At 36.2% G+C, this 144179-nt stretch overlaps 2 protein-coding genes and 1 pseudogene across 4 annotated transcripts; 1 reads left to right on the top strand and 2 right to left on the bottom strand.

The window, feature by feature from the left end:
• Positions 1–28121: 28121 nt before the first annotated feature.
• LOC118915739 (40S ribosomal protein S20-like) lies at positions 28122–34706 on the bottom strand (annotated as a pseudogene).
• Positions 34707–58794: 24088 nt separating this feature from the next.
• Positions 58795–82042, top strand: EIF3M (eukaryotic translation initiation factor 3 subunit M). Of its 3 annotated transcripts, none has more exons than XM_036891921.2 (11): positions 58795–58996; positions 61286–61418; positions 62350–62488; positions 69172–69295; positions 69445–69539; positions 74515–74598; positions 75560–75659; positions 76254–76335; positions 80338–80481; positions 81358–81418; positions 81853–82042. In XM_036891921.2, exons 1-11 carry the CDS (start codon positions 58955–58957, stop codon positions 81971–81973), a joined length of 1125 nt encoding a protein of 374 aa, XP_036747816.1. In that variant the 5' UTR covers positions 58795–58954; the 3' UTR covers positions 81974–82042. The 3 variants fall into 3 exon arrangements, with proteins under 3 accessions (XP_036747816.1, XP_036747817.1, XP_036747818.1); XM_036891922.2 differs by having other exon boundaries at positions 81361–81418; XM_036891923.2 differs by having other exon boundaries at positions 58871–58996; positions 61249–61418.
• Positions 82043–82380: 338 nt separating this feature from the next.
• CCDC73 (coiled-coil domain containing 73) lies at positions 82381–109305 on the bottom strand (the record flags this gene model as incomplete). Its single annotated transcript, XM_036891928.2, has 9 exons — positions 82381–82635; positions 87464–87591; positions 89986–91431; positions 92613–92796; positions 96262–96393; positions 100857–100967; positions 107389–107493; positions 108604–108663; positions 109156–109305. Coding segments are annotated over 9 exons (2571 nt in total), but the record flags the coding sequence as incomplete, so codon positions are not given.
• Positions 109306–144179: the final 34874 nt, after the last annotated feature.

Raw genomic sequence — 144179 nt, forward strand, 5'->3', positions numbered from 1 at the left:
TCTTCCCATGACTTGTAACTACTCTCAAAATACTTTTAAATGGTTTATACCAGCACATGCCATCATATAGACATAGGACAGATATGACTCTTCAACTTGCTTTCTTTCCCCCACAGTCCAAAAATATCATGGACTTCTTTCCCAGCTATTATATAGAAACTTGACAAAACTGTGAGGTCTTAACCCAAGTTCTGTCAGACACTCAACAAAGTAAAAAGAAATACCAGCTTTGGCTTCCTGGTTCCTATCTTTTAGATTTCATCCAAGGATATGCAAAGCATGAGGTTCCAAAACCCAGTTAGGGATGAAGTATGTCAAAGAACTCCTAACTCCTTTATTTCTCCATAAAACTGTAATATCTATGAGTTTTTATGGTCTGTTTGCCTTCTCTGGGAAATTCTCTTTGCCTTTAGCTTTTTCCCACATTTGGAGACCTATGCAGAGGAAAGCTGCCAGCAAACAACCCTGTCTCCCTCTCAGATGTCTCCCTGCAGCTACCAACACCACATGGTCCCATGTGAGGGTGAGGGAATGGTGTGTGTATTTAGAATAACAGACAAAATGTGTCCACTCTGTGGTTACCCTGTATGGAGTGACTGGGCCCTCAACCACATCAACCAGCAGCATAGAGCCTTTCAGAAAACGTAGCACAATGAACAGGGCACACCTAAGACACTTAGCTGTTGGAACAGCTGGTATTTTAATGAAACTGGCTGTGATGAGTCCAAGAGTAGAGTTAGAAGTCACCTTTTTCATCAAGTCCCAGGCAATTACTGAGAGAATGAAAATAAGGTGGAATCCTGTCTCATACCCAAGACTCCAGAGAGACAAGAGGGAGAAGTGGTGGGAGTTCACAGTGGCCATGGCCAGCCTGACTGTCCCCTTGCCTTGTTCTGTATTCATCACGAGCACCAGAAGGGGAAAAACCATGTAGAGAGATGGGGATGTTCTTGGGGTGAGGGGTTCAGGTATCTCAACTCCTCCAGGAAGACAAGGGACCAACACACCCTCTCATCCACCCTGTGTTGGGGCCAGAGCATAAAGAGACACAGCTGAATGAATCAGAGTAAGAGCTAGGAAAAAGTAATGCATCTTGGGAGAGAAAAAGTTGCTCTGACAGCAAGCTTAAGCCCCTAAATCCTGCCTAGCACTAACAAGGCTAAGGAGGTTTCTTCCAGCTGGAAACAGAGCAGCTCTCTCAGAGTTATTTATCACTTATCCACTGTGTTTATTATTGTTTGAGAGCCAGAGAAAGTGGTTGTGTTTACAGCAGGTTAAAGGGAAATCAGAACACTCCACATGGGATTCAGGAACCTGATGGAGAATAGAAAGTAAAATCACATGGTATGGAGACCCACACCAATAAACACACGCATGTATTCGCTCACCACACTCCGTGCATGTGTTTATCACCGGACTGTGAGCTTCTTGAAGATAAGAGTGTGTTGCTTTATTCCCTGTACATCTCCTCCCAATCATCCTTTCACAGGAAATGAGATGTATGAAGCAGGAGCTCAATTAACATCTGTGAAATGACTTCGATCACAGAACAGAATGTGTTCTGATTGTCAGTAAAAGCAACTTAATCTTCAGCTAATACCATTCAGAGTCTAGTACATGAGGGATTAGATTAGCCAGGGCACAAGGAAGACAGGCAGAAGTTAAAGGAGATGCTGCCCCCAACCTTCCCTGTGGGTCAAGTAGAATAGCTATCCACTTGCAAAAATGGGTGACTCTATCTGTTAAAATAATTAAAATTTTTTTTCTCACTGAAGTTTTTTTTAACATGGTAGTCAAAGCCTCTCCATTCCTCACTTTGGACATGAGGCTTAAAACACAAAAAAAGGAATATATGTAGATACCCTAGCACAGTGTCTCATACATCCCCCAAAAGCTGTTTTCCTTCTCCATTCCTCTATCCTGGGGCTTTGATTCACAGAAGCTGGAGTAAAATGATGCAATTTCTTTCCTGAGCATGATTTGGCAGGAAAAGGGAGGTTGAGGGCCAAGGAAGAATGTCAGTGAGAAACTAGGGGAAAGGTGTTATTTTGATTAACATATAGCTTGCTAGCAAGAAAGTACATGTGGCGATATCTACAATATCAAGGCCACTTGATGCCTAAAAGTTAGGCAGAACACATTTAAAAGAAGACCAGTTGACAGGAATCTAACTCAGACTCTCCTTACAAAACTCTTTTTATATTCTAGGTTGTTACTGTTATAATGTATCTAGTTCCTCATCTCCCCAATTTGAAAAAGAAAGCATGTTTACAGACCTTATGAAGAATGCTATGTTTACTTTCTTTGAACATGACCTAGAAAAAAAATGAAATGGAAGGTACCCCAGATTAGCTGATAACAGAAAGAGGTGAAACCTTCTACCAAATCTTCAACCCCACCCCCATTTTGAACAATGAAATTTAAATTATTTGGAAATTTAAATTGTCTGTGGCCTATCTACGGCATTTACTTAGGAGGAAGCAAGCAAATTTGTAATGTGAAATAAATATGTTCTTTTGTTTAGAAGTTCTTTAAATTCTACAATAAGACACCGGAAATGGAAAGAAAACTTCTCAGATTCTATAGAAATATAGATGGATAGATAGATGATAGATAGATAGATAGATAGATAGATAGATAGATAGATAGATAGATAGATAGATAGATATAGATAGATAGATAGACAGACAGATAGATAGATAGATAGAGATGATAGATAGATTAGATAGAAAGATAGATATGAAGATGGCATATGGATAACTCTGCTTTCCAGTTGACTTAAATTCTGATATGGCCATTACTCAGTTTTTGAGGTCTTTGACAAATTTGACATTTCTCAATTTGTGCCAAACTCCTTAGACGTGCTGACTGAAAAAATGTAGAATTCAGTCAAAAAAGTCAAAGTGAGAATCTGAGGCTATTTTTTCCTCTGATTTAGTTCAATTCTGTTAGCATTATTTCTTCTAAGTCTTCTTTCTTTCACATCTGTGTTTCTCCCAATGCCACCATTTTAGTTTCAAATACTGTTGTAACTGTAGTCTAGAATATTAAAATTTTCTATTTACATATACATTAATTATTTTATTCAATAAATATAGATTGAATTGCCAACACTGTACCAAGAACTGACTTTTAAAATGTAAATAACATCTCTAAGTCTGCCTTTTCATATAGCCCTTCTTATTAAAACCATAGTAATATTTCACATACCAATTACAGGTCCTAAAAAATTAACTATCAAAACCAACCAGGATATGGAGGGAACTTACAAATACTACCATTAAAAAACACTAACAAATGAATAACATACTATGCTAAAGAAGGGGAAGTGAAAATAACTAACTTAAGTAATTGTGGAAAATAATATCTTACCTGGATATTGTCAGACTAAAGACAAAAAGAACCATCCATAAGTGCTGTCTTTTGTTTAGAATGTGTTTCTCATTATATGCTTGCTGGAACTAATAAGTAACTAGATTGTAAATTATCACAGCCTGGTTTCTCACTGTTGGGGAAAGAAGTTATAAATAAGGAAAAAGGAAAGGTTAAAATGAACCCTGTGGTGTTGGATTGAAAATCCAGGTATCAATATAAACTCATAATATTATGTATATGTATATGAATATATATATGTATGTGTGTGTATATACACACACACACACACACAGATATATACATATAAAAAGATATGTACAGAAATATAGATGGGGGTAGGTTCTACTGACGGGTATATACGGTTTATAAATAGAAAGCTCCATATATATATACACACACACACACACACACACATAACACCTGTTGAGAGGGCCTAGAAGCAATAGTACCCAGTCTCAATGAGCACACCTAGGGCCAGATCTTGGCTTCTAAACACCATTCTTCAATAAAAGGAACCAGGGCTCCTTGGAGAAGTGGCAAAAGGCTGGGGCATGAGCAGGGAAAACATAAGATGAGTCTGGAAAATTTTGTAGAGCCAGAAAGTAGGAAAGTGCTCAAAATAAGATGGGGCATGTCAAAAAAAACCCATAAAAGTATAACCTAAGGGAGATCCTGATGGACAAGTTAGAAGAACTTGAACAACAAAATAAATACTGATGCTCTTGGATTTTGCCCATAGAATAAAATAAATATACATGTGTGCAGACTGATATAAATATATAATTGAAAATAAATTAATTTTAATAATTTAATAAATTAATTCATGGCTAAGAGAGTTCTTACAGTAGATTTCAAAGAATAGATGTAGAAGGAAAGAAGGGGGTACACAATCACTCTCAGGCAAATATCACAATAAATACTCATTGCAGACAAGATCCACAGGTGGATGCTAAAAAAATCAGTGGACAAAAGAGCTAAGATTTGCAAAGTCTCTCCCTCAAGATATTTATTAACTACAAAGGGAAAAGTTAGTAACTCTAGACTGGAGACACCTTGCAGACACCATCTTAACCAAGTGATCAAAGTTACGATCATCAATAATAAAACATTGACAGCTGAACCCTTTCATTTGAAAAGGACACTGCATCGTTTCTGTGATGTTCTTGACAAAAATTTACAGCCTCACTTTAGTCATGAGAAAATGTCAAAAAAAGTAAATCAATAATGTGAAAATGGGTAAGTATATAATGATATATTCAAATTATGGATTATTTTGCAGGCACTAAAACACATGTCTATCAATCACTTCTAGGAGCATGAGAAAGTGCTTGTGTTAGAATGTTAAATGAAAAAGAGGAGGATACAAAATTGTATAGGCAATATCATTACAATCATGAAAAATATGATTTCAAAAAGTGAAAATATGCACATATATAAGCTCTTTGGAATTTTTCCCTGCCTTCTTTGTACTTTACTTTTCATTCTGTCTGCAATTAACATAGAGAAAAGATGCAAGTGATAAGACATGAAAACATTTATTAGTCTTAAAAATATACAAGATAAAGAACAAGTCAAATGCCAAGGTATGTTTTACCAGAATAAATGCTAAATGGATCCAATATCTAAATGTAAAAATTAAGACCAGAGAATTTCTAAGAGGAAATATGGATGAATTTCTTTATAATCTTAAGTGAGGAAAGCCATCTAACTATGACTCAAATCCTAGAAGCAATTAAAAAAATAATGTACACTTGAATGCATTAAAAAATTTTTATGGAGAAACAAAAAAAATACCATTAGAAAACAGTAACAGCAATAACAATAAAGGACAAATGGTGGGCTGATATTTGCAACTCTTATTATGAAGGGCTAATTTTCCTAATATATAAAGTGTTCTTATCATTGAGAAGAAAAACATCAAAACCTGAGAGAAAGTTGGGCATAAAACATGACCATGCAGTTTCTAGGGAAAAAAAAGATGTACAAATGACTCTTAAATATATAGATAAGCTGCTCAACTTACTTCATAAGAGGACTGTAAATTAAAACTACACTGAGAGACCTTCTTACCTATTAGCTGGCAGACACCTGAAAGCTGACAACACTGTGAGGCTGTGGGAGAAGAGGCCTCTCATACCTTGCTAGTAGGATGCAAAAGGATGCATTCATATGGAGGAGAATTCGGCAGTAACTATCATAATTGCACATGCATTTGATCCAGCATTCTTACTCTATGATTGCACCCTTGTGTCTATTTTTTTTATATTCTCCTTGCTCCATAACAGTGTGTGCATTGGTGGCTAGTGTGCTGTAAAGGCTTCCTAAGGATACTGAGTCTTAGACTTGCCACTTCCTACAAACAGATCTTCTGGGAAAGATCAGAGGGGACTGTTTGGAAGTCAGCATTGTTTTTCCATCACCATGGGGATTGCTGCGGAACGCCGCCCCCAAAGTTCATTATCTCAGCATTTAATGTCATGTTTTTGTTTTTTCAAAATACAGAAAAGTAATTAGAAGACAGGATGGGCAATAACCTCTATGCCAAATTACCTTGTTTTAATTTGATGATGCTTTTGAATTGTTCAAGCTCAAATAATTAATTTAGAAATTGCCAGTCTCTTGACAGGATGTTTTTTTTTTGGAATGTGCATATGCCAAGTATTATAAGGAATGTTTTTCATGGTAAAATCTTAACCCCCTAAGACACACAATGACCCCCAGACCACTGTTCTGCTTCAAATATTCAAAAGATAATAAGCCACAAGTTCACAGGACAAAATTATTGCCTGGCCAGCCTCTAGCAGTCTAGGTGTGACTGTTTCTTTAGTGACATTTATAACACCCCACTGCTTTAATCAGATCATAAGAAGACTGAATCAGGTTTCAGATTCACTCAGGGTTGATAATTGAGCTCATTCCTGAAAGGCCTGAGGAGCACTAAAGCGCTGAAGTGAAACCATGGAAATTAGTGATTTGAATAGGAGAAGAATGAACTTTGGTAAAGCAAACAATCCCCACTTGGGTGCTCACGAAACAAGCTTTGCCAAAATCTAATCAGATTGATGAGGTAAAATTAAGGAAAACACCATGAATCTTGTCTACTGTGGAAGTAAAGAAGAGAAAGGGCGAGAAAAGAGGTCACCTTCATCTATATCCTTAGCTATGTAATTTCGGGGTAATGAGGAAAGGCCGGCACCACCTCTTGCTGAGGGGCTGCAATGTCTAGTTCTTCCTTCCGACGCTGATAGGGTTTGCCTTTGGAACAGTTAGCTTCTTTAAATGAAACCAGAGCAAAACTCTGGGCCATCTTTTGTAAATGTTTGTTCTTCACCAGGGCAGGGTGACTTCCTAAGTGGGTAAGCTGGCCGGAGATCTGAGCGAGCTTAGAAAAGAGAGGCAGGCCTGCCCTTGAACTCCAGGAGCTGTGCACAGCAGCACACACATACTCCGCCGGGGCCGGGGGCCCTGAAATGGCGCCAAATGAGCCAACTCTCCCCTCATTCACATTCCCTCAGCCACATGGCCTTCAGGGAGTCTGTAAACCTCTTAGGGACACCCCGCCCTAGGAACAGTCTCCCCCCAGATATCTGTGTGGCTTCCTCCTCTCTTTCAAGTCCTCACTTAAATACACCTTCCCAATGAGGCCTTCCCCCATGACCTCCAGTTCTCCCAACCCCCTACCCAGCTCCATTTTTTCTCTTTCCCATAGTTACATTTTCTAACATAGCATATAATTCACTTATTTATTATGTTTATTGTGTGACTCATTTGCTACAACACAAGCTCCATGAGGGCAGGCTTTTGTCTGTTTTCTACTGTGAGATCACTGATTTGTGAAAGAGCATCAGGCACAGTAGGCATTTAATAATTTTTGGATAAATAAATGAATTATCTTGCACTTGCCTTATGACACTATCCCCTTCAAAGCAATTGTTTATTTCATCATCTGTCTTCTTTAATGGATCCTAAGCTCTATACAAGCAGGGTTGGCTTCTGTTTCACTCAGTAAATATTCCGAACACCTGACATAATGCCAAGCACACAAATAGGCCTTCCATAATCATTTATTCAATGAAGGAATTAAATCATCTTAACTCTCTTCCTGCATATACTGTAAGGGGAATTAGGAGTCCTAGATTCTCAGTAACTTTGGGAAAATCTCTTGATTTTAGTGGACTCAGCTTCTCCATATAAACAATAATGGATTGGACCAGAAAGAAAGATCCTATCTAGCCTTAGGATTCCATGGATTCCTTCATGCCAGGTCTTCCTTTCTTCTTACCCATGTAAAAAGCCTAGATCAAATATGATTACTAAGATGTCTGTTTTGGGAAATTTTTTGCTGTGATATCTGGGGTTCCCAATAGACATTATATATAGACAGCCCCAGGGCTTTGAGACAGCATGAGAACAGTACGGGAGATCTGTTGATATGGGTGCCATTACCCAGACTCTGAGTCTTTCTAACAATGGGTTGATGTCAGATAAGGAAGTCAGAAGGATTTTGAAAACAACCCTACTTATGATAGTCTGTTCCATTGTTAGATCATTTTGTTCTAGTTTGAGATTCAGAAATCTTAGACACATTACTTCAGAAAATTCTAAGATCCTAAGTGATGAAAATCACAGAATTGAATGTCTGTTATGGAGTCAGTGAGAATTGACTGACAGGTTTCCGGTCTTTTCTCCTGAGCCTTTTCAAGAGACTTTGTTCTAAATATTTTGGTCCAGCAATACGTCTTAAACTGGACTTTCGGCAGTTTTCATGGCAGGTGTTAAGAATGGCTTAATTAATAAAGCATCTAGCAAGATGCTTTAATATGCCATCCTTAGTTTATATTTTTCATGTTCTCACTGCTTGAAGAACTCATTGCAAATATTTAGATTTAAATACTCTACATTCCCCCTTTTTTTTTTTTGGTTAGCTAAGAATACCCATGCTCTTACTGATTCTATGTTCTCAAAAGAGGCATTAAAATATTCTGAGCTTAATGCATTCTGTTTTCTTTTTTAAATTCATTTTAATTCATAAAAAGCCAAATTTGAATGGATTCTGATTGATAGTGACCAGTCCTCCTTGGCTTCTCCAAATCATCAAATTTGTACCATTCTAGTTCACCAAGCACCACTGAGTACTTCTTCAGGATGTGAATAAGTCTCCTTAAACAGGGTGGCCTGTCACAGATTGGTTCCATGTCAAGGAGGGCTTCAACAGTGACTTAGCCAGGCTGTGGACTGAGGGGGACCAAGGTTAGATGGGGTGGTTGAGAAAATGACATTCAAAGCCTCAAGGCAAAGGAATTTTTGGGAGAGGGAATAGCATGTCCAAAGGTCCTGAGGTGCAACTATGCTTTACATGTACAAGAAATACAAAAATACCAGTGAGACTGATAGATGATAAGTGAGCAGTCACATGGAACAAACCAATCTAAATAAGTTTTATTCTTAATATCTAAGTCTCTTCTTCATCGTTTGGTATAAATGACAGCATTGGCAATGATAAGACTGAAAATTTTGCTCTCAGGTTGGGGCTTCCCATGACAAGAGACTGGCTCAAACTTCTATTTCTGGATTTCTTAGACTAACTAATCTTTAACTGGTAGTTGGACTTCTGTGTAGTCCTTCTGCATTCTAACCCCTGCCTTCCCTTTTCCCCCTTGACCACCTTTGGCTTCAAACAACATTACAGTTTTCACAGTCCAGGACCCCTTGGGCCAGTTCACACCCTCTCCATGACCTATCAAAGCTTCTTGAATCATGCCCTAGCACACCAGCTGCTGATCATTGCTCCTCTTTATCCCTGATACCTGTTAGTTTTCCCTCTTTTTCCGGCTTCCACTTCTGCTTTCTCTCTAGCTGCACACCTCTGGGGGCCTTACATAAATGCTCTGCCTGGTCCAGCCTGCTTCTAGGTACTCTACATTTTGATGGAGGCTTTGTGCCTGGACCTCACCTCCCCACCAGCCAGATGGAAACACTTGAGAACCAATGTTGGCTTGTACTCACAGCTAGAATCAGGATAAGGAATTTGGGCTGCAACATCTGAATATGTTCTCAGAAACAACCTGCACAGTATTTGCTGACAAATACCACCTCTATGGCAAAAGTTTCTTTCCTCAATTTCTTCTTTGAACTCAACACCCCCTTATTTCCTAAACCACACAATTTGATATTGTGTTATAGTTTTGCATATTTTCTTTTATTTTGTGAATATTTTAATCCTGCATCCCAAAGAAGTACTAAGTTCTTGAGAAGCAAGAGCAGTGTTCCACGTTTAATTCGTGAATTTTGTAAGCCTTATGTCAGTGTCACACATACATACAGTTAGTGCTCACTAAATACTGGTTGATTGATATGTCATTGTTTTAATTCAGCTTTGAGTTCTTGGTACTAGAGCAGAGGTTATGGGAAGTGTAGTCCTTCTCAATAGCTCTGTGTCATTGGTGCTAAATGCTACCTCTAAAGTGGTGGCTGAAGTTAGAAATCTGGGAGGTTGAGCAACTCAGCACTCCCACATCCCTGGAAGGCCTGCAGTTTCACAATTCAGGACAAAAGGGCAGCCCTTCCTGCTTTATTTGATGATGAGAGTGTTCACTCGTTTATTAATTCAGTGAATATTATTATTTTTTTGAGTCATGAGCATGTATTATGTGTGAGACAATGTGCTAAGCATTGTGGAGGACATACAAAAAGTTCTGAACCATGATGTCTGGAGTGCCCTAGCTCAGCTTGAATTGTGATCAGACAAAATCCTGGCTCTTCCTACAGGAAGAAACTTGGGGGCAGAATCTGCAAACAATAGACATCACAAGTCAACATCTGGGCTGCTGGCTAGACTCTGGTCATGTCTGCTGGAATGCTGTCCTGGTGGGCGGCACAGCCATGGGATTGGGACCTTTGGAATTAGGATATCTGCACTTCAGAACTTTCCTCCTTTTTTTCTATCAGGATGTCAAAAGCATTGCAAAAAACCACAGTAAATAAGAAGAGTGGAAAATATTTGTAACTACTTCATGTGCATAGGCCTACTCCAGAAAGATTTGTGAAATTTACCAATGATCATAAATTTAATGAAAAAAGCCTTTAAAAATCTGTTTCACTACACCGCATGTTCTGATACTAGTTGTTCATCACTTGTGCTAAAGAAAGGTTTCATTCATTCATTGGCTTGTTCTTTCCTTCATATATTCAGTTATTTAACAAATGTTTACTAAGCTCATTCTATGTGCCAAGCACTATTCTAGGAACTACGGGCCTTACAAAGATGTACAAGGTATACCTCTCTGTCCTTAAAGCACTTAAAGGAAAGAAGAGAGAAAACATGCACTTAAAGAAGCTACAGATAAAAAATGTGTTAAATCATCCAAGAGAATTAAAGTGCTAGGGGAACAGAGGTCTGACTTGAGAAAAGGACTTCATAGAAGTAGCTGGAGCCTACGAGAAAGGGTAGGAAAAAGGTATGTGGCAATGGAAATGGGGTTGAGGACTGGGAATTAACAGGAATCAAGGCAAAGAAGCAAAGAAATGCCAGATCTAAATGTGGACAGTGAATAGTTCGATTTGATGGGAACAGAATGTGTATCAAAAAAGGGAGTGGAGACCCATGAATGCCCAACCAGAGAAGCTGGGGCCACATCCGTAGATGAGGAGACCATATAGTTTGTCATCCAGGCAAGACACATTTGGGAGTGAAAGGGGCATAAAAATAATTAAAGTTCTATATTTTTTGAAGTATTTATTGACCAACACATTTTTATTATATTGGTAAATCTTTAAAATAGTTATAATCAACTCCATTTTCAAAAATGAAATATTTATAAATACTAAAAATTATCTAACTATACCTAGATATATGGATGGTAAATTAGAGAGATAGAGAGGATAGATATCTGGGGGCATTCAAGCAAAATTTGTAAACCTTTATGGTAATCATCTGAATATTTGTGAATAACATAATCAGAAAAATAATCTTTGGGGCATATTCACATACTTGAATCTATTTCTTGGGTGGTTTTGTCTTTAATATTATGGCACTGGGATTTTTCTAAGGAAGGTATTATTTTTAAATTTTTCATGAAATTGTGTTCTTTAAAGTTTTTTTTAAAAGTTTGAAACTTTCAGTACCTTTAATTAATTATTTTTTTATAGACTATAATTTTTTAAAAACTCATTTGCTTTATAGGTCCTGAAGTGCCTGTTAAGTTCAAAGCAAATTATACTAACTGGAGGACATTATCTATTTTTGAAAATAAAACTTGTACAAATTTAACCTAAATGACTTACATAAAATGTCTCAACTTCACTGAGGTATAATTTACCTGTAATAAAAGCACCCATTTTAAGTATATACAGTTTGATGGCATATGTGCGTATCTGTGTCAACACAATTAAGCTATAAACTATTTATATCAACCAAAAAGTTCCTTCATAGCCTCTGCAGTCAGTCTCACCCACCCAGACCTCTCAATCTCACAGAAGCAGTGATTTGCTTTCTTTTACCACAGACAAGTTTTGTCTGTTTTAGACTTCATTAAATGGAATTACGCAGTACATAGTCTTCTGGATTTGGCTTTTTGCACTCAAAATTTTTAGATTCTTTCATGTTGATGTTCATTTCAGTTGTTTGTTCTTTTTTATTGCTGAATTGTATTCCATTGTATGGATAGGCCACAATTTCTTTACATTTACTTGTTTTCCAGTTTTAAGTGATTATGAATAAAGCTACTAGAAATATTCACATTCAAGTCTTTGTGTGGATGTATGTTTTAATTTCTCTTCTACAGTACCTAGGTGTAGAATTGCTGGGTCATATGGAAAGCAACTGCCAAACTGTCTTCCAAGTAGCTGTACCATTTTACATTCCCACCAGCAGTATATGAGAGTTCCAGTGATTCCACATCCACTCACATATGGTATTGTGGTTCTTTCTAACTTTAATCATTTTACTTATTATTTATTTTTTTTTAGATAATTATTTTTTATTGAAGGGTAGTTGACACACAGTTTTACATTAGTTTCAGGTGTACAACACAGTGATTCAACATTTATATACATGATAATTCTAGGTACCAGCTATCACCATACCAAGTTGTTACAGTATTTTGACTATATTCCTTATGCTATACATTACATGCCAGTTACTTATTTATTTTACAATTGGAAGTGTGTATATATATATATATATATATATTTGTGTGTGTGTGTGTGTGTGTGTGTGTGTGTGAGGACATCTCTCATATTTATTGATCAAATGGTTGTTAACAACAATAAAATTCTGTATAGGGGAGTCAATGCTCAATGCACAATCATTAATCCACCCCAAGCCTAATTTACATCAGTCTCCAGTCTTCTGAAGCATAACAAACAAGTTCTTACATGGAGAACGAATTCTTACATTGTGAATAAGTTACATGGTGAACATTACAAGGGCAGTCATCACAGAAGCTTTCGGTTTTGCTCATGCATTATGAACTATAAACAGTCAGTTCAAATATGAATATTCATTTGATTTTTATACTTGATTTATATGTGGATACCACATTTCTCTCTTTATTATTATTATTTTTAATAAATGCTGAAGTGGTAGGTAGATACAAGATAAAGGTAGAAAACATAGTTTAGTGCTGTAAGAGAGCAAATGTAGATGATCAGGTGTGTGCCTGTAGACTATGTGTTAATACAAGCTAGACACGGGCAATAAAACATCCACGTATGCAGAAGATTTCTCTCAGAACAGGGGTGGGGAGGTTCTAAGCCTCACCTCTGTTGATCCCCATTTTCTCACCTGATGGCCCCCCTGCGACTGTGCCTGTCTTAGGTTGTTCCTCCCTTGAGAAATCTTACCCGTCTCTGGCTAACCAGTCATCTTCCGGGACCATACAGGAAAATGTAAAGTTGGTAAGTGAGAGAGAAGCCTTATTGTTTGAAATGGTTAGCTTTTTACTTCTTTGCATATTTATGCCCTGTGGCTTCTATGCCCAGCATTTGTCTTGAGGTGTCTTTACCACTTGGAAGAATTATGATATTCGGTAAATTCGATATGAGGCACGAATTCTATTTAAGGGTTGTAATTAGGAAGGAAGAAGAAAAGCTATAGAAGTAGCAGGCGGAAGAAAACCTGGGAAGATTGATTATTTCTTTGACATATCTTCTTGTAGAGTAATTTCAGCATGTATAGGTTTTAAACTACTAATTAAATTGCACACACACATTAACATACTAGGAGTACAGTTATGTAACCAAAGCATACCTGTAATTACCAGCCATCTCCAGTGAAACCAAGAAAACCAGTTAGGCACCTTAGGCATTTGTGAAAACTTATCTATGATATGGTGGATATTGTCCAACTGAACTTGAACAGTCTGAGAGAAATCAGACAAATTAAAACAACCCATTCCTGGGGACTGTTCACATCCCATATGCTCTTTTAACAGTAAATAGTCTGTAGTTGTAAGATTTTGGAGCGCTACAATTTGCACTTCTCCTAATTCTTCATTTTACTTATTTATTTTAAAAAATCTTAATTGAAGTATAATTGACATACAATAGTATATTGGTTTTAGGTATACAACATTGTGATTCAACAATTACACATATTCTGAAATGCTCACCATGATAAGTGTAATTACTATCTGTCATCATACAATATTATTACAATATTGCTGACTATATTCCCTATAGCCATTTAAATAGGTGGGTAGTAGTCTCTCTTTGTGGGTTTTTTTTTTTTGGTATCATTAATATACAATTACATGAGCAAAATTGTGGTTACTAGACACTCCCCATTATCAAGTCCCCACCACATACCCCATTACTGTCACTGTCCATCAGCATAGTAAGATGCTATAGAATCACTATTTGTCTTCTCTGTGCTATAATGCCTTCCTTGTCCCCTCTCCCCATTATGTGTGCTAATCATAATGCGCCTTTTCCCCCTTATCCCTCCCTTCCCACCCATCCTCCCCAGTCCCTTTCCTTTTGGTAACTGTTAGTCCATTCTTGGGTTCTGTGAGTCTGCTGCTGTTTTGTTCCTTCATGTCTTTCTCCACCTGGCATATCTCACTGAGCATAATACCCTCTTGCTCCATCCATGTTGTTACAAATAGTAGGATTTGTTTTCTTCTTATGGCTGAATAATATTCCATTGTGTATATGTACCACATCTTCTTTATCCATTCATCTACTGATGGACACTTAGGTTGCTTCCATTTCTTGGCTATTGTAAATAGTGCTGTGATAAACATAGGGGTGCATATGTCTTTTTCAAACTGGGCTCCTGCATTCTTAGGGTAAATTCCTAGAAGTGGAATTTCTGAGTCAAATGGTATTTCTATTTTGAGTTTTTTGAGGAACCTCCATACTGCTTTCCACAATGTTTGAACTAATTTACATTCCCACCAGCAGTGTAGGAGTGTCCCCCTCTCTTTGTGGTTTTAATTTGTTTTTTTCCCAATGACTGAAGATGTTTGGTATTTTTTCACATGCTTCTTGGTCATTTATATGCCTTTCTTTAGTTAAGTTTCTGTTCAAATCTTTTTCCCATTTTTTATTGTGTTTTCATCTTATTGTTGAGTTGTAAGCACTCATTATATAGTTTAGATACAAGTACCTTGTCAGATTTATGCCTTGTGAGATATTGTCTTCTGTCAGACATTACCCTCTCTTAAGTTTAATGGTTCTTTTCAAAGAGCAAAGTTTTAAATCTTAATAAAATCTAATTTGTCAATTTTTTTCACTTATGATTTGTATTTTTTGTGTCCTAATAAATATTTGCTTCCCCAAAGTCAAAAAATATTCTATATTTTCTTCTAAAAATTTTATTGTTTAGCTTTGACATTTCAGCATATGATACATTTTCATTATGACTATGATTAATTTTTGTGTACGCTTTGAGGGGTGAGGTTCACTTTTTCCATATGAACATCCAGTTGGAACACTTCCATTTACTGGGGGAAAATTATCTTTCCCTTTTGGATTACCTTGACATCTTTGTCAAAAAATCTCCTGACAATATATGTGTGGTTTATTTCTGGGTTACATATTCTATTCCATTGGTCTATGTATCTGTCCTTACACCAAATATAACCTCAATTAATATAGCTTCATAACAAGTCTTTAAATCAGGTAAAGTAATTTCTCTAACTTTTTCATCTTTTACCAATCAAGAAAGCTAATCTGATATGTTTCCATAACAATCTTTTGGTCTTCAATAATATCACAGATGTAATTATGAATGATATGTACACCACAACCAATTCCAAGTGCTTTTTTATTCCAAATAAGTTTCTTAATTTAAAACAGTCATTATTTTTACCTCAGCACTGTGCTCCACCAAAATTCATATTTATTTAACCACCAGAAACATAAGTCACTTAATCTTCAATGATAGACTTTTCAACTAAATTTAAAATAGCATTCACAATAATGGCAGATTTTTCACATTGACAAAATGAACTTTCAAATAGTTGACTCTTATTTCATGAATTGGATTAAAAAGTGGAACCACTATCGAAATTAATTTGAGTTTCTTTTTGAAATAGCTGATATAATCCATATAAATCAGGCATCATTTGACTACTATATTTGCAAAGTTCTTTTCCTAATGAAGAAAATACATTAGCAGATTTTGCTTTACTTCTCTTAAGTGCACAAGAAAAGATACATATATATATGTACATATGGTATCTGTTGTGCACCACTTCAGTTTTTCTCAGCCTCACCAGTCAGTCCTGCTTGGCTGTCATACCCAAGCATCCTAAAACTCTTTCATCTGAGCTCTGCACCTTCACTTTGGATTTCTTGTGCTCCAGACCTTATCTGTGGAACTTTTAGCAGAATATTTGGCATATATGTACAACCCAGAAGTGAGATAATGGCCCCTAGAATGAATCTTTAACCAGTGGAGCCAAATGTTAAATGCTACCCCTTTCTTCATCTGAAGGACTGTCCTGAAGTTTATGTACTGTACCTGTTCAGGCAGTCCCATGGGTGGGACAGTAAGTCACATGTGGTGGTGGCCGACCTTGATAGCACTTCCCTATGTTGACTCAGCCTCCTTCCCCTGCTTTATTCTTCCTGTCTCTCATTCCTGCTACCCAGATCTCAGTCACCAATGGCATATTTGAATGTTCAGTTATATCTTGAGTGCTACTTTCAAGGGATAAGGTTAAAAGAACTCAGGTATGATAACTCAAGTTTAAGATAACTCAAAGTGAGAAAAATTAATTTATGAACATGAGAAATGATGATTTAGTGATACTTAATATAACTTCTAAAGCTGCCTGTGTTGCCTTCTTAAAATAACTACTTGAGAATTCTTCAGAGTATTTGAATAGCCTGGCTTTCACTAGTCAATGATATCACTGTGGACCCTATAACAGATAATAAATGTACACAGATATTTGGTTCATCAACTTTCTTGAAATATGGAAACTCAATATTTAGTTTTTATAAACCAAGCTTTTTCCTTCCTTCCTCCCCTCCTTTTCTCTTCCTCCTTCTCTCTCTTCTCTCCTCTCCTCTCCTCTCTTCTCCTCTCCTCTCCTCTTCTCTCTCTCTTTTCTTCTTCTTTCTTCTCATTGCTGCTGTAGTGGATACTGTGGCGTGCTGTCCAGATTCCCCACCACAGGACTGGTGCAAGGTCCCCCAGCTGCTGGGAGTGTTGGCTGTTGACAACTCACAGTTGATTCCATCTTCAGGAATTGCCTTTGGCTGAAACATGCTGCCTTAACCAGGGGCAGCTTCCATCCAATAATTGGTCAATGGCAGGAAGGTGGAAGGTGTTGATGAAATATAAAGACCTGGCCCACTTGCCTCATTGTGGGACACCTCTCACAGACCATCCCAGCTCCAGGATTCCCCAGGGATCAGCGGAAGCCTCTGCGGCATGAACAGAATAATTCAATTTTCCTTCTGCCCAATCCTGCTTCCCTCACTCCTTCCTGGGTGTTGTTCCCAAGAAGGTTCCCCAGTAAGCCTCCTGGAGGCAAATCTCCATTTCAGAGTTGATTCTCAAAAATCCAATCTAAGACAGTTACTGGAAGTGTTTATTGCAATATTTTAAAATAGCATTACCAAGCAATGAAATAAGTGCTATTTTCATCATGCAATAAATAATGAAACTTCTGCACTAAGAGTGTTCAGACCACTGTCTATTCATTTTTTGATAGGAATGCTCAGCCTGTATTTCCTGCACATGTTTCACATACACCTAACCTGTACCTTCCCCATTTCCCTCTGACCCAGCCCACTGACAGTCTGGCAGGTGTACCAAGAGACCAGCAAGTACCTCTCCCACCATCACTGGAGATGGAAGGAATGAGCTGTCACTGCAGCTTCTGTCTGAGGGCAGTTTGGTTTTTATCAGCAAGTCTGCACACTGCCCTTGAAAAGACAGTGTTAATTGCTTTACCACTTGAAAAAAGTCCAGTAAAGACAAGGAAGGCTAGTTTCCAGATTGAAATATGTGTTAAATGAGAATTCCATTCATTGTACATACATCTAACATACAATAGAGACCATGACCGAAGCTGGATACTCAAAAGGGAGGTCTGTCAAAACGATCTCAGCTTTTCATCTCATTATTAATTAAACAAATCCATTAAAAAATGAGACACCTGGTAGAAATGCTGGATGCAAGGCTAGGAAAACAAACTCACAGTGTCCAGGGCAAACCAGCACACATGGTCACCCTAATTTATAGGTAATGGAATGCCACTGAAGCTGTGTGCTCAAGAATATTATTTCTGTAACCTTGAATGGACCTCCCCTTGGCAATATCAATAGAACCCAAAAATCTCAGAAGAGAAACTAAAATCCCCTACTCTGTAACATGCCCTTGGGAGATGTCACAGAAGTTAGTGATAGCCCAATAACATGGTCTTGATCTAGAGATCTCTATCAAAACAGGATGTAAGAAAACCAAGGTCTTCATGATGAATATTACAATGATGAATATCAAACTGCCAAGAGTCAACAGTCAATTTCCAGAGTTGCCACAATTTGCACATGTGAACATTGTTTCTAATGCAGGTTGAGGGTGAGGGCATCCACCACCAGTGTAGACTCAGAGGTGTGGAAACCATTTTAGGAAATGGAGAGTTAATTGAACAGTTTAAATGCACCTGGTTGAATCCTATTTATGTTAGAAAAAAAGTAAATATTTCAAAGGGCAAAAAATTAAGTCGAGTTTGGCTTAACACAGGTTCTGGGCCTCTGCACTGAGGATTTGAATTGATTATTTCAAATCAGAGGCCTCTGCAGCAGCTGTAAAAATATCTAAAGTGCACTCTTAGAGGATTGAGAAGTAAAGTCATTTCTCAGTTCGATTAAATTTAGAAAGATGTCAACTAGATCTTTTAACTTAATATTAGGTACAGATTTCTATGTTTGTATGAGAAACTTTACACACTTTAAATTTTTATAACAACCCCATAGCACTGTGATAATTAAATTAATTAATACATGCAAACACTTAGCACAGTGCCTGACACCTACAAAAGACTTAATAAATCTAAGTTGCTGATATTAATTTTCTTTTTGGGAAAATTAGAAACAGGAGACATTTCAGAAGTAGACAAAGTTTACTGGAAAATCTTCAAGGAACTATTCAAATATGTGTTTGGGATTGTCCCATTCATTATTCATTTTACTCAGCAAAACATTTGTTGAGCACCTAGTTATTGTAATTAGCCTGATTATTAGAGGCTGCTCGTCTCGTAATCAATATAATTTAATCACAGTAACATTTGATTAGTACAATTCTATTAATTCTTTAACCACTATTAACTGAATCAGATAAACCATGTAATAAAAATTCATGAAGAAAGTAGCTTCAAAATAGTTCATAGATTAAATGAATTCATTCTGATGTTCAGTTTCCAAACTGCCCTTCAGAAATGCCAGCAGGACACAAGAAGCTGTAAAGTCAGAGAAATGTGTACATTAACCAAACAGCCAGGTCAGTTATGATGTCATTAAAAAAACACACACACTCACATAACCAACCAGAAGCCAAATAGACCATAAAATAGTTGATTCATTTTCACAAAGAAATACCAAATGCATCCACCTTAAGAGTGAGGACTGTCTATGCCAATTAGGTTGTATATGTAATAAGAAGCTCCCAGGATTTGATTTTATATATATATATATATATATATATATATATATAGCATGTGGCAACATAAAGTAATTTTAGGAAAAAAGAGCATCTACAAAGGAGTATTGAAATTTAAAAAATTTTTGATAGTCCCAAATCTTTCAGAATATAGTGGGTTAAATAAGGTACAGCTAAGTGAAAGAGTAACAGATATAATTGGTAGTTATATAATAAATTTTGGTAAAAACTTTGAGTTTATTTCCTAGCAATTGAGAAAGCAAATTACTCCAATAAGTGAAGTACAAATCCTTTTTCAACATTAAAGGAGTATATGATATAGTTATCAGGCAATTTAAATTTAAAAATAATTTTTTATGCTACGTAATTATGTTATTTTTAACACACATTTTGGAAAGAGATCAAAGAATCAAATGAGATTGCCCTAATGAAACTTTTATTTATGAGTGAAGTTTCTCAATGCTTACATGTAAAAGAAAAATTGGAATAGAAATGATGCAGAAATGCTATCTCATTCTAGTAATAACCAATATCCATCCATGGATACATAAAGCAATTTTTTAAAAGGCCCATCTGTCTAAATAATCATTTACTTTTTGTGGCTAATAATTATTTATCCAAGTTTGTAACACATTTTATAATCCTTTGCTTAACTGGGTACCGCCATATACTATGAAATTGTAATGAAAACTTAATCCAGAGGAGAACAATTTAATTTAGAAGTTTATGATCACAGGACTTTTTTAATTTTTTCAACTTATATACATATTTCTGTGGTAGAGAAATGTGAGAGAGTGAAAGACCCAAGATTAAAATAATTTACTTGAGGGTGAATTTCTGTGGGGGAGGTAGAATGAAATATAAATTCAAGGGGAAAGAGAAAGGATATAAAACTTCTGACTGTTATAAGAGTAGGCTCATGTGTTCCTTAAAAGGGTGATAAAGGGCATCAAACCACTGAAGTATTTAAATTCCAGCTTTATTTTAAAATGTCAGTGTTTATACTGAACCAGTAATTACTTCACTTGCAACTGCCTAAGCTTTTGATAACACTTTCGGTGATTAGCAAATTGCACAAAAGAGAGCACAGTTTTTCAAAACGAATTTGGTTATGTATGAGAGCAAGAACGTGGTCCCCCTGCTGTGGGACACAATGTCCACCCTGAATCCAAAAGATGAAGAAGAGCTGTCAGGGAGAAAAGGCCTGGGGCCCTGCAGGGCAGGAGTAAAGGCTGGGAGCCTAGGGAGGGGCAGTGATGTATCTAAGGGAAACGCGTTTGAGTATAGCTGGAGTGAGGCCCCAGCAGGTAGCTGAAGCCATGCAAGCAGACAATCAACCAGGTGAGAAGTCAGGGTGTGCAGAGCCCCGGAGGCTAAGGCTAGAGGCCAGGGCACAGCGACAGTGGAGAGGAACCACGGAGGACACTAAGGAGGTGCCGCCTGTGAGGCGGGAAGAGAATGGGGCATCATGAGAGCCGACGGGGAGAGATTTCAGAAAGGGAATCGACAACAGTGTCCCCTGGATTTGAAGGGAAAAAGGATTGCTGATGAATGTGCTAGGTAAGAGTCTCTGGAGAGCAAACCTGAGGAAGTAGTTTGAGCAGGACAAGAGGAGGAGGTGGACACCGCGCAGCAATCAAGGCAGCTGCAGGGACTTGTGCCGAAGCCCCTGCTGGGCTCACTCCTCTGCTCCAGTCACTCCCTGTGTCTGGATTTCTAGTCAAGTTTCTGACTTCTGGGAGACTGGCCCAGCGGTGGGCAGGTGTCCACTTCTAAATAATCAGCCATTGTCTTGGGGTATGATTCATAGCATGAAAGGATCAGTGTGGGCCTGTGTATGTATGTACGGGGGCAGAGTTGGAGAAGAAGAACTGCTGTAAGAGGAAGCCCCCCAGAAAGGGACTATCACAGATCGCCTCAGCACACACGAGAAGGGGTGCTGTGCTCAAAGCGTGGCTGGGAAGTGGGCAGTATCACCAGTGGAGCATTCTGTGTGGGTAGCGAGCTCCTTCTGTCCCCCAAGCATGTAGGCCTCTGGTCTTAAACTTCACCTACAGCATTTTCTCACTGTGCCTGAACCACAACTTCGGGGCAAATAGTGATGTGGGGAAAAGAGCATATGGGCTTTGGAAATAGAAGACATGAGTCTGAGCCCTCTCTCTGAGCAGATGTATGACTTTGGGCAAGTTGCTTAGTTTCTCCAAGCCTCAAATCCCTAATAGGTAAATGAGGAAAATAAGCTTGTGAAATCATCAGATGATAAAATACATGTAATTTTTATAGACTGTAAAAAGCCAAACAAATAATATTATGTAACATCCACAATAAACGTACAAATTAGAATTGGCTCTCATACACCACCAGCAGCATCTTTCACACTCTTCAGAAAGTAACTATGTACTTGTTAGTCTGGTAATATTTTTGTTTCAGAGAGCATAGCACTTTGGAACTGGAAATATCTATAGTGTTCATCTAATCAAACTCTGATTTTGCTTAAAAGAAACTGATGCTCAGAGATGTTTAGTGACTCAGCCAGGGTCACACAGCTAGCAAAAGACAGGGTGAAACTGGACTCAAGCTTTCTTTAGTATCCTGTTTCTTGTGCTTGATTTATATGTTGAAGTGTAGCATACTCCTTCTGCTTATCATATGTATTTTTTTTCAGTCTTTCAAGCATAGTGCAATCTACGTCTGTGGAAGTTAGCAATCTACACTGTGTAGTCTCAAAAGGGAAGAGAAATTTCTATAAGATCACAGAGTCCTGGCCTCCCAGTTCTGAGGATAAAGAAATCACACTGGTACACCTGAAGGGAATGGCTACTCAGGGAAGGGAACAGCAGCCTCAAAATATGTAACCTTCCTGGGAGCACAGGTCTGAATCTTGGCAGGGTCAACACAAAAGCTTAACCTTTTAAGACGGATAAATTGAGTTCTTGGAACACCCCTGTATAGTGGACTCATAGGGTCTTTTGGATGAGCCCCTTGTTAAGTGAAGCTCCATCTGCTTTGTATCAATTTAACACAATCTCAAAAGATAATCTCAGACTGGATCTCCATGCAGCCTAAGCCAGCAATAGAAAATTCAGTCTATCATCTCTTTATTTGGCATGGGAGAAATTGCTATATTGTCCATTGCAACATTATTTATCATAGTGGAGATTGGAAACTGCCTACATGCTCAAAAATTAGGAAAGGCTTAAAGGAATTATGATCCATTTAAGGGATATTGTGCAGCCAGTAAAAATTATGCTTTTTTAGAATCTAAATATCTTGTACATCTACTTTTTAAATGATTTAACATATTTTTGGCCAATGTCAGCAAAATATTGATTCAGTCTGGCTGAGATCTTTATAATATTTCCTTTTGCCAATCATTATATTATGTATCCCACCCTGTAGTCTCTAAAGTATGACTACTACAGAAAACTTCTGGGTTCCAATGGGATTCATAAGGATGGGGAGGTAGCTAAATAAATCTAGAAATGAGATTTCAATCTCTATATTATACTGAACGATTTGAAAGCTCTTGAAAAGTGAAAAGTGCTACATAAACTTAAGTGCTGTATCTGTGAAATACTTTTCTAGTCTAATTAAATACTGTTTCTACTAGGTAAATACTTTTTCTACCTAATACTTTTTCAGTGTCTAATTCTGGCATTACAGTAACAGTACAAATAAACTCAAACAGGTTTAATAAAAAAGACTGCAATAACACATTTTAGAAAGTATGTGGATAAATTGGAACCCTCGTGCATTGCTGATGGGCATGGGAAATGGTGCCGCCTTTTTGAAAAACAGTCTGGCAGTTCCCCAGAACTTCCACTCCTAGGTATATACCTAAGAAAAACTAAAACATAAGCCTACACAAAAACTTGTGCACAAATGTTATTCATCACAGCCAAAAGTGGGAACAACCCAAATTTCCACCAACTGATGAATGGATAGATAAAATGTAGTATATCCATATGGTGGAATATTATTCACCCATAAAAAGGAATGAAGCACCAATACATGCTACAGCAGGGATGAAAACCTTGAAAACCTTATGCTAAGTGAAAGAAGCCAGCCACAAAAGACCATATATTGAATGATTCCATTTATAGGAAACATCCAGAATAGGCAAATTTATAGAAACATAAAGAGTAGGGTAGTGATTGGCTAAGACTGGTGTGTTTGGAAGAAAATGGGGATTAACTGCTAATGGATAGTGTTTCCTTTTGGAGTGGTAAAATGTTCTAAAATTAATTGACTGTGGTGATGGTTATACAACTGTGTGAATACACAAAAATCCACTGAACTGCACACTGTAAATGGGTAAATTATATGGTATATAAATTATATATCTCAATGAAGCTGTTAAGAAATAAACCAGATACTAAAGGGCTCTGATTTAATGCAAGGTCACACACACTGGGGAGTAGAGTATTTGTTTCTTCTTTAAATTTGAAAGGTTTCAGTTACCTGAAAGTTAAGATTTCAAATGAATGGGAAAAGGCACATCTGAAGCTACAGAAAAATGGGGAAACCTTATCTAAAACTTGGATCAGTATTGCAGTACATGTAGACTAATTTTTAAGACACCATCAAATAGCAGGAGATAAAGTTGATGCAATTAAACAAGCTAAATATAAGCCAATGCATTCTGTTTGATACCTCTCTCATAAAGAATAATTTAAATCAGCACAAAAGTCAGTGGAAAACCGTAATTTCCATGGTATTTAGTGATAACAGCTCTGTGATTTCCTTAACCAATTGATCCTAACCTGCTTATCAAAAGTGGAGGCAATTTTGATGTATCTTTTGCTTTAGCCAGAGGCAGGAAGACATTTCCACACAGTAATCGCATCCTCATAGAAACTGAAAACGTATGCTCAAGCCATGGTGGTCCTGCAAAAATATACACCCATAAAGGGGCTCTTGATTCATTGTCATCATTCATTTTGTTTACTGGAATAACCCGAGTTTCACCAGGTTGTACGATGACTGATAGTTTTTTCATAAAAGGATATTTTATGAAATATTGAAATGTAGCCTATTTCTGCCTGATAAATGCCTGGACCTGTAAACTTTGAACCCTCATTGGCCTTTGTTGCTTGTGACCTTGTTTAAATGATTAATGTTCTTTTAACAACTGCAGGCTGCAAGAGGCAGCATGCACTTACTGTGTGCAGAGTCTTTATTCAAGGCACAATGAAGTTGTTCAAACATAAAACTGTTACAATATGAACTCTCTTACCCAGGGAGTTGTATCACTTTTTATTTTAGTTACCATACTAAAGGGGAGTGTGTATGTTAGAGGTACATATTTTTTATTTTTAAAAGTTGCAAAAGACCCCTCAGGTTTGTAATTTCTGAAAAACATATGAACACTATGTTGACACAATTTAGTCATCATCTCCAAACTAAAAATGATCGGGCAATTAGGATCATTTTAGCACACATTTTTCATTATTATTGTTTCATCAATATTCAGTAGTATTTTGTACCACTTTGCTGTTATCATCAAAGCTGGAGAGTTATATCATTATTGAGCTATGTGACGTCTCAAAGCCCCCAACTCTATCCACTGTTAATACCCATCACTTACATATCAAAGATCTGCAATTACCCGAAGTCAGTAGAACTGCTTTCAGGGAGCAGGTGGAAAATGGACTGGATCTTCCTTAATTAAACATCACTCTGGAAGTGGTGAAGACATAACACATATTTCAGTGGTTTCCACCAGAGTTGAAAACAAAAGAAAAAAAATTCTACTGGCTTACAAAATGTTTTACAAACCCAAAGTTCCCTGAAAAGATTCATAGGAAATAAATAAAATGAGACGTCTTTAGCAACTTGCTCAGTATACATTATTACTTCCAGTGGGTAAAAGGATAATTGCAACTCTGAAAATGAATGTGTTGGTAAAATACATTTTCTTATAACTACAGAAAGAAATGTCCTCCTTGTTTAGGAGTAAGGGGAAGCCAGGCAAGTACACTATTAGGGTTAGGGAGAACAACTTTGTTTAAACAGTTCATTTGCCATTAAATCAATGGATTATTACATCAGCACTACAAACAAGACCTTTTCTTCCTCATCCAGGATACACATTACTATATGTAGGATTTCTGTGTAGCAATTTACATAAAATTTTTCTAGAGGTAAGGTTGTTTTTTTTCTTAATAGTACTAAGGTTAAAGTTGAAAATACCAACTTGAGCTTGGGCAGAAATGTGATCATAGTGAATGTCATTTCCACATTTTCCAGTAAATCATTTCATTATCCATAATAATAATCTTCACTGGCTTTACAAATAATTGCTTTGCTAAACTTAAAGTCTGATTTTAATTTGCTATCTACATCTACATTCTTATATTCTTTTTATAGATTTTTAACAAGGTATCAGTAAAATCTTCCTTCACTCAAACATAAGTGAAAGTTTTATCTATCTTGAGATATCACTAAAATAATTTACTGCTGGGGAAACAAAACCTTTTGTCTCAAAATATATTTCTTCCCGACAGCTGTGGTATTTCAGGGAAAGCACCAAAGCTATGATGGTCTGGACTGCAATCAACTGTTCTTAATAGGAAATTTTACAGACTTCTAATAAGATAGCCTCAAATAATTTATGGGGAGAGGTTTTGAAGTGAAGAGGCATTGTTTGGCAATATGTTCTTCCTCTAATCTCAGGAAATTTAAATAAAAGAGTGCTCATTTCCTCTGCACTCAGCTTTCCTTTAAAAAAAAAGATTAAGAAAAACACCTGCTACAAAAGTAACAAAACATGACTTACTTGCTTCAAGCAAAATTGTGCTAAGACAAACAAACAAATACTTCATACAGTCAAAAAGACTTCTCTTACAGACTTTCTGGTCTGTGACAGGTTAGGAATTTCCACAGACAAATCCATAAGTCCAGGGTTGTTGGAAAAACATCAGAGAGGTGTCCTCTGTTTGCTAAATGTTTAGAATAACCCCCACGTCACCCTGCTTCCTTAGCCAGTGGTTTCTAATCTGTCCTATATCATGACGTCCCCGCCCCCCAGCTTTTTTTTTTTTATGTTATTAAATGCAACTATTCTAATTCTTCCCACTGGAGTTTCTTTGGTTTCCACCATTTTGTGGTGGGTTTTATTTGCTGGTTTTGTTTTGGTTTATAATGTTGTTGTTTTCCTAGTTAAACATGGAACTTGAAGCACTTTACCTGTCATTATGATCATTTCATCATTTATGATGTACCAACATTTGTTTCATTAGTTTCCCAGGTAGGAGATGGACTAGATCCATGCCCTCCCATGCCTTAGTATACAAACAAATCACTTGGGAGTCCTGTTAAAAGTCGTTCTGACTTCTTAAGTGTGATGTGGAGCTAGAAATTCTGCAACTCCGTCAAGTTCCCCAGGTGATGCCAATGCTACTGACCCTTGGGCCACACTTTGAGTTGCAAGGACTAGATGATATCAAAGGTTTCTTCCAACTTTAAATGCCATATTCAGGGGGTGCCAATGGGGTTCCTGCAGTGTCACTGGAGAGTCTGTGAAATGACCCAAAATCCTGATCAGAAAATTCCAAAATATTTGACAGCCCACATGTAGTGTCCTTCAATAAATGCAACTAGAAGACTAGAAGTAAATCCAACATTAGCTGATTAGCAGCAAATATGATCTTGAATTTTGTCTTGGTCAAGAGAAAATTATGTTACCCACATTCATACTATCCCTTTCTCTTCCTCTCTCTCTTTTCCAATAACTTTGATCCCTCTTACACACACACATTCAGTTGGGTAGCTCCTGTACTTACATAAATTTTGCAGTCATTTGTCAACCATCACGCAGAAACTCACAGCTATACTGATAAAAGAAAAGAAAAAAGATAGTGTACTATGCCTCTGTTAAGATGTACACAAATTTACTAAAAGCATGGTTGGTTCTCAGGGAAGGATGGGAGGAAATGTGGCTTCACCATGTTCCCAAGATATCCTGAGACTTTAGCCACTAATCCAGAAATCTTCTTTCTCCGGTACTAACTCAGTCCTATGTCATTCATACTTTATATATAGCTAGAGATGAATGATTCTTAAATCTTCTACCAAGATAGAAATCAAAGTTTTCTGTAAGATTGAAAAATAATTGACTAGCTTAGAATCTATTGTTGTGAGCTGGATTTCATGAATTTTCCTTCTCTTAATTTTAGAGTAAGAGATATACTAATTTAGAAAGGTGGAAAACTGGTAACTCAGATTTCTATCTTTGTTTACATTTTCTGTATTTTTCAAGAATATAGATCAAGTGTGATGACCTCAGTTTTCCACTTCACTTTGAGATGAATATCCAGTTTAATAAAAGACTTCAAGAACATTCATGTTATATCAGACAAATAAAAGTGGAAAGAATTTTAAAATCATTCAAGAAATTACTTTTTGTAAATTTCCAAATTCATTTGCATAGGATAAGCCTTCAGTCACATCGTCTGAACTGATCAGAGACCAAAACAACTAAGGTTTGACATAAAGTCAAAGGCTTCCAGTTACAAGAGCAAACCAAGCGAACCAACAAAATGGTGGAGGATGGAGCAGGGGACAAGGGAGGGAAGAGCATAAAACTGAAACAGTTGTCTTTCCAGGAAGCTTTCTCTTTGGAGAACATTTAGAGCTGCAAGGGAAAAAGAGAATGTCAGTTAGCCAGTGTAATCAACCCAAGGAATCGACAGTACAGTAGATGCTGCAGACAGATGGCCCTCAGGTCCAGTTATTCGTTGCTGCATAACAAGCTACCCTGAAACTTAGTGGCTTAAAACAACAGCTCTCATAAACAGTGTCTCATAATTTTGTGGGTCAGAATTTTAAGGATTGCCTGTTCCATGTGGTGTCAACAGAAGTCACTTGGTGTTTAGCTTGTGGATGGGCTTGTCTGTAAGATCCAAGATGGCTCCACTCACACACCTGGTGACTTGACAGGGACGGCTGTCAGGCTAGGCTCAGCTGGGAGTCATTTCCAACCAGAATGACTTCATGAGGCTTCTCCAGCATGGCAGTGTGAGGGATTAGATTTCTTACAGTGTGCCAAGTAAACAAGGTAGAATCTGAATGGCCTGTTATGACCTACTTTTAGAGGTCATACAGCATCATCACTTCTCTGTACTCTTTTGGGCAAAATGATCATAATCCTGCCCATATTTAAAGGAAGGGGACATACACCCCACCTCATGAAGGGAGAAGTGTCAAAAAATTTGTGGCCATCTTTAAAAACTGCCACACACAGGAATCCGTGAAATACTTATAGAATTTGTAGAAGTCAGTATTTAACTAGTGGCTGCCATTATGAATGCAAACTGAAACAAGTGTACCTTTTTTTCTCCATGTATGTATGAAGGGAAAGGATGTATGTGAAATAAAAACTGCATCTACTTATTTACATTATATTTAGATGTACAAAATCAATCCTTTAAAACTTTATGACTCAATTTGGCAATAATTCAGTTACAATAGTCCCCCACTTTTCTGAATGGGATGCATTCCAAGACTCCCCAGCAGATGCCTGAAACCATGGATAGTACTGAATGCTTTATATGCTGTTTTTCTCCTATACATACATACATACATACATATGATAAGTTTAATTTATAAATAGGCACAGTAAAAGATTAACAACAATAACTAAAAATAAAATAGAACAGTTATAACAATATACTATAATAAAATTATGTGCATGTGCTCTCTCTCTCAAAATATCTTATTGTCCTGTATTCACCCTTCTTTGTTGTGATGATGTGAGATGATAAAATGCCTCCATGATGAAATGCAGTGGGGTGAATAATACAGGCATTGTGATGTGGCATTAGGCTACTACTGACCTTCTGTCGGTACATCAGAAGGAGGATCATCTGCTTCTGGACTGGGATTGATTTTACGTAACTGAAACTGTAGAAAGCAAAACCATGGATAAGGGGGAACCAATGTACTTTTTTTTTAGATTGCTCACTATGGTATTGTATTCTATTGCCACCTGCTTTATAAAGCATGCAGATATTGGCATCTATTGTCAGCTACATGACAATAAACTGTAGCTGTTGCTAATAAAATGCACTTTTAGTATACTATAAAGTATTTTTCATGTTAGGATTTTACTCAGCTCCCCTCAAGAATAAATATGAGTGGTTTACAAAGTCTTTTGATATTACATGGGGCCACAAATTGTTATTGTTAGTAATAGTAGTCACTGTTTTGTGGTTTTGTGCCAGACATTGTTTGATATCCTTTACTGACAGTTTCCAAATTCTTGCCCACAACTTTGTAAATAGGTTATTAAAGTTTCATTATTATTAACTAATGGAATAAATTAAAATTCAGGGAAGATTTTTTTTGAGAGGGGAATGATATAAAATGATATATAAAACTTTGCAAACCACTCACTATCTTACATGTTTACCTGTTCACTGTCCAAACTGCTCTTCTCTGTTCTGGCAACAGATAAGATTTGCATGCAGTTAAAATTAAGTAAAATTGGCAAGAATATGAAAAGTCAAGCTGGCATGAGCTGGCTCATCATAGAAAGTGGCATCTGCATGCCATCTTAAAGGTACATCTTCAACACCTGATTCTCATGGATGATGTATTCCTGAACAATCTCTGCTACCCTTTTATTTGTAGGTCAATTAAATATAAATATACTTGGGCTAATGGGCATGGGCTGTTTTTGGGGTGTTGAAAGTGTTCTGGAATTCGGTAGTAGCAATGGCTGCATAACTTTTGGAGAAAAAATCCCACTGAACTGTACATTTTTAGAGGTTGAATTGCAAGCTATGTGTATTATATCTCAACAAAAATATAAATATGCTATTAATAATACATGACCCTATGGAAAAATTTGGGAAAGGAATATTATTAACAACTGAAAACCTTTAAAAATACTTGAACTAACAAGTAAAGCCATTATACACAAGACGGGGTAAAGCACAATCTAATTTATATTTCTACCACAGTGTTGACAGTACCGCCACAGTGAGGCATTAAATTCTTCAGTCAGGCAAAATGAATAGTGAGTTAATCTTTGCCACTTGTCCCCACTTACTACCACCATACCAACCACACTCCCTAAACTGCTCATTAAAATGTCAAGGAAAGAATGTGACCCAGCCTCTTCAGCCCCACTCTGACAAGACTATCAGAGCTACCAAATCAATATGTAAACTTACACACTACATTTGATCAACTATTCAATTAACGTTTACTTTGAAACTCATTTGAAGCCACAGTACAAAAAAAAAAAAAAAACCACAAATCAAAACAAAAAAACCCCCCACCAAACTGAAAATTGCTGTTCATGATGATTAGGGTTTGTTTGTTTTATATAGATAACTTGTTTTTATATTTTCTTCACTTAAACGGTTTTATCCATTATTAAGGCTCATATTATGTTAAAAAACACAGTTTTTATTTGGTTCTTTATTGCAAAAAGACCATAAAAATGTTTACCAATAAGTACTTCTTACAGAGGATGACAGTGGTACTAAAATACAAAATCTTTTAAATTCCAGGCATAAACTGGTAAAGGAAAGTTCTTGAGTTAAGTCAAAGTACTAGGTTTGTAGCTATAATTAAATAGCCCCACCATGCTTTTCTAAAACAAAAATACCATCCTAGATTTTTGCCACTGGAGAGCAATATATGATGGACTTGCCTCTGAAAATAGCAGGGGCCATGGTGGCGCTCTCACTAACAGAGTAGATCATAGTCATATAGCCAAGCAGCAGAGAGCATCAGCAAGCACCTCACTGAGCTGGGGCAGCAGACACTGAAGTAGGGAAATCATCCGGGGCAGGCTGTCCCTTGTAGCATCTCCTGGTGTGGTGTTCTCAGGCCCCTGTTGGCCCCAGGGCCCTTGTGGTGCCTCGAGCCCTCTGACGTGTCTTTCCACTCAAGCTATCACCTCTGACCATGCCCTCTGCTCCCAAATTAGTCCTCCCAGATTGCTCCATAAAGCTCCTATTTCCTCCTAGATCTCTCCCCATAAATGTTAGAGAGATGATACAGACTATTTACAAGATGATGCTTTGAAAACTGCACAGCTCTGTAGAAACAGCTATTACAGCGAATATGTTAATACCCAATATGTTTTTTAATGCTCATTAAAGGAGACTGCTTGTGGCGAAATCTTGGCCCAAGGAAAGAATCTGTAATGGTAGAACGGTAAATGGGAGGAATGTTTTGGGAGACAGAGGATTCCCATCCATCCATCCATTCATTCATCACATCCTATAACTGCTATCTACTCCGTGATATTGTTAAATAAATAAGCCTTCTGAACTTCATTAGTTTATAGTTAGAGGCTGAGCTTTGAATCTTTAATGCTAAATTGCTTATAATTGTACATATGCTATCCATATGGTTGAGAAAACTTCCGTGAGTTTCTGACAATGTTTATCAAAAAGTTTATTATAGCACTGAGGCATTCATTGTCCCAGGGGGGGTCCCTTCTACTCTGGCCCTTCAAATCACCTAACCCACCAGGCACCACTCTCTAGCTCTTCCTGAAGAGAAGGCACAAACAGTGGAAGCCTCCTGGACCCCCAGGACTTTTTCCCAGTTCTCTCATTATTGTGTTATCACTCTGCAGCCTCAGATTCTCAGCTCCACACACTCACTCCACTCACCCCGCTTCTGTTTGAAGACCTACCAGGTCCCCTTCCGGCTTTTCGAACTTTGGAACTTCACAAGATTCTAAACTCTGCCTTGCTCCCAGTTTTGGTATCCCACTAAGTTTCCAATGAGGAACTCCACCTGCATAGAATCTGGCAGAAACCAGCTCAGTTTCCCAGCAAAGGGGTGGTAGAATTCCTATAGGAAGAATCTTAACCTTCAACACTAACAATTGTTATAAATATGAGATAATATTTTGTTATGTAAATAGCATACTTAGATTAAATTTTGCTGAGACAACCTGAGAAAATGATTCTATTTTGTAAGACTATAAACCCCATTTAACCAACCTTGTATGATACCAGAAATATGACACATTCTTGGATGTTTTAAATAGAATGAATATTCCATCGTATGGAATTTTATGCCTCACATTTACGTTCAGGAGGCATACTATCATGTGACATCAAAGGTCTTTGTGCATATAACAGTGGAAACAAAGAATACCCAAGATTTTTTTTTTTACATAAGTAAGACACCTTCTGATGCTTCATAAATCAAGATAAATTCAGCCAATTTAGACTGGGCCCAAGAGTCTTTACATTGGCAACATTTTTAAAGGAAGAGGAAGGACATTGTAAGTAGCATTGTGCTTTATGTGTGTTTGGTTGGGGTGAATTTATTTAAGGATGTATACATAAAGATTAAATCCATGGACATAAACATAAACAAGCTGGTTTGAATTTAGCTATCACCAAACACATGTGCTCAGAAGAAACCTTTTTTCTGTCATGATCCCTCAAATTTCTATTTCCAGCTGGTGAATGTGGTAGATTATCACTCAGCACTCATCCAGCCTCTTGCCAGTAATGTTCTTACTCAGCAAAGGCTGGAAAGCAGAAGTGAAGGCCATTTCCGAGAGTCACTTGAAGATAGGTATATTATTTCCTAGGGCTACTGTAATAATTTACCACAGATTAGATGACTTAAAAGACAGAATTGTATATCCTTACAATCTGGAGGCCGGAAGTCCAAAGTCAAGGTGAAGGTGGCAGGGCCATGCTCCCTTGAGAGGTTCTCGGGCAGAATCCCTCTTTCAGCCTCTGGGGGTTGCACGTGTTCCTTGACTGTGGCTGCATCACTCCACTCCCGTCTCTGCCTCCACCTTCACATGGCCTCTCTTTGTCTAAGGACATTTGTCATTGGATTTGGAGTCCAGCCAGGTAATCCAGGATGATCTCCTATCAAGATACTTAACATAATTACTTCTGTAAAGAGCCTTTTTCCAAGTAAGGTAACATCCCCCAGGTTCTGGGTGGGCATATCTTTGGGGGAGCCACCATTCACTCCATTACACTAGAGCTTCTGGATGTGAACTAGGTTCTGCCCATTAGATAAACTGCATGGGAGTCAGAAGGCAGAAGTGAGGAGGGGGCCGTCTTTCCACTACCTTGACTGATGCTGTTGGCAGTTACAGTTATGAAGATCTTGAAATTTACTGCAGCAAGTTAGCAGAAGACAGCTTTTAAATTTGTACAGATCAAGAACAGTTCTTGATCTCCAGAGTGCAGCTCTGCCCTGTGTTCTTGAAGTTTACAGGGGCCTCCTGCTTCCCACCTTCCAGTTGGGACAGAGGTAGCTGATATCTGGGTGGGTCCGTTCTTTGGTGTTGTTCTGGAAGTCCGACCTAGACCCCTATAGTAAATCACTTTCTGCTTAAAATAGCAAATTAGGCAACTAAGCTCTGCAAATACATTCCTTTTCGGCAGCTGAAAAGAAATTTTTAATGTTTAAAATAGTATCATTTTAGATTGAGCTTCATACTATCTCTTATATCTGGCTCATGGTGACTAGACTAAGAAATCATTTGAACAATGAAGCACAGCTCCCTTTTTAGCAAAGTGAAACTATTCTGTATGATACAGTAATGGGGAATAACTGATACAATATGCTTACCAAACCCATATAACTTCACAGCACAAAGAGTGGTTTTTAAAAAGCTTTTAAAAAAGCATGCACATTTTTAAAAACTCATTTAGAAGGCCTTAAGAATGTGACAAAATAATCAACTTTATTGTATGAAACAGAAACAGCCTTGCTGGAGAAGTAGGGGAGAAACAAACCGATCCAAATAGCATTGGAAATGAGTAATCTGCAAAATTAAAGGCCAAAAGAACTTTTAAAAAAATTAAGTATCATTTAAAGTTCTTTTTTTTAAAACTGATAACCAATTTATTATAAAGGTTGATTGAAGCATCTGCGGTGGAGACTTCAACCTCGAATCCTGACTCCATACTGATGGAGGTAATCCATTTAACAATCTCGGAAGGACTGCACATCAGTGAGTTGCTTGTGAATCCTCATCTGAACGTAATCCAGAGTCTTAGAACCTCCATGACAAGTGTTTTCTTGTAACAATTCTCAGTCTTTGTAAGCACAGAACCAGTCCTTTCACTCTGAGACTCTTTTCCTTTGCACCTCTGATCAAGCAGCACATACCTTCTCTAAAGACCTTATGTTGTGGCTGGTAAAAGTAATTCTAATCTTGCAAATCACCATCCTCAGGTGCCTTTCCAGTACCTTTATAAGCCATGGCTGTGAGGTTCCTCAAAAAACTAAAAGTAGAGATACCATTTGACCAGTAACTCTATTCTTAGGAATTTACCCGAAGAAAACAAGATCCCAGATTCAAAAAGACATATGCACCCCTATGTTTATTGCAGCACTATTTATAATAGCCAAGAAATGGAAGCAACCTAAGTGTCCATCAGTAGATGAATGGATAAAGAAGAGGTGGTACATATACACAATGGAATATTATTCAGCCATAAGAAGAAAACAAATCCTACCATTTGCAACAACATGAATGGAGCTAGAGGATATTATGCTCAGTGAAATAAGCCAAGCAGAGAAAGAGAAATACCAAATGATTTCCCTCATTTTGTGGAGTATAACAACAAAGCAAAACTGAAGGAACAAAACAGCAGCAAACTCACAGACTCCAAGAAGACACTAGTGGTTACCAAACGGGAGGGGTAGGGGAGGATGGGTGGGCAGTGACGGAGAAGGGGATTAAGGGACATTATAATTAGCACACACATAATGTAGGGGGGTCATGGGGAAGGCAGTAAAGCACAGAGAAGACAAGTAGTGACTCTATAGCATCTTACTACACTGATGGACAGTGACTGCAATGGGGTTGGAGGGGACTTGATAATATGAGTGAATGTAGTAACCACAATATTGCTCATGTGAAACCTTCATAAGATTGTATATCACTGATACCTTAATAAAAAATTTTTTTAATTTAAAAAAACCATGGCTGTGGCCGGGCTGCCTGACCAACTTGTTCCCCCATGAGAGTGAGCAGCAGGGTGAGTCAGGAGCAGGAGCGGGCAGACCGGGTCTCTGTTGCAGCTGCAACCACGTCTTCCTCAAAGAGCTTAAAGTTCCCTTTTAAGTGATTATTTCCCTTCTTCATTCTTACCTGGGACATTCTATATAGATGGTAGAAGAGAATTCTGCCCTTTTCTCATAAATAACTCACAGAATTCTCTAAAATGGAAAATTTGATTGTTAAACTAATGCAAAGGATGAAAAATGCTAGCCCACAGGCCCAACTCAGCCTACAGACACATTTCGTTCTGTCTGCACAGTATTTTAAGAATATTGGAATTAGTAGTTTATATTGTGAAATCAGAAAATTACAAATAGAAATACGGATTTCCAGCTTTTTAGAAAAATCAGAAGCTCTACTAGCACTAAGCCCCTAACTGTGTCTGACAGCATGAAGGGCAGCAATGGGCTGGAGCTAAGGAGGTGTCGGCCTCTTTAGACAAGGCCTGTTATGCAGTTTGCCCTGGTGCTCACCACTCACTTACCCTGTAACTCAAGATGCCCCACAGACATCTGAGTTTGCAACCCCTGAGATAAAGGGAAGATTCAGGGCAGTCCTTCAGAAGCCTGTGCAGAGGATGGAGCGTGGACTTTCAGCCAACCTCATCTCCCCTCTCAGCTCCCTTCCCTCATCTTCCAGCCCCACTTTACCCCTATTTCCCAAGGCTTCCTAACTTGCTTCCTGCTTTCCCAGAGAAAAGTAATCTGATAATATGTGACTTAGTATTTGCAAAGAGAGTCTAGAAAAAGACTGTTTTTAAGTGAAAGCAACAGATCTTTAAAGATAATATTCTAAGCACCATGGAGGCATATTCTTGGTCACAAGCCTATACATCTCTGTTCTACCTATTCATAAGTAAGTGTTGGGCACATTTTCTTTATTAAATCTTGAGATGTGTGTCAATTAGAGTTGAGATTCTTTTTTTTTCTTGACATAAACATAGTAATAGTGAAACATAATAGCTAGTGAGCCTTTAGTGTTGAAAACTACTCATTAAATTTATTGGTTCTTTGATGTTCGGTTTATGGCAAACTCTCATGATTATTTTGCCAAAGGAAGTCAAAGTCATCAAGTTGTATTTTTAATGGGGATTGATACACTTTTATGAAAGGGACTTTGCGGAATTTTAAAAGGACATTCATTTCCCTTCTTCCTAAGTACAGTAACCTTGCCGTGGCCCCTTGGGGCTACTCAACACCAGTGTGAATTTGCTGCTGTCTCATGAATTTCATAACCCATCCAGAAAAGTACTGTGACTTTTTCACCTAAATATCAAAAGCTTTCAGTTTGCCAAGAGAAGAAAACATCATTACCAAAAGCCTTTCTCATACTTGATTTCTATGGAAACTACTGACCATATATAGGAAAGATAGCAGGCCACTGAAGTTTAGATTGAGACATTCATCTTCCCTTTGTGATAAAAAGTTAGGCTGGCAACTTGGGAACTCACTACACGCTTCATTGGCAGAAATGCTCTTTTTCTGCTTGGAAGCATGGGCACTTCAGAAGTGCCTCCCCTTGCTAGCTTGCTAGGATGAGTAAAAACAATATCATTTCCCCTGATAGCTGCTGCATTGAAGTGAAGGATTATTTATTTAAACTTCTGAAGCATGAAACAAAATGCAGCCAGTATGTACTGTGTCTGCCCCAGAAACCATAACTCAGAGGGAGGGGTTCATGAAGCGTTCTGTCAGCAGGACGATTCCCGCTTTCACTTGCAAACCACACAGAACCTAAGGGAGCCGCACCAGCCTCTGAAGCCCCAGTAAAAAAGCCATAGCTTCAGCTCCTTAGTTCCTACTACTGCACCATCCTATTACCTCTTCTTTCCTCACAGAAAATTTGTTTTTAATTATTCCACTGCTGACAGGTGATGAAAAGCCCCTTTACTACTTGCTAGCAGTCACTGCTATTACCAAGGACAATGGGTCTGAAAGCTTTTGCTATTATGCCCCCTCCCATTCTGCTGCCAGCCCCACAAAGCACCAGAGTTGGCAGAATCCCATCACATCAGCACCTAACTGCTCCTGAGAGTTTCATACATCCCTTAAAACCAGGGGAGGTTGCCTGCAGCCAGAACCCCTGCCCTGGAGCCCCCAAACAAGTTCTCTCCAGAGCTGCTTGAGGGGTAAGTTCCAGCTGCTAAAACAGATGTGAAAGGTGAAGTTTAACAACTACCTGTAACTAGTCCTTTTGTTTTCTTTCATCTGAACACAAGCCCTTCACCAGATCCCAGAAGCTTAAGGTTCACAACTTCTCTGACTCTCTGTTACACTTTGAAATATACTGCTTACTTCCTAGCTCTCCTTTTAGGATGAGCCTCCATTTTAGTTTCCTATTGTTGCTGTAACAAATTATCACAAATTTAGTGGCTTAAAACCCCAAAATTTATTCTCTTACAATTCTGGATGACCAAAGTTCCAAATCAGTCTCACGGGGCTAAAGTCAGCATTAGCCTGGCACACCCATAAATCACCGCCAGTTCTCTCTGGAGGCTCCAGAGGGGAAGCTATTCCTGGCCTCTTCTATCTTCTGGAGGCTGCTGGCATTCTTTGGCTTGTGGCCACATCACTTCCATCTCTGTCTCTGTTGTCATATCACCTCATCCTCTTCTGTAGCCAAATCTCCTTCTGTCTCCCTCTCCTAAAAACATTTAGGATTACATTTTAGGGCCTACCCAGATAATCCAGGATAATTTCCCCATCTCAGCATCTTTAATTTAATCACATCTACACAGTTTCTTTTGTTTAATAAGGTTCCAAATTCCTAAGGAATTATGTACAGGTTCCAGGAATTAGGACCTGAACATCTCTGGGGAGGCACATACATTCAGCCCATAGGCCCCCAAGTCTGAATTAATGATACTGTTATTATTTCCTTGCAAGTAATATGTTTTCTTTTTAAACTTGGAAGTGTCACAGAACACTGTGCTTTATCAAAGCAGTAATTCTCCAAGAGAAAAAAATCTTCAAGAATCTTGTGAGCCACTCTAAATGCGTGGTACTCTAAATATTCAAAGGTTTTGATTTTTGGATCTAGAATTTTTTTTAATTCAAAGTCTGATTCCCCCTAGTTGTCAGACTCTAGTTTCTAAATACCATTTCCCTCTAAAGAGACCCAGAGCTCCTTGGATAAGTACCTAATTCCAGGTCTCAGGTAGGAAATCTACAAGATGGGACTGAAACATCTCTGTGAAAGCTCAGTGCCTTCAAATACTCCTCAGTAAAAGCCCGCACTGGCCAAAAATCACAATGGACTGAAATATATCAAATAATATAAATCTATGAGTTTAAACTGATACTTAAAGAGCATCTCCCTCATCATCTTTGGAGGAATCAACTTAATATTTTTAAATCTAGTAAATAAAAGGAAAGAATCAAGCATTTGTCCTGCTTTTTTTTATGTGAACTATATCCTAGGGTAATCATATAGTTGATGAGAGAAAGTTTCTCTTTATGGAAAAATTTCAGCTGGTAAACAGTGAAGGAATTCTAGGATTAGAAAAATTGAGGTAACCATTGATGAATCAGTGAGTTGTGCAGCCCCTAATGAATTAATGGATCTAGGTAATGATGACCCACGGCTGTTAATGTCACAAAAATGAAAATGACCAAGTATATATGCCTGATGATAGAAGTACACACCTATAAACCGCTACTAACAAACTTAATCAAAACTCCAGGTCTAATAACCAATTACCAGGAAATAAAAGGGAGAAAGGAACATGTTAAACACTGCTGGGTAGAGGCAATTTGTAAAATCCGCACGTGGGGTGAGCTGCAGAACCAAAATCACAAGAAAGAAAAGGTGGAGGTAGAACCTGTAAATTAAAGGAGACACAATACATATCAATCAATCACAAAGTATAGAATCTAGTTGCCTCCTTACTGCAGCGAACTACAAAAATCTAAAAATAAAGACAGAGAAACTTGAACTATGACTTGATATTTGATGATGATGAAGAAGTATGATCAACCTTTTAGGTGTGGTAACTTTTAAAAAGGAGTTCTTAACATTTAGAGCTACTTATAGAAATACTTATAGACAAATTATAGGGTGTTCAGGACTTGCTTCAAAATAATCTGGGCTGACATAAAGACCAATGAATGAAATAAGGTTGGCCACAAATTAATAACTATTGGATCTGAATGATAGGTAATGAATTCATTACACTATTCTCTCCATTTTTGTATGTTTGCATTTTTTCATATTTGTCTTTTGGTTTTGAGGCAAACTCTTGCTTTTGCTCTTGGCTTAAGCCTAATAACAACAGTAGTAATAATATTAAACCCAGATTATGTAGGGCATTTTATTTTAAGTTACAGTCAAACGTCCTTAGCTGCAATTCACTCGTAATCCCAAATGGACTTGTTAATAGGGAATGTAAATTCTAAGTTCAGGCATTGAGGCACTAGCTAGCTACTCTAAGCATCTTGCATTCTCCATGAATTTTATTTGAATGTCCCATTGTGTTTTGTTAAACATTAGGGCTAGACACAAGATTTACACATGCTATAAATCCTACCAAGTTCATAGTTTGTTCTTATTACCTGTTCTCAAGTGTCTTGATAATATTCAAGGCTGTAAATCTCAGTTGGTTTCTGCCCTATTGTACAATTTACAAAATTGCAAGCAAATTTCAGACTATCTCCTAGTGCAGACTTTTCTTGGAAGAAAGGCTGAAAAATACATAAATCTTTCAAAATAACAGCATGCTTACTAGGCTGTATGAATCTTCCAACTAAAGAGTTAACTGTCTCTCAATAGCTATTTCATTCTCTCAGTAAACCAGACTCAGCACCTTGGAGTCAACACTGATGTGTCCTGTGTGCTTTTTGGGTAAATATTTTTGAGTGATTGCTATGTGCTGAGCACTGTGCTTAGCACTGAGAATAGAGAAGAAATAGAATACATTCCTGTCCATGAAGAAATCAGCCTGGTGGGTGGGAGAGGTGCATGAATGAAAATATCTGGCTAATGCTATGATGGAAATCCCCAAGTTCTCCAGCTTTTATATGTCCCTTTTCCTTCTGACTCTAAGTGGATATTGTCTGAGCCACCATCTTGCATGACTGCAGACAGCATGGTCACTTTCCAAGAGACAGTGGAGTTCAGTGGCTAAGAGCACAGAATTGGGTGCCAGGCCACATGCTCTTGAATCCTGGCTCCACTGCTCCCTAGATATCTTGGAGGTATTTAACTTCTTTCTGCTTCTATTTCCTCATTTATAAGCTGGGGATAATAAGAATTGTTGGATTAAAGATACTAACATCTCTAAAGGTCTCAGAATAGTGCCTGATGTAAGAAGGACCTTGTTCACTTAAGTGTCTTAGGTGTCTAATCCACTTGTTAAGGCTGCTGACTTCCTATCAGTCTACAGCACTTCTAGTAGTCATGACTGCTTCTTTTAATTCCACAAAGCACTGCTGATAAACACTCTAGTATTTATGAAAATGTTACTAGAACCTAGAGTCTATTAATGACACCCCTTTCCAGAAGGTCACTTAAAAGACATCTTTCCACTCAGCCTTCAGCTACTGTTGGTTTGCAGGAACCAGATCTTAAACCTCAAGAAAGAAGTCTTCTAAAACCTGTCCTCAGCCTCCACCCATGAAGCACCCTTAAAACTCTCCCTTGACCCCAACAAGGAAAAGCCTTATTTAAATAATAATTTCTACAGAACAGCTTCCTGCCTATAGCAAGATTGTCTCTTACATTGCTATGCAAAGCAATTTAGCACCTTGTCCTGAAGTGCTCTACCCCAAGATTTGCCTTTACCTTTGCGTAACTCAAAGAGGACAATACAAGCTGCTTTTCTTACAAATAAAAGAGCAATCTAATCTTAAAGAATTCTGCATTTTTAAATTAAATCTGTTTATTTCTCCCCAAATGGCTATTAGGGTTAAAGGGGGTGAAGGACTTTAGGTAATCGTTTTATTTTATTTTATACTTCCCAACTTGCTACAATGCACATACTATATTTAGTATAAGAGGAAAAATGGTATTTTTAATAGTCTCTTATATCTGATTTTTCCTTTCCATGCCCAAAGCCCCCACCATCAACAGGTCCACTGCTTTTACGTCGACGGTCCCCTGCTGAAGGCCTCCCTGGCCTCCTGCTGCTTTCCCCCTCAGGGCCCTATTTCTGCCTGACTTTCAAGCTTCCTCATAATTCGTCCCCCTGCCTATCCAACCTATTCCCCACTGCACACTCTTACAACCCAAGGAAAATCCTAACAACAGGAAAATGACTGGCTTTTCCCTATTTCTAAGGGCTTTCAGAAAAATATCCCATAATGGCTAAAAATCCTTTCTTGGGTAGGTGTTAACAGGCAGAACTAAATACAAAAATGCCGTGGAGAACACAGTCAATAATTCTGTAACATTTTACTACGTTGATAGACAGTAAACACACTAGAGGGGGTGAGGATTTAATAACACGGGCAACTGTTGAACCACTGTGTTGATATTCGAAGCCAACATAAGATTGTATATCAACATTTCAATTAAAAAAAATAAAAAGATGCTGATGCTCTTCCTTTTTCTAGGAATTGCCATTATTTATTTACAAGAGTCAGGATTGCTACTACTAATAGTGACATGTCATAGATGAGGTTAAGTAATTTGCCCAAGGACATAAGACTAAAAGGTATGAAAGCCTGGATTAAGACCCAGGTTGGCTGCATGCCAAAGCCAAACTCTTTCCATTATACCATGTCCTCGGCAAGAACTAGCCATATTTATATTCACTATCAGTTGCACACATTGATACATTAGCTTTGAAACTAAAAAATCATTTCTAACCAAGCTAATCAACTCCCATAGCTCTTTTAAATTATGCCTTATAATTTTGTAAATTTATATCATGGGGTATTTTTGCTAATTGTCTCATGTGTATAAATATTGTTTCATTAATCAGATTATTGTTTTAATGAGGAGATGACCATGTGTTAAGCATATACAAAGTGTATACTAAGAACTCACATACCAAGAACTTAATGTCAGTTGAGCGCTTGCTTTATCAAAATAGTATCTTAAAGGTTGGATAATTCCTAACTAAAAACCTTGAACAAAAAGATAATTTACCAACTCAGACATTGGTTAATAAATGAAATTATAATTTTTACAAAGGCCAGGAAGAAGCTAATATATCCCTTATTAAGCTATTTATTATATCATCTTTTATCAGTATTTCCTAATCACTGAGGATTCTGCCACTCTCACAAGGATATACACCTTGTCATCATAATCTACAAAAGAAAATATAGATGGACATCAAAATTTAATTGTAACATATTTATGGAACAACATGGGCTAGCTGGAGATAGAAAGATCATTCAAAGGAGGTGATACCAGTTCAGACTTGCATTTAAGAAGGAGCCTAAAGAAATAATTTAATATTCTTAGGATCTGTTTTTACCCAACAAATACCTGAGAAAGGAATGCACTTGGTAGGCTGAGTCAAGATATTCCTATAATGAGGCTTATTCATATTTGTTACTAGGTAACTCATAATTTTGAAAATGTCAAGATGTCATAATTTGTTTTTTAGCATTGCTTTTAGACAGGCAGATTGCATGATGAAACCAATTATGAAATAGTATTTTCTACCTGGCGAAATGTTTTCCTGTTTCCTCTGCCCATTCTTGCCTCTGTAGAGGGCATGGAATGAGAGAGGTGTTATGCTATTTAGCAAATCATCATGTTCATTTGGACAAACTTCATGATTTTCTGTTCTTGCAGGGGGTCTTGGCTCCTTCACTCAAGTCTCCGCCAGCATTGACCTTTTGGATTGGATTATATGTCCACGTGCTTGTTTTCATTTCCTGGAGGTATCCTATCTCTCCAGGTAGACTATAAGCTCTCCAGGGTTGGTTTTCTCTTATTTTTTTGTAAACCCTCTTAGCTCCTTATACAGTAGATTTCTGAAATAGGCATTCAATAAATTAAAGTATTATTGGATTTTGTTCTTTTAGGGAGATGAAATGGGGTCACCCCACTGCTTTGCCCTTGATTCTTCCTGCCTCTCTAAAACCACATTCACAAGCACAGCCCAGCTGAAATAACAAGAGCACCAGCTTGCACTCTTACAGTACCATATACTTTCCAAAGTGTTTTCACATCTCTTATCTCATTTATTTCTCACCAAAGTCCTATGAGGTAAGTCCAGCAGATACAGCTCGTCTCATTTGATAGATGGTAGAACAGAGGAAGAGCGAGGTTAAGTGACTCGCTCAGTCTCTCACCACTCCAGGACATCTGCCAGAATTATCTTCCTAAAAATAAATGTAAACATAACATTCCCCTGCATAAAATCATCAACGGGACTCCAGCTGTCTACAGGGTAAAGTGCAAACTCTTTAGCAGGGCATGTGAGTCCCTCCACATCTTGGCCCCGTGCTCCTTACCAGCTCCATCTTCCACCACTTGGACCCAGCCCTCTGCACTCCCCAGCCACACAGGACTCCCATCCCCCACATCATCAGCTTCCAAGACTCTATGCCTTTGGACACGTGGCCTCCACTGCCTGGACTGCCCTTTTGGGGTTAAATCTCTCAGTACCTTCTTCCAAGCTGAGAAATTCCTATTCAGTCCCCTACACTTAGGTCAAATGAGATCTCCTTTAGAGTCTTGCTTCTGGCTTCCTCTTTGCAGAGTATGCTGGCCACCTATTTACAAACTACCAGGCCTTATCTTTGTTACTCCCCCTTATCTTGCTCTATTTTTCCTTTTTTTCCCTAATAGAACATTCTAACATACTATGTGATTGCTTATTTATTCAGTCCTCTTATCTGTCTTCCTCTATTAGAATGTAAACCCACAAAGGCAGGGACCTTTGCTGGTTTCATTCACTGGTGTATCCCAAGCACACGGAATAGTGTCTGATACATTAAAAAACACACAGGGAATTCAGAAAGTATTCATTAAGCAACCACTCTTCTGGCTCCGAAGCTACAGAGATGAAACACAGTGCCTCTGGTCTAGGAGAAAGCGAATGCAACTACAGCATTACGAGGTGAGAAGTGGCAAGAGCAGGGAGAGTGGTGAGATGGGAACACTGATAAGCAGCAATGAGGTAGGGGCCTGACAGGGTGCAGATGGAAGCAGCAGACAGGAAAGGCTTAGGCTGCATCCAGAGGGCAATGTGTAAAAGAGAACCTTGACATCCACACACAAGTTCAACAAGTTCAGAAAGAGGTGGGGAGAACTTTTGCATTTGAGAAATTACTAGCAATTTTTTATGACTTCATCTTAGGGTGCATCTGGGGATAGGATAGAAGGCCAGAGAAGTAATATCTGTACAGAAGAGGGAGACAGAGCTCTTTAGCATAAAGAACCATGTCTTTGACTCACACTCAAATGTAACTGGGTTGTTAAGCCTCCAGAACAATTGTGCTTCAGAACACCCATTCTTGGCAATGAAAAATGGCCAGAAATGATTAATGCTGGTGTTAATAGGTTAGAGAGGAAAAGAGTCTGGAGTCAGGACATTTTCCCTTGATCTCCTGAGACTATAGAAGAAAATTCTAGAGTGCATATCTTGAAATATTAATCCTGCTCATTCATGGAGCTTCTGGATCAGAAGAAATTTGATATGTTTTCCTTTATTAGGACCTTTCTTTTGCCCTTTTATAGTTTGAAAAGAATTTTCATAGCTAGAGGTATATATCTAGTTAGAGATGAATTGTGGTAATTGGCTTAATTTCAAGAGAGTAATGTTATTAGTCTTTGAGTTGCTTAATGTTTTAAAGCTATCTAATGAGTACCAAGCACTGTATAGGCCCCTTGTTACAAAGACTAACAACACATGGCTTTTAAGGGGCAAGTAGGGATAGGCATACATAAGTATAACATAGTATTGTAGAGACTTAATATGGGATATGCATAGGATACAGAGGGCAGAGAGGGGAGTGCTTCATTCCTCTGGGGAACAGGGAAGAGAAGTGAGCATACAAGGTTTCCCAGAAGAGGTGATTGTTGATTGGAGACTTTAAAGTTAGTGTGTGTTCATCAGTGGATATTGGACAGTGGGCATTCAAGGTAAAGAAGAAGCACAAGCAAAGGCCTGAGAATATGAAAAAGGAGTAGCCATTGTGCAGCTTAAATCAATCGTTGACAAGTAAGAATTTTAGCCCAGGGCTACCAGACTGTTGTTTTTCAAAATAAACCTTCATCTGTACTTTAATGTAAAATCTCCCAGTATTTAAATTACAACTCTATCAGTGAGGTTCTTAGTTATAAGGAGCAAAAACTGATTGTGAATAATAAAGCAGAAAATATATTCATTTAAAATATATTTAACATAATAAAGCGACTTAAAAAATTGTTTGGAAAACATATGTACACTCTGTGTTCCAAGGACCTCATCCCTAGATATAAACCTAACAGAAATGCATGGGTATCTTCCCCAAAAGACATATGCCAGGATATTTATAGCAGTGCTATGAATCTAACAAAAAATGGGAATTACCTAAATGCCTGTAGGGAAAATGGAAGTTCCATGGCCAGGATCATCACCTGATCCTAAGTTACTTGTCCACTCTGCACTTGCAATGATGTAATACTTGGCCTACTGGCAGGCGCATCCTTGCACACGTATTGGCAATAAGCCCTTATTGCCTGTGTTGCTATATGAAAAGCTCTGCCCAGTGCTTGGTACCAACCCTGGAATGGAGGCAGAGATGGAGATGGACTTGCTGCATGCAGACTTGCCAGATGTGGATGTGTTTCCAGCACCTGACCTGACACTGTGAGAAATAAAGCTTGGTGTAAGACCTTTTACCCCCAAAATGTTCTGTTGTCATTTTTCCATCTCACCAAATCCAGACTGAACTTGCCCAGAGTTGGGAATCCCCTTTGGCCCAGAGCTATACCTATTAACACCAGAAAGGATGATATAGTATAATACACTTACACAATGGAACACTATTGCAACGGGAATGAATGATCTACAACCACATGCTGCAATATGGCTAAATCTCACAAACGTAATGCTGAGCAACAGAAACCAGAAACCAAAGAGTACATATTGTGTTATTCCATTTATATTTAACGAAAAGCAGGCAAAAACTAATCCTTTCTGTTAGAAATGAGAATAGTGGTTACCCTTGGGGAGCCCTGTTTTGGTTGGAGGGAACACAACGGGTGTTTTGAGATTCTCATAATATTGTTTCTTGATCTGGTTCTGGATACACTGGTATGTTCAGTTTGTGAGATTTATTGGGCATTTATGATATGTGCAGGGGTGTGGGTAAAACTGCAACATTTCCAGAATCTCTCGCCTAGCTTTAGGCCATTTCCATATCAATAGGTAATTACACGGGCAAATGAGGGCTTATCTGGACTGGAGAGGTTGGGTAGAGAGAGAAGAATGGATGCTTGTAAACAATAAATGGGTTTCTTAAACTTTATTTCTCCTTCTGACTGATTTCAGTTTCAAAGTTATTTTGCCCTGGGATTTTTTCCCCTGGAGTAACAAGGGGTGTCCCTAGCATATTTATTTTTAAACACCTTCCTCCTTTACATGACAAGATAACTTTCAGTAATAGTCATGAAGTGAAACTAAAGTAATAATGGTCATAAAAGAAATGTAGACAGTGAAATCATTCTTAGATGAATTTTATATACATATATATGGACGGGTGTGGGGGTGTGTGGGTATATACACACACACATATATAAGTTCTAAAATAACTGTAATATTGTGATTTATAGTGAGAAATATATATTTGGTCTTCATACACATTTCTGGCACAAAGTTCCTAAAACCCTGGGAATTTCCTGTGATCAGAGCAATAAAGCTATCCCTTGTTATGTTAATGAGGTGACCTAAGGATGGCAGCTGGCTGCCAGGAGAACCAACCTCATGATTATAAGGTTGTGACTTCCAATCCCCACCTCCCAGAAGGAGAAAGGGGCTGGAGATTGAGTTCAATCACCAATGGCCAATGGTTTAATCAATCAAGCCTTCATAATGAAGCCTCCATAAAGACACAAAAGACCTGGGCTCAGAGAGCTTCTGGGTAGACAGCCACATGGGCTGCTGAGAGAGTGGCGCAACCTGGAGGCTCTGTGTCCTTACCCATACCTCACCCTCTGCATTTCTGCCATCTGGCTGTTCCTGTTAAATCATTTTATAATAAACCAGCAATCTAGTAAAGTAAAATGTTTCTGAGATCTGTGAGCTGCTCTGGAAAATTCGTTGAACCTGAGGAGGGGGTTGCTGGAACCTCCAATCCATCCATAGCCTGTGGTCAGAAGTACATGTGACAACCTGGACTTTCAACTGGCATCTGAACTGGGGGCAGTCTTGTGGGACTGAGCCCTGATCCTGTGGAATCTGATGCTATCTCCAGGTAGAAAGTCAGAACTGAGTTGAACTGTAGGACACCCAGTTGGTGTCCATGAATTGCTTGGTGGTATGGGAAAATCCTCCCCATCATATTGGAATTTATATCAGAATTCTATTAAAAGTTAACAACGAAAAAAGGAGAAATTTCAACTTTGAAGATATTATTCAAATTCAGTAACTATATTATGTACAATGTAAAATTTAAATGGTAAAACTTTTTACAAAAATAAGCTGCAAAAATATTACATCTTGCAATTCCCTGTTTAACTGTTTTAAATTTTGAACACAAAGTAAAACTTAAGTTAGTCACATAGATTGACAGAATTGAAGTAATTTGAGTTCTGTTTCTTTGTCTTTACAATCACTGCACTGTCAATTGTTTATTTTGAACCTTCTGTTTAAATGCAGAAATAGGTAGAACCACAGGGGTCAGAAACAATCTGTGCCCCAAAAGCCAACTCAAAATATTTCAGACATTTAATCAGACCTTTAAAACTTACTCTTGAAATGTACACATATAGCTGAGCCCACGTGTGTCAGGGCCCAGCTGTATAACTAGGTGTCCTCCAAATTAACTTTCTTATAGAATACAATGCTTATTAAAAGATAAAAAAACTGCACAGATGTGATTCTAATATGTACATACATACATATATACATATATATTTTTTAATCCATTGGTAACTGCACCAATTGCTTAAAACTTAACCATCAAAAGATTTTTTTCATGGAGGACTATTTTACCATTGACATTATTTAGAAGTAACTGTGCATGGTAATAAAAAGTATATAAATCAGCTTTATTATTGTTTTTAAATGATCTACGTACAATGCACCTCCTTATTGTTTGTACCTGGGGTCGGACTCCTCCCACTGCCCCACTTTGGTGAGGAATGGCACCAGATATTCCCACTTTTCTGTATGCATGTTATGTTTCAGAAAAAAGGTAAAAAGAAGAAGAAAGAACTTATGGGGTGGGAGGAAGTGGACAGAATTGTTGGGCGAGTTGGACTAATAGGCTTGAGGCTCTTAAAATAGCACTCACCCTATCTGACCTACCTAATAAAACCATTCCTGATGCTAGTGCCTGAGAGAACGCAAGAAGACACATCACTGCCACAGCTCCCCTGAAAGCCAAGCGAGATGATTCTGCAGAGAGCTTTCTTTTCCAAGTTGCCCTTTTCCGAGTATTAGTCTCAAGGGAGTCTATCTAAGCTATGGAGTGTAATGTTGAGTTTGGAGATTTGTTTTCTGAATGCCCCCCCTCCCTGGAGATGGGAATCAGAAGGCTAGAAATCACAGCAAGGATGTCCAAAAAGTGCTAGGTAGCAAAAAAATATGAGGAAGTCTACCACAACATAAATCCAACTGTTCAATGCTGATATGCCTGTATTCTATACTTAATAACAACCCATAAGTAATGACAATAAAATTCTCCTACAGAGAACATAATACAAATATCCCTCATGCAAATAAGAACACTTGCTCTCTGTCCAAAAGCAACCATCTTAAAAAAAATCTCATCCAAATACAGCATCCAGCTCAGAATCTTAGCTCTTTGGAACATGTACCATCCTGATGTGTCTCATCAGGGCCCAGTGACCCTGAAAGGAAAGGTACCTGCCTCCCAAACACTGAACAGACAGTAGAGAAGGAGGAGGAGTGGGGCGACCACTCCAATCCGGGAAGGACGGGCATGGCAGTCACAGCGTGAGCCCAACACTGCACTCAGGCTGCGAGACTGAGACTCCCTGCCCTGGTGATGGCGTAAGACCTTATTAGCACGTCTGATAGCCTCTGGTTCTGCCTTCTGAGGAGTCCTCCTAGTCCATAACATCCATAGCTTCATGTGAGAGGGCTTTGGAAAGGATGCTTTTCCTGGGGCCTTTCAGAACCTTCACAGCCCACTTCTAGTAGGTGTGAGTTTAGGGACCTGGGGTGGTCTTCAGTGTTGAAAAAATTATAGGCTGTTGCCAACAAGTCTGGAGGGTTTTTTTTTTCACAATATACTGTTGTGAGATAATTTTCCTTGGTTTTCTTGTATCTCTACATTCCTTTTAAGCAGAGACACTGATGACCCTTTATTTCAGACCATTTTTCAAGGATGTTTGTGTAGAAAACAGCCTTGGAAGATGAGAGAGAGTGCTTCCCTCCAGAACAAAGGACAAGCGTGCTTATGGTCCCTTCTAGAATATTTGGATTCCCTAAGCTCAGGGTTCCTTTCCTGTAACATGCACATCTCCTTCACATTTGGACCCGTCTACATAGTCTGAATTCATCCCTATCCTTTGGATCTTTGCCGAAAGTGGCATGAAGTAACCAGGATATGTCAACTTGAATTACATCTACTCTTTCCCTGAACAAGAGCAACATAAAACACCAAGGTTTATGTTCAAAGAAATAAAAGGAGACAGTTTTTCATGGAGAATGTTTTGGTATCATGTAACAAGGTTCATGCCCTTTTAGCCTGCAAGATCTGTGTCCTTGTTGTCAATGTCTTACCTCTTTCAGGAAGCCAATACCATAGTTTAGGTTCTTTTAGGTGAAGCACTCTACTTCTGGGACCAAACTGTTCAGCTAGTTTGCCTCCAAAACCACTGTAGAGTTGCTTAAATAAGTAAGAGGTGAATTTTCCTCAAAAATCTAGACCTCTAGAGGTAAGTGTCCCAAGGCTGAAAAGTGGTTCCATAATGAATCAGGACCCAGGTTCCTTCTAGTTTTGTACTCTAGCCTTTAGCATGTGGAATTCATCTGCGTAAAGTGGTTGCTCCACCTCCAGCTTCATGTCTTCGATCAAGGTAACAAGAAGGGGAAGGGCAAAAAGAGAAAGCCTCCTGTCAGTTAAGTGTATCTCCATTTAAAGAAGTTTTGAGGAAGCCCTTCACAGCGACTTTCCTTTCATATTATCAACAAAAGAAGTCACATCCCCACCCCCTGCTACAGAAGAAGCCGGAAGCATAATTCTTCAGGTGGGTATGACACCACCCTGAAGAGAAGTGGTGTTCTGCTAGTAAAGTAAAAAGAGAAAACCTGTATTGGATAAGTTACCAGCAGTGTCTGTCTCAGCAATTAATTAAAAACATTTTTTAACCCATATTGGACAAGTAAAATATTATCCTTAAGCTAGATCTGTTCTGCAGGTTCTCTGTCAAGATGGTGAAAACAGAGGTAGGGAGAACGGATAGGTGAAGACTTCAATAGGGCAGACAAAAAAATGATGAGGGTCTGAATAGGAATGTAAATGAGGATGGAAGAGCTTCTCTGAGTTGGGGGAATGGCCCCTCCCTATTCCTGATGTTTCCTTCCAAGTGAAGAGAGCTCTTTAAAGTGTTTGTTCACTTGGACACTTCTGGTCTCTGCATATTTTTATCTCCCTACCCCTGATGGGAAGTTGACTGGTTTCTCTGATCAGTGTATGTGGGTCGGTAACTAGGCTAATATCAGGTGCACTGTTTTCCTCTAGGGAGTGGACCTTCTATAGAGTGCAGCCTTTTCCTCTTGACCCTGTAGTGGGGAACAAGTCTGTCAACTATCTCTTTTTCCTTTTGGGCACGTTGGCCACACAGAGCATGAGTTCTGTGTCCTCCACGGTATAAATCTTACCATACTGCATACCTCTCTAGCCTTGCCTGTGGCTAAGAGGATAAATCTGCCTAATTCTGGAGTTGAGGTTCACCCAGCATGATTAGTTAACAGGTCAAAAGCCATACTGTATGATCTACCTCTATAATGAAGATGTTATTTTGTCCCCCATCTGCCCTTCCTGTGCATTATTTGTTTCTTTTTAAAAGCAGCTGTGTTGATATAATTCACACACTGTACAACACACACACTTAATGTACACAATTCAATGGTTCTTAGTGTATTCACAGAGTTGTATCACAGTCAGTTTGGGAGCATTCTCATCACTCCATAAAGAAACCTCTTACCCTTAGTCATCACCCGTTTTCCTCCTTCACTTCCCTCCCCCTGCGATATGTCTTGTTTCTGGCTTCTTTCACTTAGCATATTCATGGTGTCACATATATCAGTCCTCCATTCCTCTCTATTGCCAGTATACATCTACCACATTTCATTTATTTATCAGCTGATGGACATTTGGCTATTATGAATGTTTTTGGCTATTATGAATAATGTTGCTATGAACATTTGTGTATATTTTTTTGCATGGACATATATTTTGGACATATACCTAGGAGTGACTGCTGGGTCATATGAAAACTTCATGTTTAACTTTGTAAGAAACTGCCAGACTGTTTTCTGCCAGACTTGCACCATTTTATGTTCCCAATATTACTGTATGAAGATTCCAAATTTTCCACATCCTCATCAACACTTGTTATTGTCTGTCTGTTTTTTTATCATAGCTGTTCTAGTGGGTGTATCTCATTTTGGTTTCAATTTGCACTTCCCCAATAGCTATTGGATATTCTTTTTTTTTAACCTAGACAACAGTTGTATATTTATGTTTACTTTGATAACTCATCAAAGTGTACATAGTATGATTGGTGCAGTTTTCTGAGCTTGCACTTACAGAAACTTTTACTTACAAAATTATGACCTTATATTTCAAACTTCTCTGTGTTAGTCAGCATTAGGGCCTGCTGTATATAAGAGAAGTCCAATGTAATGGTGGATTAAGCAAGATGGAGGTTTATTTTCCTCTTCTGTAAAACAAGTCCAGAGGTAGGCAGTCATGGGTTGGCACTGCATCTTCCTGATATCATCAGGGATGTGCGCTCTTTCCATCTTTCCTCTCCACTATCACGGCTCCCACCTTTAAGGCCACATCTTGGTTTTACTTTGGTTGCTGCAACTCCCATAATCAAGTTCATGTTTTAGGTAGCAGGAAGAAGAAACAGGCAAAATCAAGAGTCAGCTCCAGGCTGAGTCTGCTCCTTTTTCAGCACTTTCCCAGAAACTTCTCCCAAAATTCTCATTTACATCTCATTGGCTACCTTTAGTCATAATAAAGCTGACAAATTAAGTTGCATGAGAAGGTACATTGCCCCACCTATGCTATGCGGAAGGTTTTGCTGCTGAGCTATAAGAAGATGGATAGCACATTGACAAGTAGCAGTCTCTGCCACACTTTTTTTTTTTTACTCTTTTCCATGTCTTTCCAGAATCTTGTAATCATTCACCGATTTTTCATTCAAAATTAAAATTTAAAGCAATCATCAGAGATTAACAAATAAATGTAATTAACTTTTATGGTGTCATTCACTAATATAATAGATATTTATTGCATTTTCTTTATATCAGGCACTTTGATAAGTGAAGGGATGCAATAATGAGCACACCCCCACCTGCTCAGAGGTCATAGTACATTGATTTGGTAAAATAATTATGATTAATTATTTTAAATGATGCCATTTCAAATAGATTACCCTCTATGTAATACAGCATTATTATTTAGGTAATCAGCTACACGTACTATTTTAACAAATTCCTGTATCAAATGAATAATCCCATAGTTTTGAGATGCGTGATTTGAATTTTAGATACCAATATACAAAGCATTCTCCTTACCAAAATATATACATATATATATATATATATATATTGTTTGGTCCAATAATAAAATTTTAGGTGAAAATATGGCCCTTGCAAAAAGAACAGTTAAAAATACAGCTAAATCCATCTTACTATGCTGATGGACAGTGACTGCAATGGGGTGTGTTGGTGGGGGACTTGATAATATGGATGAATGTTGTAACCAAAATGCTGCTCATGTGAAACCTTCATAAGATTGTATATCAGTGATACCTTAATTAAAAAAATTCAACTAAATCCATGTTTTCCAGAATTTTAAATCAGAAAGAACAAGGAGATAGCATTAGAGGGAAAGCAGACAAATTAAACAATAGGGAAAAACTAAAAATATTTGGTTGTATATTTCAGGTAAAAAAATCAGCTAAGAGAATATTGTCTTGCAGAAGATTAAAGCCTTGTTCAACTTCTTGTTAATTGATTTTTGGAAGTTCCTAGGTATGTTTTTAAGAAACTCTAAAGAATATGAAATAATAACAAGTTACTATTGTGATGGTATAACCTATTTTATTGCCTTTAGCCATTGGTGACCTGCATTTTACTTCAGGCTGAGAACCAAGTTGAAACGGGGCAGCTCCAATTTCAACTGGCTCCAGATTTTATTTCAAACATTTGGAATATATGGAACATGCCATATGTAGAAGAATATACAGTATTTCTTGTACCATTTATCTGACTTAAGGTAGACTTATGAGGAAAAAAAACCCAGGAAACACTGTACTTAACAAAATTTTTTTACTTTATTCATTTTCATTTTATTAACAAATCTATTTGACCCAAGATATCATTTTTAAATGGCTTAAAGCATAGGAATATAGAATATGTAATTTTTCCCATGAGGTTGGGCTGTTTAACTCAGTGGTTCTCCTACTATTGGAAATGGAACACAATTTCCTGTGTTTTGAAAAGTTTAGACAAATGGACTTCAAGCTAAGGCATATAAAACATTCCTTTCCCCATTCAAGATGTATCCCTTAGTGTTGTTTTCTCTGGTATCCCAAATGCCTACATAAATCCTGGCACATAATAAAAATAAATACATATGAATGAATGTTTAAGTTTCAAATAATTTTGCCACATCTCTCCACCACCTCCCTTTCAAGAACATCCCCTGAAAGGATGTTTTATTTTGCAAAGATCACAGAATGAAGAAAAATAGCAAAAAGGGTAAGACTTTGAAATATTCAATGAAATGGTACATGTATTTTTTACTTTGTATTCCAAGAACTTTGCAATAATAAGTTACCTTGGGGGAGGAGCTCAGAGTTACTCTGCCAGGACCAACTGGGTGGTGGGCACTGAGGCAGGTACATGGAATGCAGTGTGCACATGACATATTAGTTCCCTGCATTCAGGTTTGATTTCTACATCATCAAGAGTGTTTCATGCAATAATTAATTCTTTTTAGTCTTTCCAGATGTTTTGTCATACCCACCCCCTTTTCTTGCCTGCCATTTTTTTGTTTTGAAGTATAATAGTGATGTCAATAAACTGCATATTTTAAAAGTGTACAACTTGATAAATCTTATGTATATAACCATGACACAATTACCACAATCAAGATAATGGACATATCCATAGCCCCTAAAAGCTTCCCTCACCCCTATGTAATCCATCTCTTCCTCCTCCTTGCCTAGACCTTCTCACCCAGAGAACAACAACCTACAGTGTTGCCACTTTGGATTAGTTTGCATTTTCTAGAGTTTTTATATAAATGGAATCATGCAATATATCTGGCTTCTTTCTTTTACATGGCACAATTATTTTGAGATTCATCTATGTTGTTACATGTAGCAATAATTCATCTTTTTTATTGCAGAGTAGTATTCTGTTGCATGGACACATAATAATTTGTTTACTTACTCCCCTATTGATGAAAAATCGGATTATTTCTTGTTTTTGTCAATTAAAAATAAAGCTTCTGCCTTTTTAGAAAATAGTTCCTCAAAAAGCTAAACATAAAGTTACCATATAATCAAGCAGTTCTACTCCTAAGTATATATCCAACATATATAAACATATTGTCACACAAAATGTTGTACATGAATGTTCATAGAAGCATTACTCATAATAGCCAAAAAATGGTAACTCAAATACACATTCACAGACGAATAAACAGAATGTGGTATATTCACAACAAAGGAATATTATTAAGCAATTAAAGAGAATGAAGGACTGATACATGCTACACCCTTGAAAACATTATGCTAAATGAAATAAGCCAGACACAGAAGGCCATATGTTGTATGATTTTAATTAAATGAAATGTCCAAAATAGAATTTGGACATAGAGACAGAAAATTCACAGAAACAGGAAGTAGAATAGTGACTGCCAAGGGCTGGGTGGTGGTGGTTGGAGGCGGGGGGTTATGGGAATGAGTGTTAATGAACATAGGGTTTCTTTTTGAGGTGATGAAAATGTTCTAAAATTAGATGGTGGTGATGGTTGCATAATTCTGTAACTAGACTAAAAACTCCTGGATTGTAGTAGTTTTTAGTCTATTTTACAGAGTGAATTTTATGATACAGTAATTATTTCTCAATAAAACTTTTTCAGCTTTATTAAAGTATAATTGATAAAGTTGTAAGATATTTAAAGTGTACAGTGTGATGATTTGATATATGTATACATTGTGAAAAGATTCCTCCCATTGAGTTAACACATCTATCATTGCCCATCTCACATATTAACTTTTCCTTTTTTTTTTTTTTTTGGTGAGAACATTTAAGTTCTACTCTCTTAGCAAACTGCAGAAACTGCAATAACCTATCATGAACAAGTCTTTGTATGGACATACACTTTGATTTCTCTTGGGTAAATACCTAGAATAGCTGGGTCACATGATAGGTGTATGTTGGCCTTTTTAAGAAACTGCCACTGTTATGCAGAGTGATTGTACCATTTTCATTTCTAGCAGCAGTGTATCAGAGTTCCAGTTCCTATACATAACCACCAACACTTGGTATGTTCAGTCTTTTAATTTAAACTGTAGTAATTGTATAGTGGTATTTTGCAATTTTCTTGCTTTCTAACAAATGATGTTGGCATTTTTGTGCTATCAGATATCTGTACATATTCTATGATGCAATCTGTTAGTATTTTATGCCCACTTTTTACTGGGTTGGTTGTTTTGTTATTACTGAGCTTTGAAAGTTCTTTATATATTGGTATACAAGGGTTTACCAGATGTGTGGTTTGCTAATATTTTCTCCTAGTCTATGGCTTGTTTTCTCATTCACTTAACAGTGTCTTTCAGAGAGCAGAAGTTCTTAATTTTGATTAAGTGCAATTTATCATTTGTTTTTCATTCATGGATCATGCCTTCAGAAATATAACTAAAAATTATTTGCCTAATCCAAGTTCACAAAAATTTTCTTCTGTTTTTCTCTCCTAGAAGTTTAATAGTTTTAGATTTTACATTTAGGTCAAAGATTCATTTTAAGATCATTTTTCCAAATGATACAAGGTATGAATTCAGTTTCATTTTTCTCAAATATAATTGTTCCAGCACCATTTGTTTAAGAGACTGAATTGCCTTTCCATCTTAGTCAAAAATCAATTGACCATGTGTAAGTCTACTTCTGGTCTCTCTCTTCTGTTTGTCTATCTTGATGTCAGTATCACATTGTCTTGATTACTATTACCATTCTGTATTCCTACCAGCAATTTATTAGAGTGCCAGTGGCTCCATATCTTTATTAGCACTTGGTATTATCAGGTTTTTAAAAATTAGCTATTATATTTAAATGTGTAGTGGTATCTCATGTTTTTAATTTACATTAAAATTAGGTTGTTCTTTTTCTAAGTTTCCCACCATTTTCTGAAACTTAATTTTCCCTGGTTTCCACACAGCAACCATTTCAGTGTGTATGGAGGTCCCCTTGTTGTGTTTTCTTGCCTTTTGAAAGAACAGGCAAACTTGAAATTACTGCAAGTAGTGCCTTCACAAATATACTAGAATGCACTAGCTTGAATTCAGGCCAAACCTTTGGAGTCACCTTGACTTCCTGTTTTACTCACACCCTGTATTTGATCTGTCAGTAAATCTTATCAGTTTTACCACGAAAACATCCAGACCCAATTTCTTACCACCACCACCATCTTCTCTTGCTTTGCCTTCTCTAATAGCTTCCTACTTGGGCTCCCTACTTTGGCTCTGGCCCAACTTACATCAGGTTGCAACACATCTGCCAGAGTGATCCTTTACAAAAAAAGTTGAGTTTGATCTCCTTACTCTTCTGATCAAAAGCTGTCAGAGACTCGCCAATTCATTAAGCCAAAACTCTTATTGTGGACTACAAGACCATGATCTGGTAACCGGCTACCTCACGTCGCATTGTTTTCCACTTACTCAAATCCAGCCCACAGGCCTCCTTACTCCGGGGTCAGTCCTTTCCTTCTGCATGAAACGCTTTCCTGCAGGTGTCTTCATTGGTACTTTCCTCATTTCCTTCAGCTCTCAATACCACTTGAGCCATTTTTCTGATCACTCTATCCAAAAATGAACGTCCACACACTCATATGCACACCAACTTCTGTCTTCTTAGTAGCGCTAGTTAACAAGTTAATACAGTAGTTATGTTTATTAACACAGTGTTCACCATGTTTTAAGTATTAATTAACTGAATCCCTATAACACCATGAGGTAAGTACTTAATTATTATTTTTCCAAGAGGAAGCTTAAACACAGAGGTTAAGCAATTGTCCCAAATCACACAACCATCAAATCGTGTAGCAGGCATTCTATCCCAAGGAATTCAACTCTGGATTCCCTGCTGTATAGCACGACGCCATCCAGGGCTGCCTTTCTAATCACTTTGTAATGTTTATGTTGTGTGTGCTTCACTGGAATCTAAGCTGCTTGCAGGAGCTTCCTTTGGAAACGACTGTTATCCCCAGTGCAGGCAACACTGCCTGCCAGCTGGTCCCTTAGTAAAGGCTGAAAAGTGGCTACATTGGAACTCAAAAAAATAATTACCATCGAGCTCCAAAACACATGCAAAACCCGAAGGCTTTTCCGGTACTGACGAGGGCGGGGTAGACTCCGGGGCGTGTAGAGAGGCGGGTGGAATCAACGCCGGAGGAGCCTTCAAGTGCAGCCTGAAAGGCTGGCGAGCAGAGGGGGCGTGGCTAGTAAGGAATAACTATGCTGAGGACAAGTTATTGTCGTTGACCTAACAGGCTTAAAATTTCACGGGTGGGCTAACTGAGGTGTGAGCGGGCAGGTAACACGGAAGACTGTAAACTATACCGCTCTAGAAGATCGAAGAAGAGGCGGTACGTTGAGGTGGCGTCTTTGGGCACACCCGCGAGACCGGTCCGGGCGCGTCCGCTTCGCCCCGCCTCCAAAGGCGGTCAGAGCGCGCAGTAGGATTGGCTCCTGCGGCCCCGCCCGTCCGAGTGACCCTGCACTGAAGGATCTGCACAGGGCAACCCGGAAGTAATTGTGATGCGCAGCCGCGCAGCCCCGGAGCTCGACTCTCTTTTCCAGTCGGCGTGGTTTGTGTGTAGGCTGTCTGCTTTTCGGTGGTCTGCACCATGAGCGTCCCGGCGTTCATCGACATCAGTGAAGAAGATCAGGTATGTTCCCGGGCCGCAGGTGTCGCCAGGGTAGGGTTGGGGGAGGTCTCAGTGGTGTGAGCGGTCGAGTTCGGGCCTAGCCTGGGACAGGCGGGAGGGACGTCGCTCCGCGGAACCCGCTCCTGGGTTGAGAGCCGCAACTCCCTTCTCCACGCGCGGGAGTGGGAGGTCCGGGAGACACGGGCGAGGGTTTCTGGTCTGGAGTTGCGCAGGGCCGCTTCCACGGTTCCCAGACCTGGGCGCGAGTCTCCACGGACAGGTTCTTGGTCGGCGTTGGCTCCTCCAGGCCAGTCATTTCTGACGGCACAGTATTTTTTGACGCATTGGGAATGGTGTCTGCTTCCGTCTCCTAAATGCAGCCACATCCGGAGTGGGAGGTGGCCAGTCTAGTCGGCGTAAACTGTCTAGGGGAAAAATAATTTTGTGCTAAATATCAAAATGGTTTTACTATGCGATCACAGAAGGACAGGTGACCCTATTTTTTACGTATACCGTATTGTATATTATTTATTGTGCAAGTCTGAGAGTTACGTAACCTGAAAATGGAACGTCAGTTACACCCTCACTTTTTCAGACATACTCCTGAAGAAGAATCATCCCAATATTTTAGAAGTTTCTGTTCAGGGTTTGCTTTTTGGTACGCGTAGCTAATACGTCTCATTTTTCCCATGACAGAAGTTGAACTTTATTTGGTGGGAGTTCAGCTGAACATGAAATGATCTTATCTAATTTTGCAAAACTGGAAACTGTTCTCTGAAGTGTCATTTTGCATTTTTCTGCTAATCCGTTAACATGGAATTTTGGGTCCCTATAGAAGATAACATTACTATTCTAAGATAATTTTACGATAATTTTCAATATTGCCGATGTGATTTGTTTCCCCCTGGTAGAAATGCACACCCTCAGTCCTGAAAAGCAAAGAAGGGAAATGAAATTGAAAACAAAGGCAAGATAAGGCTAGGGTAGGAGTTGAGCATTATTAAAAAGGAAGATGTGGAAGAGAAGAGGAAAAAATACCTAATTAATAATGGAATCTTGTTACCAACAATTGGGTATTACTAGGTTACAAAAAAAAATTGGATTTTTTACTATAGTAAAGGATTTGTAGGAAGTTATTGTCATTGGTCGTATTTTAGTTTTAAGTGGTTATGCTGCTGTTCTTGTAATGCATGATTTCACACTAGCCATTCCTTTTAAGTAAATATGTGATTGCTTTAGGAGTCAGCTTTAAATTACCTTTGGTTAATTTCAGTGTTTGATAGTTAAGAAATGGAGTTCAGAGTCCTTGTTTCTTTTCCTTTGTTGTACCACTCCACAAACCATTTATGGCCAGTGAGGATAACAGATTAAAAAATTTTTTTAAAAATGAATGAACTATTTGTTGATTGAATAGCAGCAGAAACTGAACAAATTCCCTTTTTGGGGGGACCATATTATGTTTCTTTCATAGAGAAATATGCTTCCCAGTGGTATTTTTGTGCTGTCTGATTCAGTGACAGTTCCATGAAACTTGCTTATAACTCCAGTTGAAATGTGAAGTTAACTGTGTTATTTGAAAGGACAGCACCATCAGATCTACCGATTAAGAATACTTTCCTTATTAGCCAAAGCTAGTTTAGAAAAGTGATACCTGTGCATTTACTAATGGCATCCTTTCATCTCCCTATTTCAGTTCTTCCTTTTGTTATCTTAAATATCATCTGCATTCATGTTTGGCTGCCATAAATACCAAACCTTCAAAAGAAGTTTAATATGTGAGTTAGAGTAGAAAATGTCTAAATACCTGAATGCAGTACTGTAATTATGTTTTTATAGGTGCAAAGGTGCTCTCTGATGGAGGTATTCATTTTGCATTTTAAAAGATTAATTATATAGGAGATCCAGTTTGATATAAATATTATATTCAAGGCAGTGTTCAAAGACATCATCTTTTTATTGAGCAATAACAATTTGTTGCTTTAAAACAAATTGAATTTATCAAGTCAGATCAGTTCTTGTATTTGAAAGATGTTGCTACATACTAAAAGTCCAGGAAGATGTAGGTAATAATGAGAGAAATCCTGAACTTGATCCATGTGGGTCTGTGTAGCCACTAGGTTTTGTTGAGAAAAACCTGTGGCTCCTGTGAGACTATATGATATTCATGAGGTGGGAAGAGGCACTTCAACATTTTGTTGTTAAATACAGTATTTACTTTTTTTTTTCATAAGTAGGACAGAATGGTTTAAGATCTTGTGTTTTGTCCTTCATAGTTTTATACATATATAGCAATCCTACTTGATTCAACAGGCTGCTGAGCTTCGAGCTTACCTGAAATCTAAAGGAGCTGAAATTTCAGAAGAGAACTCAGAAGGTGGACTTCATGTAGATTTAGCGCAAATTATTGAAGCCTGTGATGTATGCCTGAAAGATGATGATAAAGGTTTGTTTTTAATTTTTTGTAATATTTCTTAATATTCTTAAAGGACCTACTTTAAATATTTATTGTAAATTATATTTATTTTGCTTCAGATCTTAGAACTTACAAGCTCTGTTTTTAATCTTACCTTTGCACATACTTTCAGTTTATTCTAATCTGTTATACCTATGAAGTAAGCCTGTTTTGAGAAAGCATCTTTTTTATATCAGGTATGTTTTCTGAGAGTTTTGCACACCCTAAATACTGATAATTTCAGAGTGAACTGAAGAAAAAAATGGAACTTTCCATAAGATTTAGATTATTATCAAATGGGATATAATTTCAAGAAATCAAGTCATTTAATTATTTTGCTGATTCCCTATTGAGATAAAATGGGAGTCCTTAAATCTCTAGTTAACGTTTGAGATTAAAATTGGCATGTGATTAATATCTTACACTTGAAAATCACTGACCCAACCAGAATATTGATAGCTTTCATATTTATATAATTTTCTATCTGTATGTACAAAGTTTTTTTCAATTGGGAAAGCATCCTAGTTTAAGATCTAACTAGTAACTTCCAAAATGATTGAACTATCTTGCCAGTAAAAATTGAAAGCGTAAATATAAATATGTAAATCATTCTTTTTTTTTTGCTGATTGAAAACCAAATTTAGGTGATATTTCCTCCACTGATAAAATGTACACTTTGCTTTCAGAATGTTAGCTATACAACAGATCTGGTTTATTTTGAATTCTTGTATGCTGTATTTTTAATATAAAGCACACTGCTGAAAGAAAAGGGTCCTCTAGAACTGTTTTACAGTAATAGCCAGCTTATGTCTTTTAAAAATATCTTATGTTTAATGGTCTTTGGTGTATTAAAACACTAAAAATACATACTTAGACACATTAAGTATTAAGTATCACTGTTGTGTTACCCATATGTGTGTAGATGTTGAAAGTGTGATGAACAGTGTGGTGTCCCTCCTATTGATTCTGGAACCAGATAAGCAAGAAGCTCTGATTGAAAGCCTGTGTGAAAAGCTTGTCAAATTTCGGGAAGGTGAACGCCCATCACTGAGACTGCAATTGTAAGTTAACTGAGAGAAGTTCATTTTTTAAAGGTGCTCTAATCATGTTACTGTTATTTAATGATTAAAAGCAAGAATTCTTCAACTTGACAGTCAGCTGTGGCTCTTAGCTATCTGACATTAGACAAGTCACTTAACCTTTATGTACTCTGGTTCCCTCCTTGTAATGTGAAGTTTTGTTGGTTGGTTTTGGAGGGGAATTGGTATAATAGTTTCAGGTGTTTACGTGTACAACATAGTGATTCAGCATTTATATACTTTACAAAATGCCCCCCATGAAGAGTGTAGATATCATCTGTCACCATACCAAGTTACTGAAACACTGTTGACTATATTTCATCCCAGTGACATATTATTTTGTAACTAGAAGCTTGTACCTCTTAATTCTATTCAACTATTTCACCTGTGCTTCCATTCTGTTCCCCTCTAGCAGCCACCAGTGTCCTGAATTTATGGGTCTTTTTCTGTATTGTTTATTTGTTGGTTTCTTTTTAGATTCCGCATAGAAATGAAATCAAATGGTATTTGTCTTTCTCTGTCTGACTTAATTTCACTTTGCATAATATTCCTTAGGTCCATGTTATTGCATATGGCAACAACCGAGGATTTCACTCTCTTATGACTGAGTAGTATTCCATCCATACACTGCATCTTTTGTATCTGTTCATCTATTGCTGGACAGTTAGATTGCTTCCACACTTCGCTATTGTAAATAATGCATCAGTAGTCATACGGGTGTGTATATCTTTTTGAAACAGTGTTTTTGTCTTCTTCAGGTAAATACTCAGAAGTGGGGTTGCTGGATTGTAGAGTAGTACTATTTTTTGAGGATCCTCCATACTGTTTTCCATAGTGGCTGCATCAGTTTACATTCCCACTAATAGTCACAAGGGTTCTCTTGCTCCACACTTTTGCCAATGCTTATTTCTTGTCTTTTTGGTAATAGCCATTCTGACTGGTGTGAGGTGAGATCTCATTGTGATTTTGATTTGCATTTCCCTGATGATAAGTGACACTGAGCATCATGTGTTTGTCAGCCATTTGCATGTCTTCTGTGGAAAAATGTCTGTTCTGTTTTCTGACCATTTTTTTAATTGAATTATTTGGGGTTTTCTCTATTGAGTTTTATGAGTCCTTTATATATTTTGGATACCAACCGCTTATCAAACATGTAATTTGTGAATATATTCTCGCACTCAGTAGGTTGCCTGTTCATTCTCTTGATGGTTTACTTTGCTATGTAGAAGTTTTTCAGTTTGATGTAGACCTGCATGTTTGTTTTGGTTTTTGTTTTTCTTGCCTGGAGAGACATCCCCCAAAAAATGCTTAAGCTCATGTCCCAGAGGTTACAGCCTACATTTTTTCCTAGGAGATGTATGGTTTCAGGTCTTACAGTTAGATCTTTAATCCATTTCAAGTTTTTGTATATGATGTAATAAAGTGTTCCCATTTCATTCTTCTATTTGTAACTGCTGGTTTTCCCAACAAAATTTATTGAAGAGACTGTCCTTTTCCCATTGTATATTCTTGCCTCCTTTGTCATAGATTAACCATATAAGCATGGGTTTATTTCTGGGCTCTCTATTTTGTTCCATTGATCTGTGTGTCTATTTTTGTACTGATACCATACTGTTTTGATTATAGCTTTAAGGTATCAGGGAGCATGATACCTCTGACTTTATTCTTTGTTTTCAGGATCACTTTGGCTGTTTAGTGTCATTTGTGGTTCCAAACACATTTTTAGAATTATTTGATCTAGTTCTATAAAAAATGCTATTGGTATTTTGCTAGGAATTGCATTGAATCTGTAAATTGCTTTGGATTGTATAATAGTCATTCTTCCACTCCATGAAGATGGTATATCATTTCATTTCATTTATTCAGTTTATCAGTCAGTGTCTTACAGTTTCTTGAGTATAGCATTTCACCTCCTTGGTTAAATTTATTCCTTGATACTGTATTCTTTTTTGATGCAATTGTAAATAAGATTGTTTTCTTGAGTTCTCCTTTTGCTAGTTTATTATTAGCATATAGAAATGCAGCAGGTTTGCATATATTGACTTTGTATCATGGGACTTTACTGAATTCATTTATCCTAACATTTTTGGTGGAGTCTTTGTGGTTTTCTATATGTAGTATGTCATCTGCAAATAGTGACAGTTTTACTTCTTCCTTACCAAATTAGGTGCCTTCTGTTTCTTTTTCTTGTCAGTTGCTGTGGTTAGGGCTTACAGTACTGTATTTACTCACAGTGGTGAGAGTGGGCATCATTGTTCGGTTCCTGATCTTAGAGGAAAAGCTTTCAGGTTTTTGCTACTGAGTTTGATGTTAGCTGTGGTTTTGTCATATATGGTCTTTATTATGTTCCCTCTGTGTACCACCTTTGTTGAGAGTTTTTATCGTGAATGGATGCTGAATTTTGTCAGATACTTTTTCAGCATCTATTGAGATGATCATTAGATTTTTATCCTTTTGTTAATGTAGTATGTCACATTGTTTGATTTGTGGATATTGTAGTCCTTGAATCCTGGAATAAATCCCACTTGATTGTGGTGAATGATCCTTTTAATACATTTTTTTAAATTAGGTTTGCTAGGTTGTTTTGTTTTGTTTAAGTATTTTATATCTGTGTTCATCAGGAATATTGGTATCTAATATTTTTTGTTGTTGTTGGCTGTCTAGTTTGGATGTCAGGGCAATGCTGGCCTTGTATGATGAGTTTGGAAGCATTCCTTCCTCTTCTGTTTTTTGGAATAGTTTGAAAAGGATAGGTATTAGCTCTCTTTTAAATGTATGGTAGAATTGAGCTGTAAAGCCATCTGGTATTGTACTTTTGTCTGTTGGGAGTTTTTGATTACTGATTCAATTTCATTTACTAGTAATTGTTCTGTTCAGATTTTCTATTCCTGATTCAGTCTGGAAGTTTGTATTTTTTAGGAATTTACCCATTTCTTTTAGGTTGTCCAATTTGTTAGCCTATTCCATAGAATTCTATTAAAATCCTTTGAATTTCTGTGGTGTCTCTTATTTCTGATTTTATTTTTTTGAATAAAAAATTAAAAAAAATTTTTTTTCTTGATGAGCCTCTAAAGATTTAGCAGTTCTGTTTATCTTTTCAAAGAACCAGCACTTGATTTCATTCAGTTTTTTTTTTCCTATTGTTTTTAGTTTATTTCTTTTAATTCTGCTTTGGTCTTTTGTTATGTCCCTCCTTCTGCTAAATTTGGCCCTTTTTTTTGTTCATTGTCTATTCATTTACTATTCATACAGTGCAGTCAGACTCTTGAGATTGTTCTTGTTTCTTGAGATAGGCCTTTATCACTCTCAGCTTGCAGCTTAAAACTGTTTTTGCTGTGTCCCATTAATTTTGAACTGTTGTATTTCTGTTTTTGTTTTTCTCCGTGCATTTAAATTTTTTCTTCCTTTTTTGACCCATTGGTTGTTTACAGTCATATTGTTCAACCTCCATGTGCTTGTGTTTTCCAGTTTTTTCCTTGTGATTGATTTTTAGATTCATACTGTTGTGATTGGAAAATATGCTTGATATGATTTCAGTCTTAAATTTACTGAGACTTGTTTTGTGGTCTAACATGTGACCTATCCTGGAGAATGTTTCGTGTGCAGTTGAATGTGTATTGTGCTGATTCTGGATGGAGGAAGTCCATCTGGTGTAATGTGGTGTTCAACAATTGTTTCTTACTGATTTATCTATCCATTGATGTAAGTGGGGTGTTAAAGTTCTCTATTATATTGCTGTCTGTTTCTCCCTTTATGTCTGTTAATAATTTGCTTTATATATTTAGGTGCTCCTGTGCTGGGTGCATATTTACAGTTGTATCCTCTTGATGGAGAACTTTATCATTGTCATGTCCTTCTTTGTCACTTGTTACAGTCTTTGTTTTGAAGTCTATTTTGCTGAAATAAGTATTGCTACTCCAGTTTTTTGGGTTTTTTTTCATTTGCATGGAATATCTTTCCATTCTTTCACTTTCAGTCTTATGTTTAGTCTAGGGTGTTGTTTTTGTATACATTCAGCCACCCTACATCTTTTGATTGGCACATTTAGTTTGTTTACATTTAAAGGAATTATTAATATGTACTTACTGCCATTTTGTTGTTTTCTGGTTTTCTTTGTTCTTCTGTTCTTCCTTTGGTATTTGATAACTTAGAGTTATGCATGGATGCCTTTCTCTTTAGTTTTTATGTTATCTCATAGGTTTTTGGTTTGTGATTACCATGAGATTGATATATAACATTCCGTGTGTGTGTGTGTGTGTGTGTGTGTGTGCGCGCGCATGCGTGCAGAAGACAGAGAGGTATAGGTATGTATATTAGTTTATATTAGGTTGACAGTTGCGTAAGTTTGAACACATTCTAAAAGCACTACTTTTTATTCCCCCCTCCGTGTTTTATCAATTTATCATAAATTACATCTTTTTATTTTGTGTATTTCTTGTCTTTTTGTGTATAGAATTGAGTTTGCTACTTTTATCTTTTTAACCTTCAGACTAGCTGTTAAGCAATTTGACCCACTCCCTCTGCCATCTGGCTTTTACAAGTGAATTTTCCTTTTATATTTTTCTTTCTTCTAGTTAGGGTGTTTTTCTCTTTAAAAAGTGCCTTTAATATTTCTTGTAAGCCTAATTTAGTGGTGGTGAATCTTTTAACTTAGGTTTATCTGGGAAGCTCTTTATCTCCCCTTCCATTCTGAATGGTAGTAACCTTGCTGTGTAAGCTGAAAACATTGGTTGGAGGTTTTTTTCCTTTCAGCACTTTTAATATACCATGCCACTCCCTTTTGGCCTGTGAAGTGCTGAAAAATCAGCTGATTGCTGTAGTATTTCCCTTGCGCATGACTCTCTACTTTTTTTTCTTGCTGCTTTTAAGATTCTCTCCTTATCTTTAGTCTTTGCCATTTTAATTGCTGTTTTTCTTTGTATGGACCTCCTTCGTGGGTTGATCATGTTTGGGGCTCTCTTTGTGAGTTCTGGACCTAGATGTCTCTTTCCCCAAATTTGGGAAGTTTTCAGCTATTACTTCTTCAAATAGGTTTTCTGTCCCTTTCTCTTTTTTTCCTTCTGAAATTCCTTTTATGCTAACATCATTTCATTTGAAGGCATTGCAAAGATCTCTCAGCATCATCTCATTTTTTAAAATGTTTTTTTCTTTCTGTTCTTTAGTTTGGTGGCTTCCCATCATCCTTTCAGATTGATGATCTGTTCTGCATCCTCTGATCTGCAGTTGAGTCCCTATGGTGTATTTTTCATTTCAGTTATTGTGTTCTTCAGCTCTGACTGGTTCTTTTTGTGTTTAACATCTTTTTGTTGAAGTTCTCCCTGAGTTCAGCCATTCTTCTCTTCAGTCCAGTGAACATTTTTATGACCATTACTTTGAATTCCTTATCAGGTAGATTGCTTATCTCTGTTTCATTTAGCAGTTTTTCTCGTGTTGACTTAATTCTTTTGTTTGAAATATATTTCTGTTTCATTTTGTCTGGCACTGTTTTTTTTCCTATGTATTAAGTAAGTAGGTTATGTCTCCTGGTCTTGAAAGCAGTGACATTATGTAATAGATGTATGGAGCCCAGAAGGGCCATTCCCCTGGTAACGGTGACCCAGTACTCCAGGGATGTTCTCGTTGTGGGCTGTGGACACCCTCCTGTTGTGGCTGAGCTGCAGCTGCTGTGAGGGCTAGTGAATGAGGCTCGCTTTGCCTGCCTGTCAGCAGTGGCCAATGGACTTCTGCAGTTGTACTAGTTTGTAAGGCTCACTCCAGGTGCCAACTGGCTGAAAGGCTTGGCACAGCCCCTGTTGGGCTGGTGAGTGAGGCCAGCCCTCAGTCTAGCTGCCTCCAGTGGCCCATAGGACCTCTGCTAGCATGCTGGTGAGTGGGGCTAGCTCCTCCCCTCCCCAGGATGGTAGTCTGCTTTGGTGGTGCACCTGCAGGGCGTGGCATGTTGGATGGGGCATGTGGAAGGAGCAAGGGGAGTGGAGGGAGCCATGCTGGCATGGTAGATGATGGAGTGTCAGAACTAGCTCCCACAACATCAGGCTAACTAGGCTGAGGGGAGAGCGTGAAAAATGGCATCTGCTAGCTCCCTCCCCCAGAGAAAGTTCCCAGCAAATGCCTGCCCCTCTGGTACATGTTCTGAAGTTAATAAATCTCCTTTCATAGTGCTGCTTCTGTGTTGGGTCTCAGACTGATCGACACAGCAGGCTAGTCCTCCAAGAATGAAGACAGCTCCCCACAGCCCTCCAGCTCTCCTGGAGTTAAGCCTTGCTGATTGTTAAAGCCAGGTGTTACGGGAGCTTGTCTTCCTGGTGCAGATCCCCACGGCCAAGCATGTCAGGGGCAGAAAGCTTACTCCCCACCCCTTCATACCTCACTCTCTCTGCTTATGGATTGGGATGGGGGAAGGGTTTAGATCCCAGTCAGTTGCAGCTCTCTCTCTTTTACTCTTCTCAATACAGCTGCCTTTTTGTCATTAGCTGTGGATGATCTGTTCTGCTTGTCTTTGCATTGTTTTCCAAGTAAGTTGTATTACATGTACTCACTGCCTTGCTGTGTACATAGGAGGAGGTTATCACAGTGACCTCTGATTCTGCCTTTCTAATGTGAAGTTATTAATAATACCTGTCTCAGGTTACTGATCTCAAACATTGTTTTATTATTTGTTAACCCAGGCTAAGCAATCTTTTCCATGGGATGGATAAGAATACTCCTGTAAGGTATACAGTATACTGCAGCCTCATTAAAGTGGCAGCATCTTGTGGGGCCATCCAGTATATTCCAACTGAGCTGGATCAAGTGAGTTATTATGTGGAGTATTTGTTCTGCTTATAATAAGTGTTTTTGCATATAAAACTAAGCACACGTGTGTTCTAAATACTATCTTTTAAATTACAGATATATTCAACTTTGTCACTAAATTTCCTCCTTTGTCAATCTTTTCATAGGTTAGAAAATGGATTTCTGACTGGAACCTCACCACAGAGAAAAAACACACCCTTTTAAGGCTACTGTATGAGGCACTTGTGGATTGTAAGAAAAGGTATTTATAATTAATGTACTGTCTTAAAACTTACCAGTCAATGTAAGTAGTTGAGGCTGTTTTAAAGACAAGAAGGGTGAATGATTTGCTCTGCTTTGCTCTCTATACAGTTGCTATAAATCTATTTGTAAATTTGACCTAAGTTAAAAATAACTGCAAAGTTTTTTAAAATAGTTTTTCCCTATCTTTAAACTTTTTAGACAACTTGCTTTTCTAAAAATGGTACAGCTGCTAATCCAAAGCTGTGTATAACTGGACTAAGTTATTTAATGGTGCATTGATGTCTTTCTACAGGGTAGTGCTGTGACTTTTGTTTAATGGTGGCAAGGATCTATCAGTCAAAGTTTCTACAAAACCTTTTATATAAACAATGCCCCTGAGAGGAAACTTTGCAGTAGACTATACTAAAGGAGTACCTATTTGGCTTCTGCAAGGTCCTGGGTTTCTAAGGCTTCTCTTCAGCCCAACAGACTTCATGCCCAAAATATTTAGTCTATATACATCCCAGTTTTAGGATGCTTACCAAACCATAGAGTCAGCCCAGTTTTTTGAATTAGTGTTGAAGGATAATAGTACCTTATTGACCTAGCATTTTAATGTCTTTTTACATAAGGTTACTTTTAGAAAACATATTCAATCTTCAGTTTAGTTTTAGTGCACAATTTGTAAAATGGCTTTTAGTGTTAGAGTGTTTCATATATTAGGTTCAACAAGATTAATACATGTTTCTATTACATTAATAAAATACAAGTTTTTTGCAGACCATTTAAATTTAACAATTTAAGAAGAAATTATATTCTTGTGAAAAATGGGAAGTTTTATCATAAAAGAAGATAAGCGGGGGATCTTGCATTAATAGGCTATTTCATTCTGAATCAGGGGCTACCATCTCTTACATGCTGACACACTGTGGCAGCATTTCAGCCAGTTAGTAAGGTGTTAAAAGTAAGTAGTTTATAACAAATACCATTTCAAATGGGAGAGCAAAAAAAGCTATTGGAGACAGAATCCATAATTTAATCCACACTTCAAACAGGCAGGCTGTGGAGTCAGACTGCTGGGATTCAAATCTTAGCTTTCCTGCTTGTTGAATGACCTTAAATAAATAACCATCTCTGTACTTCAGTTTCCAACTTCAAAGTAGAAATAATTGTTTTATAGTGGTACTTAACCTCATAGGGTTGTCAAAAAGATTACACAAGGTAATACACATAAAGTTCTTAACACACAGGCTTCATTACTGAGAAGGCACTCGGTAAATGTAGGATATTGTTATTCCTGTCACTGTTATTTTCAGTTTTTCAAGTTCACCTTAAGAAGTGAAGTCTTGTCTGGTACAGTAATTTAAAATGAGGAGTGGTATGGTTTCCCACTGAATGTCTAGTGCTTATTACACATGATGGCCACTCACTGGATGATTTCTCTAATTGCTGTTTGGGAGACCTTAGTCTGTTATGTGTAAGAGGAAGTAACTGAAGTAATGTTCCAAAGAATTTTCTGAGAATGAGACATAGGACATATTCGTGCTCTATTAGACACATTCTCATGTTCATGTGTTAGAAAGCATCTGCAGCATTTGTCACAGGTGATCACTCTGGAAACAGTTTTTCCTTGCAGTTTCTTCTTGTCATTCACAACTCCTCACTTGTGGGTTCCTCCTTTATCTTCTCTAAACAGTAGAATAACTGAGTCCTGGGACTTTCTCTGCCCTATTACATTCATTTACTGTCTGTGTTGTTTGTCGTATCTTGCTGAGATTATAGGGGAGACTGAATGCCAAATGCATTTTGGGTGGAACAGTTCTTTGTATTGCTAGATTAAGTTCATTAAAGGACACACAGCATCCCTGCCTGCCCTGCCCTTCTACAATACCAGTAGTGCTTCCCAGTCATTAGAGCAACTACAACAGCTCCCATATCCTTCCAGCCCTGGAGGGCGCCCAGTTGAGAGGCACTGACTGCCTTCTCAGTCATGCCTTTAAATACCATCAATATGCTGATGATTTTCAGTTGTTTTTTTTTCCTGTATTCCTCCCCTGAACTCCAAATACTTCTGTTTGTTTCCATTCAGATACTCAAAAGGCATCTCAGACTTGACATCTGCAAGTGAACCACTGATTTTTCATTCTAAATCTGTTTCTCCTTCAGTTTTCTCCCACTCAGGAAATGCCATTTCTGTGCTTCTAGTAGCTCAAAAACAAAACCTGGGAGTTGTCCTTGACTCCAGTCTTTCTCTTTTACTCCATATCTAATCCAGTAGCAAGTCTGCAGCTCTAATAAATTGAAAGTCAGACCAAATTCTCACTACTGCCATTCTTATCAGGTGGTCTAAGCTGCCATTATTAGTTAGGTTATTGAAGTAGTCTCATAACCTGTTTTGGGCCTTGTCCCCCTGTAGTCTGTTCCTAAATGTAGTTGGCAGAATGTTCTGTTTAATATGGAAGATCATACTATGTCTCCGCTCTATTCAGTATTTTCCAGTGGTTTCATTCACAGTAAAAGGCAAAACCAGCTCCAGAGTCTTGGTACTGGCACTAATTCTCCCAGGTATCTATGCAGCTTCCTCCATTCTTCACATTTGCTCAGTTGTTACCTCACAGAAAGGTCTTCTCTGGCTGTCTGTATGTATAACAGTATCCCCGATTCTCACCCTCCCTCCCCCACCTGCTCTCGCCTGTTTTCTTTATTGCACTTCCTCACTGCCATACGGTATTTTAATGTTTATTATCTATTTGTCCCCACTTGAATAAGTTTCACAAGGATAGGGACTTTGTTTTGTTCATTACTAAAAAGTGATACTCATAGGCACTCGGTATTATATTTGTTCTATGATTATTTCTAAAATACAGACATGCTGCAAAAGCAGAGCTGTGAGACAATATGAAGTGGTGGTTTATACAACTAGTGCGTATGCTCTTCCCAAAGGCATTCAGATTAAAATATTCTAAAACAATTCACAAATATAAGATCCCTGGCTTTCTCCCTATTTTCCTGATGTTGTGAAAACTAGTTTGAGTGTTGGACCCTTCATTTTTAAGAACAGACACAGGCCCTGTCTTCCTCGACCTTTCAGCAACCTGTGGCCATGCTCCCCCTCCTCCCTGAAGCTTACCTTGATTAGGTGACACTGCTTGTTTTATTCCGTCCTGTGTGGCAGTTTATTCTGAGACACTGTTGTAAAGTACTTTCTCCCCTCCTTTAAATGTTGGTATTGCATAAGATTGTGGCCTAGGACCTTTTTCTCATTCTGCTCCCTCTTCCTGGGTCATCTCATCTATTCCCATGGCTTCTATTATCTACTGAATGAAAATCCATGGCTGACCCAAGCTTCTCTTGGGAGCTTCAGATCTTTATGCCTAACTGCTTTCTACCTGTTCCTGCTTGGATGTGGCCCTAGGTGCCACAATTGCAACAAACATGATCAAAATGAATTTATCATTTCTCTCTCTAAAACATTCTGTATGTTCCCAAGCAAGACATCTCAAAGTGATCTTTATTCTCTCCACTCTGCAAACACAATGATTTTGTGAAACAAAGATTTCAGTATATTATTCTTTAGATTTTCATTTTATTTAGGATACAGTGCAAAATTCTTAGGCACATGAGGCCTTCCCAGCAAGGGCTCCTACCTGCTGTGTAACAAGCCTGGGCTTGGTGAATGTGATGGTAACCTCCTTGCGGTATTTGTGTGGTGTGTAGACAAAATACAAACGCTTTGCTGTGTTTACCTGGATACTCCATCTCTCCGTGTCTTTTGCTCTCATACACATACCACCCCACACTCTTCCTCTTGGTTATCACACCCTAGACACAGTGAACCTGTATCAGCTATAAAAGCACTGTGCTCTTTCCCAGTCTGGACCAGGAGCTGGTACCAGTTTGTCTCACAAGCTAAATAAGGTTTTTATGTTTTTGAAATGGTTAAAGAAAACCAAAGAAATTGTATTTCATGATAGGTAAACATATGAAATTCATAATGTCCACAAAATTTTGTTGGAACACAGCCATGCTTACTCTTTGGCGTATTGTCTATGGCTGCTTTTGCTAAGACTTGAGTCTTAGAGACCATATGGCCTGCAAAGCCTAAAATATTTACTCTCTGGCCCTTCACAGAAAGTTTGCATACCCTTGTTCTAAACCTACACTCAACTTGATTTCTCTGCCTAGAATACCCCTCTCCTATTTAGGTTAGATGCCTCTCTTCTACAGCACCCTCTCCTTTTATCGTAGCACTTAACACTCTTTGTTAAAAGGTTTGTGAGGTAGTAGGCTCAACCATTGTATTCCCAAGGTGTCTGACACATAATGGGCCCTCAGTAGATAAATGCTGATCACACTAGGGACCTAAAAGAGAATGGTTATTTAAACACTAAATTTCTGTCAAACTGTGATTTAAATTTTAAGACTTGGTTTTTGCTCAGTACATATAAAATCATATACATAATTTTAAGAACAATACAATTGGAAGAATATCTTTGGAAGAGTTATTTTAAATATTTGGTGTTGGCTCAACTTCAGCCACATTGTCCTAACAATTTCTAGGACATGGAACTTTTTTCCCACCTAGGGCCTTTATACTTGTTCATCCCTCTGCCTGGAAAGTCATCCAGCCCCACTTTCCACCTCCAGCACTTTTCATGGCCTATTATCATATATCCTTTAGATCTCCGCTTACATGTCATTCCTTCAGAGAGAGACTTGCCCTGCTCATTCTTTACAAAGTAGCCACCTCTTTCCTGTCACTGCACTTGTTGCTCAGTTACATCACAATCTTCTTCATGGTACTTTCTTACTAACTGTCATTTTCCTTAATTGTCCTACTAGAAGGAAAGTTCCATGACTTTTCCCATAGAGAGGAATCTGTTTCTTCTCACCATTGTATTATCATCAGCATAATACTTGGCACGTGGTATATATTTTTGAATGAGTGAGTGACAATGGTACTCTAAAATTCCTAAAGCAGTATTTCTTTTTAGTGATGCTGCTTCAAAAGTGATGGTGGAATTGCTGGGAAGTTACACAGAGGACAATGCGTCCCAGGCTCGAGTTGATGCCCACAGGTAATATTAAACACATTGTTCTGATGTGATGGGTATCAGCAGCTAAACGTGAGCTACATATTCAGTCATACAACTGATGTCACGTTTGCATCCACCAGTGATACAAAACCATTCGATACTGTGTGCTTGGTGATAATTCTGATGTAGGGACTCACATTCAAGATTTGATGTTGGAAGAACTGTAGACTGCATGGGAAATGCCACATGCTGTTTGCTGTTTTAGGGTGTTGCTGGTTTGGGGGTTATAATCCCATACTAAGAAGTAGAACCTAGCCTTGGGTTGATTTTACCTCAATATTAAGGGATATAGATGAGGAAAACTTGGTGACTTAATAAAAATCGGTCAACTACTAATGAGAATAAGGGCTCAGACAGTTTAAGTCTGCTTAGTAGCAATAAGAATAGAAAGAGTTTTTTTAATATTGTGAAATGGAAATATGGTGACTTCGTTATTAGTGTTATTGCTTCACAGAGACACATACATGACAGGTGTTGATTAAAAACGTAGTTAGTGGAAAAAATGTTTAAAGACAGACTGTCTGCAAGCAAATACTCCACCACTTAATTGGAACTTTGTGGGCAAGCTCTTTCTGAGGCTATTTTATCATTAAAATGGGCATAATACTGTATGTCTCGCAGGGTGGTGTGAGAATTAGATGAGATAATGCATGTAAAGCACTTACCTTAGTATCTGGTATATGGGAAGATGCTGCTGTTTTATTTATTCTCTGATGACTTTGGTGGTGCTTTCTCTCCAGTGATATTTTGGTCTGCAACTGTTTTATTATCACCTCATAGATTTATTGACTGTTTTAAGCCCAGTCTTGTAGTTTTTTTTACGTTGGGTATATTGAACTCAGACACTCTACTGAAGTAAATATATTTTGCAGTCTACAAAAAATCAGTGAAAAGTTATCTGAATTTCAGGACTCTGAGCTTGGATTTTTGTTTTCTAATTAAGGTGTATTGTACGTGCTTTGAAAGATCCAAATGCATTTCTTTTTGACCATCTTCTTACTTTAAAACCAGTCAAGTTTTTGGAAGGGGAGCTTATTCATGATGTAAGTAGTTATCCTTAATGTGGAAAATGTTCTTTTCCTAAATCTAACATACTGAGCAGGACTCTTTTTCTTTGTGTTAGTGAACATGAATATTAGATCTGGAAAAAGAACTGTTCTTTTTATATCAGGATCAAATTTAGGACCAGCTTTTCTGCAACCACTGAACATACACCTTTCTTTCTTTCCTTCATCTTTCTCATTTGCCTGGCCATTACGAACTTAGGTAATACAAATTTCTTTTTTAATATGTAATGTCAGCTAGCCCCAGTTGGGAAGATAAATCTGATATTAAAACACATGAACACACTTTTCAAGTGCAAGTATAATTATATTTTAGATTATTTTCCATTTGTACTATGTCATTAACATCATCTTTTGGAGTAGATCATTTAGAGCTCACTCTATTTACTGATTATTTCATCTAAGTCTTAATGAAAGCAACTGGGCTTAGGTCGTAATTTGATCAGACAGATTGAAGTTTTTGCATGGAAAGAAATATAGAGCATTTTATTGCTGGGAGTTAGTGTCTTAAAAACATCTTGAGTATAAATCTTGATTCTATATTGAATAATCATATTTTTTATTATCTTATAGCTTTTAACCATTTTTGTGAGTGCTAAATTGGCATCATATGTCAAGTTTTATCAGAATAACAAAGACTTCATTGATTCACTTGGTAAGTTTTGGGGTTTAATTTTTAGAGGGGTAGAGAGAGATGGGAACATGCTATTCTAAACTATTGTGTACTGTGAGATCCAGCAAATAAGATCGTAGTCTTACGGGTAGAATACCCTAACCACTGATGTATGATGGAATAGCAACATACATAGGTAGACAGTTTAAAAGAGTACTCAGTGTGAATTGGGAATCAGAAACCAAGGAGGTACAGGAGGTAGCTTTTGTGATGGAAAGAGCATGAAACTAGTAGTCAGGAAACCTGAACCATTCTATAAGAGCTTGTTGGATTTTCGGCCCTTCAAGCTCTATACCATGATTCTCTGAGGCAAAGTACTACAGGAAGTGAATGCTTAGAGGAGATTCAGATGGAAATAATTTCACTGATACATGTTTTTTTTTAAATTTTGGAATGGGGAATGGAGCAGAAAAGGAACTTAAAGAATCACCACTACTATATGTTCATGCAGTGACTTTTTAGAAGTACTCATTTTAAGAGCTGACAAAATCCAATGATTAAAGGTACTTTACCAAACTGAGCATTATTGTTCAAAATAGAAGTCTCTTTTTGTAAAAGACCATACTCCTTAGCTAGTTATATATTTTGGGTGGTTTTTTTTTTTCTTATTAAACAGAGTCACAGAATTGTTACAGCAGTATGATTTTTTTTCCCTGTAATACAGCATTTTATGCCTGCTGCACTGCCCCCCCCCCACCACAATTAAAAAATAACACATAAAGTGGGGGAGAGCACAGGGAAGGCAGTATAGCACAGAGAAGACAAGTAGTGACTGCACAGCATCTTACTACGTTGATGGACAGTGATTCTAATGGGGTATGTGGTGGGGACTTGATAATGGGGGGACTCCAGTAACCACAATGTTGCCCATGTGATTTTATATTAATGATATCAAAATTTTAAAAAATTATAGAAGTTTACAGTGTTGCCAAGCAGATCTAAGTAAAGCTGTAGATGAAATTAGAAATGGAGTTGTGATTTTACACAATAGGAAAAACTTTCCTATCAGCAGTTTGTTGATGACAGCATAGTCTTAGCTTTATGATTTTTATCTTCTGACTTTTCTTTCTAGAGCATCAGTAAATGTTTGCCAAATCAAACCGAATCCAGCTTAACCTCACTGAGGAAGCAAACTTTAAATTGTTTTAATAAAGCTACCAGTTCTGTGAGAGAGAAAGCAACTATGAAATTACAGTGCTTTGTTTTCTTTCTAGACAATAATCAAAATACCTTAGAAATTGGTTATATTTGCCATATTAAAATTGAATTGTTAGTGTTCCTGGTTTGAGACGTAGATGAAGAATACATTTATAACGTATTTTGATTATACTATTAGTCCTCAATCTGGTATTAATTCCTGTCACCTGTAAATTTTGTGTCGTCATTGGAGTTGGGGAAGATTGAGTTATCATGAATATAATAAGACATTTGAAATAACACCAAGATAAAGTGGGTGCAAGTATGTTTGTGTAAAATGCTTTGCCAGGTGCACTAGACCCAGAAAACCACATTCTGTCCCAGTTAATTTGTTTTGTGGCATGAAGCTATGTGATGGAATGTTAATGTCAGCAACCTCTTTATTTACACACCAAGGAAAAAGGAGTAGTAATTAACACTTTGACACTCCCCCATTGATGTGTAATTGACTGTTTCAAAGGAGCACTGGTTCATAAGCTATTGCATGCATTAAAATTACGTTTTCTATATTGCAGCATTTTAAGCCAGGGGTCAGTGACAATGCAGAAATTGCTCAATGGTGCACATTTTTTTATTACTGCATTAAGGTTTTGACATATTAGTAATGAATAAATGTTTCCATAAAATTAGATTTTTTTATAACTTTAAAATTGAAATATGACACAGAACACTGTGACTTCCACTTTAAAGGTAATGTTCTAGTTTCATGAGACAAAGCATTGCTTCCTACAAGTCTTTTAACTTCACTAGCTTAATACTTTGATCTTGAGAACAGGAGTCCTAAAGGCTTTAAGTTTGTTTTTTTGTTTTGTTTTAAAGTAGTGACTATAAACATCAATTTGAAATTTTGTTAAACACTGGTTTCCACATGTAAGACAGATAATGGTTTTCCATTTGTTTTATTTTAAAATAATTCATTCTACAGTCATCATTCCTTTGATGTTTTTTAATATATGATAAGCTTATAATTGCACAAAAAATAGTAAAATAAATTTAATTTCAAGAAAATTTAAATTATATCAGAAATTTTAGGAGTTTCTATCACTTCATCATATTAGAAGAGAATTGTATATGCCCGCAGTACTGGGAATGTTAAGGAATTTTCTTGTATTTGTCAATATTGAGAAAAATCTAGCATTTGTTCTCTGCAATAGGAAAAACAGTAACATTTCTAATTTATTGTGCCAACTGGAAGTAAAATTCACTATTATGCCTTTTGTTTCTTGAACATTATGCAGATTAGCTGTCTTTATTAGACATTCTAAAAGATGCTTTGAGGAAAACATTTAAATGTGTATATGTTTTTGTATAATTAGGTATATAATTAGTAAACATTTTTTTACAACTGAAAGTCTCATTACAAATGTTTGGATTCCACAGGTGGCATCAGTCTATCAAAACACTGTTTTATTAACACTGACAACTTGGGCCAGCATAGCATTATCTTGTGTCAACTGAATTGCCCTAACATGTCCACATGTAATCTGGTGTTAGTCAGTTGCTACCTTTTTGCTTCAGAAAGTTAATCAACATCTAATTTGCATTTGTTAATTAGGGTTAATGTGCACTAATTGATTTTTTGATGCTTGTAGATTTCCATTAAACCCAGTTAGCAATACTTATTCATTTGAGTTATGATGAGCATGTTTTTGTTGAATCTGTGCCAAATAGGAAGCCTGTATCATAATTACAGCTAATTAACAGACAGTTGTGTCCTATATTGACAGGCTTCCCTAGTCTTCTGCTAATATATGAAATGTTATAAATTTCAAATTTATTTATGGAATGCTTGGAACTTTTTTTAACAATACAAACTTGAGGCTCTTAATTATTAGAGGGTACATCACTTATTTGGTGAGTTTACATAATTTGAAAGTTCAGAGGAAAGGAACATGTAATTCTAAATTTTAGAAATTTTATAATTAAGCATCAAATCAAGTATATATGATATGGTGTTATAATTCAGCTTCTACTTAGGAGTAAGTATGTTCAGGATTTTTAAGTATTCTATTTCTAGTTGTTTATTTTAGAACTGCTACTTTGTGACTGTTAAGTCATTTAATCTCTTTGCTCCTGAACTTTACTGTTTTTTAAAGGGAAAGGCTCAGGACTAGGTAATTTGTTAAGTTTCCTTTTAGGTCTAACAATGGTTTTGATCTAAATTGTTAACAGGCAGATTTTGAGTTATTTGTAGAGTTTTGCTTTTGCTTTATAATGAACAAGTGTCACTGTTAATAGTACTGTTTAATTTTTTCTAGTACTAATCATTTTAGCCTATAAATGTGAAATGATAAACACACTTGCAATTTTGACTTCTAAAAAAGTATTAAATCCAAAGTGACTTGAAGGAAAACAGATGTTTTCATAACTGGATGTATACAAAAATATTTTAAAACTTCATTTTTACCAGCAATACAGACACAGAACAGTCGATAAAGAATCCTGTGTTTAAATGAAGAGCTATTAGTAAAAAATAAGCTTAAGTAATTCAATTAAGTGAAAATACTCTTGTGAAATGTTTTTTGTACATCTGTATCCTGTATAAAACATGTGAAATGTACACAATTTTCAGGGCCTGTCACCTTTGGCACTCTTAACAAAGAAACGTTCTAGAAAATGATTTTAAATGCTCCATAATTTAACTGTGGGGTCAGTTTTATGGTTTGCAAATACAAGAAGCATTAAGAGATCAAATACAATGATTTCCGCAGTTTCACACACGAGTTGCTACTGTGCAGATCTTTGGTTAGTGTGATACTCACCAGGCATCATTACTGTGTTACTCAGGCCTGGTACATGAGCAGAATATGGCAAAAATGAGATTGCTTACTTTTATGGGGATGGCCGTGGAAAATAAAGAAATTACTTTTGATACAATGCAACAAGAACTTCAGATTGGAGCTGATGATGTTGAAGCATTCGTTATTGATGGTAAGACTGGAACATTTTCATTTTTCTTCTAGAATTTCTCTTCTGCATGGAACATAAGATTTTTAATCTTGAAACAGCCTTATGCTAATAATTCTAGATTATTTTATAAATGTATATCTTTATTAGATGAGCAGATACTTCTAGTGAAGTGAAAATTCATTGGAAATAATAAGTTGCTATGTGATTTTGGTGTTCTGTTCCTTGAAATCATAAAAAATAAATGCTTTTAGGCACTGTACCATTACTGGTTACAAGCCCAGATTTTACTATCACCTGAGTTTGAGGCCAGGTTTTCCTCTGTGAAACAGGAATGAGGGAGTAATTTTGTGGTTGTGAGGATTAAATCAGTGCAGGCAAAGCACTTATTTATAAGCTCAGTGCCTGGCACATAATAAATGACCTACAAATGTTAAACCATTATCAGTTTATGATTGGCTTAGAAACAGTTGAATTTTCTAAGTTTGAAATTTGGGAGGACTGTACTTAAGATTAATGTACAGAACTTTTGAGATGTTTGTTTCTAGTGCTGTAAGTCTATGAAGCAGTCCTTTATAGAATATCAGAAATTAGTCTCCCTTCCCCTCCCCCCCCGGCCCCCAACATGAGATTTGCTGGGGAGCGCACCTAGAGTTCTTTATAAAAACTATATAATAAGTAATACAGAGTGGCCCAGCAACCACAGAACAAATGAATGACCTTCCTGTTACTTGCAGCATATTGATGTGCTTGTTACAAGATTTAAAAAGACAGTTTGTAAAATAATACTAGAAAGTTGTAAAGTTTTATTATGTCTTCACTTGATCACCGTTTCATACCTTAGCTGTTTTTCTTGGGAATTTTCCATGTAACATATCACATAAAACATCTTTTTTTCAGCAGTACGAACTAAAATGGTCTACTGCAAAATTGATCAAACCCAGAGAAAAGTAGTTGTCAGGTAAGACACTAAATACTTTGCAGCATTTTGAAGACCAGTTAGTTCTTATTATTTCATTTAAATGTTTAGAGAACCAAGGTGGTGTTCCTGTCAGTTGATTGTAGTTAAATAGTTGCTATTTATCATAATTTTATTAAAGTTCAGACTGAATGTGATTAGCTTATTTAATGAAAGAGTCCTATTTTCCAGCACATTTCATTTAATGGCTTAGCATTGGCTAGAATACTAATGACTTTTGTGTCTGGTTTATGTAGTTCAGAAAATAGAAGGTTTAGTATCGATATAGTAAAGATCTTTTTTAAATAAGCTTCTAGTTCTCTACAGTTCTAAATTATGTCTTTTATATATATTTCCCATGTATATTTCATGTTGCTTTTAACTAGATGCAAGTGTATAAAGGTTGACTAATAACTTTGTAATTTTTCGATTTTTAGTCATAGCACACATCGGACATTTGGAAAACAACAATGGCAACAGCTGTATGACACACTTAATGCTTGGAAACAAAACTTGAACAAAGTGAAAAACAGCCTTTTGAGTCTTTCTGATACCTGAATTTTTATGATATGTGATTTTGTTGCTCTTTGGAAAAATCAAGTCATAGTAAAACATTATAAACTTAAATTTGATTATCTGGACAATTGTTTGAAAATTAAAAAAACCTCAGCATATACAAATAAATTACAAAGGTCACTGTATCTTTTACAGTACATAAGGTGTGTTCTATAAGGAAGGGATATATAGGTGTCATAGAGCTTTGATCAAAGGATATATGGAAGAAAAGCAAATTCAAGGGGAACTGGATGCCAACAGCAAACTGCAGTCTTAGCTATCTTAGAAGAAACATTAAAGCAAACATAGCAATATATTTTCATCACATCAGAAAAAGTTGGGAAAGTGAGTAAAACTATAAAGCATCTATAGATGTAACATTTTGTTCCAGTCAAAACCACATCAGTATTTCACCAGGGAAAGCATTTATCATCAATGTTATTTTCATCTGTTATTTTTTCCAACATCTCTTCTGCTTTTCTTTTACTAGTTTGGTTGTCATTTTCTAAGCTTAGTAACTTTTCTATTTCATTTATTTGATTTGTTAGCAGGCTCTGCCAGTCATCAGCAACAGTAGAAGATGCAGTCAAATCAGTAGTATCTTCAACCTTAACTGCCTGCAGATAGCTTCGTAGCAGAGTTGGTTTCAGAGGCTTTGTTTTCACCTAGGAAAAACCAAACATGTTTTACGACTGAAATTATTACTCATTTTTTAAACAGTCATCAACAAAAATCTTTAAAGAAAATCCTTAAATCCTCTGCAATTATGAATATGTTATAAAGCCACCATTTTTTTGGCTAATTCCAACAACTACTGGAGTAATTTTGGCACCAAAAACTGTAAAATGTTAATTTGTAGGCTTAAAGATCCCAAATATATTCCAGGAACACCACATTTTCTAAAAGGTGTTGAACTTACACTGAAAGAAAACATATTAAAAACAATGCAGATAAAAATCTGTTTTGTCTTCTACTCCCTTCCCTTCCCAAACATGTCTATGTTTTGTATCTTCTATCAAAGCCATAGAAAAACTGCCATTTACTTGGTGTTTCCTCTCATGCTTCAGAGCACCATTGCTGGAGAAACAGGAAAGAGCTGTGAGGTATTTGGAAGTTGGCCTGTTTCCAAGGCACTGCACTGGGTCATATTTATAATACTGTGTCTAAAAAAAGTTTTCATTTTAAGTTTTTTTTCCCTGATAATTTAGAAAGTAGAAGTATAAAGAAACTAAAAATCACTGGAATCCACTATCCATATTTTGGTATCGTTTGCTACTAGCCTTTTTTCCCTGTTTTTAGCATATTTTGACATTCTGTAGAATTTTATATCTTGGTTTTTTTCTCCTGTGAGTTGTTTCCTAGGTCAAAATAACTCCATTATGGATGTGTGATACTTTTTTTTCCCAATTTAACCCTATAAAAAAATTAATTTGAGTTTATTTCTTGAAAAAATCCTAGATGGTCTTCTCAAGATTCCCTGATAAAATCTGCTGTTAAAAGGGAATACTGTACTTTTAGAAATACAGAGCAGGATAAGAATAACACTACAATTACATAAGATTCCAATCATTAAACATTTTGATATAAACATTCTAAACTCTTTTGCATATATATACACTTAAAATCTGATCATATTTATATAATTTTCTATGCTACATTAAAAACATTTTAGCATTTCCCTTTATTAAAAGTCTAAGAACATGGCTCCACCATATTCTATATATATACATATATATATATATGTCACAAAATACTGCTGTTACAGTTAGGCTAAATTGAATTTCACTTGTTCATAAGTCTTTGTGGAGATCTTTGCTGCCTTGCATTCAAATCTTTTCTAAATTGGTAAAAGTGGGAACTTTATGACATTGTGATTTTCAAAGAGATTATATGGTAACTGCTTTTAGAGTGAGCTTAAATGTTTGTATTTTTAACCTTAGTTCCCTCAGGATTGCTCTGTTTGGCACCTGAGAATTCTCTAGTCAGCCACCAGTCCCTTCAAAGTCTTAACCTCTGATCCTGTGGCTGATGCTATGTTTATACCTATTGGGCTATCTAGGTTCTTATGAAGTTAGCAGATAAATATCAGCATGAGCCCTCCAAGGCCTTTGGCAAATTATTTAACTTTGGATTCAGCTTTCTCATCAGCTCCTTTTAGTTACAAAATGCTTTTACTATAAAGAGTAACTGGGTAATGAATAAATATGTGCATAAACAAGTATCTCAACATACCTCATTTAGCTCACAGGGCCAAAATGAATCTAAGTCATCCATGCAATATTGAGAAATAGATACAGAAAGAAAAAAAACTGAAGTTGCTACTGATTTTGAAGTGAATGGATAATGTGAATGACTTAATGGTCCTGTTTTGCTATAAAAATGCTTGAAGCATTCTGGTGCATTTGACTGATACCAAGTACAAATTTGCCCAATTTTCCAAAATCCTGATTCTTTGACTTTTTTATCTTAATGGTGATGGAAAACAAGACATTTACACATTCTTGGTTTATTAGTTTCCCAGTAATAACTACCTCCTTGGTGGAAGGGGCTGGAGCAGGGATTTGCTAAACAGAGAAATAAGATATAATGTAAATTAAAGCCTACACTTACAAACTTGTCCTGTTTAGCTTAATTGAAGTTTTGAAGCCCAGAGGCAGTCATTGTAATTCCAAACATATTCACATATTTCATTATCTTCTACCTCTTCCTTCTGGCTGACTCCAAAGATCTACTCTTTGGCCTAAAATTCCTCCTAGCCTGACAGTAGTCCTTTCTCTTTCAGCCTGAGGTTACATTAAAATTTACCTTTTTTTCACTCATTGGGTGTGTAAAATACATGGCTTGCTTTGCTTCCCTAGGGCCTCTCCCATTCTCATTCCCGAGCGGGAATATCATCAAGATTGGAGCAGGCTTTCAACCTAACCCTCTCCAAGAACAAAAAAAACACTCCCCCGTTCAGGTAGATTAGCTCTTAATACAGGTATCCCCTGCTTTTTCAAAGTTTGCATCATGCCACCTTGATTTTACTAAAGACTTGTTTTAGCTAACTGAGAGAAATCTGAAGAGAATGTTGGCTTTTATGAAAAAAAGGTGAAAAGCAAAAGTAGTGTTCCTAGTTATTTCACAGTTGGCTGTTAACAGTAGCAGTGCGTGCATACCCTGAGCAGCAAGAGTGGCCTCGCCAAGCTACTTCCTTGGCAGGTACCCTTAAGCCTTTCAGCATCCAGCTGCCACTATGAACTGTATCTATTAGCATTTTTGCTTTATTTTTATTTGATTTTGTGCATCCATTAGCAAGATGTGTTCTTGGGTATCAAAAACCTACGAAAAGTTTTTTGGGTCTGAGAATGCTAAACAAATTGTCCAAATGATAATTGCTTCTTGCTTCTTCCCTTCACACTGGGTTTACAAAAGGTTTCATAGGAATACTCTACTTTCATATAGGGAAACCTGTATCTAACTCAGAATTTAACAGGTTTGGTATGAAGAGTATGCACAATAATATGTTGAAAAATATATAGAATGTCTGTTATGGCTATAAATCTTCATAAAATTCACTTGCCTTCACTTAGAACAAGGGTTGACGAACCTTTTCTGTACAGAGCCAGAAGTAAATATTTCTGGCTTTGTGGGCCAAGTGGCTTCCCTCACAACTGCTAAAGTCCACCACTGCAACACAAAGACAGCTACAGACAATAAAATGAATGTGTGGCTCTAATCAAGTTTTACTGTAACAACAAGCAGTGGGCTGACTGGCCCACCAGCTGCCATTTGAAAGCCCCTGACGGTAAAGTACTAAGAAGCAAGTAAACGGGCTTCATAGAATAGACTGTCGTAATTTTATCCAGGGATAACAGCACTTTCAGTAGGCTATGCAAAAGAATAGATAATGCTTTTAAATGTGTCCTGCATTAGGAGTGAATTGGTAATCAAGCTTCAGCTGGACAATGATACCTAGCATAGTGCTTGGCACATAGTAGAAAATGTCTAGTTAGCCAGTGAGCTGAGTTTGTTTAACATGCACCAATGTTTTGAGAAGAAACATTTTTTTCTTTTTGGAAATAGAGAAAGTATATAGCATTTGACTAAGAGCCATGATTTCTAGTTTTAAGTCTATCACAGATTGTCTCAATGATTCTGGAAAGTTGTTTCACATTTGTGTCACTGCTTCCTCATTTGTAAAATAGATGTACTTTACAGAACTGCTGTGGAAATACTTTTCAAAAGTTTTAAGTTCTGTAAATTCTTAAAAACATTAATTGCAGGGAGAGCATTAGGAATTAGACACAAGAATTTCTCTATTGGGTTAATTATAAAAATGGGCTTGAAAAGGAGATACGAAATTTCCATCATACCTTTAAACTGTTGGGAAACAGGACAATTATAAGTGTTAGTCAACATAATTAAAGTGGGGATCTAGCTTTGATACTCTCAAGCTTCCTTTTTACTTGATTCTATGACCTTTCCAATTGCCCAAGATCAGAACTTTGATTCCCCAATGCCAGATTTATAATACTTTAGTGATACACACTTGGATGCATCAAGCTGCAACTATTGTTGCTGAACTCAGTTATGGAAAAGTGAAGGTAGATCTTGATCTTTGTTTCAACTCTCCCAGAGATTGTATTTATACTATCACACTTGAGATTTCTCCTATGTAGAAAGGAAAATAAAATATATTGTTAAAACCTGTTACTTGTTAAGGCTGTGTTAGTACTAGAATTTTCATTTTATATGTACTGATGAGAAGAGTTATTTAATGTGCCTCTCTAAAATTTAAAATTCCTAGTGACTAAAATCTCACTATGCTGTTGAGTTTTAATAAGTAATCTTTCCTAACCTTTCAGTAGTTATACCTCTAATTGTCTGGTTTTTAGATTTTAAGCAGTACAGTTTGTTTGCTGTTGAAGTTTTGCACACTTAAATTTTTTTTTTTAACCAAAAAAACCAGGCAGCAGTAGTTTGCTTTTAATATGACAAATGGACTTCTGGAGCCATATAATTGCTACAAATCGTTTAATATACATATTTATACTTGGTGTCACGGATATTTGATCCTTTCACATACTGTGTTCGACTGAAATAATTTATGATAAATTTCTTTGCAATAGTTTACCAAAATTATGTAAATTACCTTAAACACTATTAAAAACAACTGATGAAAATATTTAGCCATTTTTTAATTAAAATAAATTTTTAAATGCTCAAATGCCAGTATTCCTAAATTTGGGTGACTCAAAAATTGAAGTCCATAATACACTACCTCACACTCCTTCCCCAAACAGGCTGGATTGTATCTATCTGATTTATACACTGTGACTTTTTCCTGCTGTTTTCCATCAACCTTAATTGTGATAAATGGTGCCATGTTGCCCTCTTGATATTATTTTGGACATCAGTTAGGTCTTAAAGCATCCAGATGCATACAGTTCTACACATAACTGTAGAATTAGCTCACTAAGGTCTACTCGGCAGTATTTTTAATTGACTTACATGTTCTGTGGGAAAAGAAGAATCATAAGTCTTTGCAGTTACATTCCTCTCTTCAGTGGGCTCTCCCTTGGGATCTGGATGGATACTGGTGTTATTCAAAGTGTCAGCAGCTCCGATAATGGTAGTATCTGGTTGACAAAGAGGAAATGTCAACAACTGAATTTTATTCTCCAGGCACTCATTTAGTTACTGAACTTTTCTCTGATTCTCTGCTTTTGTTTTTTAAAACAATGTCTATTTTCTTTTTGAACATTTTGTAGTTTTCATAGACTCTGCTCTTAATATTAAGCATTTCATTTCAGAAAAAAATGTTATTGGTACTTTATAAAACCGATTTCACATTAAAGTGAAGGAAATGGTATCAATATCTTCTAAAACAAAATAGCTGATATAAACTCATATAAAATATGTTACCCTTCTTCCCCTGGTTACTGCATTGTCCACACATGTAAACATTTATACAGTGAACATCTTACTAATTCAGATTAACAGGAAAAATCTAAACTAAAAGATTATGCAATTGGCCATATAGTAAAATGCCCAGAAGGTGTCACTGGACTTAAGTAAATATATAAAAATGATTTAGAGAAACACATCAACTTTGAAAGCTGAAAGATACTTGAGTATCTTTAGCTTGAGTATTTTACAAGTTGTATTTCTATGGAGTTTCAGACATCTCCTTCTATCCTTATCATTGAGATTTAATTTAGAAGAAAGACCTGTGAGAAAATGGTAAACATAAGACCAGCCCCAAGACTAAGCTTTGGACAGATTCAAAAATAATGGAATCTGAAGTTAGTAAGTTACAAAACTTATAGCTTGCAAAATGAAGTTTTACAGTGCCTTAAGTGTTTTGTATTTTTCCCTACAACACTACTCCATTTATGTTAGTAAACAAGATATACTTAGTTTGCTTTTAATTCCAAATTTTTCTTTTTTACATTTCCTTTTTAGAAGAAGCCTGTTAGATCTATGGGCTAGTCAAATCTATTCTTGTAATCTGCATTTCTTTAATGGGTCTAAATTCATAATGTTAAAACAGGCCAAGCTTTTTTAAAACCTAAGAATGGCTTGAACAACCTCAACAACTATGACCATGAGATTGCTATTAGCAAAGGAAACATTTTCCTCATAATTGTATTTCTCAACTATCACTGTTAGCTCCAACTTACATAGCATCTATACATATTTTCATTAATATTTTTAATAGGAAAAATTACACAAGCTTTATTACCCATCAATACTATGTCATATATTACATCCATTTAGCTCACTTTTTTATTCTGGAGTAGTTTTATAAAGCAAAACTCTTGACATTATGTTGTGTAGTTTTAAAAAATAGGGCAGTCTCTTTTCTCTTGAAATACTTAACATTTGAATATTAACAGGTACATAGGGATTCAATTTAAAATGTTTCAGTGACTGATAGGAAATTATTAATATTATGCCTCAAGATTCTTATAATAGCAAAGCTGGATTTATTGTGCTAGTGAAGGGACAGATGAAAAAAAAATTCAGGAAAGGAAAATTGGAGGAAAAAGTGACAACATAGAGAAACTAAAATGTGCTTCTGATGGAAGATTTTCTGAGTATAGAAAGAAAAAGAATGAATACACACACTGGCTGAATCCTTAACACCTTCACTGCATTTGCTCTAAAAAGTATAAAAAGATGAGGTAGTTGTTACTAATTTAAAATGAATGACCCAGGCCTGTGTGTTGTCTGGGGTTTTTTTTTTTTTTTTTTTTTGCCATTTTCAGTTCTAGATGAAAAGTTCTTAAATTTCCAAAATGCAATTGCACCTAAGTACATGTTGATATTAGTGGCTCATCATGGGTGAAAAGAAATCCTCTTCTGTTTAAATAAAGCTTTTCCTGCTTTTACATATATGGAGTATTTTAGGTGTAGGGAAAAAATATATAGTTGACTTGAACAGAGTGGGTTTGAACTGTGTAGGTCCACTTATACACAGATTTTTTTCAATAAATACGTCAGAAATTTTTTTGGAGATCGACAATTTGAAAAAACATTATTGTAAGACTACAGTATACATATAACATATGAAATACGTCAGTTGACTTTCTTATCGGTAAGGTGTCCAAGCAACAATAGGCTATTAGTAGTTAAGTTTTGGGGAGGACAGAAGTTATGCAGGATTTTTAACTGCACAGTGGAGGAAAAGGGGGTCAGCAGCCCTACTCATGTTGTTCAGGGGTCAACTGTACTACTATAAATGTCTTCGATTTAAGACAAGTAGTGATTCTATAGCATCTTACTAAGCTGATGGATAGTGACTATAATGGGGTGTGGTGGGACTTGATAATATGGGTGGATGTAGTGACCACAATGTTGCTCATGTGAAACCTTCATAGAATTGTATATCAATGATAACAATAAAAAAATTCCTAATGGAAAAAAGTAATTAAATGTCTTCATTTTAAATAAGCTCTTTGTATACTCTTTTTTACCAAAATAAGTAAGAATACAAATTTTAAAAGAAAACATAAACCTTGTTTTCTTACCTGGTCCAATATCCTTCCTGACATCCTCAGCAACACTGTTACAAAACGTTACTGAAACAATCTTTTTGTTTTCTGACGGACTTGTGGGTCTCCCCTTCAGCACTAAAGGAATGCTAGAAGTTGAAGTGCTATCTGTTTGACTTTCAATTTGATTTACTTTTGACCAAGGACTGGGGTCTAAAGAATTCACATATACTGACGTTTTCTCAGTTTTTTTATCTGAAATTGAAAGATCAAAGACTGACTTTCCACCTCTGTTGACTGAATCTCCAGATGGCTTTATGTAAAACGAACATGATTCTTCCAGCTGTTCTTCATGGTAAAATTTTCCTGAAGTGATGTCATTTAATGACACTGTTTTTTCTATATTATTTAACAATGTATGCTGTCCTTCGTTAACATTCACAAAAAGATCATTTTTTGTGGCTTCAGTTACCTGATTCTCATCAATCTGACTCTCTTTGTTAGAAAACTGTTTGTGTGTGGAGGTTTTTGAGTGAAAAGCAGCTTTCATGTCTTTGGCTTGTGAGGCACCTATATTCTCATTGTTAACCTGAAGATGGGAAATGGTCATGTTGTTTTCTAAATATCCCAAACAGTTCTTCGACTGACTGCTTCGCATCTCATTCAGATTTTTCCAAATAGTTCTCTCCCCAGGGTTTGAGTTGGGTTTCACCAACAAAGGCCTAATATTAACATTTATATCTGATTTCTTAAGAAGTACTTTCAAGTTATCACTGAAAACAGTAGATGACATGGGGTGGTTGACTGATGTGACACACGGAATAGTTAGTTGAGGTTTCTCTGAGGTGTTACAAGTTTGTGGAAAATCTGAAACTTGTTTAAATGGCAATACACTGCACTCACTTTTTTTATTTAACAGTGATACCTGTTCTGTTTTACACTGTTCATCATCTAACATATTATTTGAATCCTGTAATTTGTATTTTTGACACTGAACTGGATTCTTTTTTACATTTAGAGATGAGTCTAAATCTACTTTGGTTTGATCATTACTTGTAATTTCCTTCTCTATGGCATTTTCTTGAATCCCTGGGAGCACTCCAAACTGTGTGAATGATTCATCTTCAGAAACATCCTTATTTATACTGCAGGTCATCTCATTTAAGATACTGTTATTAAGTGATGATCTGATATTGTCAACCTCTAGATGGACATTTGCATGGTGAAGATCTAATCCTTCAGTTCTTTCTAGGTTTACTTTTTCTATTGGTGTATCTGCCACTGAAGAAGTACATCCATTGTCTTCCAATTCCACCTTGTCTTTTATTTCTGAAGTAACTGCTTTTCTACAGTCAGTAATATTCAAGGTCTGTCCTTGACTACTTAGTTCTTTTTCATTGCAGATGGCTTTGCTTTGCTTTTCATCCTGAGGTACAGTAATATCAATGTCATCCTTGGAGCTTTTGTCCAAAAGCTGTAAATCTGTCGTGAGAACAGAATAAATTTGTACATTGTACACTAAAGCTTGCTTTTATATGACATGTACAACCTGCTTTTGTAAAAACATTTAGCATTAATGTTTCATTAGCTAGATATTATATAAACATGGCACTGATTTTACCTAAATACTGAGTTCCCTTTGTCACAGTAAGCACATACTTAGCATGCTAAATATTTGGCTCTACCCATATTAAATTTTTATTTCCTAACAACAAAAGTATTTTTCATTTTAAAAGGGGGAAATAAACTGAGACTATTACAAAATGGTTTTTATTTCTCTAGTATGTTGCTTCCTTTTGGGCATACAGTATACTTTCATAAAAACATAGCTGACTTGATAAAAATTAATTTATCCTAACAGGTTACATATTCTAATGTCTATTACTAGCTAGATCCAGAAATTGCTAGCTGGTTTCTGAAAGACCGACAATCATCACTTTTTTTTTAACTACTTTATAAGCTTTTTAAAATTTTGGAATACTTTTGGGCTAGTGTTATAGAATATCTATTTAATCAAAACATCAATTGTATTCATCTGTGTTCTACCCATAACTTTAAAAATTTCAGTATAGCTAAAATAATCTAGAATACAAAGTTCAGGCTTTGAAGGGCTTTTTTGGTTTAAACATTCTTTCTGCAACATCTCCACCAAGTGGTTGTTCAGCCTAGATTTGAACACCTTCAAATAATTAATACTGTCTTTAAACAAATCTTCAAGATGGATGAATGAACTATAGAATTATTTCACTGGTTACAGAAACATCATTTGATCTAAGAAAAGTGCTCTAGGTTTGGTCACCAGAAGGTTATTGGTGGCCCAGAGAACATCCACAGCAAAGCAGTGAAGACAAAAGCCAGAATGCAAAAAGCGTAGGATCCCATGAATTAATTTTTTCCCCAAAATATTGACTGTAGATCAAAGGAGCTATTTTGTTATCGTTCTTAGGAAATACACCAATGAAAAAGTAAGTTCCTACACTTACTTTTAGTAAGTATAGAAGTTAGGGCCTACACTACAAGGTCCTCAAAGAAAAGACTGTAATTGATATCCCCCTAAATCCTAGCACAGCACTTTGGCAGATCCTTTATTGGAAGGTGTGGGGGAGGGGGAGGGGGGATTCAACATATACATATTAGGAAATACCAATGTAATCTTAGGTTACCTTCTATAATGATTTCTTCTATAAATGGGCCTTCTTTCTTTCCCTCCTCTCCTCTACATTTAGTATCCGAACAAAAATTCACAATATTTTCTTCCCTTATTTCTTGCCCAGAATTCCGTATGATGGTATTTTCTAATTTTTCAATTGACATTTCACTGTTTTCAGCATTTACTTCTGGAAAATTCTAGTGTAAAATGGAAAAGATATCTTTAATGTAAAAAACAGGCTGTTACAGAGTGAAACATTCAAACTTTGCTGATGGAATGTGTCTCAATTCAACCATTCGGCAATTTCTATTTTGAAAGCAAAATGATTTTATACTAAATTTACTATTTGTAACAAGATCACTTTAAGTTCACTTTGTATAGTCCCTCATATTTAAAACAAAATGGAGACCCTTAGGTGTTTTCAAACATGCATTCCACATTACACAATACCACACATCATATATGTAATAAAAGACCCACTCCTTTATTAAAACCAGTGTAGTCATGGCAAGCAAACTGTTTTGAATATTTGGTATTTTTGTGAATCAATTCAACATACTGTTATACATACCCCTTATATACTAAGCACATATTACATGGAAGCACTTAACTAGGCTTTGGAATACAGTGATGAACAAAATACAGTCCCTTTCCTCAAGAAAAACTACAGTTACGGGGGAAAGACAGAAAAAGTATTAACAGGCAACTTTAATATAGGCAGGGATTACGAGGCACTCCACAGAGAACAAATGGCACATACAAATGCTTAAAAGCAAGCAAGGTTATAGGCTTTTCATGGACAAACTCATGATTTACTTCAGCGGGGGCTTAGACGCTGAGAGACGAATGGGGAGCAATGAGGCTTGAGGTAAGCTACATCTAGTCATGGGCCTCATTCAGCATGCTAAGGATCCCAACTGTACCAGGAAGACAGAAGTCACTGAAGGGCTTTAGGGTGACTAACATGATCTGACTGGAAAGACCATTCTGGCTACAGTATAAAGAATGGATTAATGCTTCCCAAACTTTTCATTAAAACCTAAAATGAGGAAAAAATGTTTACAACAGTGTACCAAATGGTATTTTTACTGAGATCTGTTTTTTATGCTTTTTATTTTTAAAGAATGCTGGTCACAAACCACTAAACTACCATGAACCACTAATAGGTTGCATCTACAAGTTTGAAAAACACTCAGTTAAAGGGAGACAACATGTAAGGCAGAGAGAGGAGGCAGATGAGTGCCACAGTCCAGTTCAGGTGGTATCGATAAAGATGAGCTGCAGGTAAGTTTGATGAATTATGAGCTATTAATAGGACTTGGTGAATGACTGGATGAAGGCTGAGAGAAAAGAGATTGATTCACAGAGTTCAGATTAGGTAACTGGTGGAAGTCATTTAATGAGCTAGAAACCGAGTAGCTGGTTTGGAAGAAAATATGAATTCAGTTTGAACCTGTTGAGTTTGAAGAGTTAGTAAGACATTAAGGTGGAGATGTCTAATGAACATTTAGATGAATGAATCTAGAGCTTAGAAGAAAACTGACCTGGAAATGTAGACTTAAAAAATCATTGGCAGACAGATGATAAGTGGAGATGTACAAGTTGATGAAACTAAACAGTATATTCTGAGAAGAAAAGAGGATAAAGGACAAAATGCTAATGAAGATCTCCAAGGAAAGAGAAACTGACAAATAAGTTTGCAAAGGAGATTTAGAAAAACAGTATGGTAGTTATCAGGAGCTTTGGAGTTGAGTAGTATGGATTCAAATCCTGATTTCAGTACTTATTAATTGTGAAACCCTGGAAGGGTACTTAATTATCAATTGCTGTATAACAAATCATCCCCAAATTTAATGTTTTAATATAACAAATTATCCCATAGTTTCAGTGAACCAGGAATTTAGCAATGGCTTGGCTTTATGGTTATGGCTCTGGGTCTCTGATGAGCTTCCAGTCAAGCTGTCATCACCTGAATCCTTAATTGGGGATGAAGGGTCTGCTTCTACAGCTCACTCACATGGCTGGTAGCTGGTGTTGGCTGCTGGGTGGAGTGCTTTGGTTCTCTTTATGTGGGCTTTCATCCTCCAGAGCTACTCTTTACTATGTGGCCTTTCCAGCAAGACAGCCTGGTTTCTTTACATGGGCTGAGAGAGAAAGAGAAGCAGAGAAGTAGAGACAGAGGTAGCCTAAAGAGAGTGTGTGTGCACTCAAGATAGAAACCAGTCTTCTAATTTCAGAGGTGATGTCCCATCACTTTTGCCATATTCTTTTAACTGGAAGCAGGTCACTAAATCCAGCTCACACAAGGGGAGGGGATCACAAAAGAAAATGAATACCAGGAGATGGGAATCACTTGGGGTTTAGAGGCTGCCTACAATACTTAAACTTTGTGAACTCGTTTTCTCACCTGTAACATGAAAATGTGAAAATTCAATTATGTTTACAAAGCATATGGCTCATGGTTGCCCAATTAATGGTAATAAGAACTATTATTACCACCTCAAGGAGAAGCCTGAGAAGTAGGAAAAAAAGCAGATAAGTGAAATATATTAGAGGGAAAGGGTATTCAAGAAGGAGATAGTGTCAAATGTGTCAAAGGGACTAAAAAATGTCCACTTAAAGTAGTATCCATTAGATGGAGTGGAGAGGTAAGGCCAGACTGCCCTATGTTAAAGGATGAGTGGGAAGTAAGGAAATAAAAAGTATGAGTATAGACAGACCACTCTTTTAAGCAACCTGGCTGTACAGGGGGAGAAGAGACTTGCACTTAAGAGATTACATAAAATCAAAAAAGGTTTTGCTATTTACTTTGTAAAACGCAAAACACTTAAGCATGTTTAATGGCAAGTAGAAATATATAACTAGTAATTCACAGAAGAAATATAATGAACATGAAAATACATTTACTAAATTGATATGCAAACTAAAACAATTAGAAAAATTAATTTTTAAAATACTGTTTACAATAGGATCCCAAAAGATGAAATAAAGACAAATTTAACAAAATGTTGGCAAAACCTACACAATGAAAACTATAAAAACATTTGAAAGATATTTAAATAAATTTAAAGATATGCTCATGAATTGGAGGATTCAATATTGTTAAAATGTCAATTCTTTGCAGATTATAGATTCAACATAATCAAAATCAAAATCCCAGACTCTCCTTAGAAATTGACAAGCTGATTCTAAAAGTTACCTGGAAATGCAAAGAACGTAGAATAGCCAAAACAGTTTTGAAAAACAACAAAATTGAAGAACTTACACTATCACATTTTAAGATTTCTCATAAAGCTACACTAAGTGTTGTGTTGGCTTAAAGACAGACATATAACCAATGAAACATAATAAAATAATTCACAAATGGAACCACATATATTTAATCAACTGATTTTTTTTTAAGTACCAAGGTACAATGGGAGAAAAAAGTCTTTTCAACAAATGTGTGTGCTGGAACAATTTGGAAACCCATGTCCAAAAATTGGTGCTCAATCCTTTTATCATATTGTACACAAAGATTAACTAAAAATGTATTATGGACTACATGTTAGTCTTATTATTTTTTAAGTTGAGAAACTGAAAGTATAAAGCAGGGAGAAAGTCATCAGTGATGGCCCTAATTTCTTTTAACAGTTTGTACCCCCAACATACTTGAATTTTACCTGAAACTTGTCATCTTCAGACTTTTCCTGATCATATAATTTATTGTAATGTTCTTGTAACTTAATATGAGTTTCTTTAAGTGATGATAACTCATTTTTAATCTCATTAATTTCTCCATTAAGTTCTTCAACCTAATGTAAAATTTAAACAAAATGAGCAGGCATATAAATGTGTTTGTATGAAAATATTAACTCAAGAGATGGATAATAGTAAAAAATGAAAATCCCAAAGTAATTACTGAGAGCCACCATTTATTAACTGTACTCAATTTACAGATGAGAAATGTGAGGCTCACAGACATTAGGTAACTTGCCCAGGATCAGGTGGCTATAAAGTGGTAGTCAGGATTCAAATCCAAAGCTAAATCTAGGGGTTGTGTTCTTAACCCCTTAAACCACCTTTTGTTACAAATGAAAAATTATTTTTAAGCTTAGAAGTGCTGTGAAAGTTAAACCTTCATTGCTTTCTTAGTTTTATTTTCTTATCAGAGAAACATTTTAACTGAACTAGATGAAAAGTACTGACATAAGTAACACAATAGGAGTTGACATTTGCACCCATGAGCTGGGTTTTCCCTGGCCATTAGTCTTACTGTGTTTCTTGGGGGAGCACTCTTTCATGGGAACCTCAAATATGAGACAATGTAAGTTTCACCAAGGAGGCAAATACCGTTTGTCTCGGAAGATAATAAAAGTTTCCTTTGAACAATTTTTAAACTACCAAAAACTCCACAAATACATGTAATATTCCTTACAGAGGCTAACAGACATGAGCTCACCTATTACTTTCCTTTCATTTCATCTACTTTTAACCATCTTTAATGACCATCTATCTCTGCAAGGTACTTTTTTCCAAAGCTCAATGTGTTCTTTAGCCCATCCTTTCCTATCTCCCTGAGTGCCTATTCTCAATCCTTCCTGCTATACCAGCATATTCTCCTCAGCCCACAAACATGGTCTTCTCACATTCCTAGGTTTTTTTTTCTCATTGACCCAATTACTGTCTCCCTCATTTCTTAAAATGAAGTCCACATTTACTACTTTGAAAGTTTAACCTCCCATAACTCCTTAACAACCTAACTTCTGCCCTCATTGTTCTACTGATCTTTTTCCTCAGGTTTCACCTGCTAATTTAGCAAAAGGCTTTTTTCCAAGTTTCATACCATTTAACTCTGTAGCATGACTACGTTTGACTCCTTGTTCTTGAAACTGTCCCCTTTCTTCACTTTCATGATACTACTCTCTCTATCCTGTACCTTCCTCACTGTTCTTACCAAGCTTCTCCTCTCCTCCTGTCCCATCCCCCAGCCCCTTCACAAAATGCTGGCGTTCTCCAAAGCTTGCTCTTCTTCAGTCTTCTCAAGTCCTCTACTACTTCCACAGATGATGATCTTACCGTACTTATACCTTGAAATTTTATCTTTATGCTAATAAATCTTAAATATCTCATCTTCCAACCTATCTCCTTAGATTCACATTTTCAAATGCCTGATAGGCATTTCAAGCTAATGTTCTACGGGTACCATAAATTCAGCAGTTCCCAAATTAAACTCATTTTCATCCACCAAATCTGCTTCTTCCCATTCCTTACATTAGTTAATGACATTATCATTCTACTAGTTCTACTAATCTCAGAGTCATGTTTTCCCTTCTAATACTCATTAGATATAAAATGTCACTAGCCCTGCCAGTTACACTTCCAAAATGCTTCCTGTACCAAGCCCCCTCCTTTCTGTTCTCACAATTATTGCCCTAATTTGTTCATGGTTCGATTATTTGCAATATTCTTCCTATTGGTCTCTTTCCATAAAGCCATCATTCATACTGTTGCCAGGAATTGTTTTTCTAACACACAGATCTGACTATGTAACTTCTCTGATTTAAAATTCTCAATGGCTTCCCATTACTTATAAAATAAAATTCAACTTCTTTAGTAAGGAACCCTTTGGAAGGTGATCTCAACGTATTTTCCAATGTCACATTCCACGTACCCTTTGCTTCATTCAGATCAGACTATTCATCACCCTTGAAAATGCAGTTCTGTCCCTCCGTGATTTTTCCCATTCTTTCTAATCTGTTAATACTACTAAAAGCACTGCATGCTACTGTGGTTAATTTCATAGTTAATAATTATTAATTAGTTTCCTTTTGAGTGTGAGCTCTTTATTAATCTTTGTATTTTAGGCATCTTTGAAAATCACGAGTACCTAGAATAGTGCCTAACATAGAATATATGCTCAAAAATGTGAATCAAATTTTTGTGACTCCCCCCATTAAATAATTCCTGAGCACTCTCACATATTATCTTTTTGTCTCTCTACATATCCATTGGCTATATAATTAGCCAAATGAAAATAGATATAGTTAACAGTTCTTTATATTTTAATGAATTTAAATATATTATCTAATAATATAGTTTAATTTGTATCTTCTTTCACTATTTTTTTTAAAGTAGCAATTTATATGATTCCATCTTATCTTTGTCAGTATCTCACTTTTTTAACCTATCTTGATCCCATGTCAGTAGCAATGCTATAATTGTCCTTCACTCAGGAATGGTGAGGATGAACCTAGAGGATATAATGCTAAGTAAAATAAGCCAGGGAGAGAAAGACAGATATCATATGTTTTCACTTCTATGTGGAATCTAAAAACAAAACAAACGAAAGGGAACAGAACAGCAGTAGACTCATAGACACTGAGAAGTGACTGGTGGTCACCATGGGGGAGGGGTTGGGGAAACAGGTGAAGGAGTTAAAGAGGCAGAACGTCTCAACCATAATATAAATCAGTAACAGGGATGGAAGTACAGCATACAGAATATAGTCAATAGTTCTGTAACATCTTTCTATGTTGACAGTAACTACACTAGTTGGGGTGAGCATTTAATAATGTAAACAGCTGAATCACTCATATACTTGAAACCAATATAGTATTGTGTATCAACTACACTTCAATTTTAAAAGACATTTGAAAAAGGGGGTGAAACACAGAGATAGAAATACAATTAAAGAGTAGATCTGATCTCCCATTCAAGAAAATCCTTATAGAACGAAAGCAGCTTTTTTTATTTAACTATGTTCTTTTTAATATTTGAAAAAGGGGGTGAAACACAGAGATAGAAATACAATTAAAGAGTAGATCTGATCTCCCATTCAAGAAAATCCTTATAGAACGAAAGCAGCTTTTTTTATTTAACTATGTTCTTTTTAATACTAAAGCACATGGAAGTAAAATGATTGCAGAAGCTAAAGATTCTAAGACAAAACCAATTTTATACAAACTTACAGACTGAGGCCTTATCAGTGGCACTGAATGCTTATTTTTCTTAATTCAACAGACTTTTAGGGGAGGGGTATGGCTGCGGTCTCATCAGGAAAAATGTTTAATTTTTGTAGCTCAACTAACTTTTTTTTTATATTGTTGGCATATTTAAGTATATTCTCCTTTTACGTATAGTTTTCCTTATCCTCACAGTATCATTTCCATGGTCTTTTAAAATAAGAATGAGAAGTAAGTGTTGGGATGCGATGTGGATTAGTGAAGTTAAAATGAATGTTACCATGCTTGTTGCTTAATGATAAATTTTACTATTATACAGATTATTAAGCACTTTTTTATTATTTTGATAAAATTAATTAAAAATACTTTTTGGGATCTGGGTAAAACTTATCAAATTCATCAGTGAAGACTTGAGCTCTCCAAAACACAAATGAAGAGAACATATTCTCTGGAAATGAACTGAAATATCTACAGTTACTTATTTAACATATCAAACAAAACTATGTAGAGAAAATGTTATCAAGCTGGAACTTATATATATAGATAGATAGATAGATAGATAGATATAGGTATAAAATATAGTAGTATAGTATTAGAATAATATAGCATAATTAGTACAAAATACAATAGTGACTTTCTTTGTATTAAATTTTAAATAACTGAAAGGCAATGAAAATAGATATTAAAACAGAATACCCAGTTTTGCAGTCTAGCTCTTTAAAGTGAACCTTTATATTTCACAGAAAGAATTTACATCATTTTACAGTTTTATTATCTATTTCATTGAAATTAAAATTTAGTGTAAAATAAACGTGGTTTAAGGAAATAGCCATGTTTATAATATTTCAACTCATGATAAAATGTTAATATTATAGAACTCAACTACCATTTACATGTTCTAAATGGCTTTAATACATCTCAACAGAACTGCTGAGGAAAGCTAAACAAATCAGCTAATAGTAGTACCTTATAATTCCTCATTTTCATCGTTTACTAAAATACTATGCAATGGTTTTATGAAAAGGCAAATTAATTTTTCTTTGTCACATATGGGAAGTCATTCAAATTATTTATATACATATATATAGACACACACATATATGTGTAGTTTTTCATGCATGAAAGCATTAGAGGAAATTTTACCAAATTTAGCTATTAGCAAGCATTCACTTTTTGGAAATAAAAGTGCAATAAGAAAATGTCTGACTTTATTCCTATATTATTTTTGGAATATTTTCTCAGCATTTAATAGTTATCTTAAATGTCCACAAGCATTTAAAATATTTTAATATTTCAGTACTTAATAAACGTACATGCTTTTTCCAAGTTCCCAGTGCTTTCTCATGCTCATTTTGAAGATTAAGGAACTTTTCTTCATTTTCTTTTACCTTCTCCCTTTGCAGCTCATTATCTCTTTCAAGGGTCTGCAATAAAATTAATTATCCAAAAAATAATCAATACCACATTAATGAATTTTGATGTGTTTTATGTTGCTTGGACCTTTGCTTCTAACATGCTGAAAGTGCCATACAGATCAGTGATAATGTGCTATCTCAACAATAATTTTCATAAATTAACAGAAAGGTGCTCATAGTTTAGTTAACAGGAAATAGGGGGAGGTTATGAAAAAGAAATGGCTATAAAAGGGTATAAAAACATTGCCATTATTCAGTTTCACTGCATAAGTTTTAATGTACTGAAAAAGTGATATAAAGTACAGCACTGAAAAATATGAAATGTAGCATAATCCAGCCTATTTTAACTATCACAGAACATTTTTTTCATACCTGTTTATTTTAGAAATTGACTAGTTAGAAAACCCTTAAATACAATTTTAATTTCAGATTAACACTTTTTTAGTAGAGTTTCAATATTTACCATATTAATTTACTACCTCATAAATCATCATAATATAACCACCACTACAGTACCCTCTGCCCCCCAAAAAGCCTTGACAGAGTAAAAATACTTCTTAGTGTTTTCTAGGACAAGGATTTTAAAGCTATCAAGTCATTGTCACTAGTATTATTAGATCTCTTCAATGTCTGCTGATAAGTAAACTGTAAAAAGATAAGTGGTAAGAACTCTACCTACATATCTAATACATCTGGAATTTTCAAGTTCATTTGTTCATCATTATTGAAGCTATATATACATTCAGTACATAAATTTTTCAAGCCTCACAAAAGATACAGAAAGAAAATGTTAAGTTTCCTCTAGCGATTCCTCCAATTATACTTCCCAGAGATAACCATTCCAGTGGTTTCTTGTGTATCCTTCCAGAAATTTTCTGTAAGTGCACCAGTACATAAAATGTATCTTTTTAAATACAGATAAGACCATATATAGTGTTTTCTACAATCTGCTTTTTTTAAAAAATGGATATCATACCATTACTTTCCATATCATTATACACAGATCTCCCTTTAAAGGTTTCATAGTATTCCATTTATTTAAAGTTCTCAACTACATCTAGAATGTCCAAATGCAAAGAAATAATTAAGCAAAATTATGGAAACATCTAATAAAAAGCATTTTACAATTTTAACATGAAGATTCTCCAGTTCATAAATAGCAAAGCATTTTGAGAGCACCCAGTGAATACCTATTCTGATTCTACTTTGGGATAATATAAATATTTTTATAGAAGTCATGTTTTCTTCTTAATTTACAAGTACACATAATAACAGGGCAGTTATTGAATATCTACAATGGAACACAATGGAACATATTTAAGAGATTCTTAGTACTTTCTAACAAATATTTTACATTATCTATAATAACACTGCCTTTTGGAAGATATACAAATCAAACTTTAGAGGAGATATGGGAGACTATAACAGTCTCTATCATACTAACAATAAATGAACAACAGCATTATGTTCTTAAAACAGTGTATTAGATATGATAATCATTTCCTGTCTCTATACCCCCATCTAAAAGAAATTATGTCAGATATCTCAGTGTCTGTTTTTCAGAGACATTCCATCCTCCACTACTATTTGGACCTATTGCTCTTTCAGGCAGCGACTGTGATCACGTTATCTCTGAGGATTTCCTTCACTCTCCTGGGGTGGAGCTCTTGTTTCTTAGATCTCATGGCTTCCTTTTCCTTGGTTTATTATCTTGTCTTGTAAACTATTACTTCTTCATAAAGAAGGCATAGATGGCACGTTTTTGGAGACTGCATGTGTGAAACATACCTTTATTCTACCAATATTCAAAATTTGACTGAATACAGTACAATTCTGCTTTGGAAATCAATTTCTTGCCAACCTCTGAAGGCACTGTTCTATTATCTTCTACCTTCCAGTGTAAGTCTGAAGCCATTTTGTTGCCATTCTTATTCTTAATCCTTTGAATGTGACCTACTTTTTCTTCCCACAGAATTTTTAAATCTTCTCTTCAAGTGTAGTATGAAATTTCACAATGATATGCATTGGTGTTGGGCAAAACAAATTCAAATCCTTCAGTTATAGGTTACTTTCTTATACTATTTCTTTGGTCATTTCCTCTCCTTCCATTTGGTCTATTCTTTCTGAAACTCATCAGCCATCTCTCTCTCCCCCCAATTACCATCTTCTTGTCTTCTGACATGCATGAAATTGTCTTCTATTTTCTATAAGACTATCTCAATATTATCTTCCAAACTTTCCATTGTAGTTTTTATGTCTGCTAATGTGTATTTATTTTAAGGGTTCCCTTTTATTCAATGAATGTCCCTTTTTCATAGACTCTTAATTCTTATTTTGTGGAGTAATAAATATATTTCTCTTAACTGAGTATATTTTCTCAGTTTCTCCAAGTTTTTCTCATTATCCTATTTGTTTTCATGTTGGAGATGTTCAAATGTCTAGTAATCCTTTAATGCCTGTTCATATTTAAGAATGAAGTGTTAAAAAGCCAATTAAAAGTTTTGTCAAATGCTGGACTTCCCTCAGGTTTGATCTGGCTGAGCTATTTCATTGGGAGAACTTAACTAGCAGCTGTAGTCTTTTCTCTTGAGCAGGTTAGTTACCCTAGAAAGGGATCTTCTATTCTCCTGCCTGGAAGTTCTTAAGGCTAGCTGCCCTCTAAATAAGGAAACTGGATTAGAAGTCTCAGAATTTGGTATTTAGACTTTCCAAACCCTGTTTTCACTAAAATATTTGCAGTAGGGTGCTGGTAAATTGGCTCTTAAAAAAAAAAACCGATAAGCAGCATTTACCAATGTCATTAGTGTTAAATTTCAGCTACCATGGTCAGTTTCAAACTACCACTGGTTTAACAATGAGCTCACAAAATGACAACCCCTCTAACAACCACTCTCTCTGGTACAAGTGGTTTCCAGCACACCATTGGATTTCCCAACCTCAGCTGTCCCTCAAACTCTCCAACATAAACCTCCAGTCTTCTGCCAAGTAGGGAGTCAACCAGCATCTATTTGTGCAGGACAGGGAAGAGAATCTGGAGGTGCATTAACGATCTGCTAATTTTGGGCTTCAGTTGTGCACCCTTACTTCTAGAGGCACATGATGCTTGCAATTCCCAACAGTTTCCACATCTTTGACTTGGGTTTCTACTTTCTCTCATTTGTTAAATAAATTACTAATTTTCCATCTGGTTCCCTTTTAAAACTTTATTTTTATTGTTTCCTCTCCCTATTTCCTTCTCCCTGTGGATTTTTTAAATATCATTTTATTGCAGTTTCAGAAGGAAATAGAAGTGAACGTGTGGGTTCAATTCAACATGTTTAACCAGAGCCCTGACCTGGCAATATCTGAACTTGTAGAGTCTGAACACATTCATTGTTAATCATTCACTAATTTAATAAAATTTAATGAACTCCTATTATGTGCCAGATACTCTTTTAGGTTCTTATGCTAAATGGTAGCAAAAATATTACTCTTCTCATGGAATTTATACTCTATCAGGAAATTATTTGGTATCATGTGCATCTGGATCAACAAATCTGAAAACCATTCTTTAAAAATGGGTATTGTGGAAAGCCAAAATAAAGCCATCTGTTAATGCTTTAATATATCAAAAATTAAATAAATTATCCTGGTTAATAATATTAATACTCTAGAGAAGGAAACTAAGTAAATTATTCTTACTATTACTTATTATTCTATGACTATACCAGCATAACTATACTTATATCTGGACTAAACCATAATTAAATCACAATAGAAAATTTCTCTATCATGAGAACTTAGGTGTCTATGCTCCAAACGGCACTATTAAAAAAATAAGACAGAATGACAGCATGATTGCAGAGCACTGAAAAAGCAACAGGCCATTATGAAAAGTAATGATCCCTTTCAATAGAAGTGGAATTAGAATGCTCCTCAAGAAAACACTTAAAGATATCTACACAGCATAATCCTAGCAACAGTTCAACATTAATATCAATATTAATATTTTGTTATACTACATATCACTGATTCTCCAACACCAGTCTGCAAATACTGACCCATGACAAAATTTCACTAGTCTGTGCAAAAAATGTCAAAATGTCATCAGATGTCTTTTCTTGTAAAGGACTGTCCTTTATCCTGGGATTATATCCTTAATATACTTTTGGTGTTAAAAATGTTCTCTTATAAAATGAAAGTGATGATAGATGGTACTGTATATTTTTAATTCCTTTACTTATCAATTCTACCCTATTTTTGGCAATATTTGCTTGAAATTTTATATGAAATCTGGTTTCTCTACATAGTATCAAGGCTCAGGTAATAATGGTGCTAGTTAAAGAGTAATTTGAATTACCTAATATATTGGTAGTTACAGTTAAAAAATCCTGGAACCATAGTTACAATCATCATTAACTCAAAGGAACACATAGTACTATTACATATATTTATGACCACTGTAGGCCCTGTAGAATTCAACAATACATAAGCATTGGATTTAGAGCTCATGAAGGGCAATTTAAAAGTCACAGTCTTCATATAATTAATCTAACAAAAATGGCAGCTCTCATAGATCCAGGAAAAATACATTAACAAAGTAATGTTGCAGAAATAGTGCTGGAGTAGGTAGAATCAGGGCAAAGACTTAATCATGATTTTACCACTAATTATAAAACCTTTAACTACATCACTTATACTTTCTGCATTGCTATTTCATCATGAAATGAAATGACTGGATTGGCTAATCTTTAATATTTTGTTCATTCTAAAAATCCATGTTTCAACTCCTTTAAATAAATTAGGAGACAATCCTGGTAACTAATGCTCATAAAAAATTTGGGTAAATTACATATGTTTCTTGAGAGAAGGTTCAACATATTAGACAAATATTCCCAGCTATCCACCTAAATGGTGGGTGGAGGAGGTAGGAGGATACTCGCTTATAACTGGACTGTTAGAGAAATTCTTTTCTAATCTTTTCTTGCAATAGGTGAAGAGTTAAGAGGAAGGAAAGGTTTGACTCTAGCACATCTCTTCCCATTCCTTCTGGTCTAACTCCTCTAGTATTGGGGGCAGGTAAGAGAAATAGAGAAAGTAAAACTCTCTACATGACTAGTCATAGAACATCAACTAAGGAGATAAATTGTCCATTTTTCAGGTTCGGTCTGGTTCCATTCAATGATGATGGACTCAGCATAATTTGTGAGTCCCAGAGCAAAATGAGAAAATGAAGGAAAATAAGTGCTATTAAATATACTAAAATATAAAACTTTCTTTACAGCCCTTCCCTTCCTCCCTACCTCTCTTCCTCTTTCTCTTTCCCTGCCAACCTATCATGGTGCTTTTTATGTTCTCTTTAATCATGGTCCCCTGGACAGGAAGATACTCACAGAGCAAATGCAGTTCTTCATAGGAAACTCAGCACAAGTGAGATCCACCAGCTACTGGGTTCTACTTCCTGCAAGCTGATGGACCCTTGTACTCTGTCCTAGCTGGGAGTGGGGAAGTCAATTTCTAGATCTCATGGGCCTTCTGCCCCAAAGCATTGCAGACGGGTAACCCACAAGAGATTGCAATTGCCAGGCAAGGATGCACCTCAGTACCTGGACTGGGGACTCACTCTCCACCCAGTCACCTAGCTAACAGGTTTAGGAGTTGCCAGGCTGGGACAGAGGATGCTGAAGAGCACATGGACTCGACCCAGACACTCCCTGCTGCACATAGACCTTCACCAGGGATACAGTAACAATACAACACAGGCCTCTCTCCAGTGTCACCCATTAGACACAGCAGCAGTGAGACAGGAGCAGAGAGGTTGAGGACAGGCAGGGCCTAGGGCACCAAAGGGTGGAAAAGCCAGCAGCCAAGAACCAGTCCTAGGAGGCAGTGGGAGAGAGAAGAGTGCCTTAGCTGAGGCTCCAAACCCTTGCCGAGTACATACTCCATTTTCCTATCAGATTTAACTTATAAATTCAAAGATACAAATTAATAAAAACTTCAAGACAATGACCACAGAATATTAAACCTGAAGTACAAGCCCCTTCTAACTATGGGTCCCTCTGTAACTGCCCCGGTTACATACCCATGAAGCTGGCTTTAGCCTCTGCTGATGGTGGTCTTTACCATGGAGGTGACTGTAGTGTTCTTGGAAATGTTCAGACTTCACCCTTTATTACCAAGAATTTTTTAGAGTGGCACAAATATCTTCCACAGGCCACCCCAATGGAACATGTCCCCAGCTCCTTCTCAAGTCGGACATCCTGTCACTTGGCCTAGTGGCACACAAGACAGTTCTTACCCTTCCGCTACCCTTCGTGTACCATCATGTGAGCATGGAACCAAAGAACCCTAAGCCAGGGAGCCACCGAGGTTCTCTCTTCGTACCTCTCCAGAGCCATATAGAATGGAACAAGCATAATACACTTCAAGCCCCATGGGTACAGATCACCTGTTTGTCTTCTTTTATCACCTTCAATTCTGCTTCCAGTTCAGTATTAACTTGAGTCTGTTGCTCAAGTAACTGCTGCATATGTTGGAAAGAAATGATGATATCCTTTAAAAAAGTATAAATATGATATATCAATTGAAAAATTTGAGATAGGTATATTTCTGAATTCATTCTCATATTGTTTTCTTATAATCTTTATAGTTTAGCTTCAACACTGTAATAAACAATATATTGAAATTAACAAATGGCACATTTTACTAATTTAATATCTAAATAATTTATATTACATGTTTTCTTATCAGGTACTGTTTCTAAGAGTTCCTCAAATAATTAACAGTTTTTGAAATGGACTATGCATTCTGAAACACTGCTGAAAAATGTAAAGAATTCAAAACTAAAACTTTTAAGTGCCTGCCCAAAGTAGTAAATTAATCACTCCTAAAATGTCATATTGTTAACTGGCTAGGATGTCATTGCATGTATTCAGAATCAAATGGAGGAAAAACAGAAGAGAAAAAAGAAACAGAAGAAGTTTTCTTTCACATACTTTTTTTTTAAATAGAAGAATCACAAATACCACATCAATTCAAATGACAGCAGACTGTTCTGCAAATACAAGCTCTAAGCACACATATGTTTCAATAATTCTCTTAGGATACTACTAAACTATTGAGGAAAAAACTGATTTTTATTTATAAAATATTTTAACGCAATATTTTTTCCAGCTTTACTGAGATACAATTTACATACAGCACTGTGTAAGCTTAAGGTGCACATATGATTTGATGCATGTTTATATCCCTAAATGATCACCACAGTAAGGTTAACATCCTTATCGCCTAACATAATCACCATTTTTTTGTGTGTGGTGAAAATATTTAAGATCTACTCTCTAAGCAACTTTTGAATATATAATGCAGTATTGTTACCTGAAGTCATCTGAGGTACATTAAATCCCCAGAATCCACTCATCTTAAAATTGGAAGTTTGGACCATTTGATGAACATCTCCCCATTTCTCCTCTGATTTATTTTTTAATGGGAGTACATGGAGACCTGGCTAAAAAGGTACACATGTATCCATTCAATATACACTAAGTGCTCACTAGGTGCTAGGAATCAACCTAGGCATGGTTCCCTTTGTTATTTGACTTATTTCTCACATTGCATCTGGTTTTTAAAAATATTTACTGGCTTCCAAAATATGGTTGCTTGCCTGTTTTTCTTCTTGAATTTGGATAATCTCTTCATGAATCTTCTTATTTAATTCCAACTCCTTAAAAAATTTGAATAATTTTAAAGTTATGATATAAAATTCAGCAAGTCCTATATTCAGATTATTGCTTAACAAATTTGGGAGTGTTATGACCTACTATTACTCCAGAGTACCATTTGTTTGCTGTTGAAGCAGTGACTCTAGTGAATTGAAAATGCTATTAGATACCCCACTTAGGCTGGTACAAACTTATAAATGTTAATGTTAAAAACTACAGAATTTCTCATCTCCAAAAGCTTTACTGGAGATACCATTGTATCATAAGATTACCCAACACTGTATTAAAGTGGACATAAAATGGTTATAGCCAAATTTAATTGTCCTAAAGTCAAGTCTTGCTGATAATGGCAAAAATTATCTAATCATTTTTTAATGATTCATAATACTTTATAATTATACTGACTTTATAGAAGGAACTTTTTGTATTACAATCCTAAAATTCTCAGAAATTAAAAAAATGTCAATTTTATAAATATAAACACAATTAAATACCATGTTGAGTCTTTCTTGAAGTTCTTGTAACTTCTGTTCTTTAATTGTTAAATTGATGTTTTCTTCTCTGATACTATGTTGACATGTGACCTTGGACTTTATCAAGTCTGAGGTTACCTTTTTTAGTTCCTTAACATAAGAAACATCAAACAGAAAATTTAGTTATTAATATATTTCATCAAAGCAAGGTGCTTTTCTGACAGTTTTAAAGTCTGTTTTTAAGCCTATCATTAAAATTTACTGTATTTCATATGTCAAGATAATACTACCAGTCCATCAAAGCCTACCTCCCCTCGTACCCTTGAAAGATAAGCAGCCAAGGTGGGAATGCTGATTGTGGCTACAGAATAGGCAAACACAATGATGCAGGGATAGAGTATGATCTGCTCTTAAAATAGTGAACTAAATGAACTAACCCATCAAAAGTAAGGTGTTTTCATTCACTGCTTATTCAACAAATATATTCTGAGATAAAAAGATAAAAGATTATCAACTCCCAAGTTCATTAGCATCTAATAAGAAAAATTCATGTAAAAAACAATTACAATATAATGTGATGAGTGCTATATTATAGGAAGGTATAGAAGCATAAGGAAGGAGAGAGCTTGGTTGAGGGTGTTAAGAAAGCATTATTCAGAAAAGTGGCATTTAAAGATAAATTTGCAGAGGACAAGAAAGGAGTACACATTCCATGCAAAAAGATGCAATATGCACAAAGGTACAGAACCATGAAAAAGCATGCTCTTTTTAAAATACAAAACAAATACAATATGGCTGGAGCTAATATGGGTAAAAGGGAAGAGTAGAGTATTGTTACTTGTGGCTAGAAATTTGGCAGGGTTCACATATTGAAGGGGATTTTCAGGCCACGCTAACGAGTTTTAGTTTTATCCTATAGGTAATGAGGAATTAGTCACTGAAGGTTTTCGAGTAGGAGAATGACATAACAAGATTTGCATTTCAGAAAAATAACTCTGGCATCATTGCACAGGATTAGGATTAAAGAGGATATAAAAGACTTAATTTGTGAAGTTACATGTCCATTGAGTTTACCATCCAAACACACAAAAATCCTGAAATACAAATTTCTGAATTGGTGTAATTTATTATACGTCTGTCTTGTGTATATTTACTATATTAAATTCTCAAGGACCTGATTTCCATATCCTTGACTACACAGCATCTGAATTCCCTTTGAATTGTGGAGGAACTCTACATCACAAGCTTACTGTCCACTAGAGAAGCCAGAAATGCCAGAGACTAGCTTTATAAAGCATGAGACCATGCTCTGCTAATCAGATGCACACCTGTCTTGGACACTAGATCAGGAACTAGTATCACAAAGAACAGGAGTGTTGTAAATCCATCTGCTGGTAGACAGCTGAAGCATTGCTAGAAACTTCAAGCTTCCATGGCCACAGTGACACCGCTGTGGCCAAGAAGTGGGTGACGGTGCAAGCTGCAGTGTGCAGTACCCAGCAGTGGAAGCTGACTTTATGCTGTGGTCTTGGGTACTGCATAGCTTCCTTTGTTTCTGACCATTTTTCAAGTCTGAGATGACCAAAATCCAAATTCTTTGTTGACAAAATTAAAAATCCTAACATACCTCAATTTTTAAAAGGTTGTATTTAAGAACTAAATAAAAAACAACAAACACCTCTCTTGAAGAAAAAGCTTGGTTCATCAGAGTGGTGACGCTACAGGAAATTTTTATTTTCTTCATTGTGCTTATTAGTACTTTCTCTTTTTTTCTTCCTGTATCAGTTTTAAAAGACTCGACACAGGTGCCATCACTTACAGTTATCAATTAGAGGAGAGAGGATGACAAATGACTGAGTCCTAAAGAGCTCTAACATTTGTAGGTTAGAGAAGAAGGCTGTGAATGGCATTTATCTGTGGTAGGAGGAAAACCAAGAGAGTGCGGTATCAAGGAAGCTGAAAAGGGAGCACAAAACAGGGCTGCCAATACCTCCAGAGCTCTACATGTTACAGCTTCAGCTGCCTAGAAAGAAACTTGCCCAATTATCTCTACCCCTAGTTCAAAATATAGGAGAAAGGACTCCTTGGTCTTAGTTCACATACCCCTTTTAGATATGTGCACTGCTAAAGCAGCCATGTGAATCAAGAGATAGGACTTTATTCTCAGAAAAGTAGGCAGACAAATTAATGTCTGGTACAAAGAGAACAATCAGCATGTATTGAGTAATGAAACAATTTGGAATGGAGGAGTGAGGCCTTGAAGAATGGCTAGTACATTGGTTATCCTCCATTTGTCCCTCCTGATTCACTCCACCCTTTTTCCATACTGCTCTGTGCCCTGTGTGCCTGACATCTGTAGATATAGCGAAGTTCCCCTGCCCTCTGGCTCCTGGTTGGGTCCAATCTGTGGGAAGCACCACTCAGTCAATATGCTGGGAAGAGGGAGATTGAGGTTATTAAACTGCCTTCCCACATAGCCATAAATTGGCCAATAGCTCTGTACCTTTACCAAGTCACAGCTTTTGAAATGCAGCTTTCTTCTACACCTATATGAACAGCACTCTCCAGTTCTGGCAGCTGCTTTCTTCCCTGCTCTTTCACTTTTCCGTGGCATAATCACTCCCTCATTGTTTCTAACCTTGGGGTGCTTCATTATCCTTTGTTGGTTTCCCTTAACTCTGCCCATAACTCTGTAAATAGCTTCTTCATCAAACTTTTCTCAATTACTCATTCCTATACACCATCTGCTTCCTGCCTAAATCCTGCTTAATATAAGTAAATTAAGAGAAAGCATTCCAAGTAAGGGTAGGGATATGGAGAAGAGCAAAGGCAAGAAGGCAGGAAGAATTAAGAATTATGATAATGACAACAAAGATTTTGGATTAAATAGAATTGAAAGATGCTTGTTAGGAAGTAGTAGAAAACAATGTTGAAGATGTAGAATGGGGTCAGGCCATGGAAGCTTTGGAAAGCCAATTAAAGAAGTTCAGGACTAGTAAGAAGAAAACAAGTCCTACCGTTTGCAACAACATAGATGGAGCTAGAGGGTATTATGCTCAGTGAAATAAGCCAGGCGGAAAAAGACAAGTACCAAATGATTTCACTCATCTGTGGAGTATAAGAACAAAGAAAACTGAGGGAACAAAACAGCAGCAGACTCACAGACTCTGAGAAGGGACTAGCAGTTACGAAAGGGAAGGGGTTGGAGAGGGTGGGTAGGGAGGGAGGGAGAAGGGGATTAAGGGGCATTATAATTAGCACATATAATACAGGGAGGTCACAGGGAAGGCAATACATCATGGAGAAGACAAGTAGTGACTCTGTAGCATCTTATATGCTGATGGATAGTGATTGCAATGGGGTTGTGGGGGGACTTGATAATATGGATGAATGTTGAAATCACAATGTTGCTCATGTGAAACCTTCATAAGATTGCATATCAATGATACCTTAGTAAAAATTTTTTAAAAGTTCAGGACTAAATCAGTATGTTGTACACCTAAACTTACACAATGTTATGTCAATTATGTCTCAATAAATCTGGAAAAAAGAGTTTGGGACTTGATTTGGTAAACAAATTCAACCTACTATTCCTTCACACAGAAGTGCTACATTAAACTAGTAACTTAGTAAAGTTAATTTGGCAAAAAGAGTGAATAAAAACTGGAGAAAAAAAAAAACACTGACAAAGAGTCTGTTTTATTAATCCAGGAATGAGATGCTGAATGTCTATACTATTGAGAAATGAAGAATGGAAAATATGAGACATTCTAGAGGAAGGTATAATTGAATAGACAAAGGGAAGTAAAGAAAAACATGATTTTCCAAAGTGTCTTGATGAAGCTAGAAGAAATGAAAAGAGGGACCAAGAAATGTGAGAGAGAAGCATGGTAACTGAAAGGAAATGGAAGTCTGTTTCACTGATTAAACAGATGAAAAATGTATTTAAGACAAGAACAAGATGGACAATGTTCTGAGACTGAATCTTAAGAGAGCCAGAAAGCACAAACCATTAAGACTGTGCCATAAGCGGTTACTATCCTAAAGAAGTCCTTCATTTGTATTTTTTGAAGTTATAGAAGGTTACACATGATGAATTCCCCAAAATGAAGTTTCAGTGTACCACTGATGATTTACCTTCACAGTCAGTAAGATGGTTTCCTTTGAAAGGAGAGTTGTATGAGTTTTCTGGGAGTGGGCAGGGGAGATGGTGGCAGAGAATGAAGAATTAATTCAATGTGTGCCACCCTGCTGACCCTGAAGTTATGATAAGTCATAAAAAGAGATGACCTGCAGGCAGTTGAAAAATACAGAGGTAGAAATTATGAGAAATGTGAGGTAAGGAATATAAATTTATTGAAATAAAGTGATTGATTGGATTAAGGAGTATTAGATAATTGAAAAAAAGAACATGAAAATAAAAACAGAGCCCTTAGAATAGAGCTCTGGAGGAATGGGAGGAAAAAGAAGATAATCAAGAGAGCCAGAGGAACTTATTTGTACCAAAAGACCCTTAAAATGTGAATGATCACATGGATGTTATAAAACTAATACATTTTATATTTTAAAAGCACCTACCATTTTGAACAAAACACAATATTCTGTAATGAAAAGCATAAAGTATCAGTATCAGGATACTTTGATTACATGTAACAGAAAACCATACTTAAACCACCAACTAAAAGAGACATTTTTTCACATAACAGAAAGTCCAAAGTTGGGCAGGTTCTTGGGTTGGTTGATTGGAATACTCAAAGACTAGGGTATTATCAAAGACCAGAATATTTTCATTTTCCACTTTACATTCTTGGGACTGTCCTTTTGCTTGAGTGTTGGGGCTGTGGCAAGAGACCAATTTAGGTATTACATAGCAACTGTCTCTTCCTGGAGCTCCTTCTAAACAGTAAGAAAATTTTTCTCTGAACCACCTCCTGCTGGCCAGAACTGGAGCACATGCTCATCCTGAACCAAACACCAGCATGAGGAACGGAGATGATACTAACTGGCTCCAAGAAGACTGATCATATGAGGTGGGCTGAATATTAGAGAATTATCACAATGTCCATTACAAGAAGAACTTGAGCTGCCATTTTAAAATTAACATGTTGTTTAGAATATTACCGCCTACAAATATTATGCAGTACAAAATAAGGATAAATGGATAATCTTTTTTACAAGTTGCTTGACACTGAGTAATTCACCTACTCTCTTTGGGTTTCAGTTCCCTTTCCCAAAAAAGCATCAGTTGGATCAAGTTAACAGTTACTTAACTGTGCTCTGAGAAATCCAAGAATTTCCACGGAGCCCCTTCACAATTGCTAATAGAGAAGAAAGAGCCAGCAGGTACAGCTCCAGTGTCCCTCCAGCCCTCCCTTCAAGCACAAGCAGCTCTACCTTAACACTGAGCTCCACATCTTGGTTAGGCGGTTCTGCAACTCAAAGAAAGACAAATACTGGAGTAGATTATCCTACGATTCCATGAAATTAGGGATGATCTGAAGATAAATAATCTACAAAGAGCTAGAATTTGTAGACACAGAATGTAGTTCAAGCATGAAGGGAGAAAGAGTAATTGAGGAGTCAAAGGAATTTCAGACTTTATCTGACAAGCAATTTAAAGGCAGATGAGACCGCATTGTCTTGAAAGCCTACCCAAATAAATAACCCACCTAATTATGGTGCAGAAAAGCTGAATCCATCAAAGCTGCCTTCGTCTTAATTTTAATCTAATTTCATTTGCAAGTAATAATAATCCCATAAATTTCTAAAGCATGTTAAACTTTCTTAAGTGCTTGTCTATGCATTTACTTTTTGTATTTATTACACATATGTAAAATACGAAAGGTAGACATCATTACACTCATGTTGCAAATGAATACAAAAGAGGGAAAAAGAAAAAAGCAAGACAGTATGGTTGACTATGTTGAAAGGCTTAGTTGTAAAGAAAAAAGTAGAGTGATGAGATAAGATATACAGAATAAATGATAAATACAATGCAGGGAACTACAGGCCAATGAACTGGTTAAGGTAGTAGGGACTGAAGGACTAGAGGTATTTGGGAGTGTAATGGTACAGATGACAGAAAAGGATGCTCTGATTAGAGAAAGAAGAGGGCTAAATCAAAGAGCCCAAAGGAAGCAATGTTTAATGAATTTCAAAGTAGGGACATGTTAGTTTACAGAACTACTGCGTCAAGGCATCTAAGGAGCTGGTAGCTCAAGAATATGATAGTTGACAATTTCCCCTTCTAAAAAATATATGCTTTTTAATGGGGCATAAAAGAAAGAAAAAATTTATGTGGATAAATCAGTTAGGCTGCTATTATTATCAGTTGAGTGGTTAAGATCCCAGATTCTGGAGACAAATCTATCAGGTTCCAGTCTGCTCTCTTCCCTTGGAGTGTAACTGCAGGTAACTTACTTCATTCTGCCTCAGGTTCCTCATATGTAAGGTGGGGATATAATTTTTTCTTTAATATGATTATTTTCTCTTCTTTTAAAATAAAGTAGCTGAATTCTTAACAGTGGTATGGATATTAAGTATTCTGCTACATATTTAAAGAATTACATTCATTCTTTCATAGCTGATAACAAGAGTTTTCTCGTAGACTATGACCTCCTCAAGGAAAGGTACCATGTTTCATACTTACAAAGCACCTAATACATTCAGGGCTCTAAGAAGAACTAAATATTATAATGAATGTCAGAAGAAAAGAGTAGTGAACATGATATGAAAATAAATGTGACCTATCTTTATCCAAAATAAGATTTGATGAAATCAAAGGTTAATTTATTCAGGATAAGGTAAATGGCAATAAAAATACTTGGTAAGATTAGTCAATGGCACCTAAAGAGACTACTGTAAATGACACAACAGTTCATTGTCAGCTGAAAGACTTCACAAGAAGTAGCAAATAGAGGGATAGTGCTGAGGGTTTGAAGTATAAGGATAGCTAACTGATCAAGCTAGCTTCACTCCATTCAAAGTAACCACCACCATCACATTACAGATAGGTGCTCCTCATTTAAATGTGAACAGACCAGCACAATGTTCTTACCAATAGAAAAATAAAGCGTAGTAGATGGTGAGTCACAAGCATTTTGTTAACTTTAAAGAAACAGCATATTTTTTTACTAGAAAATAAATTTGATTATTGTAACTAAGAGTCCTAAACTTGTGAGCCTAAAATAGGTTAATTCAAGTACACATCCAAGAATATGTTAGAAAATATCAATCATAGAACTAAGACAGTATAATATAACATTACTCTAATTCATAAGCCAGATTGATCTTTGACTTAACAAAATTATTGAATGAAAGAATTTATTGATCTTACTATTTCCACCCTAGAAAAATATTTGAAAATATGGGATGATAATTAACTTGACTGTGGATATTAACAGAAAAATAAATCAAGTCGTTTCAGAAATTAATTTAATGTCTTAAAAATTTAGGAGATTACTTCAAAGGAAAAATAACTATTAGAGGACCTCAAAGTTTTATTCTCAACTCAGGTTTATGGTATATCCAACTAATATTTACATTATTACTCAGTAGTTAGTCAAACATCATCTAAATAATGAAAATAAATCTTTCATGCTCAAATAATTCTATTTTTAAAAAAGACACCAACGATATTTGGTTTAAAATAATATATATCTTTCTTTACCAAATAGTGTTTCCAAAAATGCTTTCAAGATGCTTTTCTGTGCACTAAAATAATTTCTAAAAGAAAACTTGCAACATTTTTTTAATTTAATTTTTTAATATTAGATTTTCTTAAAGCAAGATACACCTGTATGACATAAATACACATTCAAACAACTTAAAAGTAAAATATCAGAGGCTTGTTTTATACTACTTATCTGTTCTAGGTTCACTCTTAAGACACAGTGCCTTATTGATAGAAGTACAATTAAACTGAGGTATATGGCTAAAATTTACGTTCACATGAAGTGGCTTATAATTCTCTGAATTAATAAAGGAGAACTGGTTTTCTAAAAGTTTTATTTTTGCCTTCAAGGTTACAAAGTACAACAAACTTTTGCATCTTTTTATGTTTTTCAGAAACTGAAAATATAGAGCTGTTATAATCTGCCAAGTTTTATAGGAGATACTTTAAAATGCATGAATTCCTATTACAACAATTGTTATGAAACAACAGGAAAATGGGAAGAGGAGAGGTGCAAACCCAGTATACGGCTGACAGAAGTAAAAACAAAACATTTCTTATGTCTTTTTCTCTCATATAGTAATCAATCTTAAAAGCATAATAAATTAAAATCAGAGACCTCCATGTAATGATTTTCCTCTGAAAATATGCTTTTGATTTTATAATAACCCTTTAGCTTTTAAATATCCTGAACTTTTAGTACTTTGTCTGTTTTCTAACCATTTTATTCAAACCTGTTAGTGCAGCAAATAAACAGCACAAGCTTTGATCTCATTAAATTACAACTTACAGTTCCTAGAGTCATAAATATTGTAGGCTTTTTTCCTTTACCCCTCCTTTTCTGGTATGGGGTAGTCTGTTAAATATCACTATCTCCTTGAGTACTCTGACGTTTACTCAGACAAATAGCAGAGGTTATGAATGCTGCTCACAGATAGTATCGGGAATTCTTCATGATTGCCATAATGGTGAACCCAACATTCAGAACTGTAAGAACTATTTTTAAGGACCTATGTAACTAAGTTTGGTCTGTTTAACTTTGTTCCATAAAAAGAGAATTCCATCTTACCACAAACCAATAACCTAACTCTTCTGGACAAAATCAGAATAGTATAAAAGAAAAACAAATTATCCTTGGGAAAATTAATGATTCTAAGTTTTAAATAAGTGATATAACCAATGTTACTAGACTTAGTTAGCTTCTGAAAAAGAAAATCAAAGAAGAAAAAGCTTTTCATAAAGTTAAAAAATGAAGACTACATAAAAAAATACAAACACAAAATTACTGTATCTAGGATATCTAAATATTAAAAATTGGCTTTTAAAATATATTTTTTAATTCTTACCCTTTTAAACAATTTGGACTTGGAATTCTCAAATGTAGTAAAACTCTCACTTTACCTTTTCATATAATCTCTCTTCCAAGAACTAACTAGCAGCACGATTACTGAATATAATGCTTTTCTAGAGTGATGGGCCACAACTGCGTGACACATCATTATATTTAGGTAGCCCTGGCCTAAGACTAGGGAAAAAAGGGCAAGCATGCTCATAAGCAACACTATTCCACTCACGCATACAAAGAGACATTCTTCACCCTTTTATATAAATCTGCCAAGAGTATCTCCATGGAGTTACATGAACCTGGTGTCCATTTACAGGTCAATCTTAAACTACACATTAGAAATAAAATGATCTATTAAACTACAACAACATTTGTCTTTAATGAGAAAGATACATAATTTAGTACAGAAATTTATGAGGTATAATATTTTCATAATAATGTAAAAACTAATTGAAAAAGGCATATGAATATTTTAATATAATCATGAAATTAATGATTATTTAATTGCTTAAGTCATTGATAAAAACATCAAGTAAAAAATAAATGAACCACAGTGTTGTTTATGTGAAACCATCATAAGATTGTGTATCAATGATATGTTAATTAATAAAATAAATAAATGAACCAAAGAGACATGACTGAAAATGTACTCATTCACAACTACTCTGTTTTTATTTAGATTTGCATTTGAAGTTTACATTGATAAAACTGGTCCTTTTAATAATTCTCTGATTTGAGATTAAAGACAATTTTTTCAAATTACAGCATTCCTCCCTATATTAAAAAGATCCATTTTCATATTCTAGAATGTGACTAAAAAGAAATGTTCTCTCTATATAAATTGTCCTCTTAGGTAATGTGTTCGATAGACATAAGAGTTATATGGACTAGGAACATATGCTTATTACCACACACTCTAATGTTCTGTGTAAAGCTGCATCTATGCTCTTACTTTCTGATCTGTTGGGTGTAAGAACAGAGTCCAGAGAATATAAAGCCAATTTACTGGCAGTTATAAAATAAAAAATCTAGATATAATAGTGTTACAAATATTTAATAGTCTTTGAATTCTGACTTAGTGTTTAGAAACTACTTCAATCTTTATTCTAAGTGGTCCTGCTTTCTTTGAAATAATGCCAAAACAGAAAGTAATAAAATAGTTTCTGAACTATGCATTATTATAGTAATGTCATTTTTCTGGTTGCACAGAATACTCCTCTTCAAAACTGTTATCTCTAGCCCTAATAAATTTTAATTTCAGTAAAACTAATAGATAAATGTAAAAACAGAGGGACTTCAGTTTCCAGTCCAGCATGTAAGAAGTTTAAAAGTGTCCACTTTGTCCTAACAATGGGTAAAAAGCTAAACAAACTGAAAATCAACAAATCTTCTTAGATCTGTTAGAGAAATAAGATCACAAGGCAAAATACTGCCTCAAAAAATTAGAGAGACAGGCAAATACAAAGAATCGCAAACTACCTGAACAGAAACCCACAAATAGAACCCTACATAGAAACCAGTGTCAGGGTAGGAAAACCTGAACAGTAACTAATTAATTCCGAGAGACATAGTGTGGACAACTCTGAGAGTTAAAAAAAAATTTCAGGGGAACACACTTTTGTGAATTTCACCACCAGGTCCCCCAGAAATGAATATCAGAAGAAGAACCATTTTGAAATATGCCAGGGCCTCCTATTCTTCTTGTCAAGGCTGCCCTCAGAAGTAACTATTTGACCTGAGCCTAAACCACCTGTGGGAAGGATAATACCCAACTCTAGCCCCCTCCAAATGTCCTGCACCACCTGTGTGGGAGGTGGGACACTGAGAAACCCTGGTGAAGTTCACAGGCTCACCAAAATACAAAAACCTAATCTCAGGACCCCCCCACCACACACACACACACACCCTAACCAACACATTGCTAAAAGGCCTATTTACTGCAGTTCCTTCCACCCAGTGTATCATGTCTGCCTTTCAACAAAAAATCACAAGGTGTAAGAAAGACAAAAAAACCCCACAGTTTGAAGAGACTGAACAAGCATCAGAACCAAAGTCCAATATGTCAGGAATATAAGAATGATCAGATCAGGACTTTTAAAAAACTATGATTAATATGTTAAAGGCTTAATAGGAAAAGTAGACAAAACATGGGCAAACAGATAGATAATGTAAACAGAGGGAAGGAAATTCTAAGAAAGAATCAACATGAAATATTACCAATCAAAAACAATGCAACAGAAATGAAGAATGCTTTCGATGGGCTAAATACTAGATGAGACAAAGGCTGAAGAAATAATCTGTGAGCTTGAGGATATAAAACAGAAATTCCAAAACTTAAAACAAAGAGAAAAAAGACTGAAAAAATGAAACAAAATATCTATCAACTGTTGGACAGCTACACAAAGTGAATATAAAGTAATGTATAATGGCATTATTAGAAGGAGAAGAAGCAATATTTGAAGCAGTATATGACAGAATTTCCCCAAAATTAATGTCAGTCACAGATCCAAGAACATGAAGAAAAATAAATCACCAAACAAATTATACATAGTGCATATCATATTCAAACTTAAGAAAATCAAAGATAAAGAAAAGATCTTGAAAGAAGGCAGAGGGCGGAAAAAACACCTTACCTATAGGGAAGCAGAGATAAGAAGTACATCTGACTCCTCTTCAGAAACCATATAGCTAAGATCGGAGTGAGGTGAAATTAAAAAACACCAACCTAGAACTCTGTATCCTCCAAAATTATCCTTCAAAAGTGAAGGTGAAATACTTATAAATTGAGTTTGTTGTCAGTAGACCTGCCTTGTAAGAAATGTTAAAAGGAGTTCTTCAGAAAGAAGAAAAATGATATAGGTCAAAAACTCTAATGTACCTAAAGAAGACAAGAGTATCAAAGAAGAAATAAGTGATGGTAAAGAAAATTTCTCTTTATTTCTCTAAATATTTTTCTAAATTGTTATTCTAAATTGCTCTATCAGAAAACCATTTGTTCAAAATAATAGCAGCAATGTATTTGACTATGTATGCTTACGTATGTATGTATACATATATTCATGTATGCTTATGTACTTGTGAAATGAATAATGGCAATGACACAAGAGATGGAACAGAGGTATTAGGATTATTTTGTTGTTATTAGGTACTTGCACTCCCCATGAAGTGGTGTAATATATGAAAGTAGACTTGGTTTATTGTAAATGTATTGCAAACTCTAGAGCAAACACTAAAAATAAGTTAAAAAAGAAGTATGACTGATATACGACGAAAAGGAAAGAAAACAGAATCATATAAAAGTTTCAGTTAAAACCACAAAAGGCAGAAAAAGAGTGGAAGACAAAAATAGGAACAAAGAACAAGGGTAACAAATGGGAAACAGTACAAATATGAAAGCTCTTAATCCTACTATATCAATAATCACCTCAAACATCAATTGTCTAAATAAACCAATGAAAAGACTGAGATTATCAGAGTGGATACAAAAAACGAGACCTAATTGTATGTTAACTGCAAGACACCCACTCTATAAAAACACATATAGATTAAAAGCAAATCAATTACAGGGAAAAAAACTAGAAAAAAAAAAACAAAGGCTAAACTACATTCTACTAAACAACCAATGGGTTCAACAAAAACAGAGGTAATGAAAAAATACATGGACACAAACAAAAACAGAAACACAATGATTCAAAATCTATGTAACTCAGCAAAACCAGTCCTAAGAGAGTTTAGAAACAAAGGCCTACCTCAGGACACGAGGATGATGCCAAATAAACAATCTCACCTTAAAACTAAACAATTAGAAGAACAAAGCTCAAAGTTAGTAGAAGGATGGACATAACAAAAATCAGAGCAGAAATGAATGAGATAGAGAATAAGAAAACAATAGGAAAAAACTCAATGAAACTAAGAGCTGGTTCTTTGAAAAGATAAACAAAATTGGTAAACCTTAGCCAGAATCATGAACAAAAAGAGAGAGGACTTAGATAAATACAATCAGAAATGGAAGAAAAGTTACAACTGACACCACTGAAATACAATTATAAGAGATTACTATGAAAAAATCATATGCCAACAAAATGGACAACCTAGAAGAAATAGATAAATTCCTAGAAACAACAATCTTCCAAGACTGAAACAGGAAGAAATAGAAAATCTAAACATTGTGATTACTAGTAAACAAATTGAATCATTAATCATTAATCAAAAATCTCCCTACAGACAAAAATTCAGGACCACACAGTTTCATAGGTGAATTCTACTAAATATTTTAAAAAGAGCTAATATCTAAGCTTCTCAAATTGTTCTGAAAAAACTGAAGAGGAAGGAAAGCTTCCAAATTCATTCTACAAGGCCAGCATCACCTTGATACCAACCAAAGACACAACAAAAAAAGGACACAAATATAAAAATCCTCAACAAAATATTAGCAAACCTAACTGAAAAATACATTAAAAAGATGGATCATTTATCATGACCAAGTGGGATTATTCCAGGGATGCAGCGATGGTTCAATATCCACAAAACAATCGATACGATACACCACATTAACAAAAAGGATAAAAACCATATGATCACAATCAATAGATGCTGAAAAAGCATTTGACAAAATTCAGCAACATTCATAGATAAAAACTCTCAACATAGTGGCCATGTATGACCAACCAACAGCTAACATCATACTCAACAGTAAAAAGCTAAAAGCTTTTCCTCTAAGACCAGAAGATAAAATGCCCACTCTCACCAGTGACTTTTATTCAATATATTATTGGAAGTCCTAGCCATAGCAAATCAGACAATAAAAAGAAATAAAAGGCATCCAAATTTGTGAGGAAGAAATAAAACTGTTGCCATTTGCAGATGACATGATGCTCTTTATAGAAAACCCTAAAGGCTCCACCAAAAAAAACTACTAGAATAAATGAATTCAGTAAAGTTGCAGCATTCCAAATCCGTTCAGAGAAATACACTACATATCTATACACAAATAATGAACTAGCTGAGTGAAAAATCAAGAAATTAATTTATTTACAATTGTATAAAACAAAATACATAGGAAAAAATCTAGTCAAGGACTAAAAGACCTGTACTCTGAAAAATATTTAAAAATTGATGAAAGAAATTGAAGAAGGCACGAGTAAATAGAGATTCCATGTTCATGGATAGAAAGAATTAATATTATTTAAAAGGCTATATTGCCCAAAGCAATCTACAGATTCCAGATTCAATGCAATCCTCATCAAAATACCAATGGCATTTTCCATGGACCTAGAGCAAATAATTCTAAAATTTGTATGGAATCATACCTACACACACAAAAAAAGCAAAAAAAAAACAAATACCCCAAGCAATCTTCAGAAAAAAGAACAAAGCTGGGGGTATCATGCTCCTTGATTTTAACCTATATACAAAGCTAAAGTAACCAAACAGTATGGCACTGCCACAAAAACAGATACGTAGGCCACTGGAACAGAATATAGAGCCCAGAAATAAACCCACACCTATATGATCAATCTATGACAAAAGAGACAAGAATATACAGTGGGGGAAAGACAGTCTCTTCAATAAATGGTGTTTAGAAAACTGGACAGCTACATGCAAGAGAATGAAACTGGATCACTGTCTTATGCCATAAACAAAAATAAACTCAAAATGGACAAAATACATAAAACTAAGACCTGAAGCCATAAAATTCCTAGAAGAAAACTAGGCAATAAACTCTTGAACATCAACATCAGTAGTTTTTCTGGATACATCTCCCCACACAAGGGACACAAAAGCAAAAATAAACAAGTTGGACTATATTAAACTACCTAGTTTCTGAATGGCAAAGGAAGCCATTAACCAAACAAAAAGTCAATATACTGTATGGGAGAATATATTTGCAAATGATGTATCTGGTAAGGAGCTAATATCCAAAAAATATAAAGAACTCATACAATGCAACACCAATAAATAAATGAATAATCTGATTTAAAAATGGGCAGAGGACCTGAATAGGTATTTTTTCCACAGACAGACAGACAGATGGGCAACAGGCACTGCACTTGAAAAGATGCTCCATATCACTTATTATCAGGGAAATGCAAATCAAAACCACAATGAGATATCACCTCATAGGAGTCAGAATGGCTACTATCCAAAAGACAAGAAATAATAAGTGTTGGCGAGGATGTAGAGAAAAGGGAACCCTCATACACTGCTGGTGGCTTTGCAATTGGAGGATCACCATGGAAAGCAGTATGGAGGTGTCTCATAAAACTAAAAATATACAAATACATACCACCCAGCAATTCCACTTCTGGGAATTTATCTGAAGAAAACATTTCTAATCCAAAAAGATATAATGCAACTCTTATGTTTATCACAGCATTATTTATACTAGCCAAAATATGAAACAACCTAAGTGTCCATTAATAGAAGAATGGATAAAAAAAGATGTGGTACATATATACAATGGAATATTACTCTGCCATAAAAAAGAATGAAATCTTGTCATTTTCAACATTATTACCTAGAAGGTACTAATGCTAAGTGAAACAAGTATGACAGAGAAAGACATATACCATATGATTTCACTTCTATGTAGAATCTAAAAAGAACAAACAAAACTGAAAGAGACTCATAAATACAGAAAACAAGACTGGTGGTTGCCACAGGGGAGGAGGTGAAGGAAGCAAAAATTAGTAGAATGTTTGTTATCTTAACCTGGGCAAAAAAATTATTAAGTGATGAGATGGAGAAGATATACCATGCCACCACTAATCAAAAGAATACCTACATATAGCAAGGATAACTATATTAATTCAACCAGAGTACATTTCAGAGCAAAGAAAGTTATCTGGAACAAAGAGGGGCATTACATAGTGATAAAGGAGTAAATACTCCAAGATATAACAATGTCTTATTATGTATCTAACAACACAGCATCAAAATACATGACACAAAAACTAATTGAACTGCAAGGAGAAATAGAGAACCCACTATTATATTTGGAGATTTTAACACCCCTGTGTAAGAAATGGATAGCTACAGCAGACAGAAAATCAGACGGGACATAGTTGAACTTAGCACCATCAATCAAATGGATATAACTGACATGTATAGGCTACTTCATCCAAAAATAGCAGATTTTTTCTAGTTCTTCACATATACTCAACTCTTTCCTATCCTTGATCTTAGCCAAAAGGCTAAAAAATAATCACTAAACACTTTTGTCTTGAGGCTTTTTACATGCTGTTCCCCTTCCTGAAATAGTATTCTCTTCCCTCCCCCACCCCTTTACCTCCAGTGTAATAAAGCCACCTGTTAAATGCCATCACAGCCTTTACTTTTTCTTCACAACATTTACAATAGTTTTAAATTACTTAATATGTGATTTGTTTTATGTCTAACTCCTCCATTGGACTATAAACTTCAAAAAAATCAGGAACATGTTTTATTTTCTTCATACCTGTATCCTCACTGCCACATAGTACCTGGCACAAACAGTCACTCAAATATTGAATGAATGAATGAATGAATGAATGAATGAATGAATGAGTGAATGGTGCTAATGCCTGATAGTGAATGTTTACTGGCTATTCATGTCAAAAAATGCATGCCACTGGTGCCAAGTCAAAGAAAGAATATTTTGAAAATGGATTAGAACAAATTCATTCTTTACATTTATTGAAATCATAATTCAAAGATTATGAATCTGTATTTAAAACATTTTACTTATCTTTATATTAAAAAAATCTACTTAACATTCTGGTAATATTTCACAAAATTAATCATTTTAGGCTATAGTTTATATAATACTATAAAACTGTATCAATCATACCTTCTTTAAACTGCATATCTCAGATTCTTGTTTTTTATTTAAAGCCGAAAGCCTTTTGTTTAACTGTATTGCTTCTAGTACTGTAATATGAAAGACACTTAGGAAAACATTATATTCAATATACATTTTAAGAAAAGTATCACTAACATAGATAAAATAAATAGGCTTTATGCAATGTATAAAATTATTACTCAATTTAAAAATATTCATTCCATCGCCATTTACTACTATCAGTATCAAATAAGTTCAACTTGTTATAAATAAGTCTATTTAAACATTCCTTATTAAATATGTTAAGTTTAAATAAGATAGCACCTACCATTTTGTTCTAACTTTTCATGATTCTCTTTTACCAATCCAAATTGACCTGTTATTGTGGCATAGTACTTCTCAATTTCATTCAGTTGCTTCTGATGATCTTCTTTAGCCAGAAGATGTAACTGGACTTTTTGTTCCTATTTTGAAGAGGTATTTGCATTGTTATACATAACACACAAACATACATATGTATATACATATGCACACATATATTAAACATACATAAAAATTTCCTGTTTTTAATAATTTGTTATTGATATAAATATGTCGTGAAAAAGTACTGAGTATACCACAGGGAGGAAAATGTTGGTCAGGAGATATTTCTAAATCTATGTAAAATTAAAACACTTTTTATTTCCTTGTAACAAAATAGTCACTTAGCTATACTTTCCTTGGTTACAATTACTTTTTCAAAAATCAACTGTTCTATTTTTAGAAAAATTAGTCCAGTCTACCACTAAGCAAAGTGGGGAGAATAGTAAAGCAATATTCTTGATAATTTAAGAAATTTTTTCTCTAAATTTGCTGGCACAATTATGATGTGCATTATCAAAACTCAGATAATTTTTCTAAGATTAATATTAATGAATATAGCACCTTCTCACTGCATTAAAAAATGGAATGATGAGGACAATGTCTACCAGGGACAGAAAGGCAATATAATATAGTAGAAAATCTACTTCAGCTGAGAATCATCTGGTAAAAATGAACCCTATCTATCATGTGGGTCTTTACTACTTTCAGCTAAAGGAAATTGTTTTACCATACGGAGAAAAATGGCTTTCAATTTCACAAAGAAATATTACATTAATAGATTCAATAACATTTTTTAAAGGTTTTAATCTTAACTTGGCATTAGCAGAATCACTGATTGTTTTCACAACTTTCATTCATTTTGGCCACATGGCCTCAGCTTCTATGATAAGCAGTGATAAAGAAAAGGGTAAACCCATCGACTTGGCACTCACTAATTATTTTCTCAATGAATTGCTGTTGTCCCATAAGTTTCAACAGTGGAAATCTGTCAGATTTGCCTGGCCAGCATCTGCTTCCCTTACCAAACAATACAATTTTAAGTATTTACTTGAAGTATTTCTTCCTCATTACAAAGTAGCAGGACTAAAATTCAGGGGTCATATTCTTAGTCATATTACCCAAAAAAATGAAGGCCATATTACCCAAAAGAAGCCAATTGAACTCTACCTTTTTGGGATTTGAATCTTGAGCAAAAAAACTATAAAACAAAGGAAGCTGAGCAATGATCCTATCCAGACTGACCTAAGAAACCCAGCTTAATAAAAATCTGGAATTTTTCTGGTTCATTCTCAAATCAATTCTTCACTCTCTGATTGACTATGAGTGTCTCCACTAAATTTCCTCTTAAACAGTTAACCAGAGCCATTTTGTACTGCTTAAAAACAAAGTACAGGCAATATAGTGAACTGGTCAAGAGCTAATCTGCCTATGTTTAAATCCTGTCTCTCTAATTTAGTTGCCATGTGATCTGGGGGTTATTATCTACCCTGTCTGCAAGAGATTATAACAGTATCTCTCTCATTGGGTTGTTCAGAAGACAAAGTGAACAAATATAAAGCACTAAGAACAGAGCCTGTCACATAACAAGTACAATATAATGTTTTATTCTTATTTCTTAATAAAAATGCCCTCAATAGTTATAATTTTTATTTGGAATAAGAACAAACCTCTCTAATACTAATAAAGAAAACACATTAAAACTTAAGTGGTACCTAACTATATTATTGGCAAATCTGATGATAATCTTAACTTTTTTTTTTTTGGTATCATTAATATACAATTACATGAGCAACAGTGTGGTTACTAGATGCCACCCATTATCAAGTTCCCACCACATACTCCATTAGAGTCACTATCCATCAGCATAGGAAGATGCTATACAATGACTACTTGTCTTCTCCAGGCTATACTGCCTTCCCTGTGTGCCCCCCACAACACTATGTGTGCTAATTGTAATGCCCCTTTTTCCCCTTATCCCTCCCTTCCGACCCATCCTCCCCAGTCCCATTCTCTTTGGTAACTGTTAGTCCATTCTTGGGTTCTGTGAGTCTGCTGCTGTTTTGTTTCTTCAGTTTTTTCTTTGTTCTTATACTCCACAGATGAGTGAAACCATTTGATACTTGTCTTTCTCCGCCTGGCTTACTTCACTGAGCATAATACCCTCTAGCTCTGCCCACTTTGTTGCAAATGGATTTCTTTTCTTCTTATTGCTGAATAATATTCCATTGTGTATATGTACTGCATCTTCTTTATCCATTCATATACTGATGGACACTAGATTGCTTCCATATCTTGGATATTGTAAACAACGCTGCAATAAACATAGGGGTGCATATGTCCTTCTCAAACTGGGCTCCTGCATTCTTAGAGTAAATTCCTAGGAGTGGAATTCCTGGGTCAAATGATGTTTCTATTTTTACTATTTGAGGAACCTCCATATAGCTTTCCACAATGTTTGAACTAATTTACATTCCCACCAGTAGTGTAGGAGGGTTCCCCTTTCTTCACATCCTCGCCAACATTTGTTGTTGTTTGTCTTTTCGATGTTGGCCATCCTAACTGGTGTGAGGTGATATCTCATTCAGGTTTTCATTTGCATTCACTGATGATAAGCAATGTGGACCATCTTTTCATGTGCCTGCCGGCCATTTGAATTTTTTCTCTGGAGAAGTGTCTGTTCAGATCCTCTGCCCATTTTTAACTGCTTTTTGTTGAGGTGTGTGAGCCTCTTTATATAATTCGGATGTCAACCCCTAATCGAGTATGTCATTTATGAATATATTCTCCCATACTGTAGGATGCCTTTTTGCTCTACTGATTGTGTCCTTTGCTGTACAGAAGCTTTTTAGTTTGACATAGTCCCACTTGCTCATTTACTGCATTTGTTTCCCTTGCCTGGGGAGATATGTTCATGAAGTTGCTCATGTTTATATTCAAGAGAGTTTTGCCTATGTTTTCTTCTAAGAGTTTTATGGTTTCATGACTTACATTCAGGTCTTTGATTCATTTTGAGTTTACTTTTGTATATAGAATTGGACAGTAATCCAGTTTCATTCTCTTACATGTAGCTGTCCTGTTTTGCCAACACCAGCTGTTGAAGAGACTGTCATTTACCCATTGTATATCCATGGCTCCTTTATCATGTATTAATTGACCATATATGCTTGTGTTAACATCTGGACTCTCTATTCTGTTCCACTGGTCAACAGGTGTGTTCTTGTGACAGTACCAAATTGTTCTTGACTACTGTGGCTTTGAAGTAGAGCTTGAAGTTGGGAGGCAAGATCCCCCTGGCTTTGTTCTTCCTTCTCAGGATTGTTTGGCTCTTCGGGGTCTTTTCTGGTTCCATATGAATTTTAGAACTATTTGTTCCAGTTCATTGAAGAATGCTGTTGGTACTTGATAGGAATTGCATTGAACCTGTAGATTGGTTTAGGCAGGATGGCCATTTTAACAATATTAATTCTTCCTACCCAAGAGCATGGGATGAATTTCCATTTATTACTATCCCCTTTAATTTCTCTTTGGAGTGTCTTGTAGGTTTTAGGGTATAGGTCTTTCACTTCCTTGGTAAGGTTTACTCCTAGGTATTTTATTCTTTTTGGTGCAATTGTGAATGGAATTGTTTTCCTGATTTCTCTCTCTGTTAGGTCATTGTCAGTGTACAGGAAAGCAACAGTTTTCTGTGTATTCATTTTGTATCCTGCAACTTTGCTGAATTCAGATATTAGTTCTAGTAGTTTTGGAGTAGATTCTTCAGGGATTCTTATGTACAATATCATATGTCATCTGCAAACAGTGACAGTTTGACTTCTTTACCAATCTGGATGCCTTTTATTTCTTTGTGTTGTCTGATCGCCGTGGCTAGGACCCCCAGTACTATGTTGAATAACAGTGGGGAGAGCGGGCATCCCTGTCTTGTTCCCGATCTTAGGGGAAAAGCTTTCAGCTTCTGGTTGTTAAGTATGATGTTGGCTGTGGGTTTTTTGTACATGGTCTTTATTATGTTCAGGTACTTGCCCTCTATACCCATTTTCTTCAGAGTTTTTATGAATGGATGTTGAATTTTGTCAAAATGCTTTTTCAGCATCTATGGAGATGATCATATGGTTTTTGTCCTTCTTTTTGTTGATGTGGTGGATGATGTTGATGGATTTTTGAATGCTGTACCATCCTTGCATCCCTGAGATGAATCCCACTTGATCATGGTGTATGATCCTCTTGCTGTATTTTTTGAATTCGGTTTGCTAATATTTTGTTAAGTATTTTTGTATCTATGTTCATCAGGGATATTGGTCTGTAATTTTCTTTTTTGGTGGTGCCTTTGCCTGGTTTTGGTATTACAGTGATGCTGGCTTCATAGAATGAATTTAGAAGTATTCCCTCCTCTTCTACTTTTTGGAAATCTCTAAGGAGAATAGGTATTATGTCTTCTCTAAATGTCTGATAAAATTCAGTGGTATATCCATCTGATCCGGGGGTTTTGTTCTTGGGTAGCTTTTTGATTACCAATTCTATTTCATTGCTGGTTATTGGTCTGTTTAGATTCTGTTTCTTTCTGGGTCAGTCTTGGAAGGTTGTATTTTTCTAGAAAGTTGTCCATTTCCTCTAGGTTATCCACTTTGTTGCCATATAGATTTTCATAGTATTCTCTAATAATTCTTTGTATTTCTGTGGTATCCATTGTGATTATTCCTTTCTAATTTCTGATTCTGTTTATGTGTGTAGATTCTCTTTTTTTCTTAGTAAGTCTGGCTAGGGGTTTATCTATTTTGTTTATTTTCTCAAAGAACCAGCCCTTGGTTTCATTGATTTTTTCTATTGTTTTTTTCTTCTCAATTTTATTTATTCCTTCTCTAATCTTTATTATGTCCCTCCTTCTGCTGACTTTGGGCCTCATTTGTTCTTCTTTTTCCAGTTTCAATAATTATGAATTTGGACTATTCATTTGGGATTGTTCTTCCTTCTTCAAATAGGCCTGGATTGCTATATACTTTCCTCTTACTACTGGGTTCACTGCATCCCACAGAAGTTGGGGCATTGTGCTGTTGTTTTCATTTGTCTCCACATATTGCTCTTGATCTCTGTTTTAATTTGGTCATTGATCCATTATTTAAGAGCATGTTGTTAAGCTTTCATGTGTTTGTGAGCCTTTTTGTTTTCTTTGTACAATTTATTTCTAGTTTTATGTCCTTGTGATCTGAGAAGTTGGTTGGTAGAATTTCAATATTTTTAAATTTACTGAGGCTCTTTTTGTGGCCTAGTGTTCTGGAAAATGTTCCATGTGCACTTGAGAACGATGTGTATCCTGTTGCTTTTGGTTGTAGAGTTCTGTGGATGTCTGTTAGGTCTATCTGTTCTAATGTGTTATTCAGTGGCTCAGTCTCCCTACTTATTTTCTGTCTAGTGGATAAGTCCTTTGGAATGAGTGGTGTGTTGAAGTCTCCTAAACTGAATGCATTGTATTCTATTTCCTCCTTTAATTCTGTTAGTATTTGTTTTACATATGTAGGTGCTCCTGTGTTGGGTTCATAGATATTTATAATGGTTATATCCTCTTGTTTGACTGACCCTTTATCATTATGTAATGTACTTCTTTGTCTCTTGTTACTTTCTTTAGTTTGAAGTCTATTTTGGCTGATACAAGTACTGCAACACCTTCTTTTTACTCCCTATTGTTTGCATGAAATCTCTTTTCCCATTCCTTCACTTTTAGTCTGTGTATGTCTTTGGGTTGGAGGTGAGTCTCTTGTAGGCAGCATATAGATGGGTCTTGCTTATTTATCCATTCTATTACTCTATGTCTTTTGATTGGTGCATTCAGTCCATTTACATTTAGGGTGATTATCGATAGCTATGTACTTATTGCCATTGCAGGCTTTGGATTCGTGGTTACCAAAGGTTCAAGGGCAGCTTCTTTACTACCTAACCATCTAACTTAACTCACTTATTACACTATTATAAACACAGTCTGATGATTCTTTATTTCTCTTTTTTTCTTCCTCCTCCACTCTTTATATGTTAGGTGTTTTATTCTGTCCTATTTGTGTTTCCCTTGACTGATTTTGTGGATGGCTGATTTTATTTTACATTTATTTAGTATTTGGTTGGTTTACTTTCTTTACTGTGGTTTTATTTTCTCTGGTGACTGCTATTTAGCCTTAGGCATAGTTCATTTAGAGCAGTCCCTTTAAAATACACTGTAGAGATGGTTTATGGGAGGTAAATATCTCCTTTCGCTTATCTGGGAATTGTTTAATCCCTCTTTCAAATTTAAATGATAATCGTGCTGGATACAGTATTCTTGGTTCGAATTCCTTCTGTTTCATTGCATTGAATATATCATGTCATTCCCTTCTGGCCTGTAAAGTTTCTGCTGAAAAGTCTGATGATAGCTTGATGGGCTTTCCTTTGATGTGATCTTTTTTCTCTCAGTGGCTGCTTTTAACACTGTCCTTTTCTTTGATCTTTGCCATTTTAATTATTATATGTCTTGGTGTTGTCCTCCTTTGGTACCTTGTTTTGGGAGGTCTGTGGACTTCCAAGGTCTGAGAGACTATTTCCTTCCCCAGATTGGGGATGTTTTCAGCAATTATTTCTTCAAAGACACTTTCTATCCCTTTTTCTCTCTCCTCTTCTTCTGCTACCCCTATAATGCAAATATTGTTCCATTTGGATTGATCACACAGTTCTCTTAATATTCTTTCAATCCTAGAGATCCTTTTATCTCTCTCTGCCTCAGCTTCTCTGTATTCCTGTTCTCTGATTTCTATTCCATTAAAAGTCTCTTGCACTTCATCCAGTCTGCTCTTAAGACTTTCTATTGATTGTTTCATTTGTGTTATCTCCCTCCTGTCTTGATCCAATAGCTCTTGCATATTTCTCTGCAGGTCCATCAGCATGGTTATGACTTTTATTTTTAATTCTTTTTCAGGAATATTGGTGATTTCAGTCTCACCAAGCCCTTTCTCTGGTGTTTGAGGGATTTTGGACTGAACAAGGTTCTTTTGACTTTTCATGGCAATGGGAGTGGTCACCAGCAAGTGGCAGTGTGTCAGCTGGGAGAACAAAGTCCCTTCCTGCTTGCCGGTTGCCTTGGCTGTCTCCAATGTTTGTGCCGGTTAACCGCACACAGGAAGCAGCCTCTGGGTTAATCCCCAAAGCTGCTGTGGGCAGGGCAGCCTTTGAGATGGCCTAGGGCAATGGCAGGAGATCACAGGCCAGCAACACGTGTTCTGCCACAAGAGCAAAGCCCCTTTGTGCCTCCCAGGCTCAATGCCCATCTCTGCTGTCTGTGCCAGTCAACCACGTGCAGGGAGCAGCCTCTGGGTTAATCCCCTAAGCTGCCATGTGCAGGGTGGCCCTCAGGGTGGTCTAGCACACTGGTGGGGATCACAGCAAGCAGTGTGTTTTCTGCTGCAATAATGGAGCCCCTTTGTCCTTCCCAGATTCTGCACCTATCTCTGCTGTCTGTGCCAGTTGACTGCATGCAGGGAGCAGCCTCTGGGTTAATCCCCTGAGCTGCCGTGGGTGGGGCAGCCCTTGGGATGGCCTAGGGCACTGGGGGGGGTGGTCACAGGCGAGTGGAGTATGTTCTGCCACAAGAACGAAGCCCCTTTGTGCCTCCCGGACTCTGTACCGCTCTCCAGTGTCTGTGCCCATCAACTGCGCACAGGGAGCAGCCTCTGGGTCTGGGCTGGTTAGCCGCATGCCGGGAGAAGTTTCTGTTAAGCTGTATGGTTGCTGTAGGCGGGGCTCCTTCCTGGCTGTTCTGCAGTAATGGCAAGTCAGCGCTTTCCTTGCAGTGCCAGTGGAGGGGAAGGAACAGCAGGCTGCTTATCATTGTGGGGGGGTTCAGAGCTGCACTGCCACCCAGGAGGTTAGGGTGCCTGAAGTTCCTTAAGGTTCCCAGCCTGCTTAGTATGCCAGGACGATTTAAACCCTTGTCCCTTTAAGACTTATAAAGGGCCTCCTTTTCTTTTGCTCCAAGACAGATGGCTGTGGGAACCTGTTCACAGTCATAATCTCGGATTTTACTTCTCTGCTCCTCTAATATCCAGTGCACCATGCAATGTGTGTCTGTGCTCCCAGGGCAGATTACTAGGGCTGGTAATTTAGCGGTTCTGTGCTTCTACTCCCTCCCCACTCTGATTCTTTTCCTCCCACCAGTGAGTTGGGTTTGGGAGTGTGCTCGGGTCCCACTGGGTCACAGCTTTGTATCTTACCCTTTCCGGGAGATTTTGGGGTATTGCAGATGTAGCCTGGCTCATGTACTGTATCTTCTGGTCACTCTTTTAGGAATAGTTGTATTTGCTGTATTTTCAAAATATGTATGGTTTTGGGAGGAGATTTCCACCACCCTACTCATGCCGCCATCTTGAGAATCTCTCCTCAGGTTCAATCTTAACTTTTTAATGATTTTAAGCGAAGTGATGATATCAATGGTAATGATTATAATAGATCAGTTCGAAGTTTCTCATGTACTGCTATGGGCTTTTCGAATTCACTAGTCATTTGAATCAATCACGTAGCATTTTTAAATTCAAACATGATAACAAGTGTACTTACCCCTTGAGATCCTATGCTTATCTGAGTAGTCACTGTTACCAGTAACTAAACAATGCACAATAATGAACCACACTCCATTCCTCTACAATATTACTTACTTCTCTGATCTAGAGAATTACATTCATTTTCAGAGAAGTATAGAAACCTAATACAATTCTGCTCACTGAAAACTGGTCTAAAGTCATTTTTTCAATTCAAGCTATTTTTCAATTCAAATCAATTTTTATGTAGGCTTTATAAGAATATTGTCCACTACATATTAATACAGGTTTCCTTAACTTTTCAGTTAAAAACTGATGGATGAAATATTTGTCATTGCTAAGGTGACAATCTTGATAACTAAAAATACAACAAAGATCAAAGTGATTTCATAGATATTCTCTACGTACACTGAGCTCTGTACACATTAGAGTAATTTGTGATATACTCTACTCCAATCATCCTTTGCTTGAGGCCAAAGGTGAGTTCAATTAAAATGCAGTTTCACTGGATGCATAACATAACTTGATTTTCAAATACATTAGCCTATTCAATGGTCATGATAAATACTATAAAGACTTTCAAATTACACAGGCACCTATAAGTCATTATCTCATATAGGACCATATGGGACTATTCATATATAAAGCTAGTTGGCTGCTCTGATTTAATTTTGATGATGATATGAAGAGGCCAGTTGTCAAGTTTGACACTAAATGCTTGTCAGCAAATAGTTTAAATTCTTAGGAAATCTACAACAAAAATAATAGATTGGTAACATCTGCCTGAGTAGCCTAAAAACATTTCAAAGGATAATACAAATAGATTGATAATGTTACTAAAACTTTAATATTATATACTATACCATAATAAAGATTATTTGATTGAGATGACTAAGAAATAGCTAACTACATACTGTTTTGGCTCTTTTTACCTCTGTGAAATGGTTCAAGTTATTTTTCTTGTATATAATTTTACTATTAAATGCAAAAATTGTCCACAAGAAAATGTCAGGATTCTTTGTCCTCCAAACACAAACAATGTTAAACAAATTTAATCTGTGAAAATCAAGATTAAAGAAAGAAAACATAACAAATGCATAACTAAGAGTGGGGGGGAAGGGGGTGTGCAGTCTAGAAGATTACTTAAAAGCCTCTGAGGCATTTAAATTGGAAAAATTTTTAAATAGTATTTACACACAGCTTTTCAGAACTACATTTACTATTAAAAGGCATAGATGCACATTTCCCATTTTTCCTGTTTCTTTGTGGAAACTGATTCAAAATCTTGGAGACAAAATTAATTTCCTTTAAAACAATTAATTCATTATAAGTAAATTTTAGAGGAAAACATAAAAATCCAAAATTAAATTTCATATATTTTTTATTTCTATTTTTGCAACTTACGTTTCAATTTCTTCAATATGAACCCAAAATAAATGAATGGGGTTATAAAACTCACTTTAAAATCTATAGCATCTTAACACACTTTGAACTTTTTAGTCACATATAAAAGGTACACACTAAAAGAAACTAAAGTTACACATACTTTGTGGGTACAGAGATTATTTCCAGATAAACCTTCAGTCAAAAACATTCTACTCTGAAAGAAACAATGTGATGATTTTTTACTTATAAAATTTATTTATAATGTGATAATTCCAAATCATATGAAAACCTTCAATGTTGACACTTTTAATAAAGAAAAATCTTTCCTAGGTCTTTTTTTTTAGAGTCAAGTGATATACAAAAAATAAATAAAATATAACTACGAGATGGTTGGATTAAGTGTTAACTTTGTTCATTAAGCTCTATTAGCTACTTAGTTACAGATATAGTCACCTAATACAGTAACCGTGGGAACACCACAGGGAAGATTTTCATCAGTGACAAAATCACAGTAAGAGCTAATTTGATGTTCTACAGTTTATTTTTATCATATTTTGTTGCATTATTATTTTTATTGTTAATTATCAACATGATCATTTCATCAATAGAAGGCTTGAGTACTATTAGAGACTGATGAATCTTTTGATTCATAATTGTGTTACTTTATCTATAGACATATCACCACCTCTACACAAAAACCAGCTTACTAAATTCCCCAAAGACAGAAATTTGCTAGTAATTAGAGGCTCTCCTTTAGGAGATCATGAACTTCTTTAAAAGCTTCTTAATACTATTTTTTAAATTACTTGTTTTAGGACATTTAACTTTATCAGTTGCTCCCCAAAGTCCTCCTTGACACATGTGACCATTTTGTTTCCTGTCTTGCCCAGAGTCAAATAATATAAAAGACTAGTGTACTGATTTGATTAAAGATTAAATGAATTACTGAATACTATATAGCATCTTGAATAAGCATTATCTGAATTATTTAAAAGTATAAAAAGAATAATGTAAGAATATTTAGAAAAAGATTTTTAACTTTTAAATCAACTATCAAAATGCATATAAATTCTGCCAGACTAGGTATAAAATATTAAAGGTACATATCAGTATATAAAATTATTTTAATGCAAAGTGATTTAATGCTTTAGACTGCCAGAAAAAAAATGAGGCTGTAATTCATATTAACAAAATGCTCATAAGTGACCAAAAACTACCATACATATATTGCATGTTTCCATGTTTTTTTAAAGACTGTAAGTATCTGTTTGATGAAATTTTAAAGTGGAATAAAATACATTTAATATTGCCTTTGATCTTTAACTTGTAGCCTTATCTCCCAGGTCAGAGGGCACATTATTCAATTTCACTATATTTTGTGTAAAACCACTGTAGCGTTGAAGATGACTTTCAGCACAAATGTCATGGTACTTAAAGCTAAACAGGAATCTAGTTTTTCAGCTTCTTAATTAAAATCATAGTTTAAAATAGTCTGACAATATTATCTTTATTCTTTCCAGTTGAACAGTGACAGAATTTTCACATCTTTTATTCAATCAAGCTTGGCAATCTTTCCACGGCTCTTTTATTTTCTAACACACCAAAAACAATTTCAAAAAGCAAAATACTTACTTGATGTTTTTGTATTTAATGTCACAAGGAGTGACCTCTAATTTCTTACTTCTCATTTATGTAATATATAAACCTTACTCAAAAATTAATTTTACTTGCCTTACAGTCTGCTACAAAGAAGGAAGATTATAATAGTGTAAACCTTCCCAAGAAGCCCTCTGAAGATTTAAGCAGATATGGGGGAATTTGGCTCAACCAAAAATACAGAAAAAAAAATCCTGAGTCAAATAGGAACAGAAAGAGTATCAAAGTAAATATTCCATTAAATGTTAGCTATAAAAATGCAAATATTTTTAACATACTATAGAAGAAGAATGCACAATAAACACTTGTTGAATGATAAAGGATGAGTACCATATCCCAAGTGTTGCATTCAAATGTTATTTATTAATATTAATCCATGTAATTGGACATAACCATTTTCTTTTTACTATAAATGTTACATTTATATTAACAAAAATACTATGCACAATATATACTAATCTGGATATGTGTGTGTGTATTTTGTAATTTCCTTACCATTTCATACACTTTCTTCTGTAAAGAATATTTAGAAACCTTGAAAAAACAAGGGGAAAATCTCATTAAAATTATGTTACAACTTCCTACTCATATTAAAAATGTATAGTATAGAATGTGGCATTCATCTTCTATGCACTATTTTTCTCTAGTGACAGTTTTTCAAAATGTTATTTACCATAACTTTCTTCATTTTAACAAAAACAATACATTCATTTATTTATCCAACATGTAATTATGGAGCACCTCCTACATGTCAGCACTTTCCCAATATCCTGGGATTCAGCAGTGAACAAAACCAAGTCCCTTCCCTGAAGAAGTCTTACGTCTAGTGGGGTACTACTAGACAGACAATGAAATATAAGTAAAAAGTATGGAAGTTAAAGAGTGACAACTACTATGAAGAAAAATGAAGTAAAAGAGTAACAAAAGCAGTCTAGGAGAGCTTGCTAGTTAATATTAGCTTAGCAATCTTTTAAACAAACAATCTCATAACCCAGAAATAATAAGTATTAATTCTGTGGTACCTCCAGATATTTTTCTATCATTTATACTTTAAAAGAGAACTAGTGGGGAGTGGAATAACTACATAGGTACTATTTTGTAATCTGTTTTTACTTACAAGCCCCTTTCTATGACATTAATCTACAATATAACTTTTTAATGCTTGTAATATTCTGTTTAACTTTATACCACAGTTTACCAAATCACTCCCACGTGATTAACATCTGTATGCTATATGTATTATATACTATATTTTTATAATAAAATTAAGTAGGGAAAAGAAAATGCTTTTTTAAAATTGTTGCAAATTTCCAAAATATTTTCTACCATATTTATTGAAAAAAATCCAAGTATAAGCAGACCCACACAGTTCAAACCCATGTTGTTCAAAAGTCAATGTATTCTGAGATAAACATTCTTGTACCCAAAATTGTTGTTATTCCTTTTAGCAGGATAAATTCCAAGAAGTAGAACTCCTAAGATTTGTTCATTTTTATAGACTTTCACAATTCCTACATAGTCCTCTAGAGTGGCTAAGTAAAATTCTTATCAGCCATACCATAAAACTCTTAGAAGAAAACATAGGCAAAAATCTCCTGAATATCAACATGAGCAACTTTTTCCTGAACGCATCTCCTCGGACAAGGGAAACAAAATAAAAAATGAACAAATGGCACTACATCATGCTAAAAAGCTTCTGTACAGCAAAGGACACTTACAGCAGAACAAAAAGGCATCCTATAATATGGGAGAATATATTTGTAAACAACATATCCTACAAGGGGTTAACATCCAAAATACATAAAGAATTCACATGCCTCAACATCCAAAAAGCAAATAACCCAATTAAAAAATGGGTGGAGGATATGAACAGACACTTCTCCAAAGAAGAAATTCAGATGGCCAACAGGCACATGAAAAGATGCTGTACATCACTAATTACCAGGAAAATGCAGTCAAACCACAATGAGATATCACCTCACACCAGTTAGGATGGCCAACATAGAAAAGACTAGGAACAACAAATGATGGCAAGGATGCGGAGAAAGGGGAACCCTCCTACACTACTGGTGGGAATGTTAACTAATTCAACCATTGTGGAGAGCAATATGGAGGTTCCTCAAAATACTAAAAATAGAAATACCATTTAACCCAGGAATTTCACTTCTAGGAATTTACCCTAAGAATGCAGGAGCCCAGTTTGAAAAAGACATATGCACCCCTATGTTTGTCGCAGCACTGTTTACAATATCCAAGAAATGGAAGCAACCTAAGTGTCCATCAGTAGATGAATGGATAAAGAAGATGTGGTACACATACACAATGGAATATTATTCAGCCTTAAGAAAGAAACAAATCCTACCATTTGCAACAACATGGATGGAGCTAGAGGGTAATACGCTCAGTGGAATAAGTCAGGCAGAGACAGACAAATACCAAATTATTTCCCTCATTTGTGGAGTATAACAGTGAAGCAAAACTGAAGGAACAAAATAGCAGCAGACTCACAGACTCCAAGAAGGGACTAGTGGTTACCAAAGTTGGGGTGGGGGGGCCAGTAGTGGGGGAGGGAGAAGGGTATTGTGGTGTATCATGATTCGTGTACATGGTGTATGTGGGGTCACGGGGAAGACATTGTAGCTCAGAGAAGACAAATAGGGACTCTGTGGCATCTTACTACACTGATGGACAGTGACTGCAATGGGGTATGGGGGGGACTCGATAATAAGGGTGAATGTAATTTCTTGTGAAACCTTCATAAGAGTGTATATCAATGATACCTTAATAAAAAAAAAATTCCAACCAGCCATTCATGAGTGCTCATTTTCTTAAACCCTGTTTAAATTTGTTAAATTTTCAGCAAAAACACAATAATTACTTCACATTTCCTATGAAATAAGTTTTTTAGCAAACTGCCTAGAACAAGCTGATAATTTCATTTCATTTTGATGGAATGGGTTCTGTGATTCATATCTTCAACAAATATTGAATGTTTACTGTAAGTAAAGTATTGATATAGATATTGGGGATACAGTGTTGGACCAAAAATACAAAACAAAACACCTGTCCAGCGTAAATTCTGGGCAACATAGGGAAAAAATCTAAGTAAGTTAAACTATATGATCTATTGGATATTGACTAGCACTGAAGAAAAATAATAAATTGGGGAAGGAGATTATATAAGATACCCAGGAAAGTCCTTTCTGACAGAACAACTTTTGAATAAACACTTGATACAAGTAGGGAGAGTATTCAGGAAATGCAAAAGCCCTAAGGTGGGAAAACACTTCCTGTGTTCAAAGGCAAGGAAGCCAACGTGGCGGGGAGTAACAAGGGGAAGAACAGCAAAAGATGAGTTCAGAGAAGAGTGAAGAAAAATTGGATTGGGCCAAATCATTGTAGAGCTTGAAATTCATGATACAGATTTAGGTTTTTACACAAAATTAGACAGGAAGCCACTGAATAGTTCCAAGCACAGATGTGACATAGCCTGACTTACTTTTCTAAAGGATCACCCTGTTATGTTAACTCTAAAAGGGAACAGAGGTGGAAGCAGCAAAACCTCTTAATAAACTAGTACAGTAATCTAGAGGAAAGTGGACTAGAGAGTTAGTAATGGGTATAGTGAGTAGTAGTCACATTATGGGTATACGCTGAAGGGAATACTGAAAAATTCCCAATAGAAAATAGGGAGTTATAATTAATGAGGAAAGAAAAGACAAAGAAGTTAGCTACTTTTTGGGAGTGGGGAATTTTATAAATTTGGTTTTGAACATGTCAAGTTTGAGATGTCTTTTAGATAACCAATAGCCAATCCAGACTGGATTTGGGGCTGGACATGTACATTTGGAAGTCCTGTGTATTTAGGTCCCATTTTAAACACATGGGACTGGATGATATCAGAGTGTTTTTAAAAGGCATACAGACAGGAAAGCAAAAGGGTAAAGATCATCTAGAAATATAAGAGAAAAAATTCAGAAGACTTTCAGTCTAATCCTGAATTTATGATCTAGTATTGTGATGGTTAATTTTATGTGTCAACTTGACTGGCCGAAGGTGGCCCCATTTAAACATTATTTCTGGTTGTGTCTGTGAGGAAGCTTCTGGATGAAATTACATTTCTAAGAGGGGACTCAGTAACGTAGGTCACCCTCCTCTATGTAGGCAGGCCTCATCCAATCTGTTGAGGACCTGAATAGAACAAAAGGCAGAGCAAGGATGAATTTACCTGTCCAACTGATTGAGCTGGGATACTGATCTAATCTCAGACTGGGATTTCTACCGTGGATTCCTCTGAGTCTCAGACTCAGACTGCAATTACACTTCTTGCTTTCCAGAGTCTCCAGCTTGCAGACAGCAAATCATCACATAGCACTTCTCTGCCTCCATAATTGTCTAAATAAATCCCTCATAATAAACCCCTTCCTACATATATATCCTATTAGTTCTGTTTCACTGAAGAACCCTCACTAACACAGCTACCATTAGCAGAAGATAAAACTCATACATTTAGAGCAAATACAAATTCTTTCAGGTCAATGCTCTTAAGACATTAAAACTTCTGCTTTTTATTTTTTCTGACTCATGATTCACAGCTATATTTTATCAATACTTCTACAGCATTCTTCAACTTAAAAAACTAGTATGTAGCTACATTGCTATGAAACATAAGAATCTGAAAGTAATATAGAGTGACATGAAATCTTTTTATGGACACTATTTATGATTTTTTTCCTCCTAAAATCACATAAAATTGAGGTATAATACCTGATATAGACATCTTTCTTATACAATAACAAAATGATACTGACAGTAATTAATGTTACCTATAGAAGGTAATTTCAAAGATAAAGTACAAATTTTTTCCTATTATAGCTATCCCTCACTTTATGGAAGATTTTCTGAAAAGTTAACTGTAAAATACATTACTTTACAGTAAACCTTACTTTCCCATTAATTTTCCATTAACTGCATGTATGCTACTTGAGAATAAAGTCCCTCAAAATACAATGTTAAAAACATTTAATTCCTCCTGCCTCCTGAACAATTTGGTCCTAAGTCCATTAGGTGTGGTAGGGCAAGGCAGTTGTCCAGGGAAAAGCAGTGAAGGGGTCATAATGGCAGTATTCCAGAACAGGGTATCAGGCCTGAAAGGGGAAAAAAGGATGTCCCCACAAGACAGAAAACAATCTACTGTGAAGAGTCAGAAGCTGAATAGAGTGATAAGTGTGACCCTGAAAAAAGGCAACCCAGCTCAACATGTCAGGGTCGTAGCAGAGAAAGGAGAGCATCTATATTAGGAAAGAAGGCACAGGAGAATGGTGAACTGGTTTTATACAGGGTAATTTATCAAGTAAGTAAATATGTTAAGGATAAAGGAAGTCATGTTTCTCACTGTGAGGGGAAAAAATATATAAATACAGAAAGGAGATAAACTAAAATTAAAGTGGATTTCTCTTGGAAGTGGACTTAACATGAATTCATATTTTTTATATAGAGAGAAAATAATTAAAATCATAAACATAAATTATACTTGTGTGCACATAAATACATATATTATTCCCTAGTTCTGTCCACTGAGAAGGTCTGAGAAGAGTCATCCCTATAGTAATGAGTATTATAGTGCCTAGATCTTGGCTTGCACCTACCATTTTCCACTGAAAGGAACCAGGTAACATGGAAAAATGGGTTGTCCCAGTACAGGGTGAGGTAAAATATAAAGTGATTCTGGAACATTTTGTTTTTATCTGAAAGCAATAAAATGCTGAAGAATGATGAAAACATGTCCCAAGACTCAGAAATTAGTTTGAATAGAGTCCCAATAGTAAAACCAAGGATAATTTGAGCATCAAAATAAATAATGATAGTCATAGATCTTAATCCATTAAAAAAGAAACCATGAGGGATTAAAGATGGCATGAGAGGTGAGATGAGACCTCCTCCTAAAATCACATATAATACGAAAATATAATTTAATACAACTAATCCTGAAAGAGCAACAGGAAAGAAGGTGCGCAAGACTGCATACACCTGAAGAAAGGAGCAGACCTCACAGAATAGGGTAAATACTAAAGCTGTGACCCAGCAGGGCCCCAAGCCCTTCCCCCACCCCAGCTCACTGGTGGGAGGAAGAGAAACAAAGCAAGGAGGGAGTGGAGGCCTGGGACTGCTGAACACCTAGCCCTGGAAATATGCTCTGGGAGCATGACCCTACACTGCACGGTGCTCTGGTGATTTAGTGTGGTTGGAAAGCTA

Source organism: Manis pentadactyla, chromosome 9 (genome assembly GCF_030020395.1).
Source record: "Manis pentadactyla isolate mManPen7 chromosome 9, mManPen7.hap1, whole genome shotgun sequence".
NCBI classification, from domain to species: domain Eukaryota; kingdom Metazoa; phylum Chordata; class Mammalia; order Pholidota; family Manidae; genus Manis; species Manis pentadactyla.

Bases quoted from the DNA above. Each gene is read 5' to 3' on its own strand.
- EIF3M (XM_036891921.2), top strand. From the start codon at position 58,955: ATGAGCGTCCCGGCGTTCATCGACATCAGTGAAGAAGATCAG. The intron at 74,599-75,559 runs GTAATATTAAAC...TTTCTAATTAAG, and splicing joins GCTCGAGTTGATGCCCACAG to GTGTATTGTACGTGCTTTGA. The intron at 80,482-81,357 runs GTAAGACTGGAA...TCTTTTTTTCAG, and splicing joins TGAAGCATTCGTTATTGATG to CAGTACGAACTAAAATGGTC.